Source organism: Zophobas morio, unplaced genomic scaffold (assembly GCF_036711695.1).
Source record: "Zophobas morio isolate AGI-343-1 ecotype UQ-CSIRO unplaced genomic scaffold, CSIRO_AGI_Zmor_V1 ptg000058l, whole genome shotgun sequence".
Lineage (NCBI taxonomy): Eukaryota > Metazoa > Arthropoda > Insecta > Coleoptera > Tenebrionidae > Zophobas > Zophobas morio.
The window spans coordinates 4,274,457-4,391,659 of NW_026972163.1; the positions used below are offsets into that span (position 1 = coordinate 4,274,457).

The following is a 117,203-nucleotide window of genomic DNA, read 5'->3' on the forward strand; positions in this document are numbered from 1 at the left end:
AGCACTATAACAACGAGTGTTATTATCATTATCAAAATTTGCTTTGTCTTCTAATCATCCCGACACACCGCAAATAACGCCAACTTTGGAAAGCAAATCTTTGGCATTTTACGGCTGTTATCGTGAGATAAAGCAGCCAATGCATCTGTGCGGAAGCGGACTAAATATAGAACCTTACAAAACTTGTTTAAACATGATGATAAGATAAAACATTGTTACAAATATAGTAATAAATGACATTTGTAAAGTTTTAATAACGCCTCTGTTACTTGTGAAAGAAAAGTAACTTCCCATGCGTTTGTAAATGTACAGAATGAGTAATGCGCAGCTGTTTAGAGGAAGAGATTCACGATCATGTGTGGTAATTATTTTTTGAGATAAATATATTTGTAGAATCGTCACCCAAATAAACATATAGTGTACAATGCCATGTAGTGAAATAAATATTAATGTTTGTAAATACACATCCAATTTGAGTTCTTTTGTAGTTACAGTACTATATATTTCAAATTGTACCTGCACGGGATACGTGGTTTAAGTAGGAACTCAAGTGGTATTTTTGGTACTACACATTAAATTGTTTTTCGGTTCCATTTCCATCACTTAGCGTCGCGGGAGGGGTTACATTAGTTTTAATTATGATTAGATCCTATTCAGATACGGTACATAAGTACCAGGTTATATATTTTTAAATAAATAAAAATCAATCGAATATATACGAAGTGTTATTTAGTATGTTAGATTAAGACAGCTGGACTTAATAGAAAGTAGTTTTACTAATAAAAAACCTAAAATGAAATTACTGTATTCTGTTGTATAAACAATTTTCGAAATATCTATCTTAATTTAAATAAGGTATTTAATTAACATGCGTATCACAAACAATCAGAGACAACGTATTTATTATGTGGATTTATTTTAATATATTCGTTTCTTGGTCACTCATACACACTAACATTCCAGCATGTTATGAACTCTCATTAATTAAATAGATAATGGAGTAATCACCATAATTAATTATCTAAAAACTTATTTTGTGATAATTATACGTACTTTGTTTTTAACAATTATTGTTTTGAAGTTGGCAAGTGGAAATATTCTTGAATCTAATTTAACACATCTGATATCTAATGTAGTTACCATAATGTTATTAATGTTAACGTTAATCTCTAACAATTATCAGAATGCATTTCTCAAAGTTAAAAGAAGATTTACACATTAGGGTGAAGTATCTGTAATTATTATCGTGCAGGTATCGTATTATTTTTAATAAAGTTAAATTTAATATGCTGCCGGGACTTAGGAACTTCTTGGCACTGATTTAATTGTTCTAGAATTCTTCGTTATGGACATTAATGGAACTTCAAGAATTTTTGGTTTTTGAAAGTGCTTTGATGACTTTAATACATTTTTAATTTGATGTTTGCCAACGGCAATTATGTAATAACACATACAGTGATTTGCAAATCTGTTGGTATCTTCTTATTATCTTATTGATATACTGTGAAATTTTTGGATATCCACTGCAATAATTCATGTTAGTAAGATATAAAAATTGCCTATTTAGACAAAACTTCCCCTGCTCCTTAGGTACAGGTGAACAAATACAGACTCTTCGAAAAATTATAAAATTTAACTTTGCGGACTTTTTTTAAATATAACTTCTATAAGTAAAAATAATGATATGTGTGTGTGTGCAATGCGTATGACATTAATTCAAGTGAGTTTTTCCTTACAAAATTTTATGATGACGTCACCAACGTTTTAGCATGGAGACATGTCAATTTGAATAGGTGTGGTGTAACAGTAATAATAATAATTTAACTAATTAAAAAACATATCAAGCATTGATGAACCACAAGTATAGACCCATAATATTGTGCATATTTTAAATAGGATTTATTCGTCAAAATCCTGTGATGACGTCATCAGTTTTTTTGGAGAGGATAAATGAATAAATTTTTATTGAGGATTTACCATGCTTACGATAACCTTAAAATATTTACTAGATTTCAGAGCATTCAGTTTTGCAGGTTCAAAGTTAAATTGCAAAATGTTGTTATACAATTTTGATTTATTTTTTCCAAAAATCTGGATGTCTATGGTAAAAACTGAACCCGGATGTATAACCCCTGGTCCAAAAATATGTTATTTTATAGCAAAATTTATAATATTTTTGTCAGCAATAATATAGTTCCTCCAGTTCTAATTCGGTTTTATGATAGTACCTTATTATGTAAAAGTTAACTTCCTTAACAATAGACTACTACTGCCGGTGATGGGACATTCATAAATAAGGATTTAACCATACCGTTACCATTATACTGTATAATGGTTAAATCCTTATTTATGACTGTCCCATCACGGGCAGTAGTAATCTATTATTAAGGAAGTTAACTTTCACATATAAAACCGAATTAGAACTGGGGAAACTATACGTATTAGAATTAATTTAGCAATTTTATGCTTAGCACGCCTATACTATACACCTCAAAGTGTCTTGCAAGTAGCTGGGGGAACATTAAATATTTAACAACCTTATGAAACCTCCTGCGTTATAATTTGGTAGATTTTAATTTTAAGATCTGTGGATGGATTGAATTAAATAGTGTGGTAGCGTTATAAAAACGGAAGAGTTACCAATATGGAGAAGTTAATTGTTCGACGTACTTTTGGAGTAAAGAACATTCTTAGCTCCGAGGATGTAGTTCACATGCGTTTGTCAGTGGAGTTTTGCTGCCTTTGAATTTTTGACGTGTATTAGTGATGGACAAGTATGTGATTTGTTATAAACCACTAAAATTGTCTTCAAATTTTAAATGTTTCTGAATTAAAAGTATTTAAATTAAGATTTGAACTACTTAATAAAAAATACACAAAAAAATCTAAGAGTAACTGTGTAAACCTCATGTTCAGAATTGTTAGTTTTTGACTTATATTATAATGTCGACTTTACATTGGTTTCAGAAAATAATGTGTAATATCGAATTTTTTTTAAATTTTTTTTAATCTTATTATTTATGCATATTAAGATGTATGTCCATTTGGAATCCACTATTATCTATTTGTTGACAGGTGTTTGTAAAGTGAGGAATTTTAATTAAAAATGAAACAAAAATGTGTCAGAGGCTATGTATATGGTTGCTTCATAGTTGTTCTTACTGATTTTGACAACATTCAGATTATGTACATTATTTATTATTGGTATGGCTAGTCACACACGAAAAAATGTTGACCTTGAATTGATAAGACATTAGGTATTGTATTATAGGCAGGAATTTATATTTGTTTAACAGCTTATCAGTTGCATTTGTTTGGGGACTGAATGACAGTTAAAGTGTAAACAATTAAAAGCTTCAAATTGTGATTCAAATTTCATTGCATTATTAAATTGGAAAATATAAAAATGTTAAATATTTATTCTTATCACTTATCTATAAAGCACAAGCTCACCATAAAATTGATGGGTGCCTCGATCATTCGGAAACAGAGAGAGGCAACGCCATCACACGGTCAATATGTAAGAAAAGGATACTGGAACTGGAACGTTTCATTCTGTGCCACCACCACCACCGCCACCGTCCCCGTCAGCCGCCAGTCTGAGTTCGGCCTCAACGTTTCATTTCACTTGGTACGGTTCAGTATCTCGGTAACGCGCGAGTTGGTGAGAGGTTAGCCCGTTCCTGCCGAGCTACGCAATCAGCTGGTACATTTAGTGTTGGTTGTGGTGAGTGCTGTCTTGCAATGATCAGCAGTTCTAATTAAGTGGCATTCTTGGAATTTTCGTCGCACATGGAGCACCATTTCGTACCTTTCCCAATAATCTTGACAACGCATAAGGTTAGCACTAGATCCACCTGTTTGCTTCTTCAGCAGGAAAATACGGGGACGGAATCGTTTTTTGATGGGAAAAAGCCCCATCGAGTTGTGGCGTCATCGGTCACGAATGTCTGCAGGAACGCACCTAAAGAATGTAGGCCTAGTTGAGCCGGTTTGTATGGACCACGGACCAAAAGTATCGAAAAGTGCGGTTCTAAGCCTTGTTGCCAAGCGCTCTCTTATTGGTTGTTCTTGTCGTTTGTCGCCCGATCTCTTTCTCTCTCACTGTATTCACAATTTATACAAGTTGTTTATAAACATGCTAACTCCCACTCGTGCTTTACATCATTCGGAAGAAATAACACTGCAATCGAAAAATAATTTTGCCCTTTTTACGGCCATTTCGTACCAATTTAAAATCATCTCATTTTCTAAAGTTTTTAGTTCATACCTTTTGAGTAAGCCAGTAGACATATAGTCGAAACGTGTCTAAAAAAAATTAAAGTAATTTGCATATTCCCTCCTCGCAGTTCTATTTCGAGTTAAACTCTCCAATCGACCAGTAAAAGGTTGAGATTTACATAACAGAACACGACGTTGTTTCTGGCGACTGCGTGATTGGATTGTTGCACAGTAGCTGGGTCCGTGTAACGATTGAGCTGCAGGAATGCTCTTGTAGTAAATTTCAGTCTTTACTACCGCTGTTACTATACGCCATTGTTTCAACCGTTTCAACGTTGCCAGGCATTTACATTTAAGTTCTAATTTCATCTCTGCTTATTTTTGCTAGCCAGCGGCCTTGATTTGTTGACCGCTTAAAAACATAACTTTAAATTAAAAGTAATAATAGGAGATCAGATTATTGTTTTTACTGCTATCGCCCATAAAAGTATTAGGTTATCAACAGTGGGATTGTTTAATTATCAAAGTGTAATTCCTTTATCTACACAACACCAATAAAGTTTTCATTCAAGTTTTTGTACATTGAAGTACTTTGGTACTCCGCAATTGTTATCGTTGTTAATCAGCGTGAAGGTAAATGGAAGCAAATTAATGGATAAGGCGTGAAATATAACTTTCTGTTATACATAAGTATATAGATTTCCAGAATTACATTGAATTATTTATTCGTTACGTAATAACGTGTGTATTTGTGTACATACATTCCAAATGTTAATGATATATAGAACGTATTTTACAATAATTAATAACTATGAAATTAAAAACAAATATTTAACACTTTATTGCAAGATTAAACGACGCCTTGATCGGATTGACATCATCCTGTAAGTACCATCTGGATATCGTAAATGCCTTTACAAACCTATAGCAGGGTCCGGAAAATAATGAACATTAACTTTCTGTTTCCAAAAGTGTTTATTGGACGCCCTCAATATTATGTTAATGATAATTTACAGCCCTGACCTCTCCGATTGCTTGCCTGAAACTAACAAAAGTTGTATGAATCAGACGTGTATGAACACATTTTAATCTGTAAAGTGCGTTCTGTTTAAAGATATATTTAGAACAATCAAAATACATGAAAAACTAATCCAATTTATTCTTTCCGAACGAAAGGTCACGTGGAAATGAATAATTTTTAAGGTACCTGGAATTTTTTGCAAATCTCTTCCCGTGAACACCGTTAAGTTCAGTATTGTTACTATAATAGTAACGGATAAATGAACCTCTAGTTACTTGTTGACCGTCACCGAAACGTATATCTGCATTTATAGTTCACCCACGGAAATAGTGGTTTTATGACTTTAGCTTTTCCAAATCCTCGTTTGCGTAGAAAGATCATAGGTATTAACTAATACTTCTAAACACATACACTGGTTCTGGTTGTAAGAAGCGTTGTCAAGGGTGACGAAGGAGTCACAGTTATAAAACCACTATTTTCGTAGATGCCCTATACATCAACATGATATATCAAAAACTCGTTGATTTTTTCGCAAAAGTAGACAAGCGTTGTAAATCATCGCTATTATAATCTTGAGCAGTTTATTGCGAGGTTTTAGAAACAGAAAGTCAATGTTCACGATTTCCCGGACTCTATACAACCTATTGGTTTCCATTTGTACCTGAGTAAGAGTTGGACAAACGTATTACACATTTGGATTGGGCACTCCCCGCTATGCATGCGCAGTTTATTCTAAATTTAAAATTTTTAGCTCCACGGAAATAGTTTAAAACGTCTACAAAAACAATTTGAATAGGACCAATTAGAATTTTCGTACAAAAAGTATTCAGGTTGAAGGCGAGCGATGGGAAAGATTCTTGTCCATGGGAAAAGATAACTTAAATTGGGCAAGTGTTTGCAGAGTCGCTTCTTATTTCATTATGACATAGACAAGTATGCTGTAAATCGCTATCAATCGACCTCCAGCCACAGTCACATTGATTCTAGCCGGTTTTTGATAGGTTCCACAAACGACCGTGTAATGAGCAACGGCAGTGATTCAAGCTGTTTGTACAGGGGAGCTGATTTATGAACGAAAAAACTATACACTTTCAGGGTAGCAATCAACTCTTAACGATTGCCCATGCACGGTTTCAGCGCTCTTGTGTGGATTCGGTCTACTCTCAAATTGATGACAGTGGAAGTCTACAAAATTCGCAGATCCGTTTTTAACTTGTATTGCTTTAAGCAAAAATGTAGTTGTTTATTTTTTTTTAACAAAGGCGTCACATTTAAAAATTATTAAAAAATTGATCTACATTTGTTTGTATAGCGTTTTAATTAAACCGCTCCAAATTTTATTTTGTTAAAATATTAATACGGATACATTACTAAATTAAACCACAAATATAGGTTACACTATAAATTTGAGCCGTGATTTATTTAATAAAACAGAACTATTTATTCATTCATTATTTTTTTATTTATTCATTCATCTTTTATAAATGATTTTAAAACATATGAGTGTATGAAGAAATTACATGTATTATTTTGAAACATTTCAAATGAAATTCGTTTTGCAAAAAGAATACTATTTTTGCATGTTTATCAAAATCACAGGCTAAAAGTTACAAAGCTAACAGAGTTGTCTGTAAGGATATCGCACACATGCGCAATGTTTTTATTTTTGCTTGTTGTGTGACTTGCACTTAGAACACTTTTTGTTCTTGTAGAAACAGTAAAAATGAATCGACCTCCAAATCATTATATGTAACTGCATCACAAAATTCATTACTAGGTAAAAATAAGCCTGCCAATAAGTGAAATATCAACAATAGAATCTCAGGAAGTAATAGGAAATCTATTCATCTTAAATGAATTTTATATATAGTAAACGATTCCAACTGTTAAAATTCATGTAGTTAGTGACTTATTGGTTATCAGTAGATACAATAAGTTAGGTGTGCAGTTGATCTATAAATGTTTTGCTGTTGACATAGTTTGGACCTTAGGTCCCTAAGCAATGTGTAAAATTGAAGTTACTTTTGTATTTTAATTTTTAATAATGGAATGTGGAATATTCGTTCAACGACGATTCATCAAAGGTGTTTGTTACTATTACGTTCATTTAAATTAGGCAACACACTGTACACTTTTAAATTGGCAGTATTTTACTCTTTATTTCCACATAGTAGTTTTTGTGTGAACATAATAAGAATTCAACCTAATACCTGATGTCTAATTTACTGTTTTCAAATGTAACTAGATACAATCAGATCCAATTGAGGAGATGCTGCAGGTTCAGAGATGGGAACTACCATAGGAAACCCAGTGATATTTAGCATTACCAATATCATCCCACCGAATAGAGCGTTGTTGAACAATTCTTTTCTTGTAATGTATATACGAATTCAGATTTATTCTAAAACTACATGAAAGCAGAAATTTGAATTGAAACCCCAACACCTCTTATGTTAAAGTATCAGTCAATTTGTTGCTTTGATTTTGAAATTCATGATACGCGCCTGTCCTGTCCTTGCAATGCAGTAGACGGAACAATCGTAGTGACGCTCGTGCATTCTGGGAATGTCAGGGATGTCAAAATTGCAACAGATTGATATTCATGGCAAACACACGCATTAGAATTGCATTATGGTAGTGTCTACTTTGCAGTCATTACTGAAAAAGGCCGAGCTTGTTGGAAGTGAGTGGAATTCGTAATCGATGGGCGGACAGGGATCAGACAAATAAATTTACTTGAGTTAGGCAGCAGATTCCATCACATACAGCAAAAAAACAACAAAAATCGTATGGTTCTGGGGATGCAGTAAGCAAAGGACAGTCATTACAGAAAAAGATCAATGCCCCTCACTTACAAACCATTTATCTGGTGTTTCGGTCGAATGCTTCTTACGTTACAGCGCTACCTATGAAATGTTGTAAATTTTAAATTTTCCAGTCTCAGTTATATGCACCTAATAAACTATCTATGTGTGCCAGTTTTTGAATTGTACTTACAGGTTTACTTTAATCCAGAGTAGGAGAACTGCGGAATTTTAAAAAATAAGCTAATATGTAGCAATAATAATTACGTTTGTGAGACTACAGATCTTAACAAAAAGGAATCGAAACTATATTTTAGAAAGAATGTATTTATTTAATTATCAGTTGTAGGACTCCGAAAAATACAATTCACACATTATATGTAATTCGTACACACATAATTAGTTCATTGTGAATAAATATGAGGGACGATCGCAACAATAAATTATTGATATACGAGTGAGGCTGCAAAGAAGCTGGCCATGTTTTAAAGCACTGCGGAAGAGGTAAAATAGTTCATATTGTAGCAATTTATTTTTATTTCAAGAATAAATTTAACGTCTTGAAAAAGTGTATTTCCTTCTGAATTCAATGATGTATCGTATGCGTATAATTGTTTTTTTTTAATGCGACTGTTGTGGGTTTAGACGCAATCTTTAATTGCTATGTGAAGTTGCAACGACCCAGATTCTACGGAAATCGGATCCTAATTCAATAAACTGAATCTATGAAGAAAAAAAAGAAAATTGTCAATTGTACATACTATTACTTAATTAAAATAAATAATTCCCATCAATCAAGATTAAAAAGAACAACTTCTATTTTATAAAAAGTCAAAGGGCTCGCAGTGTACTTGGTGGCAGTAATGAATCAGTTTTCTGGGAACCCGAAAACCTAGTAACTTTGATTACGTCATAAACCCCCAAATTAATTTTAGGCTTCACCAAAATTGCATGACCAAACTTGCTGTAAAAATTAATATATTTTTTTTTTCATAAAGATTTCTTTCATGAAAAAAATTCGACCGAAAACTCGTTAGACCAATTTTTTACAAAAATTATAGACTGTAGCGTAGGCTTACTGACAAATTATGAATTGTTTTTCCACAAATAGTCGGTAGTGGGTGATGACTCATACGGTGAATAATTCATTTGTTATATAATATGAAAATACGTAGTAGTAACCACATTACAAATTGTTAATACGGAATGTATAAAATATACTGAATTTAAATTTTATAATAGCAAGCAGTTTTTGGATTAGCTACCGAATTTGCATGGGTGAAACTCCTTCGTACAAATATGGATACTACGAGTACAATAAAATTTCCATCACGACGTTGTGGAATGAAATTCAATAGCGAGGTTAAGGCGCGACATGTTGTAAAAAAGGTTGTACCTACCGTGTATGACGAAATCCAATTATGTATACATATTTATTTCATAATTTTTAAGTAATATATTTTTGCGATTTGCAATCAAAATCAGACACATAAAACATCATTACACATAACAATATTACACTGACAATGTAATGTATACTGTTAGACAAATAGACTTCAATTTTTTTTATTTTTGGCAATGGTCTTTTTTTGAAAAATCAAACATTTTTCATTCTTACAACTTAATTTGGCACTTAGTATTATTCACTCCGGTATGCTGAATAATTTAAAATAAAAAAAAAAGCTCACTGCTCTCAGTGTAGATAGGACATTTACGATACTACTTTTTTTCATAACTTTAATTTCACATTAATATTAGATTTGCTTACACGTTTTATGTAGTTTTGAGGCATTGTGTTAATACATTAATAATTAATCAACAAAAATGGTCTCGAGTTGACGCTTGCTTTAGCGCCAATTTGAGGAAGTTATTGTTGATTGCATCTTATCTAAAAATGAAATACATTTTGAGATACAATGTATTGCCATTCAGTGCACTTAACAGAGAGAATCGCGAAAAATAAACAGAAAAATTAGGTCCCTTATCTTGATACAATATATACGACATGAACAACAAAATTTTAGATACAGGGAGGCTGTGTAGCACGTAAACTTATCCTATTTCTTTCCTATAAACGTTGGCTCCGTTTATTGGGCTCCGTCTATCTAAAATTTTTGAAAAAATCATTTTTGATACATGAAACGATATTGGCATTTTCCTGCATCATTTGACACATGGAGGAATTTCAGTTATAAATTTACTGTCTTCACAGATTGTTTGCATAGGTGAGTGAATAATTGATTAAAGATAGTCTTATATGTCTCATAGTTTGTGAAATTTATTGACATACACTACCAACGTATCTAAGCCTGATCATCTGTCACTACGTGTGCTTGTTGACTGAAATTTGTTTATATTGCGTTAACATTTTCATTCTCACCACCTGTTGGCCCGTTTGAGTAAGGCCAAGAAACAACAACAAAATTGTTCATTGATAGTTTCTTACCAGAAACTTACACATCAAAAATACTGAGAAAGTAATGACCTGCGAGTTTTCTGCAAATTGCAGCACGAGAAATTGCGTTGCAACTTCAGCGTTGCGGCGTGTGTTTTCAAACTAAAGGGAAAAATGCAATATTTGTTGATCTTCAAAATGTGAAGAAAATTTATTAAAAAAGAAGTGGAGATACTAGTTAGCACAGATACGTATACGTTGTTAGAGATACGTATTTTCCACCTGGTTTACACAGGTACCTATTGTTTAATGTGACAAAATCTGATAGGAATGTCCTATCTAATTTTTAATTTGAGAATGCTTTTCTCAGTCGTAGCCGGTACGAACATGTAAAGTATAAGGAATTTTGAACATAATTGATAGTTTTACGAAATTTCGTATTATTATACGTTTTGATTTCTTGGTAGCTGAATGAACTTTTCCAGTTTTATTGATCGGGCGTGTGCTAAATGGTGATTTCAAGTTCGACCATGTCAGATAGCAACTTGATCGAGTATGCAGAGTCACGCTATAGGGTACAGCGTATTGTGTCTTTACTTTTAAGATTACTATCGTGCTGAATTTATGAAAATCATCGGTTTTCGACTGTTTTACGTTTAGCGGATGACTTGACAACAAACGATGCACTAAGAAAGATATAAATTCAAGCATTTATAGTAAAGTGTGTTTTTTTTTTATTTTTTTTGTCTGTATATTTGTAATTTAAACAATAACACACACGTTTTCAAAACGAAGTGAATTTATCTACATGTCATTTTTTTTTAGTTTACAGCATATGTTTGATAATAGAATGAGTTATGTACTTTAGGGGTCATGAAACGACAAGAAAACATAAAAGTAGCCAGTCGCTCAATGAACCCCATATAATTCTAGAAAACCAGCTTACATAAATTAATTTATGCATTAGAGCAGGATTGACTGCTGATTTTTGGACTTTTTTATTCCATTATATAGTACTTAGTTTTCACACTGTTTTCGGAACATAATTTTTCATGTTAATCATGGTATATCTGAATGTTTGAGGTGTGTCGTCTAAATTTTGTGATTATATCTTTTAACTGTAATATGAATAATAAAAAAAGTTATCATCACAGTCTTATTTTGAAATCACTTCGCTTTGATCTTGGAATTGTCAAACACACACTGAAGTTAAAAAAAACGCAATAAAAATGAAAACCAGATTCCTGTTACCCTATTACAAAAAATTGTGTTGTTTATACATTGATATAATTTTTTTTATTTAATTCTTAAAGTATTAAGATGTGTGAAGCAGTTTATTTCCATAAGATAATGTTTATAATAATATCAATAATAATAATAATGGAAATGGTAAATTTTCACAGACTTCTAATTCTGCTTTAATTTATTTCCAATGTAGTACCAAATAGTTTGGATGAAAACTTGAAATTAAAATTAAACCAATCAATACTTGTCAATAATCAAAATCATCTGTTGCCACATTATTGACAAATTTCTCTAACAGTCTCATCATGTTGATCACGGTAAATTTGCACAACTTTATAGATCAGAATATTATCTTGATCATCTTTAATTACACGAGGCTTGTGGGGAGTTTAGAAAATAATAGCACACCAATCTGTATGATGTAAATCTAAAATCTCGAAAGTCGTGTCATTTTGTCAAATGTTTATCATTACTTGGTCTTGGCACCCGTAATATAGAAGGTTTTGCCTGAATGTCAGTAATTTCCAGGTCAGTGGAATAATTTGTAATATTATTATTATATTTAACTGTGAAGTGAACATTTGCACAATACATGACACGCCAATAAACGATGACAGTGCTCGTATTTAAATAAAGAAAACAACTATTTACATCTGAAGTGCGATTGTGACCTAACATTTGTTAAATAATACGAGACTACAGTGTGGAATACACGATTGTTGCGACGCCTTCCATTTACGGTGATATTTTGGAAATTTGTGTATATTTTTCCGTATTCATAGAAGCACGGACATTCAAAAAACAGTCACGATTTTACAATTCTTGAAACTAAGCCTACAACAGCCGGTGTATGTATTCCAAAGATGGTATTAATTTATGTTCACTGTTTTAAGGGTAGCATGAATATCTACCACGCAATATTTACCGTAAAAAAAGGAATTCGTCAGTCATTCGAATACATTAATTATTATTATAGACCACCATCGTATTTACAGAAAATGAAAACAAGATACATAATGGAAAAAATATATACATTCATAGATACATACTCAATTTAATATAAAAAAAAACTTTCCAAAGGTTTTTCCAGTTTCACTGGTTTGTAATTTCTAGGAAATATCGGGTAAATATTAAATATGTATGTATATGATTTATTAATTATTACAATGAAGGGTTTAAATCGCCATAAGTCTACTTAAATAACAACACATTTGACAAATTATCTTCTAAAAACAAATAGTGCAATATTACCTATATACTGTTTGTAAATATTTGTCAAGTGAATAAAACTCGTGCGATAAAAATAATGGCACATGTATTCATGTAATTGTATTTAATAGCTGCATACATTGCATAAAAAGAATATAACCGATGTAATACCAAGCACTATTTTCAAACAATGAATTTTTTAATTATTTCGATAGTTTATCGATTAGTATTTTTTACAACTGTTTTTACGTCCAGCTTCGCCCAGTCTATTTAAATTTTATATATGGCAAATATGAGTGGGAGCACATACAAGGAAAAGCTTTGCTTCTATAAATATCAACACTGTACCCTAAATCAATAACTTGGTGATAATAGAGAGCAAACGACAGTGTTGTGTTATTATTAAATTGCAATTTGTTTATCATATTTATCATCATGTTGTTTCAGTACGCACCAAAATGTATAAATTTATTGTTGTAGATAACTAGTTGGTAAAAACTAAAAAGTTATGAAACAAAACTTGGAGTCATAATTTAAAAAATAAATGTCACGTTAAGTTTCAGGTTGGCACGTTATTAAAATGCATTAAACTTTAATTCTTTAACACTAAACACATGTGGCATGATAACGCTGAAGTTTCTGCATTAAATTGTCTCTCGGTCGCGTAACTACATGGCATAGTAGTTCTTAGTGCGGTAAAGGTAAAAGTTATATTGTTGTGAAAATTTGTACCGAGACGTAAAGTCGAGTTGGTTGAGGGCCGAGAGCAAAATGACAGGTTTTGTAAAAATTACATAAAACCCTTTTCCTGCTAAAGGAAAGCTCAGTCCAGAGCTATCAATTTGCTGTTGAAATTTGTTGATACTGATGTTTCCTGTGGTTTCTTGTTTTGTGTTCCCACGTGAAGTTTACAAGATGGTATATACTTATCTATGTTGCGAATATTAAATAAGACAGAGGATAAAATTTCTGATATGGCTAACCAAATGAGACATTCACACCAAAAGTGATTAAATGTTGTAGATAATGGATGTTCAATTGAAAAAAATTATCAAGTTGGCGTTGCTTTGTTGATAGAAGAAAACGTTGCGAAACACGCATGTGTTTTACTAACCCATACTCCTGTACTGACATTTCCGTGTTGCCAGGTGTCATCGATTAAATTTTAAGTTAATTGTAGACGTACTTCACAATATTGACAAAAAATCTAGACCAACTTGATGACTTTTTCAATTGAGCACCCGATATATATTCATTGTGTAATAGATAGTTCACAGCAAATGATTATTTTTTTTGTTTTAACCAGATTATATTTAAATTTTATATTAGATACGTGTTCGTATATTGCAGATAAATTCCGATAATGGACTAGAAGAGAAGAACTCTGGGTATTGCTTAAAATTTTGTCTTACACAGGAACTAACGAATGTTTGTTCTGAGTGCATATTTTTCACTTCCGAGATGTATATCATATTATTGATAAATTAAAAATACATCTTATATCACATTTTTCTTCATTATTCAAATATGATTTACATTTTATATGTTTCATGAATGTGCTTTTTTTGTACAACTGTTAAAAAAATATTTTTCTTTGACCAAATTTGTTAATATACAATTGTTTTGAAAGTTAGGCCTCTTGTTACTGATATTGTCAATTTATCATTATCGCCGTATGTCTATAATCCCAGGCAAATGGAGTCGGCAGCATAACACCCTTAAGGAATGTTTTTTATATGAGAAATTTCCCGGCGTTGTTACCAATGACACCTATTTTCTGAAGGGGTCAATACATGTATCCTGTGCAGTTTATGATAGCTGGTTTGTCAGTAATAATAATCATCTACTTTTCATATTTTAAAATTACATTTTTTCATTATTTCTTACTTTTTCCTTTGCTTTAGTGGTTTTTTCCGCTAGGATTCTTTTTTGACTTCAAGAAGCCTAGTGGAAAAATTACTACTAAAAACAATTCGCCAGATGGACTCGATTACTGTACTTATTTAGCTTACGCTCAGGAAGTTAAAAGTAAATTTCAAGGAAAACTGCTACGAACAGAAGCAGCAATATTATTTTTTACGCCATTTGTGAAAATTTCAAATAACGTTTTGTGCTATTAACGAAAAAGTGGAAAATAAAAAAGCCTTAATAGTCAAAATTACAAAATTAAAACCAGTAGTGGATATAGTAAAAATTAAAAAGAATGTGCCAATAAGTTCTAAAATGTAAAGCGATACGTAAGAGAACAATGTAATAGTTATGAAAGCATATGAAAATTTAAGAAAGGCATTTAAAACTTACATACAAAAATACAAAAAATTTGTGTAGCCCCAAAGATGTTGCATTCATCAAGGCGTCGTAATCAATAGAAATTGTATACCCATATATATATATATCTACATTACCATATGTTATGTAACACTAATTATGTAAGTATGTACAACTGTCCTCGCATTATTACAAAAAAATGTCTGATAAAAAAATCAGTTTAGTGCTTAATATTATTAAGACACCGTATATGTGGGTCATTTTTTGCGATGACGTCATCAACTTTTTGGAGGGATAAAGTTATTAATTATAATCCATATTCTGTCATCTTTAAATCACCAGCAGTTAAACGTTTGTCATATTAGCCCTGTTAGAGTACTGCCTTTAAGAAAGGAAAATTATAATGTATATAACCATTTTTTTCCGGTTAGTAGTATTGATGTATTGCCACTGTATTACAAGGTCTATTTGTAAGACGTCTAATTGTTTATCACAATAAATTTGAAGTATTCATTCATAATCAGTCTGAAATGGAGTGTTTTTCATAATTTATTAAATTCTCGCGTTTGCTCGATTCCTATCGATCATCTTAATATAATGTGAGTCTAAATTATGAATGAGTCGGTGGCAACGCCGCCGCCATGAAGAAGAGTCGGCAGCACCGCCGACGCGGCAGTTGCATCATGTAGTTCAACATGGTAGTGTAGACAAAGGAAACAGTTTGTCCCGTGGCGGTAGTACGTCGGGGGCGGGTGTAAATTTGGTTGCGACGGGTTCGAGTTTCGCAATCACAGCTCGAGGGCGGTGCGACCGGGATGAATGGGCGCCGTCTCCACGGCAACCACAACACGCCAAGGCTGCATTGATTTTTACTACAAGGTTGAATTCAGGTCGGGGTAACGTTGTCGAATATACACTAAAACGATCATTCATCAGTTCAGCATTATTATTCGCGTTAAGTGCTCTTTATATTCGGTTGGGATTACCTTGTGTACTGCGTGATGGGGTGGACAATTCCACAAGAGACTGTTAAAACCACATCTAAATCTCCTAAGGCCATGGCTAGTTTATCTATAAGTAGGTGATTGAATCGTCTAATGCACTTTAATCTGGATGGTAAATTATGAATGAGTACTATGTTCTTTGTAACCCTGTTCGTTTTGTTCTGCAGTGGGAGGGAACAAGGGCTATCTATTAAATCTACAGTCGTGAAATTTCTTTTTTTCTGGATTCATACCAATGTTGGTATGAGTCTTTTGAGATAGCTCAGCATTTCGCACAGTGCAGTGTTCCGTTCATAAATCACACACGAATGAGATTTTATTTTATGAAATGGCTCACGTTTTTGGAGAGCACAGTTTCTCAAAACACACAAAGAAGACACAAAAAGTGATCACGTCCTTTCAGTTTTTAATCACAATAATCCTTTATGTTGACCCAATGTGAGTTTCTTAAATGAGTTGCAAAAATCATTTAAATAAATAAAAAATTTAAGAAGGACCCCTTATTCAACAAATATTGTTCAACGTTGACACTTCAGAGATGGAACAAGTTGTGTGCGCTCAAAAAAATCCGTATAGCCGATATTTTTGAGCATGGTTACAGAAAATGTTTTAGCACAAATATGGTTTTGTAGTTTGTAACATTACTCTGCTTCCTTAATTTAATTGGTCCAATTGACATTGGAAAAATGGCGTGTTGGATTTTTTGGGCGCCACTTTATATGTCAAGTCTTAAATTATTTTTATTTTTGTAAACCGTTTTGAAAAAACCTTCACAACGTGTCGTAGCAGTGCGGACATGACAACGTATTAAAGCAGGTCAACTATGTGGTTGAAAGTCAAGCTTGTAATTTCCCATTTAAAGATATTTTCGTGTGTTTGGCATAAAGATTTCGTGAATTTTTATGGGTTCTTTTGTAACATGTTTACTATGTGACGTATTTATTGCTAACAGATTCGGAACCTTCTGGCCCTCTTAGATTATGTTACTCATAATTAGAAATTACACATACTTTTATTGAATGAATTCAACATTTTCGACTATTATTTTTTAAAAATGTTACAAAATTACTACTAATCAGTAGCACAAGAAATGTATTCGATTACGTTTGAAATAACGTTATGTATATATTTACCAGTACACATGAAAGTAGAACCCATCTGTTTTATGCGATTTTAAATTTGTTTTGAATTTTACGATCTATTTAAGCGATTACTCATTCAGTATAAACAATTACTTCACTGGTTATTACGTAACTTCTGCAAAGATAATTGGAGCATGTACATACCTACATAGACCATACTTCATTACTGAAAAATGACGCGAATTGTTGGATTAAGTGTTTAAAGATATTGTTTTTAATAAACCAAATCAAAATGACCTAGTTTCCACTATAAGTGAAGTTTATTTTATCATTGTGACATTATTGTAATATAGTCACTCTGGGAAAAAATGTAAAAATAAACTAAAATTTTATACAGCTATATTAACTGATCTAAATTTCTTTGTAACATTAAATGAAAAGAGCGCTCTTAAAGTAATTAAGAGTTAGTCTACAGTATATTGAAGTCAATAAATAATTGACCTGTAAGTGAAACACGTGGACAATTGTATTTGTGTCTGTGCAGTTGATGATTGTTGTAGTAGTTATACTAACGAATGTAGTAGTCATCAGTGTTACTCATTTAATAATAATTTTTTAACACTTTTTAGTAAAATAACATTTATGATATTGATAGTAAGTTTCAAGTAAGTTTTCTCATTCCAACATTTTACCTAGGACACATATATCAGTTTGTAAAAGTACAGTGTGATACTAATAATAACATCACTGTATACTCAAATATTCGAGAAAATAAGGTGAGCCGTTTTTGAATTAATAAAATAGATTGCCTCATTCATTAATTTTTTTGAATCGCCCTGTATAAGTAATTCTAAAAAATATTAATGCATTGATAAATCACAAGTACAAATTCATAATATTTTGCATATTTTAAACAGGATTTATTGGGTAAAATTTTGAGATGACGTCATCAATTTTTTGGGAAGAGATAATCAGGTAAATTTTGATTACGATTTACGATGCTTGCAACAACCTTAGAATGTTTACCAGATATCCGATTTTTTTTACAAAAATGTGGATATCTGGTAAAAACTCAACACTGATTCATAAACCACAAGATTTACTAGTATACATTTTGGAGATGACGTCATTCAAAAATTACAAAGTTTTGTATAGTGATGTATTAACAAAATGTTGAATGAATGACTGGACAGGTGTTACGTTGTTTGATAATAATTAATTAAAATCGGCGTGGGTAAAACTCAACAATTTAGTTCTCAGTAATACTAATTTACACCACTAATTATATGAGTACAGGGATTATGTACAGAATAATTCTGACTCGATTGAAATGGATTTGACTGGACTCGATTAGTGTGGTCCCGACAGTGGTCCCTATTTCAACCGGCATGCGTTCTTCCAGAGAGTTCGCGAACGTCGCCTTCCGCTTCCAGGCTTTTCTGCTGAGCAAACTAGGAAACCCATAGGCGTCGTATCGGGTTTACTTCATAATATTATCTACGTAATATGTGTAATTAAATTATTATTAATAAATTTAAAATTAACCACGATTTTCGGAAAGTATAGATAACAATAAACAAGATTGTATCACCATCTTATTAACTCCATTGTAACACATATATAGTATTACTTCTTTTAAACCTTTCCAGACGTCTGTAAGAGAGTTCGTGTGGCCCGGTCGTCAAAGAGGATGTCACTTCAAATGCACTGCAGTTGCAGATCGATTGCGATAGTATCAAATCTTGCAAAAATGTTTGAATTTGTATTGTATCAATCTACTTATACGTCGGTTAAATCTTAAATCTTAATCTTGCCTGCACAGCAGTAAAAGATTCACAGCAATGAACTTGTGTAGTTTTATACTATGTTTCTGAAGTTCTAAGTAACCGATGTCAAGTCGGCACCAGCTACATGGGATCTGTCTAAAGCATTTGAAAAACTTGATCATGGAATATTACTAATAATTAAGTTTAAAGCTATTGGTTATGATGACTACTGTTACGGTTAATGCACTCTTATTTGACAGATCGAATCTTCAATGTTTCACGTAATGGTTAGATATATTTCGTTGTATCAAGTGGAGTACCTCAGGGGTCTAACTTTGGGGCGCTTCTGTTCTTGTTATTTATGAACAACATGCCTACTTCTGTCTCTCGTAAATCACTGATGTACTATTTCTGGAGGTTAATTCTTACTGTAACTGAAAACTTCTAGTTCATTTTTATATAAGTTTTAGAGTAATGGAGAAGCCATAAACTGAGTGCCAACTTTGACAAGTGCAAATTTGTAAAGTTCTCTAGGAAAAACGCACCTATTATTTATAATTATTGTATATAATATGTTTTTTGAATTGATATTCACAGGGGACACTGCCTAAAATGATACAAAGTATTAAAATTCAATTTTTTGTATCGACATTATCGTCTCGTTCAATTCCAATCTTTTACGTAGATTATGTACCGGAATGTACTGTCACTTTTGTATGTGGATCATATAATCGAATTACTGTCAATAGTGGTATGTCGGTACACTATATTTTTCAGCAATAAATTATTATTATTATTATCCGTTCTAGAATATGTTATGTGAAATATTAACGAATGCAATAGTAGTAGTAGTTTGTTTCTTATAAGAAGTACTCTGTTTAAACTTTTTACTTGAAAAAATTCACGGACTTGTTTCAGTCTCGTTCAGTTTAGTAGGTGTGACCACGGAAACGATGGTTCACTATACGAGACGTTTAATATTCTACCCTGAGTGTGTGTTCCTTTTCCCGGACATGATAGGCATAAAACAGTTCCTTCCGAAAAAAAAAGTAAAGTTTATGCACAAAATTAAGAGACAGATGTATAGCTACTTCTTTGCCACACCTCCCTGTTAGGTAGTTCCCAATTTCAGTAATAATTTTTTTATCGAAAACGACGTGCTTCGTTTCTGCACGAATTTATAATTTTGGTAAAAATTGTAATAATACAAAAACGTAACTCAATATTCTAGATCAGGTCACAAACAACATTGAGTTAGTGTATAATTCATATAAATAATTTGGATCAACTCAAATTTTCTTTGACGAAGTATCAAGTGTGTACCTAAAAAAAAATAAAAATGATTACAACAAAAATATATTTCCAGATGTCGGGCGTAACTATGATTTAACGTTTAGTGTACAGACTCACGTATATTATTGTATTCGTGAGATATAGACAGTTGTGGATAGTGACCGATGGGTTTTATTTTGGAGCATACGTACGGACTTAATACTGGACCAACCGATGCACAGTGTCACGAAATCAAAAATATGTGGCCAAAATTCTCGATGAGCCTGAATTAGTTACATATAATTTCGATAAAACTGCATTTATTTCGTCTTAAAACATCGTGTGTTAAATTTTGTGATCGCAGAATCAACAAAAATAAGAAATTCATTAGAGTCCACATTATAAAAACTATAATGTTCAATCGTTGTTGATTTTTAATAGTAGGAGTAGTTACTAAATGTAGTTGTAAAAAATTGGTCGAAAGTTGTGTCGACAGAAATTCGCGCGCTCCTGAAGGACAATGAAACATATCCATCATTTTTTCTTTACACAATTTTATGACGACGTCATCAACATTTTTGCAAGTACACGTATATCAACTTGGATTGGTGCCGTGTATTATTAAAAATAACAGTATTGTATTTTCTAAATTTTCTGGGAAAATGGAGTGAGCCGCTCCTGATTTAATCAATAAAATAATGTTTAAGCAAATCTAAAAATTATGAATGTATCGATAAATCACAAGTGAAAACTCATAACATTTTGCACATTTGGGGTAGAATTTATTCGACAAAATTTTGAGCTGATATCATTAATTTTTTAGAGGGGATAGGCAAATTTATGTTAATTACAAATTTATCATGCTTATCACAACTTTAAAACATCTGCAAGATTTCCAAGCATTCGGTTTTGCAGATTCACAATTGTTGTATAATTTTGAACTCAACACGGAGTAATAAACTACATGTGTAGGACTATGTTATTTTATACAATTTAAACCCCATTTATAATATAATAATACAATACCAGTTATAAAAAAGTAATAACCATTATAATATGTATTATAAATGATTCGTGTTTACTTAATATTACAAATCCCTAGTGAGTAATCACTTTTGAAACGCAATTTTACTATTTCTTCATCGGGTGAAATTGTCGATTCCGATTCTTCAAAACTTGACGAATGTATTGTAGTATTTAAAAAAAAAATTGGTGCAGAATTCCCTTAAAGAGGCGATTAAGACAGATCAAAAGACCGAAAAAGCCTACTTAAAAGATTCTGGTTGCTGTCTATTCTGTAAGACTTATGCGTATGATATTGCTGATTTCAAATATCTTTATTTCTAGCTTCTTGTGATTCTTCTATCAACTGTCCAGTAGGAAGCAAAGATTGTCAAATAATAATGATTCTATCAATGACAACTTTATGCACCGTAATAGACATGTTGAGCGATCCATGCATATCCGCAAATAGTTTCGCAGTTTCAATACCATGTACCTTAATTTTGTCTAATTTTATTTAATCTCCGCAAGAAATTGCTCTTAAACCCACAGCAAATATATGAATCAATATTTATTGTATTCTGCTGACATTTTATGATTATTAAAAAATCTTCTTGTAATATTCCCGTCGCTAGAGAATTTTATTAATTAGCTTAAAATAAAGCATATGTATTTACATAAAATTTCTGTATGTGTATTGCAAACATTTTTATAACGGTGCTTAACCAATAAAACATCACTTATATTGTCAAATATTTCCAAAAGGAGGATTTAAAATTTTGGGGGTCTTCACAAACACACTTCTTATTTATGCAACGTGGTGCTTTTTTTTAAGTACATATACTAGCTGTAATATATATGTATGTATAAGTGCATGAAAAAGTACTTACCCTTGAGATATATTTGGGTTTAATTTCAAAGATATCTCTTTAACACAAATCTGAAGAGACACTTTTGAAATAACTCGTCTGCTATCGATCCGTATACAACTGAAGAGTGAAAAGTAGCAAGTTTGTACGCTCTCAGATAATATAAACACTTTTAAAACTAGCAATAACTGTTGGTACATAATCCTTCCCGATATTTGGGCATCTAGAGCAGACAATATTATTCAAAAAAACATATATTTTTCACAATTTTGGCCACGTATTTTCAGTTTCGTCCCGCTGTGCGATGGGTGGAACTGGAAACATTTACTTACTGAACAAGAACCCCCACCGGTGGCTGGATTATGCCTGCCATCATTGGCATCACCACTTTTTTTGCGGAAAACTTCCGTTTACACAGCTCAATGAAAATCTATAGACTACTGTTTCTACCTCATTAAGTTCCATCAGTAGCTACAGCATGTTTTCTTTGAAATTAAAATATTCAATTGAAGTATGCAGTAGCTACTGATTTCGATGCCTCATCTCATTTGGGTTCTTGCGGTGAGTAACGTGTATACACTGTATTTGAACATATGATGACTGTAGCACTTAATTTTGATGCTTCCTCCGTGCGAAGTGTTGGCGAACAAGGACATGCAAAATAAAGAATTTTGTCTATTAAGATTTCGAAAATCCTTGAAGCATAAGAATAATATTAGTCAGAACATAATCACCGCTATGTTATTGTGTATTTAATCAGTGTTACGTATATTTTTTTAAGTTTTTAACAGATTCTGTCTTCTTTGTAGATATGTACTTAGATTAGTTACTTGAAACATATTTAACCTCTGACTGTGAGTTCTCTCAGTAAGGTTACTTTCAGCAGTTGATATGATTTAGCTTGGCGTTTTTCTAACAAAAGTAACAAAGTTATCACAATTTCATATTAGGATGGATCTACATATGGTAGAACGAAAGATATGGTGGACAATAAAAAAACAATTGTGCATCGCTGTAAAATTCAAATACGGGACAATCCCGTGACTTTTACGCTTACCATATTTTTAACGGAAAACATTTCTATAGCTCTCCATTATTTTGGCTTGAGGACTCTTGTATTATGAGTAAATTGAAAAGATTGTTTTGTTCATATTTTGTGGTTGTTGTGGCCCGTAAACCTGTTACAGGAAAGTATAAGTATTTCCTATCATATCACTTTGTAAATGCTTTCACAATGCTTTAAGCAGTAAATGACCGAAAAAGGTCGCTTTTCTTTCCCAAATCGATAATACGAGTGGTACAAATAAAATAAATCCATTCTGTTTTGTCAGGAAAACAGCGTGCTGATTTAATTTTATCACAACCTAATTTCATATACGTTACTTAGACATATATGTAATGCCAACGTTTAGCCTCCCAATCAATTGTGTAGCTTATAATAAATATCACAGTTCAATCGGTTGAGGAAGGTTAGGTGTACGCCAACCTTCGCCTTGCACTCGTCCGTCCGGTGTTAATGATGACTAGCCGACCTTGCCACCGTATCCATCGCAATTTAATCAATCACACTCTTATTCATTAACAATGGACACCAGTAATTGCTAGGGATACCAAAATACGGCACAAAGTACTGCTTATTTTCTTTGTGTACGTGTTCAGCTAACGTGTTTGAGCAAAAAAGAAAATTGTTTAAAGAGAATTGAGGTGCACATGTTTAATTTGAAAGATGTCAGTAGATCGTTTTTATCGTTAATTTTTTGGATCAATTTTTTGTATCTGCGTTTGAAACATCTGAAAAGTGGTGTACGAAATTTTTTTTCTGTTACTTAACTGTGTAGGTGCTGTGATGCAAACAGAAAAAAAAAATAGTACATAATGTGTAAGGTTAAGGTGTTACTAAATGTAGAATGTTAAAAATAGATCTACCAAATTGACGTTGCGAATGCGAAGCTGTTGGATGTGAAATTACTTATTGATGATGTCGGTCGGTCATTTTTTTTAATCCTTTCATTGCTTAATAAATGAAAACAGAATATTTATTTAAAATTCAAATGGTTGAAAACATATCCACTTGCATCGATCGGATTTATTTTGCTGCATAACGTAAAAATATTTGTAATTTACAACTATTTTGTTGGATGTGTGCCTAGCGCTTATCAACTGGAGCACCAGCGCAGTGGTACTTGAAACATTAGCTGGTTGTTGTGGTGGGCTGTGTTTTGGTACATGTTATTTTCGAGTAATACTCTGATTTGAATGAAGACCATACTTGTCGCCTCACTTTATTTAAGCTTTTTTTTTTATTTTTTCAGAAAGGCGGCGAGGATTCTCGGTGCCGATGATTTCCGCAGGACTGGAGGGAAGATTGCCCTATATGACCTATCCTGAACCTTGGCGCGGGCCGCCTAAACAGCCGCCGGAATTTTTGAGACCAGCTCCAAAACCTGTTCCCCCTACCAGGTTTGTTTAGTTAATTTTTTAAATCTGTGATTAATAATAATAAAGTATTTAAATAGTACAACTTAAAAAGCCATTATAGTTTATAAGTATGTAAAGTCAAATGCAGAACGAAAGACGGCATCACGTGGTCTGCGCATAGTGTCATTTTATTTCGTCTATTATTCGTCCGAAAGGAAGAACGTCTTTGCAGTGGCGTGCACCCAGACCTAGGATATATTATTTCTGCCAAATTTAATAAATAGTAGTGATAGTTTTAAGAATGTAATGTAATGATTACAAAATTTAGATTTTCTTATACTCTTACTACGTAACCTTCTTATGCTACAATTGTTGCGCCACTGTGGTCTACAAACCACGCATCATAAGCCCCGCCCATGACCCCTTTCGTTCTGCACTTGACTCTATATACATATATATGTAAAATTTCAAAAAATGCCCACGCGTTTCGCCACCTACGTTGGCATTGTCTAAACAATACTAACCTCAAAAACGTGATAGTGTTATCGACTTACCATACATCGAGACATCGAAGATCTTAAAAAATGGTGGTTCAAATATGAATGTGAATTTAACAATAACTCAGTTTCATTGTAAAAATGTTTGGGCCGTGTTGCCAGTTAATTGCGCACAAATACTTCAACTGCAATATAATCATCTTCAAATCGCTGACCCCCAATAGCTATTTGAGAAGAGACAAAAAAATTACTGTATACTATTATACAGACTATAAGATTGGTTTTCAACGGTTTCCAAGACCATTTTTTGTAGTGCGTCCTTTGTCAACCGCATACAATATGGTCTGACGTTGTTTTGGTGAAGAAGTAGTCTTCGAATGGAAATATCACTTCGTTTTGACCTGTATGGATCTGGTTTGCGTACATAATAGATCAGTGCATTTATTTTGTCAATCAAATAATAATAACCCGCTTGTTCCCCAAAATCATGCTTTTGAAGTACATATTTAATAGTGTCCTGAGAAATGCGTGTTTCCTGGTGTCGTTTTTCTGGAGCTTCTTTGAATATCTTTCACCATATACATTTGTGAAGTTGAGGGATATCTATCCCAAAACTAATTATGCAGTCACACAAATTTTGGATGGTTAAACATTTTCAGCTACTAGAAATTTGATAAGAATGCGCTGAGCATTTATCAACGGCACTTCCTTTGCAGATACAGCTTTAAAATTGTTTAAAAGTAATCACTGCAACTATGACCGCGGTGGTTAGTAACCATTGGGTCAGTTTATAATTCAGTGAAACCACAACTTCGAGATTTCAGTCCGTCTCTTTAAAAAAACAAATTTGCATTCATATTTGAAGTACCCTCTCATTTAGTAATTTTCTGAAAAAACACTATCCAAGTTTTTTCGATTATTTTTAATAAAACGTGAACAGGAAATTACTTCACCACTAGTTGATTCCAAATTTATCATTACTTTAATTGCTAGTTTACATTTGTCAAGATTGAAAATATTCTTTTGTCCTACGAAAGTTGTGTTCGTGAACCCATTATTTGTTCTAATTTAAACATGGTATGTGGAAGATACTTCCATAGTTTGGAGAAAATTCTAGTACAAAAAACTGGTAGAACATTTCTTGCCTCTGAAGCACAATTAGTGCATGTTAGAGCTTATTTTTGACTAAATGTTTGCTTAGTATGTTTTGGTGTCAATAAATATACCTTGTGTCAAAAAAATTTATGAAATGTAGGTAATAAAACCATATCAACAAAATAAATTTTAATCGATGTTTAGGATATTACCAAAATTTAAAAAAGGTTTAGGACGTAGAAATGTCAAATTTCATTCCATAATTTTCGTAAGGTAACTCGTATGCGGAAGGTTAAAAATATTGTCGGTGTTAAATCCCATATAAAGAAAACCATTCAAAATGTTAAAACTTTTTATAAAGAAGCTTATACATAAATAAATTACATTTTTTAATCTGAATGGTTACGATTCTCCTCTTTCATGATTCTTTCTTCGGTTGATACTGATTGTTCCTCCTTAATCTAATTGTTAATCAGATGCCGGTTAGAACCTGAATGTGTGAAGTACGCATGTTTGTAGTTTCCAATGACACATTTCCAGGGACAAGTTGAAACGTGTTTGTAATAACAACTGCTTCAAGGGGCATATATTCATGTCAAATTGTAACAATTAAAAATCACGATTTTTATTTTGGAAATGTACAGAATGTGTCACCGGAACCGACATTTTACAAAAAGTAAAAATCATGTTACTGAGTAATTATTAAAATTCGAATTAAAAAGTGATGTGTGGATAATAATAATAATAATAATGCAGAACCGTGTAGTTACGTTTTAAATATGTAGTATTTTAGTTTCAAAAGGAAAGCATATAATATTATCGGTCTGTCTCAATTTATGGCCCTGAGTATTTGTAATGGTCGAGGTTACGTTAATATCCTTTGTGGGTATACGGAGAACGTATGAGTAAGCACTTAACGATGCGCATTCTTGCTAATTCAGCTATTTACGCTGTTTCATATTCGGATCTAGCATATAACTTGTAGCTTTCAATTTTGTTCCTGCCTTAAGTTTAAGAAATCAAAGTAAAGAAAACAAGCTGTTCTTATTTGATTTGGAACATGCAATGAGCTCATGCTTGGAGAAGTGTGGTAATAATGTTATCTGTTTCTATCCGTCCGTCATCTGTCTGCCGGTGGTTTGCCTGTTGAAAATTTATTAGACACTTTACACCTACATTTTGAAATTTTACGTTTATCTTGAAGTTATAGTAAAGGCAATGAAATGCTGTCTAAATTAAATGGAATCATCTCGTCTAAAAATTTATAAAATAAATCTCACCTGAAATGTAGGGTGTGACGTGGATCATTACTTGTGGTTTAATAGTGTACTTCTATTTTTAACTTTACGTACACAGGTTATCCTAAAAAAAAACTGAATTTGATCATCAGATTTTACAGTTTATCTTCGAGTTTGCGTAATAAGTTTCATAGAAATCGCAGAATTTTGAAGTATTGTAGGATTTAAATAAAATTCATCTTAGAAAAAATTATAAAATTTCATAATATATGAATCTCACATGACATTTGCAGCGTAACTGACTCATTTACTTGTTTAATAATCTAACTGTCTTTAAGTTAACGCATATCGGTTATTACAAAAATTAAACATGTATAATTATATATGTTATATATAATATATCTACTACAATATTTTTATTGATAAATGTTGTTGACGCAAAAAAATTAATCCTTGAAATTGTTTTAAAAACGGAAATACTACGGTTTGATATAGCTTATTAGCCAGATAATCTCTGAAATGATTACATTGAAATTGTAAGTGTATATTTAGGTTATCGTAAAGCTGTAAATCGCTAACCAAAATTGATTTATTCGTTCCAAAAAGCGTATAAAAATTAAATAAATTTCACTCGAAGTAGACATGAACCTTTATTTGAGGTTTAATTTTTATTTAATGCGTATGCGGGTTTTTCTAAGAAATGCAATAATTTAATGTACTATTAAATCTTACAATTAAGTTACGAAACACGAAACAATATTCATTGATCGTGGACAGTAATAAACATACAGGTTGTTCCGTTTGTGATTACACAGACCAAAGCTTTGTTTTTGCACACTGAGATTCTTTATAAAACAAGGCTTTTTTAGTCAGCAGCAAATATTTTTATTACATCATAGCTTGTCACTGCAGTGTAGTCATGGCGGTGGTCTAGCTCAAAGGATGAAAAAATATGTAAAAGGGTGAGCAGAAAGTTCTGTAGGAAGTGTATAAAATGTGAAGATTATTTTTATAAAAGTTACATCCAAGTTATAAAAAATTGGTGTAAGGTATTAGACAGAAATTCCCTCCCCCTTGAAGTACAGTTCAATTAATTCAGGTTTTTTAAAAAATTATAAAATTTACTTTTGCGACTTGTACAGGTAGAGAAGCATGTTATCCGTGTTTCAAGCGCGTTTTTCCATTAAAGAAGTTTTATTATTTTATCAAGGACAAGTATATCCATTTGAATAGGTGTACTAATAGCAATAATAGTGTACTGTTGGGGTAAACCATTCTTGATTTGATCAACAGAATAAATTGCTTCATTCATTTATTTTTGAATCACCTTCTACAAGCAATTCTAAAAATATGAATATATTGATAAACCACAAGTGTCAGTTTTTAATACGCACTTTAGATAGGATACCCTATACACGACAATACATATAAAATTTCATAATAATAATCAGTTCAGTAGCTTCAGAGAAAATCTGTCTTATAAAATCGACATAGACGACAAACAGACACAATCGGAAACAGGAACCCATTTTTCATACCTTTAGATCATGAAACGTCGAGAAAACATTAAAGCTTGAGAAGTAATATAACCTCCCAAAAAATTTAATTAAATCGTAAGAGTAAAAATGTGAAACATCCAAATGTTTATCACGAAATGGCCAATTATTGGAAAGTAAAGAGAAAAAAAAAACATTGTATTTCTTGGAGGTAGATCTTGCAACTTTTGCTGTACTAATAGATCGGGGGAAGTATTTGTAACGTGGAACATGTGTGCGGTTTACGATCATATGCATATGCTGTGATGTGTTGTTACGAATGTGGTGGTTTTAACCATGTTAGCAAGGATTGCAAAGTGGAAGATGCATGCCCAAATTTTGGAGACTAAATAACTACTTAATAAGAAATAAAGAACTGTCCTTTGGATCAAATTTGTTTAATGTTTTAGAACGAATAAGAGTATTGGAAATGCCGATTTAATGTAAACTACTCTCTACTACTAAAGTATTAAGAATGAGATATAACAATCAAAATCAAAGGAGCGTGAAATATCTATTCTATTCTTAAGTATATAATATATTTGGAATAAACAAAATTTGTTGAAAGTTTGATAGGTAAACAAATTAGTATCTTGTGCCTTGTAGAACATTGGATAAATTATGACGAAGCAGACACATTTCATCTAGCAAATTTTATTTAGTGACTTACTTTTCAAGAACAGAGAATATTCGGGGACGGTCAGTGACTTTCATAAATAATAATACGGTATATAATAGCTTCAAAAATATTTTTTCTTAAAGTACTGAAATTGTTGTGAAATAAGCTGTTAATAACTCATTAGTTATTAACAGCTTATTTCACAACATTTTTAGAGGTACATAATAATTAGTACATATCTATCGTGCATCCAATGGAAATCTCGATAATTTTCTAGAAAGTATTTGATCTTATTGACTATAAATCGAAAAATGTAATTTTTTTTGTAATAGTTACGGGTTACATACTGTAATTTATTTTAAGGAACATTCTGGATAATGTTTTTATAAAAATGTATACAACTTTCGCATATCTTTATTGATATATATTTCTCTTTATAAATGTTTCGGCAGATATAGTAACTTCGTTACCTAAATCAGAATTAGATCCTGTTGGTATTGTGTCGACGCATGCAATAATTACATCTAGTAAATCCAATTTTAAGACAGTTAGTCAAATACAATTCGTAATGCTATTGAAGTATTGAAAAATACATCACGTAAAGACATCTTTGGCTTGAATATTAAAATTATTAAAGTTTTTCAGACGTAGTGATTCCACTGCTAAGAAAATTAATCAATGAACGTGTTGTTACCAGTACTTTCCCGGATTGTATAAAAACAGCGCTAGTGACACCCATTTTAAAAAAAGGCAATGTTAACAAATTAACGAAGTGGGCAATCGTAGACCAGTTTCGCTACTGTTGGTATTTTCGAAGACCTTAAAAATTGTTGTTACAACAATTATCCGTCATTTCAGTGAAAATAAACTGTTCACTAATAAGCAATTTGGTTTTAGAAAAGTTTTATCCACTGAATCGGCTATTATTATTAACAATATTATTACTGTTTTCGACAAAGGAGATTATATCATATGATCATTTTTTTATTTAAAGAAAGCTTTTGACCGCATCTCACACGAGACACCGTTACCCAAGCTCTACTTTTATAAATTTAATCCTAGAAGTGCAGCATTTCTTTCATCATACTTATTTGTCAAATAAACAACAAAAGCTTGAAGGAATCATATCTTCAGCAAGGTGTATAGCTTCGAGGCTGTATTATGGGATGAACACTTCTTACTTTACATTAATTCAAAGTCACGACGATATGGTAAGTACATATTAATTTGTGGCGGTTCACCAATTCTAAATAAATTGTTCAAAATACACCTTAGTACTATGAAGGTGATATCAAACCGATTATCGGAAGGAATGTAGGAAATAGATTTGAAAAATACTAACTTTACCAAGTTTATATATTTATTATTGTGTAAATTGCGTCTTCCAGAGTATATCCCTATACAAAATTTTGAGTTTTGAAAATTTTAGAATTCATCGTACTAATTTATTTTAGTATAAAATTTTTCAACAAACTGCCACTACATTTAAGAAACTTAACTTTTGTAGAGTAAATTTGAAAATTGATACATAGTATGTTCATGTTACATACTAAATTTGTATTAAGTTCGTCATTCAGAATTTTGAGTATTAAATAACTTCCATCACTTGGAATTTTACCGCAGTTCGGTCACGGATTAGAAATAGATCGCAATTAAGACAGGCCGCTTCTACATCTGTATCTTAAATACAAGAAATAACGTGTAAATATCTGTTAAGTTTTAGAGTTCAGAGGCGTGGACAAAATTTCTTTTGCCATTTACAAGACTGTTAAATTAACAAAATTTTCGAAATTTAACGATTCATCTTAATATAGATATAAGTAGCCATCACTTGGTCGCAAATTAGCGGTAGAAAATAAGTGATTTTCTCGCCTATTATTATCAAAGAAAAAAAACAAGTTTCGATGTTACGTATGTAAAAATATGATGGATCGTTTTAAGTTATTAAAGTTATTCCATTGTAAAAACCAGTGTGAATGTTATATAAAACCAGTGGTGAACTACCATCTCAATAAAAAACAAATGCATAATTGACCAGATTCATTTGTAAGACGAACGTCATATAATCACACGTTAACTAGATTTCATGAATATTCAAACGGATACTGTCACTGAAAAAGATCGCAGATAAAATTTCGCACTCGAACAAAAGAAAATATTTGAACTTAATATACTTAAATTTAACCCACTCGCTAGTTTCGTTTTTCAAGTGCGGTAGGGACTATTAAGTAAGAAAAAAATGGGTCTTAGTTTATTTACACAAAACTTCCCTCGCCCCTAAAATACGGTTCACCGAATCCCGCTTCTCCGAAAAATTATAAAATGCGACGTTAGGAAATTTAATTTTTTTATGATAAGCCCATTAAGTTAAAAACATGATTTAAGGTTATTTAGATAGAATTTCCTTCGATTCTTCAATACGATCGAGCAAATCCAGGTTTTTCGAAAAATGATAAAATTTTATTTATTCTATGAAAACCCCTACAATGCGCAAGTTTTAATTTTTAAATGTGTTGTACGTATTGCTGTTTCACTTGTATATACCTAGACTGTTATCATTATTTTTGTTAGATTTATGAATTACTCGTTTCTTACTTCCCGAGCGTAAACTAAGGAAGTAGTATAATCAAATCGATCGGGTGACTAGCTACTTTCATATTTTCTTGACGTTTTATGAATTCTGGAGTACGAAGAATCAATTGATAACGTCATCTCAAAATTTTGTCGAATGAATCCTCTCTGAAATTGCAAAATATTATGACTGTTTATTTGTGGTTTATCAACGCACTTATAGTTTTTAGAATATAGAGGGTGATTAAAAAACTTAGTGAGAGTCACTTTATTTTATTGATTAAATCAGGAACTGCGCAACCGAATGCTTTTTTGAAATCTTGCAGACGTTTTAAACTTATCGTAAGCGTGGTAAATTTTTTATAAAAATGTATCTGTTTATCCCCCTCAAAAATTGATGATGTCTCAAAATTGTGGCGAATAAATCTTATCCAAAGTGTGCAAAATATGAGGAGTGTATACTTGTGATTTATCATTGCATTAAAAGTTTTTAAATTTCTTATACAATGTGTACATAAAACTTAATGAATGAGTCAGTTTATTTTATTGATTAAATCGGGAACGGCTCACTCCATTTCCAAGAGAATTTGGGAATACAATACTGTAATCATTAGTATTCCACTACACATATCCAAAGTGATATACGTGTCTTTACAAAAATGATGAAGTCTTCACAAAATTTTGTTACGTGCGCATAGCATGTTTATTTACATTTAATTTAACGTTACATACATAACTATCTCTATTTTAACTTACAAGTGTTTTCTTACAAAAATAAAATTCGTATAATCAGATTTTATGATTTTTCGAAAAATCTGGGTTTGTTTTATTGTATTTCGGGGGCGAGGGAAGTTCTGTGGAAATTCGACATTCGACCATTTTTTTTCTGTATAAAATCTGACAAATTATTTATTATTCATTATTTATTGCACAACTAAATCATTGTTAACTGATTCTTTAATTTGCAGCCGTTATAATGGGGTAAACACATCGCCCAATGGAATGCGACTAACACCAGCACAACATACTATCAGCAAATATCCGTCTCCCCCATCAATATCAACTCCAGTAAATCTCACCCAACACAAAGATGAAATTGTCGAAGAGCTTCCATATTACAGGCTGTACCCAACTCCACCACATATATCCCATTTTCCTCAATTCACGACAATGTATCAGAGTCACTACCCGCCAATGATACGACCAACTTTTCCCACAACTTCGTTGCAACCTTTGGAGACTTATTCTCCAACCACCCCAACTGCAATCACTTCTTCAACGTTCCTGTCACCCCCGTCCACGTTTAGTCCTCCGTCGCCCGTAAAGTCTGGCCAAAGCGTTTTGAGAGACAAGAGGGTTCCCTCTCAAACCGCACAGACCACAACACAAGTTCAGTCCAGCCATCAGTCGGTAGCCTTTAAAGTACCATCGGGTAAAGAAGGTTCTTTAAAGCATCGGATACTCACAAGGCCGGAGGATGGCAGCAGAAATCTTGCACCGTTAGATTTACAAAAACCTGCGGAAATATCAAGAAGAAGACTCAATGCGACGATGTCGCCACCTAGGTCACCCAAAAAATCTATAAATAATAATAATACGGTTCCAAACAATTTCTCTAAAGGATGTCTGATTCAACTTACAAATGGCGAGTTGCGGAAGATTGAGGATATGCGAACAGAAGATTTTGTATCTTCAGCGGAACACAGCCCTGAACTGCGACTGGCGGAAAGTACCGTTGTTAGAATAGAAGAAAACCACGTAAATGGAACTGCCACTATTACGCTTAGCTACAACCAGAGACGCACACAGGTAATACAAATAAGTTAAAAAAGCATGCATAGTCGTCGCCTCAAAAATGCAATGGTGTTGCCGCCTATTTTTTTTTTTTTTTCAATAGACCTTACTTTAAAAAGAAATAAACGTATTAATTTTGATAAAATAACTAAAGTGCCAATCAATCTCCAGAGTTGGTCTTCTTTCATAAACGCAGCTCTAGGGTTAACCTTTGGTGCAATGGTGACCTTAAACTTTTCTTAGAAAAGGTTTCATGTTCTCAAACCGCAGGTGTTCATTAGAAGCGTGCACGTATAAATAGAGGAGTAGGTATGTATTTTTATGGTTTGCTGATGTCATCACCAAACGACTATGTGACCACTTTAATAACTAGTTTTGAAGAAAAGGTGGATTGCACACAACACAAAGGAAAAACCATGCTTTAAAAAAATGTCCGACGAGACAATGTCATGAACCGTGAAGTGTATTTACGACAATTAGTTGTTTGCTGTATCAGAAAACACGAGTGAGATGAGTCACGTACTACTGTTTATTCAACTTTGAAGATGTAGTAATCTAATAATATCTAATACCAAGAGCACAAGATATTATTGAGTAAGAAGAAAAAGTTTGTAGTATTTTTTCAGTGAAGTAGTTGCTTATTTAAAATTTAGAATGGCATCTAATTTTAAACCGTGGTCTTTGCCAGTAGTAACATCGATAGTAATGTCTTTTTTTTTGGCATAGCTTTGATATCGTAAATTTGTAAATACATGGATTAAAATAGTTCGAGACCAGGCTTATGTGTAAAAATAGTAACCAACGCCAGTGGTATCTACAAAAATATGTATGTTAGCGTAAAAATTCAATTTCATTAAATTTGTTGAATGTTCCCGCTTGTTGTAATACAGACTTACTAATAAACATGTCACAGGCTTGTTAAGCACAATTATACAGGAGTAATATTACATCTATTATAAAATTTGCTCACCTACATATAAATAAAACAATAAATTTTGCCCCGCATAACAGTCATTATTTTTATTTTATTACTCCTAAAAAAAAAAAACAATTTTTGCATAGTAATAAATTATTCATTTCAAATCTGATTGTTCTTGTGTCCATATATAAATTCAAATTTTTTTAGGAATTCAACCGTGAGAGACGTAGAGTTTGTGTTTCTGACTCATTATTTCTGAAATTGGATTATTGTATTACTGTAATGAAACCAAAATTTTGGATTTTGTATTCCGTTATAAATATGTTACTCTGACCTCTGAATTCAATTGCATAGGGTGTCATAATCAGTGTGAACATGTTTAAAAACTTATAGAATGTATAATTTGTCGTTTAATTATTTACATTTACTAATTTTTGTTTTATTAATACTAAAAACTGAAAAAAAACTGACCACATAGAAGGGAATATGATTTAGAAAATGTTCTTAGAATTCATAAAATTATCTAATAACGAAACATAAGTCTTAGGTTTCTCTGTCGAGATGTTGAATGCGATGTAGGAATGGTAATTATTGTATTTGTTACAGTAATTGATAATTTAAAGTGTAGTAAGTGTTTTAAAGACGCAAAATAGTCGGTGTAAATACAGACTACCTCCCGGTACCGGTAGCCAGTTTTATACGCGTTAACGTGGTAACTTACCAATACTTTCTTAAATTCAGATGTACATTTATCATGTTATTAACATATACAACGAAGATTCGTGCAGTGGTAAAAATCAGATAATCGGTATAAGGATTTTGCAAATACTCCGTTAATATTTTTATCTCAAATATCAGGCTTTAATTTCTACATTTTTCTGAATTTCGAAACCGAGTGTTTTCATCGCATAGAAACGCTTCCCGGGATGAAACTGTTTGCTGGTACTCGAAGACGTTTTGTGCATATAAGTTTTAGAAAAATCTCTAGTGACATCAAAGGTCAATAAATAGCTTCGTATATGTCTATAATTATCCAGAGTATGCTCTGGATAATAAGGGAGTAATAATAAATAATACGATCAGAGAGACGCAGGGTGTCAACAGACAAGTTCTTTGATCGCGCAAGTGGAATGTTTCGAGTACAAATCTCGTAGTACTCCACACCCAATCGCAACAGAAAAGAAGCGATTCTGTTCCGGGGCCCGATGTCCTTGAACGACCCAGGCCTACTCTTGGGTTACAAACACAAGTAAACGTTCTCCTTTTCGAATCACCCAGCAACAACTCCTGGTTGTAAAGATGATGAATTCTGTTAAATTTATAGGCAGGTAATATCAGAGAAAATTGGTGGAGTTTTTGCTACCACAAAAAGTCCAATTACTTTGAGAGTGGTACCTACTGTCAAGTTCATAAACGGAAAGTTGTTGGAGTTCAGTCGCGTTCAGAAAGATCACCGACCTTGCCGGGGGCATCCTCAGCATGCTATTCGACTCAATGGAATGTTTCAGTGATAGATGCAAATTCATCTTTATTTCGATGTTTCATGTTCCATAGCTCTGTAAATAAGTTGTGCATGTGTGTGATGTATTTAACAATTTTTTTATAATTCTGAAAATTATTACGTACTTAACTGAAGCAACTGGTTTAATGACTTTTTGCATCGAAACTGATTGCTTAATAGTTCACATAAATAATTGCATATTTTATAGTATCGCTTCTTTTAGCAGTTATTAATTATGTATGTTGCGACATTAAATGTACTTCATAAAGGATCAGTATCCATTGAAATCATTATCATTTTCGGTAGACCATTTGTTGGCAGTTACAATGAGAACTACATTTGCACCAATGAAAAAAAATAATGTGTAATTATACTTCAATTAAGGCTACTATATACAATCATTTTTCGGGTTTTTTTTTTCCATTTTGCTCGTCGTTACGTGCACTGAAAATATTCTATCTATGGAACAATAAACGCTCTTTTCATAATGCTGTATACAAAATGTCAATTAATTTTTACCATAACTCTATGTACAAGAATTTGTTTCTTCTGAGAAATATTAAACCTTTCTGCTCAAACATTTTACGAATCTGATATGATATTTTTCACCTTCCTTGTTGGAGTTATTACAATGAGGCGATAGTTTAGTTCTTTTTTTTGTAATTATTTAGTTATAATATTATTTATTACAACGTATCTAACGTAAACAACAAATTTCTATTCAACAATTTCTGTTGCTGAGTGCATGCAGCATTGAACAAACTATTAAATTATACTTTCTAAATGGTACTCCTGTTGTAATTTCAGTATTTGAAAAGATTATTGTTTTCTCACTATAACATGAAGTTTTCACCAGATTGCCTGAGAAGTTAAGTTTATTTTTAAAATTTCAGATATGAAATGGTATTTTTGCCCAAGAGTAGTTAGCTCACTTGACATAACATGATGTGATCATAGAGAAAAGAAATTTTTAAGTCATATTAACTTAAATGAAAATGGCAAATCCATCTCCCGCACATATGAGCACGGTATTTTGTTAATGTTATTTATTTTTCCTTTCAAAATTCTCGATACTTCTTAGAATTTCATACTTCGTATACATTTTTGTAAGTACAAAGTCAACTTGTCTATCAGTTTTTGGTGACTTTACAAAAAGTGTCAAGTTATAACTTTCAGTGGTCTCGGCTTCAGGCGGTTAACTCATTTGCTTATTACCAGTATTAAACCAAACATTAAAAGAACGTTACGTTGTATTAATTTCAGGAAAATCAAACGAAATATTTTTGTAGTAGATAACAAAAATATGGAGATAGTGGGGATAATTGAAACGAATGTTGTACCATTAAGAGTCTACGTAGCGTAAATTGTATTGTGTTGATAGTATAGTATTAACACAGCGGATCTTTAATAACATGTAAAGAATAATGTAATAACAAAAAAAATCGATGTTTTGTATTCATTAAATCAATGTTGGTATATTTAAATTCGAAAGGTTCTTAGTGTAGATTCTAGAACAAGTTGTAAAATTTCACTCTACAAATTTTATTGTTTTTTTTATTACAACCCGTGCGCGTAAGGTTAAAAATATTGAGACAAATTTTGGTTAGGCTTATTACGATATGTACTATAATAATGAAATACTCAAATCTCACACTAAGTCAATTGGAAATAACCTGTTTAAGAAATCTGCCATCAGGCAGACGGAAACCGAATACCAACATTTTCGTTGAACTAGTATGAGCTGTGAGATATCGACACAACATAAAATTAGACGTTGATCAAAATAACCCTTTTACAGTCCTTCCCTAACCCACTCTCGGAAAGTAAAAAGTGTTTGTTGGTCCCATCTATAACTATTAGAATAGTAGTATTGTTCTGCACCCTACTTTCTTAATAAAATTGGTTAATTTATTTAATTTAATGTTCATTGATTTGACATAACACTTTTGCATTTGACTATTTCCAGTAAATCCACATTTGATACCCTTATGGTTAATATCAGTATCATTGATTTATTCCACTCGGTTGTAAAGAAATGTCATAACGAAGTGACTGCACTGTTTGCAATAACTTCAGAATTATTCTAAACAACACTCTTGTCTTATTTCATTCAAGTTTTTTATAAATACAAACAGTTTTATTGCTTTTAACTTAACTCGTCCAAATCCGGTTATCCAGGTACGAAATGACACCGAAAACTGCGTTTTATTATCGCTGTTAATGGTAAATTTTAATGTTTATATACCTACTCTCGTGGACAAAAATATGGAACATTTTTATTAATATTAATTTTAAAAATAAATATACTTATAATGCAATGTAAAAGAGAGATCAATCAGGCCATGTAAAAATGTGTATTGTAGATAATAAAATTATGTCGCTCAAAAAGTCGTACAAGCCCCATGGTTGATTTTGAAGTTTGCTGTAAGACAAATTTATGAAAATCTCAAAAATTCCTTATTTTTGTCATGGAACGCAATATTCATTTTAATGAACATAGAACAGTGGGGACTGTTGTTTAAAGAGAAAAATAACTTCTGAATAAATATTGTTCGACCTAATTTAGAAGACATGTTTATTTTTGAACTGTAAATTATGATCCGTTCTAATAGTAAATTTTATTTTTTAGGTTGAATTCGAATCCACGATAGAACACCCCTTTTTCGTGTTCGGCCAAGGGTGGGCATCTTGCAGTCCTGAACGGACGCAACACTGTTACCGATTGAAGGTACATCGTCTACAGGTGGGTGATATTTTGATCTCCTTGACGCCAAGGGAACCTCTCGTCCCTCCTGCGAATACACGCAGCACGACTATCATGACGACAGCAACAAGCACAGCGATGACAGTACGACAGTTGTCCCTGGACAGTATACCCAAATTGCACCATGAAGCCGACCAGTTAACAAATAGTCAAATACACCCCATCAATTTACACACTACAAGCCATCCACCACACACGATGTCGCCTGATAATGGCTTATCATTACGAAAAAGGTCCGCTCCTGATCAAATCTGTGATGAAGAACAGCATTCAATGAGAAGGCATAGAATAGAATGAAATTTAGTTATTATTAGGTACTACAAGGTGATTGTGAAAAGAACTGATTAATTAATTCACCGTGAAATAGACTGTTTTTTAATGTTGTAAAGTTTATGGATCACTGCGGTGATCTGTTACTTGCTTCTGAGATGATATTATCCCGCCTTGTTAGCTCATGTTGAAATAATCCGTTAAATACAACCAAGACAATCCCAGCCGGACCATGAAAATGCCATTTATCATCACTCTGATGAACTATAAGTATACAGTGAATGTGTTTTTTTTTTAATTTATAATTTTGTGTTAAATATGGTGCTATCGAAAATAATCGGATATTAATCACCCTTGATTCTAGTGTGGTATGTTACTGATTAAATGTTAATAGTTGCCGACATGTGTTACAAAAAAACAAGTGCGTCCATATCATCATCATCATCATCATACTTCAAATAGAGGTGACTTTGATCAATAGTATTTTCAGTTATGCCTTGGCAGTGCCAATTAACAGTATAACGTTTTTTCAATATCTGCGTGTTTTTTTAAATCTTACAAAAATAGGGTTGCCCCTGATAAAACTTATAATTTCATTATAAATTTTATCATTAATTCTAGAAGTAGCTTGTGTGAAATTTGTTTGATATATACAGCATTTCTGGCAAATACTGTGTAAAAATAACTTCATACATGTAGTTTTGGTGCCAGTTTTGACAGCGTTTGTCGGTTTTTTTTTTAAATATATGAAATTCATAGAGTGTTTCATCATATCTCCTTGATCAAGTTACCTTAACGTACTCTGTATAAATCTATAGAAAGCATACTTCATATAATTTCAAGTTTCTGCGAAAATGAAAAGAATGTTTGTTTCCTTTGTGCATCAAGAGTATGTTTCAGTTCAAATGTGCCTTGTTTTTAATTTTAGTTTCAGTTAAAGTTGATATGAAACATCCTGTATATATAGTTCATGTTGATAAATTTTCGTGTTACAGTTGGGATCAGAAAAGTTAGCAAATTCAATATTGCTCTCTATTGATTGTTAACAAAGAATGTTGAACTTGCCAAAATGCGAACACAGACGTGTTGCCGCCTACTGGGCTGGTGAAATTGATATTATGAAATCAGCACTTAAAAATATTGTACATTTGTAAATAATGTTGGGTAAAAGGGTTCTTTCTAAAATAGCAAGTTCATATTAGGAGTGATTGTTGTTTTGCACTTCGAATCATCTTTTGGGCGTAAAAGTGTAAACAACATTAATCCTCTGTTAACTGTGTTAGTGCAATGGAATTATCTGCAACACAAGTTAGATTTCTCATGACAATATAAGACAGGGCAGGATGTAACATACGTCACTGTGCTGATTATGAACTGGAGTATTATAAAGAGTGATATGTACTGACAAGAACAGTCGATTTAAAAGGAAGTTTTGAATACGTAGAGGACTATGTAGTATGGAAACTGCTACTGTCGATCTCAAAAAGAGTTGTGTGATAGAAATGCTTTTAATGTTGTTCACAAAGATCTGTATTTTATTTACTATAAATTTTCATAAAAATGATCATGCACGAACTGATGTAAAACAATAACGCCATATTCTTCCCACACATTTTAAGTAATTTCTAGTTTGGAAATTTTGTGGTAAATTGGCGCTATTGCTTTTATTATTGTATACCTAGTTGTATACCTTAGCGTTCGTTACTTATGTAAATTTTTACTCTAGAGTATTGAAAATAACAATTATTGATTATCTTGAGTGAGAGGAATCAAACCTTATTGCTTTTTAATGTTGTTTATATTGATTTCCATGTGAATTCTTGGCTGTGATACAGTAAAGTATGTGGAATGAACGACACTTCCCTCCATGTCTTTATCTTAAAGAGCGTAATTATTATTACAAGTGTGAATTGTACGTTTATTATTAGATTATTGTAACATATACCTCACTCTGTGCTTTTTCCATATTTGATTATATTCTGGAATGCATGTAATTCAAAACGTTGAAGTAATTATGTTATATTTGGTAACAAGAATTGTTATGTATGTTATTTATTATTGTCGTGTATATACAGAATGTCTTAGATAAATTGATTTCAGTGTTAAGTTATTTTAAGAACTTTAGAGGACGTTAAATTTAATGAAGCATAAATCACTGTTAACAAACGCATTCAAAGTCGGTAACAAATTAAATTTTGTTTACATTGCTATTGCTGCATATTAAAAGTTTTGAAAACGGTTCTATAAAAGAAATATATGCCATTATTGATCCAAATGATTTATCGTCATATATAATTTGCATTACGTGTGCAGATCCTACTCATTTCTTTTATTATGAGCCATGAAGACCACAAAATATACTCCAGAAAGCCTGTCAGTCAGTAACGAGCGCATCCTTACCACGAACTTTAACATAAGACGAATATTTGGCTAAACTATACTCACAGGTACCTACATAGTACTCTGTAGAGATTGTTATTAGTTTAATCTTCGTCTTTATCGGGCGTGTTAGAGTGAAGAACTCTGTTAGTATTCACTAACAGACTTTTTAAAGTATTATAGTTTTTAATGTGCAGTAATAGGATTTAATATCATTTTAAAAACTCGCAAGTTTGCTAATCACAGATATCATTAATAAATGCAATAATTCTTTCTGCAAAAATTTTTATTTCAGCTATATTTTGTATAAGTAATAAGTACAATAAAGTAGTTTATTATATTTGGCGTCCTCATCAATGTATGTAATAATTAAGTAAATGTGATGTTATATGTAATTTGTTGGGCATTCTGTGATATTTGCCTTCAAAATTTTTACAGGAATTTAATAATCAGTATTCTGTAATAATGTTTACTGTTGGAACTGTTCAATTTTTTCTCTACCAATTCTTTTTGCCAAAACGTTTAAAATTGTTTAATAAAATTTAGTAAGCTCAAGTAAATCAGCAACAGAGTTATATTGTTAATGTATTAATTTTAAAGAAACTAAATGGTAAGAAAGCGTATATATAAATTGAAGAGAAGACAATGATTATTGAAGTGCCTTGAATGAAGGCTTTGTCCTTCTAGAATGTTATTTACCTATGTAGAGGATCTATGAAACAAGCTAACAGAAGTGTACAGAAACATATATATTATTTTACAGATACATGTACAGTGTGCCATGTTGTTGAATTGTAAGGCCGGATGGCAGTGCAGTCAAAACCAATAAAATATATGATATGTAATATTTTTGTTTTAATCATGCATGTGAGTTAAGAGGAACGAGCCGCAAATGGTGAGTAAAAATAAGCTAGACGTTTTCATTTCATACTTAATACAATGAATGGTCTGATTTTTTACAAGCAAAATTTGTCTTATCACAACTACACGTTGAAACAAAAATCGTTAGAATGAGTGCGATTTTCCAAAAGCAAGAATTTAGGTTTATTTGATTAGATTCAGATAAATTTAAATAAGAGGTTAATTGCAAAGAGAAATTAGTTGATAGGTACCAGTTTCTAAATTTAGCTGAAAAAATAAACGGCACTTTAAAGAGTTATAGAATTGAAATAAAGTGATCTTAATTGCTTGAGTGTGAATTGTCAATTCCAAACTATTTTTCTGGACAATATGTTTGAATTAATTCATGTATACAAAATTGTATTTGTTGAGAAATGCTCTAGTTGTCTGTAAAACATATTATAATTAAAAATGGATCTTTATAACGTTTCCTGTTTTAGTATTATATCAAAAACAAATAAATTCTGTTATATGAATATAATCCAAAATAATTAAATAGATTTTAACCACACAATGATAAATAATAGAGCGAACAGGTGCAGTAGTTGGCAATTAACTACTCATGTATTTACTGCGCTCCCATAAGTAATTCCTCGTGACTTTTAGCATTAAGAGGCTAAAATAAATCTCATGAATTTAACTAATCGCGTCATGTAAATTATTACTTTTTCGTTCACTTCAACCACCTGATCAATGTTGATTGTTACTATTGCAATAAATTTATTTGTTTGTATTAAATTCCATTATTGCGGTGCGGTGGTAGTATAACGTTTAGAAAAATTAAAATCCATATTAGATGGCATCACTTTATTTTATAAATAGTCAGTTACAAAATCATTATGTAATTAACGAAACTATACATATAACATTATAAAATAAAGTCAGATTTCTGAACTTTCAACATCCTTGGTAGCTTAATATTTGCGTACCAATTCAAACTTGGGACCCTGCAAAAAATCAGAAGATCCATCATCCACTAAATTAATTCGTCCGACTTTTTTGTAATCTTCTGAACTTTGCTGTTGTAATGGAGTTAATAGACACGGTCATATTAGGAATGTCTTTTGTGGTACCTAATGTTTATATTTACAACTAAAAAACTCTATCTTGATAACCGCTGTCTTGTACCGCTGAAGTGGTTGGTCGAGGTAATGAATGATGTCTCATCTGGGTCGGCCGTCTTGGAGGAGCCAAAAATTCGAACATACTCTGCGTGTGATTGGCTAACATTTTACCCAAGTCACAGGGCATTGGATCAGTCCAGAAAAAATCATGATTCAAAGCAGTATCTGCATCTGCTCGTTTGGAAGGATCAAGAACCAAGAGCTTGTCTAATAAATCACAGGCGTAAGGATCTTTCATATAATGTTTGAGACGTTCCTTCACCTAAAAAACAAAATGTTAAAAAGTATGCCATGAATAATATATATGTTTATAAAAAGTAAAAACCAAAACGGAAGTTTATTATATTAAACTCCACTTTAAAAGGAACTTCTTCACAATAATAACAGTAAAACAATAGAATAGTACTTTGAAGAATGTAAACTTACTTTTATACATTTATGTTTTTGTTTTGTATATGTTCACAGGGGTTTTATTTGACACGGGGTAATATAGATACAAATTATCACTCCTTCGGATGGTAATTCGCAGTTCATTTCTCTACGTTAAAATATACCTATGGTCAAACACTGGATTATAAATTAACTGTACACTTTTAATTACCAAAAATTACAAAAATCATCTAAAACAACAAACAAAAAATAAGTAGATAAAAATAAATCCACTCGAACACTGATGGCATTTTTTATCCCATGATCGTAACAAAGAAAAACAAACCTTGTGATGCACGAGATGCTATATAGGTTTTTTCTTCGCCGATTTACCAACAAAGATGCCTTAAAAACTAAACTTTTTTTATGAAAAAAATGTTTTAACAACGCATAATAATTAAGATAAAATAAATATAATTTCAGAAGTGACTTCTTTTCCTCTCTAAAAAAATGTTAGTAATGGGAACAAAAAATTAAATTTGTGACATCACATTATTGAAATATTTCATGTAATACTACATTTTATGTGAACTTTTAGACATAAAATGTGATATCAGGATGCTACAAATATGTAGCATGTAGTTTCATCAATGTTTAAGGCAATACAAAAAATATAAACTTTGAAATTAAAATCAGAATAAGAGCATGAATATGTTTTACCTACAAACTAAAAGCATCATAGTATCAGTTTCAATATTTACTGAGGAGAGGAGAAGCTTTGATTTGCAACAAGTGAGACCAAACTAAGTAATTTTCTATATTTTTAAAATAATCTACTTACACAAAGTTTCATAAGAAGAATGGCGATTCACTTCTTATTTTGAAACCTACAAAAATTTAGTCCAAGGTAATTTAGACAAAACGTCCCACGCCTCCTAAATACAATTTTTCTATAAATTTTGTTTCTTTTATGATAATCCCTATAAGTAAAAAAATATAGAAAATTCCAATCAGTGCGAAAAAAATGGTCCAAGGTTACGTCGACAGAATTTCCCTCGCCCTTGAAGTACAGTCCAACGAGTTCCGCTTCTTTGAAAAATATAAAAAAATTGTGTTTTCTGATGACCTTTATATAGTAACAACCAGTGGTGTAAATGAAAAATTCCAAGGAGGTGCCGTCCGCAGACATACGGACAATATGAAATATGTATATTCAAAGCAAGTAACCAACGGAAAAGAGTGTATTATTATCAGTGTGCATGCTTAACTTCGATTGTTTATGTTTATACATCGAAAGAATGTCACGTAGAAATTTGTTTAATTTGAATGAGTTGTCTTCTCAAAACAGAGGACTAAAATTATTAATTAAACGACAATGGAACAAAATGTTTTGAATGATTGTTATTATTTGATCATAATTAAATGAAGACGTGGGTATTCCTAAATTTGCTTGAAAATGAGGTTCATAATTTGATCAATAAAAAATTGGTCAAAGGCTGAAAGCATCATCCGACAAATCCAGCTCTTTAAAAACGTAAAATTTGATTTTACGATTTTCGTTTTTTGATAACCGCTGTAAAGTAAAAACCAGCAGCATAAATAACAGCCCCGTAGCCCCTGCGCCATGCGGACAATTTAATAGTACATTTAAAACATATAATTAACGGGATATAACGTCCCTCAGTACTAGGTAATAGCAAAGGTTTATTTCAGTAGAAAGGCAGATTTTGTCTTTCGTTCGAAAAAAAAAAGAAATCAATAAATTTATAGAAATGTTTTAGGATTATCATTTATTAGCTATGTACTAAACCATGGAATGCAACTTGGATGAAGAAAACAAACCTGACATAATTCTGGATTATAACTTGACCCAAGGTTGTGTGAATTCTGTAGATCAGAAAGTTCACAAGTAAAAAGAAAACGTGTTGATGGCCTCTAGATGTTATATTAGATGTAGCCGGTGTGACGGCAAATGTGATTTGGAAAAACTTACATCCCTAGGGGAATTCACAAAAAACATCTGCAATGAAGATTTTTCTCATAGATATGGCAGAAAATTTGATCATCGTGAGGAAAATAAATAGTACTCCTAGCTCAAAAGCAAAAGTTATCGACCAGTTTTTAGACATTGATGAACCAAAATCCAAGAGTCCGGAATGCCAGATTAGTGGTCAAGAGGAAGGGTCAGGGTCACGTATGTCCAAAAACGCGAGACCAGAATCAAAAGCAAGTCTCTCAAAAATGTGGACAAAATATGTACAACAAACATGAATTAAAAATTTGCCAAAAGTGTTTGTTGCGTCAGTGAAGATTATGATTGTAAAAATAACTTATAAAATAAAATCTTAATGATAACTGTTTTTAATAACTTTTCTTAATGAACATAATGAATATGTTTAACCAGTAGAGCAAAAAATCATTTAAAAAAGGTAAAAGTTCATAAAAATAAATAAATAAAACTAAGGGGTCCATTGGACCCTGACTGCCCAGATGAGCGTTAATTTTAGTGAGCAATCATAATTAATACAGTATTTTTTCATTGTAGGGCGTAGAAATAAAATCAAACTTATAACATAAATCTCCCACTTACTTTTCTTTTTTGCACTGGTAATTCCATTTTTTTATACAGTTCCAAATTTTCGACACCTGGCCAAACTTGTGGACAAATCGTTCCACAAAGTTGTGAAATTAATGTCAATTGTTGCTGTTCACTGTTTCCCTGCATAATGGGGGATCTGGTCCACATCTCGGCCATAATGCATCCAGCTCCCCACAGATCAACTGGAGGTCCATAATTTCTTTCTCCCAGTAACAGTTCAGGTGGACGATACCATAATGTAACAACACGATTTGTAAACCTAAAATAATGTATACAAAAAGATAATAACTTCTCATGTTTTATGTACCTATTTGGTACTCCATTTTTGCTGGTGCTAAACGCACGTGCTAATCCAAAGTCAGCCAACTTTAAGACTCCATTTTTAGTTATCAACACATTTGCAGCCTTCATATCACGATGTAAAATTTTATTGCTATGAATATAATATAGTCCATTAAATAACTGTTGTACAACTTTTTTAATTTCCCCTAGACTAAACTTGACATGCACGTTTGATAACAGACCTGCCAAATCATGCTCACAAAAATCAAAAACCAAATAAAATGTTGATCTGTATCTGTTTCGTTGTGATGCTTTTGTTTGGCAAATTTCTATAAGATTCACAACATTTTCGTGTTTAAGCAATTGTAATATCCTAATTTCACGTAAGGCTGTTATGGGAAACTAAAACGTTGATTTGTATAAATGTTGTTCATGATTTCTTCAGTACTTACACCTTCCTTTTCGTTATCCATCAATACTTTTTTCATTGCTACAAATTTTTTGGGGTTACTTTTGTCTCTGGCTTTAAAAACTTCCCTACAATGTTAACAATCATAACAACAGGTTCATTTGCCCAGTTCTCAACGGAATTATCTTACCCAAAAGTTCCTTGACCTATTTTGGCTATTTTTTCGTATTTGTCTGATTCATCACAAAATGGAAAGTTGAAATTTTCAATGTATTTTTCTTTTTCACGCATATTCATGGCGACAGCTTTGTAATTTTTAATACACCGATTTATTTGGTTCCATTAGCAAACGATAAAATTATAAAAATAAATGTACGTAACGTTAAAATATCAAATATGTAAATAACAACATCATTTTGGATTATTAATGTATAGTATTTTTATAATTACTAAAACGCAAACATATGATCTAACCTCTCGAAATTAATACAGGTGTTTACAACACCAAAGAACAAACTCACAAAATAACAAATCGACACAACGGATGATAACCTAACTTGAAAGACATTTAACCCGTTTTGGGGAAGTTTTGTGATCTGATGTTGGCGGCACTGGAGACGAATTTGCGCGCTTCCGCTAACGGTATTTAAATAGGGAGTGATATAAGTAATAGGGTCATCAAAATTGATTGAGAGAGTTGGTACCCCCTGTTTTTGTCGTGAAGTTTGTCAACCTTATGACAGATTTGTTTAAGGTTATATGGCAATGAATTCAGTGGCGTGACAAAAATTGAAAACTTCAAATCTGACAACTAATATTTTTACCAAAAAAAAAATCGAAAAAAGACGCCACTGAGTTTTGAAATTTGAAACTTGAAACTTCAAATCTGACAGCTAATATTTTTATACAACTTAATAAACCAAATTATTCAAGTTCAGGTTTACCAACTCTCTCAATCAATTTTGATGACTCTGTACTACCCATATATCTAATAGTACTATATTGCTAACTGGCCTCAAAAGATTCCGAAAACATAACGGTAGAGCAATATATCGGACCTCTCTGTCTCTCTGTGGTACTAAACAGTACTGCGCATGCACTCGTACTTGGTTGATTTGTAGTGGATAGCGTGACTGGATGCGTTTTGACATTTCCTACTTTCGCTTCTATTTTGTGTACATGCGCACAGACCCTCGGCACAGTAGATCCCTCGGTACTCTTATAGACAGAAAACAACATCTTCTGTCTCTCTCTGTCCGTGAACACTGTTTCTATGTTACTTCTGAAGAGCTAGCAATATAGTACTATTAGATATATGGTACTACCTAATAATAATAATAACATTTATATTAAAATGTACCAAATTAATCTAAATTATTGTGTAATTTGCAGTCATTGCACCTAAAATTGGTGGTATAGTTAATTTTAAACATAAATACACTCTGAAAAATATTAACATACTCGTAATCAAAAAATAAATAAACCTAAAAGTATTTAGTATTAAGTTATTAGAATGGTACTGTGATTGTTATATTTAACCGTGTCACATCTTATAGTGTCGTTAAATAGCCGGCTATTTTCAAAAATAGCTGTAATAGATGGATATTTATCCGAATATTTTCCGGTTATCTATTCACCAACAACACTAATCACTCTAATCACTCTAGAAACGGATCTCTGGGCACAATGAAACTTGACTTTTCGACATTTTAAATTTGGTGCCATGAAATTCACCAATCGAATGTGGTGGCTTGATTAAAAATATTCATTGTTGCCAATCTCTTTCATTTGATTGGTATGACTGATTCGGAGGACGACCTGGGAAATTTGAACAGGAGACCCGTATTTCATTTCCCCGTGTAATTCTTATGAACCAAAACGAGGTGTCACTATAATAAAGCTTAAACTCTAAAATTAAAGTATTTTTTTTTATATACGTATACCACTATCTATACCATTGAGACTGGTATTTTTACTGTTGATTTGGATACCAAACATAAATATAACTAGTGGTGTTTAATAAATATTTTAATTCAACTTTTACAACTGTATTTGCCCCGAACATATGTCGTACCGTGGTTCATACTGCCACTAATTTCGCCATCCACCACAGACCATCCACTTTAAACAATTTTTAATTTTCGAGACGGTACAGATACGGCAGTCAATTTAAAATCTTATACTATTAAACGAGCAAAGTTTGTATATATATATATATATATATATAAATATATATCTATATATATAATGGGTTTCTCGAAAACGGCTCTAACGATTTCGATGAAATTTACAGGTTGGGGTTTTTTTGGGTCAAGAAATCGATTGATCGTAGTTTTAACTTCTGAAAATTACAGCTTCATACATTTTCAGCAATTTTCAGGCAGTGAATTATATTTGTTGCTAGGCAACATCAGTTGACACTATAAGAACATGAGATTGTTTTATAAGAGAAGTTTGGGTGACAGTCTGACAGTACGTTTGACGTACCTTTTTATCTTCAATTGTACGTACCGAAACATACTCCACTGTATAGAGAACGTTAAAATTCACCTTCTGAGGTGAGAAAATTTACGGAAAACTAAACAGTGAGCGGATAAAAGGCACACGAAAGAGCGTTGAATTGAGGTTATTGTCAAGCATTCATTTCAGAGGTTCCACGGTCGGAGTGAAAATGTGATCGGTTTCCGGGATGGGACCGTGTTATTTGAGTTTTTGGGCTCAACGTTTCGCACACTTTCGTAAATGGCATCTTCGGGAGCAGGGTTGAGATGGAGAAATTAGGAATAACGCAAAAGAGCACGGTAACTCAGTATGTTAACCACACCAGAGGCGAAACTCTTCTGGCAGTAAGAATGTGGTTGTGACCTTTTTCTAGAGTCGAGAGAGAGAAAACTAGGAAAAAGAAAAGAACGACAGAGAGAGAACTTGGGTAACAAATGAGATTTTAATAAATGTCAAACAATAATTCCAGTTTTCTATTCTTTAATCTCTACATGTCACTCATCAGTATTTAAAACAAAGACTGCTTATGGAATTTCTTTTTTAATGTGTATTTTTAAGTAGCGCGTGTACTTCAAAATGCATACTATACCCATATTTATCTGTCCTAATCTGATCTAATACCACCAAACGAGCCGAGTGAAGCTCGGTCAACCAGATATTGATACATAACATAAGGTACATCTCTTATTTGCAAATTTTTCAATTCAATAACCAAATTTTGAATTAAGAATCATCATCAATCGTAAAGTTTTTCTTTTCAAACATTTTTGCTAGAAAAGGAAAAACTTAGCATTTGTTTCGTCTCATGCAGACTCGACCGATATCGGGTTTCGCCTCGGGTCGTACCGCCCTCAACCCTCGAGGGGCAATCTGGCCACTCGAGACATATGTGCCTTTAGTTCGTAGGAATAACTTGTAAAGAACACTTGTTTTGTTACTGTCTTAATATATACGCTAATTTAAGTCCACTGCGTATTTCTTTACTGCGAACTCATACCGACGGATAGTAACAAAAAATGGTCCTTCGAGCCGGATCGCGACGACGTGTGTAGTGAATTACAGGTGCCGAGCTTACGACGCGACGACGCCCAGGAAATACGACGGATCGAGCCCTCGGTGGTGACGACATCCTCATTTGAACTCCACACGGACATCGGCGCTATCCTCATCTACGCGTCAGACCAGGACGCCAAAACAGGGAACAACTGGTGCCGAGCTTACGACGCCACGACGCCCAGGAAGTTCAACGGATCGAGCCCTCTGCGGTGACGACATCCTCTTCAGCAGTTTACACGGACATCGACGTCCGCCACATCCAGTCGTCCAACCAGGACGCGGCAGCAAAAGAAGTACTGGTGCCGAGCATTCAACGCCACGACGCCCAGAACGCCCGACGGATCGAGCCCCCCGTGGTGACGACATCCCTGCGGAAGCTGCACATAATCACTGAAGCCACCCTCGTCCACGCGCCAAACCACAGGACGCCACAACAAAGGACAGGTCGGTGGTCATTATTCTTCCTGTCTTCTTACTTTTTCATTTATCTCCTTTGACGTACTCACCTCTTCCAAAATGACGGAAGCCAGTTTAAAAACAAAAAAAAGACAAGTACGTACGACTACCACGAATTTTGATAAATTTTTGAATACGATCAAATCTGCCGATCAAGTTAGGGTATTGTGTTTACGTTACGACAATTTTAAACCGCTATTAAAACAGTTTACTGAAGCACAAGATCAACTTGAATTATTAACAATTGAAAATGATGCCAATCCCGCCGAGCCAGACGAAAACGAGCGATTTGAATATGAAAACCGCTACTACGAATTGTGTTCAAAGGCGGAAGAATTAATCGATAAGTTCACAATTAAGGCATCTAGTAGTTCTACCGATATTAAATTGCCCACTATCGAGTTACCTCATTTTGACGGGGAATATACAAGTTGGACGGCCTTTTACGATAGTTTCCGTACCCTTATTCATGAAAACACCAACTTAGAAAAAATCCAAAAATTACATTATTTGCGTTCCTGCCGTGGGGACGAATCAAAGCGAATTATTGATAATTTATCTATATCCGCTCAAAGTTATGACACTGCTTGGCGATTACTCAAAGAGCGTTATCATAGTAAGCGCTTAATTGTTCACAATCACATCCACGGCCTTTTTAATTTAACACAAGTTAACAAATCTCCAAATTCATTGCGGACGCTTTTAGATCAGTTAAATGCAAATTTAGAGTCGCTAAAAGCTCAAAATTTAGATGTAACTAATTGGGATCCAGTTCTTATTTATTTGGTGTCCACAAAATTTGACTTTGCGACAAAACGGGAATGGGAATCAAAATTAAAAAACAATGAACTGCCAACGCTGAAGGAAATGACGACGTTCATATCACAGCGTTGCCAAACACTTGAATCAATGGAATTTTGCAACTCTTTCGAAGTAAATTCGGAAAACCCGCGGTACAACTTCACAAAATCTTAGTTTCCCGAAGTTAAACGTAAATTAACGATATGTCCAAAGTGTAAACAATCATCCCATTGTTTCGTACAACAATGTACGGCTTTTTTACAACTTAGAATCCAAGACCGCATTAACGAAGTAAAAAGGCTAAAACTTTGCTTAAATTGTTTACGCGAGGGCCACGACGCTAGATCATGTACCTCCCGGTATTGTAGAACCTGTAATGGCAGGCACCACACGTTACTACACTTACAAAAAAGGGAACCGCAAGGTGTAAATAACCATAGCTGTTCGACTGAATTTAAGTCACTCACGTTGCTTTCCACAGCCGTAATTAAAATTCGGGACGGTAATGGCCAGCTTCACAAAGTTAGAGCGCTTTTGGACATCGGTAGTGATAGTAACTTTATCACCGATAAATTATGCCGACTGTTAAAACTAAATTTAAATAAATGTCAGGTGTCTATTACGGGTATAGGGCAAACTAGTACTACTCTCACTCGGGCTGCAAAGGTCTTTATTAAATCAATTTGTGACAATTATTCAAACACAATCAGCTGTTTGGTACTGCCAGAAATCACCAATAATTTACCAGTCGAAACATTTGACCCTACACCATTGCGAATACCGGATAATTTAACTTTGGCGGATCCTGAATTTTATATATCGGGCGAAATAGACCTTTTAATCGGAGCCGGACTATTTTACGACATTTTGAGAGAAGGGCGTATAAAATTACAAAACAACATTACTTATGTACAGAACAGCTGCTTTGGGTGGCTAGTGGGAGGCCGCCTAAGAAACGCGAACTTAGACTTTAAGACCAAACATCAAGTGGTACTACCAAAAAGCCACATAATTACAAAGTTAATAATACGCGACACACATGGGGACACTCTCCATGGTGGACCTCAGGCAACGTTGGCGGCGGTGAGGCAGTTGTTTTGGCCACTTTCTGGCAGAAGTATTGTAAGAAAAATAATCCATAATTGCATCAGGTGTCAAAGAGTAAAACCTATTAGTTATGAACAATTAATGGGTAATGTGCCAGCCGACAGAGTAGCTCCTGCTAGGCCCTTTCAGAACTGCGGCATCGATTATTGTGGGCCAATATTAATTAAAGAAAGTCCGGGGCGAGGTAAACGAAACTTTAAAGCCTATATCGCCGTATTCGTCTGTCTGGCTACAAAAGCGATACATTTAGAACTCGTACGCGACTATTCCGCTCAATGTTTTTTAAATGCGTTAAAACGTATGATGGCACGACGCGGTAAAGTTGCACATATATATTCAGACAATGGTTCTAACTTCGTCGGCGGATATCGGGAGCTCCAAGACCTCAAAAGGTTACTTGAATCAACAGTTTTTCAAAAACGAGTCGTTAGCAACTTGGCCGACGAAGGGGTTACATGGAAGTTTATTCCACCGAATTCTCCATACGTTGGAGGAATATGGGAAGCGACGGTCAAGTCATTTAAATACCACTTTAAACGGGTAGCGGGCACCACAGTTCTTACAGTGGAAGAGATGAGTACCTTACTAACCCTTATTGAAGCTATACTTAATTCACGTCCCCTTGTTCCCATGAGTAATGACCCCGACGATCTGGACCCTCTGACGCCGGGACACTTTCTAATCGGCACATCCTTGACGGCACCACCGGAGCCAAGCCTTCTACATCTGCCGGAAAATCGCCTCTCTCGATGGCAAAGGGTTCAACAACTTCGCCAACTCTTCTGGGAAAGGTGGACGAGAGAATATCTAACAAGTCTCCAAACGCGGACTAAGTGGCGTCGCGAAAATCCGATCCCTCTTCAGGTAGGAGCAATGGTTGTCCTTAAGAACGAAAATATCGCACCGCTACAATGGAAACTGGGTCGTATTGTGGAATTGCATCCAGGAAGTGACAACATTGTGCGGGTTGTGACTGTCAAAACAGGCACCGGAGTGACAAAACGCGCCGTCAATCGTCTCTGTGTGTTACCCATGGAAGACAGTGCGGTGACCGTGTAAGATTAATCGTAGCCATGTAGACCCTTTGTTTTTTTTGTTTTTGGACGTGTACGGCCGGGCGGGAGGATGTTTCGTCTCATGCAGACTCGACCGATATCGGGTTTCGCCTCGGGTCGTACCGCCCTCAACCCTCGAGGGGCAATCTGGCCACTCGAGACATATGTGCCTTTAGTTCGTAGGAATAACTTGTAAAGAACACTTGTTTTGTTACTGTCTTAATATATACGCTAATTTAAGTCCACTGCGTATTTCTTTACTGCGAACTCATACCGACGGATAGTAGCAGCATTGCCCTAAACATTTCATAAACAGGTAAAAATCACTTCCATTTTAGTACGAACTGTGCATGAAAGATCCATTGGAAAAAAAATTCATAATTTAAAAAACACTGTACTTTTAAAACAAAAAGAAATATGGAGTATTCTATAGCAAAAATTGCACTTCTCATTGCAAAATTGACACAAAATTTTAATAAAAAAATCCAGTTCATTTTTTCAGTTTTCCACACAGAAACAGTTTCTTCGATAGAGCATTTAAATCATCTTCAGGAATTGACAGTTCTTCGACACTGTGAACTAGATTTTCTCCGGAACACCCAAAGCGGTTCGTTACTACCGTTCTCGTTTTTACTTCCCGAGCGTAAGCAAAGGAAGTATTGTAATCGAGTCCGTCGGCCGACCCTCTACTTTTACGTTTTCTCGACCTTTCATTGTCCCTACTGTCTGTCCGTCTGTTCGTCTGTCCGTCTGTCTACCGTCACGGAGTTTTATTAGACAGATATGTAATCTCCGAAAGTACTGGGCTGATGGTTGTCAAATTTTGTATTTATATTAGGAATATCATGTAGATTGTAAAACGCTAACCAAAATGTCTCTAATCATCTCCACCACTAATGCGATGACGTCACTTCAAAATTGTACATAGTAAATGGGTTTAAATTGTATAAAATAACATAGTCCTACACATGTAGTTTACGACTCCGAACTGAGTTTTTACCCGAAACGTCCCGATTTTTGGAAAAAAAATCAAAATTATAAAACAACATTTTGCAATTTAATTTTGAATCTGCTAACCCCAATGCTTTGAAATGTTGCAGATGTTTTAAGGCTATAAAGAACATCATAAATCTTTAGTCAAAATATATTTGGTTATCCCCTCCAAAAACTTTATGACGTCAGCTCAAAAGTTTGCCGAATAAATCCTATCTAAAATGTATAAAATATGATGAGTCTATACTTGTGATTTATCACTCCATTCATATTTTTCAGATTTGCATATACACGGTGACTCAAAAAAATTAATGAATGCGTAAATTAATTTTATTGAATTACTCAGGAACTACAAAACCGAATGCTTTGAAATCTTGAAGATGTTTTAAAGTTATCATAAGCATGGTAAATTTTTGATCAAAATGTATTTGCTCACCCCCCCCCTCTAAAAAATTTATAACGTCACCCCAAAATTTTGCTGAATAAATCCTGTCTAAAATGCATAAAATATGATGAGACAATACTTACTTAATACACAATCATGAAGCTTCCTAGTCTCACTGCTAATCCGGAAGTGTGTATTACAAGAACATTTTCGAAGTGACAAAAGTGAGTTATATATTAATACCGTTAATGGTGTGTTTTTGTGTTTATACATGTGCGATCGACAAATAAAATCTTTCTCTACCTATAGTTGGCGCTGCACGATCGTCTTATTTTTCTCTTCATCTGTCAGGCACAGCAGAGTGTGATCCCTTAATCCAGGCTTAATCAGTAATCAATCAATCATTCAGCACTAATTAAACGACGCTTTTCGTTTTTTCTCGATGAAGAATTTCAGTTGTATTCAGATTCGATCTCTTTCTCGACAAATTTATGACGCTGATGACAGTTTATATTAGAATCGCATTCCTATGATTTTAGCAAGGAAAACAATACATACCTATATATAAAATACAAAAGTCATAGTGGCATTAAGTGTTTAACTTATATGAGCTGAGGTCAGCTGAGTTAGATTAATTAATTAATTCATTCATTATTCATTAACGTTTAAAATTATAATTTTTTTATTTTCATAAGTACCGGAGTTATAATGGTCGTATTTAATATAGCAAAGTATAATATGTAGGTACATACAAATACAATAATTCGAGAAAAAAAAAACACAACTCATCTATTTAAATACGTATTTAATAGTTATTTATGCAACTAGTGAGTAAAAAAAAACGTTAAAAAATGAACACAAACCACTTGTGTTTATGAATTATCATAGCAACGGCAGGCTTCTATGTTTTATCCCGTTAAAAAATGACACGGTACGACACTTTTTTTCACTCAAATGCGTGAAAAAATGAAACGCTATGACACATTTTTTCACGCTTTTAATGCGATGAAATAAACGTATCCTATATAAACAAAAATTAATAAAAAATGTTACACTTGTTTTAACGAACGTTAAAAACATTAATTTCCGAGGTTACTATTGATGCGGTAACCGATCAGACACGATGAAAACAGTAACAATATTCTGAAGATGTGTTGAAAATTCCATGCGACTGGCCTTAAGTAAAAACATTCAAAACTTTAGATATATCGTTGCCAAAATAAGTTGAGCCTGAATAAGTGAATTTGCTGCCACGTGTTTTTGGGAACATTTCCATTACTGTTGTTAAATTGTAGGGGAGTATTATTATTAATGCTAATGAACAGTGAAACAGTTAAAAATCTTAACATGAAATATCAATTTACAAACAATAAAACGTGTTGACAAATTCGACAGTTTCACATTCAGATTACAAAATCGCAAATTAACTGGTCTGTCACTACTTACACTCGTTGAGGGGGACAGTGGGTCGAATGCGAATCATTCTGGTTTAAACTATTGCTTTTTGGTGAAATTACAAACAAATAGTACATTATGGAACTAGTGGATGAAGTTGAATTTCAACGGCGAGAGTGATTTTTTCACACGAGCGAGTGCAACGAGCGAGTGCGAAAAAGAAACTCGAGCCGTTGAAATTTCTTCATCCGCGAGTTGCATATACTATTTTTTCTAAGAAATTAGGAAATAAATGTTTGTTTATGGTAGGTATTTTATTTTTGAAATACATTAACTGTAATAGAACAATTTGTGCAATTATCACCAATAATATTTACACTTTTATCGTAAGTATTATTTGAACTTGTATCTTTGTTTAAACTTAGTTGGCTGCTTCCTGTATCAATAACTGCACTTGTATCAGATTCGAAAATGCCGCATTGGCAGCATTCAAAATTTCTTCAGAAACTTCGTCAGTCTCACTCATGTTCATTGTTTTCACTTGTGTAAACTAGCAGTATTAAACGTCAAACACTAACGGGTCGTCCAGCCTAGGCGTCATGATTTTCGAAGCGCGCGAAGCGGACGGTGCGGTCGGTGCAGGCGATACGCGACACGTTTCGCTAGCTGCGAAACGCTCAGGCTGGACGACCCGTTAAAATCGTAGACGGCCGAGTATTTTTCCACTAGAGGGTGAAGTGAAATTTCATCCACTGCCAGCGATGGGAAAATGACAAACTTCAACCTTAATGAGTAGAAAAAATTTATGTACCAATCAGGAAGTGAATGTACTTCTAGGAACGTACTTGCACCGTCTTACAAAATTTCTTAGAACTACCAACCACAGGGTGCATTTTTTCGCTATTCCCCCAAATGTACTAAAACAGGGATGATTTCCTACGTTACTGACATTTTTTTCTTCAAATGCGGTTTCGAAGTGTTGTTTTTTCTCAGCGCGAAATTCAAATTTTCAAATCGGGACACCACAGTGTGTGTTTTTATTTCACCGTTTTGACTCAGTTTGATAGTTGTTAGTCCGATAAATGATAAATCCTTTCACATTTTCTTTGTATATGTAAGCCTTCGTCGGGATGTGGAGGTGTGTGGATAACTTCGGCTAGACACTAGATACTGTGAAATTTTAGTCGTACTTACCTTAGGATTACCGTGGAGATGGTAAAACGATAACAGAAACGCTTTTCTATTATAATAGGTTTATTAACAAACTCTTATTTTAACCTTACGCATGTAAATTTTTGCAAAGAATTTCAAAATATTATAAAAAAAATTTACAACTTGTATAAAAAATAAAACTAATTAAAATTAAATTTTGTGAAGAATGTGACTTGAAATTTATCTTATGACATCCTCCTTTATCTGTGGTCAGGTCAGCTCAGGTCAGGTCAGGCATGGTCAAGCATCTATGCTTTAATTTTTAACTGCAACTACTATGATAATTAAAATATAAAAACATTATGGTAATCTCTACCCGGTTATAAACTGGAGTTTTTCGATTGCTAAATAAATTATAAATGGAATAAAAGATTATTTACAAAATAAAATATTAATTATCTCAAGTTACCTACACTAAAATAATGTATTCTGCCACGTATGTTTACGATTTTTAAATAAAAATAAACAGTAGCAAAGAACTGTCTCTCGTCATATGAATCAATCATAATTAACAAAGTTTATTTTAAACTTGAATTAGAATTTGAATTGTCTCCATCAGTCAGGCGGAAGACCGGTGTTCAATTCCTCGACATATGCGGGCTGTTTTTTCGGTTAATTAAAATTAAATTTGGTTTAATTACTATCGAAAAATATATTCCATTACTGTTACCATATATAGGTAACGTTCACTACATTACAATGTCTAAAGTAAATATTTAAAAAAATTTCATTGAAAGTGAAAATTTCTGTCAAATGTTTGAGATGCACTCTGCAAGTCAGGGACCACTACTGGACAAAACGATGGTACAATAACTACTGTATAAGAAAGAATATAATGGTAAACACTTTATTTATTTTTTTGTTTGAATGTGTCAAATACAATGATACAATATTATGTTAGATTAAGTCCACATCCACATTTATAGTTAAGTAAAAAATATTACATACCAAAAACAATAATTGAAAATATCATATATTAAATCAATATTCATATGTAATGTTACACACATAGTTTCGATGATTATACTATTGTACAACCCTACAACAAACATCTATACATTTGAAATTAACGTAAACTCCATCGCAGTTTAGCCTGCGGTGGTATTTGCATTGTTTACGTAATGAGGGTGGTCAATCGAGGGGATGAGAAGGATCCATTTTGTGATTTTGTTGGCAGTGGGCCGTACAGGGTTAATGGCAAAGAGTGGTCTTTATAGGTGTAGACTATTAGGTGATATTAGCTTCAGTTAAAGGAAATAACCAGAAAGCTATGCCAGAGCAACCCATTTACTTTAGCTTAATTATTAACCAAGTCCCTATGCAAGGGCTGACAATACCTTTTTAATGACCATAATCTACACCCATAACTATGTAAAGAAGAACTATAATTGAGATGAATGAATTACTTAGATGGTATATAATATCGAAAATGATTTATCCTAAATTCCTCATATCTTCTACTGCCTGTTGCGACGAGTGGCTGAAAAGAAACAAAAGTAATTATACAGCATTGCCCCCCTGACAACAAACGATGCTTTCATTTACTCGTAACGTGAATGAACACTGCCGCTTTTGGATGATATAAAAATGAATAAATTAGAACAGCTTTACTTTGTACGATGTAATTTGAAGATTTCGTTAACTAGATGAAACGAATTTGTGAAATGCAGGCCGTATAATAATTTATTGCGAAATACGGATGGGTAACTCCTACGTTTTGCTTTAACCGCTGCTGTTGCCTACCACTTATCAATCTAAATCATCAATCATGCGATACAGGATAACATGGAAAATACATAAACGGGTTTAAAAACTTTGAAAATAAAGTGAATAATGTATGAGAGATACAAAAGTCGCTAAAGCGAACGTAAATCTGAAACTAAATAAAATGGAGATGAAGATGGTCGATACTGTTACCTTTACCTTTCGTTGGTTTGACGCTCTTAGGTTTACATTTTTTTGTGATTTGCCTGTTCTGTTCACAGCTCGCGTCGCTGTTGGGCTTCAACTTGTCGTTTCGCGTCATCAAACTTTGAGCATTACAGTCACCCCAAGTTCCTTTTTCATATCGACACGCTGAAAAGTATTCACCATTTAAATATTATTATCGATGGGACCTAGGGAACAAAATTTGATTTACAGCAGCTAAAATGGTATGATATTTTCACACCCTATTCTTTCCTTCCCACAAAATGTTAAAGTGCTGCTATTAAACCAACCTACTTACTTTATTCATTGTATGTTATATAATGGTTATAGATTAGTTCCTAAGTAAGTAGAAACAGTTAAGTGCAGACAAAAGAAATACGATTTTCATAATTAAATAAAGTTATTGTAATCTGAGGCACACTGGTATTTTTTTTAACTTTTAATAATGAAAACTATTTGAAATTAATATGAACATGAACTTAAGGTAAGTTCTGTAACATATTTAAAATAATCTTGCGTAGATGGATATATAAATTACCGATATTTAAAACACTGTTATATGTACCTCTCTTTCAAGTCTTTTTTTTGACGAAATTTCAGTAGATAATACTCTTTAATTTCACTTCCGTTTTAAGTTTTGAATGATAATAATTAATGGTATTTTGAAACAACTTAATTTATTCTAACGTTTTTGTATTAAATCTCTTACGCTTTATTTATTTTAATGGAAGCAGTTGTTGCATTTTTAGTATAACAACTTGTACCCTTGTTTCATATAAAAGCAATTTCCTGTAATGTAAGCAGCAAGATTGTGTATTCCCTTAAAGCAAAGCGATTTCTTCGTGAAGACGAGCGGTTCCATGTATTACCCCTAATGAAATAAAATCCCAGCTTCTCAGTAAAGTGAAATATATGCTGATGGATAATCGTTATGTTGTAGAAGTTCTTTAGCTTTGCTCGGGTAAATTTTTTAATAACAAAGAATTTAAATTACGTAGAAATAAGATGAAAATAATGTAAAATTACTTTTGAAAATTAAGGTCATACTTTCAACTTAAAGCTACAAGTTTTCCTTTTAGACACAAAGGAGAGAATGAAAATTGTTAGTGTTTATAACAACTAGGAAAATAATGAACACAAACTCCAGACTTGCTCTTGACGTCTGTTTATTGTGTGAATTAGTACTTGAGACTTAACAGGTGTTATCCTTGTGAATAGTTGAAACCTAACAATATTATAAAATTTATACTCTTAAACATTTTGAATACACTTTCAAACCTCATATCAAGGGACTTATCCATACTCAACTCATGTTTTATACCTCAAAGGCTTTACTAAAGATATATATTTTTATCAATTAATAGTAATGCAGATAAATTAAATGCACATTATGTCATGAGAAGTAATTTTGTCTTAAATTGTAATTTTTAAAATTGTGTTTTCGCAATTCCATATTATATTTATTAAAATGTTCTCATTTTAATTTTGCATTTTAATTTACGTTCTACATTAGTCTTAATTCGCCTGTTAAGTTACACAAGTTTGACAAACCGATATACATAGGCGATGCATGACAATTTTACCCATATATTTTACCCAATCAATAAATAACTTTTAATTGTTCAAACAGCTCATCTTGCAAATTTTGTTCCACTAATCGGTTCAAAATAATTGCAACTTTTTGTGTTTTATCTTTGTCATATGTGACAGAAGTATTAAAATAGCTTTATTCTTAATATAAATATAATCAGCAAAACTTTTACTTAGTGTAGATTCTTATTAACAAAGAAACATCATTTGCGTAAAAATTTGTAGATTTGAAAATTGTAAGTTATACCTATAAGACGGGACACGGCTAGAGAATCGTCGATTTAGAATCAATGTGCAACACTTTAAAATGATAGGTACCATATAGTGTTGTTTATATGTCAAGTGATTGTAGAAATCCACATCAAATATTACAATTGCAGACAACAAGTTCGAAGCATTTGAATTTCCCATTTCTAGAGAGTTTTAAGGAGTCTTATCAGAATGAAAACATTAAATTGAACTATGTAATGGCATAAAAAGTGTATTTTTTATGACAGTTTCTGTAATAAATAATACTAAGTGTACTGCTAGTGATAATGGCGGATCTTAAGTGTCGCCTTGCATGAGTTTCAGAAGAAAGATTGATACAATTTTGACATCTGAATATAGGAATCACGAATCACAAACATTGGTGTTCACAGTAGTAATGATCCAGAAAAACAAAAGAGCCAGGATTGTTACTGCCATTGCCATGTTATTTTACTAAATTTAGTTTCATATAAGGTTAGGAGGATCATTTCAATAAGTGACCCCTCTTGTCAAAGCACATAAACAGTAACTCAAGATAAAGATGGAACGTGTTTTAAGAGAGAACAAGTAGTGAACAAGCGAGTTGTAGTATAGTTTCCCCAGTTCTAATTTGGTTTTATGGTAATAACCCACTGTGTAAAAGTTAACTTCCTTAACAATAGATTACTACTGTTGGTGATGGGACAGTCATAAATAAGGATTTAACCATGTCGTTACCATTATACAGTATAATGGTTAAATCCTTATTTAAGACTTATGTAACCATTAAGTATAATGGTAACGGCATGGTTAAATTCTTATTTATGTCTGTCCCATCACCGGAAGTAGTACTCTGTTGTTAAGGAAGTTAACTTTTACACATCATAAAACCGAATTAGAACTAGGGACAGTATACATAATCAGTGGTGTATTGAGAGTATCTTTAACATAAATAGTGATGGAAACCTATCGATTTCACCACAATTAGGGTTCACAACCAAAACAATCTACAAAGACTGCTCATCGAAAACCAATGTAAAAAAAAGTAGAGCAAAAAACGTTATTAACGGTCGAAGGTAAGATAAAAAAAGACCGTACATTGGTGGCGCCACTGATTTCGTACTACCTGATTGGCCGGCGGGCTGTTTAAAAAAAGATTGTAAATGTACAGGGTACGGAGTGAACGAATGTTTCACTATCTCAATACATTCTCCATCCTCTTAATACAAAGTCCTTGGTTTTATCTGATAAAAAAAGGATATTTAACACACAAGCTTTTAATTTAAAATCAAATTAATGTAAAAATGGAATTCATAGAAAAAATGTCTATAATTGTTACCAATACAACAAGAAAAATTGTGTTTTCACGGATTTGGATAGCACAATTGTTTTGTTGTTTTTATTATAAGTATTAATAGTTATGTATCAATTATTATTACTTTGTAATTTTTCAATATGAGCGCTTAGGATAATAAGTGTAATTGTGTAATTAGTAGGAAAAGTTTAATATTTTCAGATGTTGGTAGAAATTCCGGCCAAGACGATAGGCCAAGGGTCTAACAGAAGTCCGGAAAACTATTTTCCTATGAATTACACATAAAGATGTGTAGCGACGCTGAATTCACTCCCTTCAAAATCCCGAGAAAAGTATGAATTTGCGTACAGGCGTTTTAAAAAAATTTAAGATCTTAAAAAAGGAAGCGGTAAACATTTTTTTTACTTATTTCGATTTTTCGGATTCATCTTTTTACTGAAAAGAATTAATTAAATTTCAGTAATGGAAGCAAAAGCTACTGACCGTTGAAATCCATAGTTTATAATTATAAAAAGTTTAATAACAGAAAATTTTTAGTAGAAAGTCCACGATTGATGGATATATAGAATATAAAATAGTTCAGAAAAATTTCATCTGATTTTTTTTTTATTAAATTTGAGGTATCTGCGTTGATGAATGCCTGGTTATGTTATATAACGTGAAGATCTCTTGAAGTACAGGACTGAAATTGACTTCTAAAAATATCGTTATAACTTTTAATATGGTAAAATTTTCTTCAGTTCTTGCAGTATACCTGTTTTTCCCTACCGTTTTACTTGACGAAGTTAAAATCATGAAAGTTAAGGACTAAAAACTAGAACTATGTACTAGATGTAAGGGGTTAAGTTAGTTAATAGTTAGTTTCAATGAAGTCGTATTGTGAATGTAATCCTTGCGAGCGATTTTCTATGAAGAGTCACTGAAACTTTTCCGTTTTTATTAATTGTTGGTGGAGCTTATTTTGTATATGCAAAAGTTTACGCAACTGCATTTTTAAAAATTGGTAAATTTAAATGCATTATCTTACCTGCAACATATTACAAATGTACTTCAATTAAAACTGATTTTTGGGGAACTCCTAACTTTGTGTGCTATTTTTACATTTTGGGCTAAATTTTACAACTATAGGTTATTTTTTGGAAATATGACTTGTGTAATTCTATTTTGAGACTTTAATAGAGTGAGTAAAGTTTCAAAATTTTGACAAGTTAAGTATAGGTTATTGTCACGAATCCACTTTGTCAATAAGTTTTGTCTGTGACTCTCTATCTGTCGTGCCAGACGTCAGTCGTGTGCTGATCACAATCTAACTTAAATAAAAAATTTCTGGGACATGTGGTACTAGCAGAATGCCTCCATATATAAAAAAATGTTTGTCAGTTTCATTTACAGTATTAGCTTTGATAAAATGATGTCATTATTTGGTAACCTTAACTGAACTGAGAATTTCTATAGTTGTGTCGAGATACGTGATGAGCAAACGTAACTGTCATTTGCCCCGTTTAATCCAAAAGCAAATGTAAATCGTGGATGGGCTTCCCTACCGCAGGGAATACAATGAAAGATGCGTAAAATAGCCTAAGAAGGTGATATGGAATCATTTTACTGAAAAAATACACCTATTTATATATTTATATCTCTATGAGTAATTTTTACAATGTTATTGACAGAGATCTATATAAACATTTTAAATTAAATTATAGGAGGGGCAGTAGAATAGGACCAAGGTATATCATCTTTGTACAAGAACAAGAATACTTACGACGTCGATAGTTTTTGTTTTATCATCCAGGTTTTACAAATAATAAATTGCATTAATTCTAGCTGTTAACGGTGGCTACTAACAATCACTGAAATTTCTCGTAAGGAGAAGTACATGCCTAGTCGTAGATGAAAAAACTGTAGCTACATTAAGGAAATTAATCAATTCTCAGTAAGTCGACTTATTGGAAGAGATTCTTACGCGCAACACTTCTAGAACATTTATTCCTTCCTTGTTGTTAACCCTTATCAACAAAGTTTTGTAAACCGCATGAATAATTACTTACTACACAAGTTCTTAAGATTACAATTTTGTTCGCTGTTAACGGCATATTTAATATATCGCAAATTATTTGCCTGTATTTACAACCATTATTACTTCAAAAAAGAGTTTTGATGGCTTTAATTTCAATTATATACTTGGCAAAGTTAAATTACTTTTAATCACGGGCGGCTGGTGCCAAAATGACAACGTCTACACACACTGCGCATATCAAAATAGTAATCTATTTATTTTTTAAAATGTTGTGTCTTGGATATATCGTTGGTAAGATCTCCATAAAAGTGCCCATTTAGATGTTTCGTATACACCGTTGCCATGGAAACCGCGGTTCTAGTTGCTGCATTTGGCTGGAATCGGGTCACATTTGAAACAGTGACCGCTAGCAGTAATTCAACTACGGGAGTTCATTTTCATTTTGCGTGAGTGAAATTGTTTGATTTTAAATAAAAATAATGAATTCAGTTGAATGTTTAAATAAAAAATGGTCCTCCATCTTACGATGGTAAAATTGTAGTGAAAAATTTAGGGAGAGCCAACCCCGATTTATTAAAAAAAAAAGTGTTCATGCCAAGAAGAGAGTTTCATAGGTATTTTAACAGACATAACACGTACGATAAATTTTTGTAGATGTGCGGTTGTGAAAAAAAAAAATGTTTTGTTGTGTGTGTGTCTCCTCAGTAATGAGTTAAAATCAAAGGTATGTAGATACATACTTTTTTACTTTTATTGAATGTATTTTTGTATTTATTTTCGTCAAACAATTTCGTCTATTAATTGGTAATAACAGCCTGTTTTATATCTTCATATTTAACTCATCAATGAAATTGTGTTCTCCAATTCAAAAGGTTACGAGCCGCCACATTAGTAAATGTGCCTAGTGGCAGTAAAATAAACTTATGTACAATTATTTCAATATGTATTATAGAGAAAAGTTTTAGCCCATAACAGAAGAGTATGAAAATGGCACAACTTGAGACTTCTAGTGGGTGCTAATAAAGTTATCCAAAAAATTAATGATGCCGGTTTTTCGTATTTATTGGCTAAAGGATCATCTTCAATTTTTTCGTCAACATTGTCTTCTTTTTTCAATGTAAAAACTCGACTTTCTAGGTAATCAATAGATTTGCGGTGGTAATCGATTAATATGTGTTGGTTGCTGGATTAACTAAACTAATTCTGTAAATTCCACCACAATTTTATCGTTAATAAGGGTTTCCAGTACTCGATAAAGTACTTGTAAATTCTTAATTAAAAAATAGAGGTGAAGGTCTTGTAATTGAGTGTGAAGATACAATTTTGTGGAGAGGATGTTATTTAAGATTTCTTTAATATTACCGATAGAAAGTAAAAAGAAAATATTTTCATGAAAATGGGGTTTACACTTTAACCAAAACTAGCATAATGAGAAAAACTCTTGGTAAATGTTAATTGAAGATAATTGAACATACGGTTATATGTAGGTAGTAAATGATGAAGACATATAATGTGGTTAATCACTTATTCATCTTTCATACTTACCAAATGTTTTGTTATTAATTGAATCGGAAATTAGTAACGATTATGATGAAGACATAAACCCCCTGGCTTTTAAAGGATTCATGGGTTCTGAAAATTTAACTTTAGTATAACGCTTACTACCAACAGTATCGCGAAAAATAGACATTTAAAATTCAACAACGATAAAGATAGACTTTATGCGCTCGAATAGTAGCACTGAGACTACCCCAACACCAGTGTGAATCCACTTCTCTGACCTCATTTCAGCTCAAACGATAGGCTTTTAGCGCCATATACAAGTTAAACGAAATAACATAAAAACTTTGTCCATGATTATACAGCCACTACACTACATCTGAACTGTAAAAAATATATTTTAAATAAAATCGCAGACAAATTTGAACGATAAAATGAATTTTTAACAACAATCTATTATACATTTAATTTCTTTTTACATTGTATCAAAATCAAGACAAAATCAATAGCATGGATACAAAATCAGACGGGATTTATGTGAGCATGACTGTACTTATTAAAGCTTTAGTCACTATATTAATTGTCGAAATAAAATGACAGAAATACCAGACATAAAGAACCGAAAGCTGTGTATAAAATTGATCCCAAAATATAAAAATAATAAAAACTATTAGATCCAGCGAACATGAAATAAGTAAAAATTGGCTTACCGAATTTCCTAAAAAACAGTTTCAGTAGGTTTCCACATTTCATACATTAGTGCATTAAAACGAATCAATTTTTAAGACGAATTAGCTCCATCAACAGAAACAAAGGAGTTCAAATAACTCTTCATAAATCAATGCATTTGAGCTCCCAAGCATAACACGACGCGAATGATCACTGATTCAACTTCTGAGGTACCATTAGAAGAAAGGTGGGGACATTTTTCGTATTTATCAATAAAATCTTTGGTAGCACCTGTTGAATTCAATTTAAAACGATCACACAAAAATGATTTTGTATAACGGAAAGTAGTAACTTTTGATATGGTGTGGTTGGTTGCAAAGTTTCCATTTTAAAATTTAATGGAAGTTGTGGTGGTACAACAATACGTGAGACATGAAGAAAGATTATCACAGTCTTGGAGGTGTAGTTGACAAGATGCCCAGCCGGCAGGCGGTGAGACTTGGGTTCAAAATCCCGCCCATTGCTGTGATATTTCTCCTCACTTCCAAAAAGTGAGGAGAAATATATATACTGACACGACTAACTGTTTACTAACTTTTATTTATTTAAATTTAAAAGGGCGAAATAGAAAAAATAGTACAAAACACACGTAGTACAATGTCTTATTGTAATACTCGCTCAATGTCGGTACTGGTGCCTTCGCCACTCGTGCCACAAACTACTTGTAATGCAATGAGATTCATTCTAACACGAGTATTTTAATATACTTTTGGGATGTTCGTTGTGATAGATAGTGAAATGTTGAAAATGAAAGTTTGAGATGGTAGTGACAAAAGATATGGGGTAGGTGTTGCAATAAGAATACAGAAAATACAAAGGTGTAAATGGCTCAAGTTGTACTCTAAGCCCACGCTACGACCTTTGTCAGGTTATCTTTATTACGTTATTGGTACATATGTATTTATCACCAAATACCTAGTCCTCATAGTTTTGCAAAATAAAGTTACTTTCATAAAAATAATGTAAATTTTTCTGAAGACTTTGATCATTTCACATTTATTGAAACAAAAAAAAAATATCCATAAACGCTAATAAAGTTTAATAAGCATCATAAACACTACGAAAATGTTCAGTTATTACAGGACTTATTACCTATGTGTCCCTTTCTAAAGCTTCGAATTCTTTCGATAAAACTGAGCCTGTCTAAGAAGTGTCAAGGCGTAATAAAAATCGTTCAATAACGTCTCATCCATTCAAGTACATTGAAGTGCCGCCTTTTGTCTTTTTCCACAATTGTATATAGTCGCAGATTAAAGTTAGTAATAACAATTTAAGTTAATAGTATTATACCACTTTTTGTCATACTGATCAAATGTTGTGTGAATCAAATGTTCTGACTATACAATATAGTATATTAAAAAGTAAGTTTCATATGACGTTATTTTAGAGCACGAATCCCAAAATTAGAAAACGAGTGGTTCTAAGGGATGGTGTGCTAAAATCTGTTTAAATATACTCCGAACTAATAGCTACATATGAAAAATTAATGTTTAACACTAATTTATTTTTGTCTACGACATTCAATTTTTTTCTGCTACGACACTATATATATTTTAAAAAATTCCTATAGAGATATTTTCTTCAGAATTTATTAATGTATTAAGATTTCAAACATTGAAAAAAAATATATTAAAAATGAATTCAATTTTGTGTCTAGACGCTGTGATGAATTTATTAACACAATTATTTCGCTATACAAATCTATATGTATGTCAACACTTACGCACGTCAGCAAGTTTGACAACAAATAATGTTTGTAACTTTGTTAATAACCAGAAGAAATTACTGATCTGTGTTTACTTTTTTTTCTAAGGTTTAATATATGTAGTAATCACAACGTCTAAACAAATAAAAATAAAGTACCAAAACATCAGGTAGTAATATTTGTCACAACAGTTTTTCAATAATGCTTGTTAATAATAGTTAGTAATTTGTCTACCATCAATTAATTGTGCTGATTAGCTTCACAAACTTAATCAGATATTTGTGTGATCTCCATCTATGTATAAATGAATGCATTTTTTTTAACGTTAATACGATAGTTAGATGCTATCTTTCAACATTCATCGAAAGAACACTTCATGCATTGTTATTTCCCGAGCGTAAATTTGAAAAATATTGCAATAGGCTCATTTTGGTGAACTTCTAATTTATTTCATATTTAGTCGACGTTTCACAGCTTGTAGAATACGAAAATATTGGTCCTCGGATTCCATCTGTCTGTCGCCTGTTTGTTGGCGATATTATTAGGTAGACTTTAACATTTTCGTGTAAATAGTAAAATGCTAAATCCACGAAGTCTGTGGTTTTAAAAACTTCAAAACAAAGGGTCACTGTCACGCATTATATTTAAAATATAAGTTGAGAAAACAATTTCATTGGTCTCTATTGCAAAGGAAAGTCCGCACTGACTGTCACTCTCGATTCTTACTGTCACTCTGTTAGGTCAAGAGATATGAAATTATTTAATTTTTAATAAATAATACATTTATGCCTCCCAAAAAATAGCGTGCCAGAAACTGCTTCTGCGAATATTTGTTTTTTGCGATCTCGCTAACGCTCGGTGCGGCAAATTCGCTGGAATTTAGTTTCTAGCCTTTTAATACACATAATTATTATAGATTGAAGTTTTACAATTTATTTTATAACATATTGAGGATTTTTTAAATTTTTTTAACAGACCAATATAATAATTTTATTATTATACAGCTTCGATTAAAATTATTTTTTCTTATGGTTTTATTCCTTTATTGTTTTACGAATAGAGGGGCTCTGTAAATATAATACCAGAATATCTACTTAGGATAATGAAACAGTTATTTGCTTTAATTTTGAGATGTTGTACTTTAAAACTTTATTATTAATTAATTTGGTGTTAGTCACTTTTTACCATAAAAGAATCTACAAGCTCTTTCTAAGAAATGTTTAAGTTATTTACGCGGGAATTATACAAATTAATATAATTTAGTTCACTTTGAAAGCGTAATAACGGAAATGACCGCTCCTCGTTATCCATTATCGTTAAACATATGTACGAGTAGAAGCAAAAATTCTCAAAAAAATTTACCATTAAAAGGCTAACCATCAAAAATGAGATTACTGTTAACTTAGTGCCGTAAGTTTGTTTCGTCTATTTCATTTGACGTTCCCTGCTTACATAAATCTGTAATACCTTCAAACCATGACATGATACACTTGACCTTAGCACGTCATTACACATTATATAGAAAATTTAAGTTTCATTTTTTGGAAAATATGAATAGTTTACTGGAACGTCAGATGTAGATCGATGGGATGATAAACTAGTTCTAGCCAAAATAAAAAATATTTATATCCCCCAATATTTTTCGCAAAAAGTAGTTATGAATATTACATAGTTACAATAATAGCATGTAATTAATGCTGGTGAGTTTCTTATACAATTTCAGGGTCCTTATTACAAATTTTATCACTATATCACGTGAACCCTATTCACCTTTGTTATTTCATTAGATAGATTTTCTAAATTGTCAGTTAATGACAACTGTTTGGTGAATTTCATTCTACTCGTATTTACATACTAAATGAAATTAACAATAATCTTTGGACTAGTTATGCAAGGAAATAAGAAACATAACAGCGATCATGATGTAAAAAACATGTCGAAGGTTATTTCGACAAAACTTCCCTCGCCCCTGAAGTACAAAAAACATATTCAGCTCTTTCGGAAAATCTGATTTGGCGAATTTTATTTGTCTTTTTTAGAACAATCTCTATAAGTTAAAATACAGATATGTGTGAGATGTTAAAGTAAATGTAATGAAGCGTGCTGCGCGTGTGCTTCAAATAAGTTTTTCTTTTACAAAATTTTATGATGATCCCATTACATTTTTGCAAGGACGCCTATATCAATTTGGGTAGGTGCAGTGTAATACATACTAATAATATCAGTATATTTTGTATTGGGAGCAATAATTAATTTTCTTGAATCACCCTGTAAAAACAATCCTGAAAATATTAATACAGTGAGATATCACAAGTATAGACTCATCGTATTTTGCACATTTTAGAGAAAATTTATTCGGCAAAATTGAGAAAAAAGTCATAATTTTTTGTGGGCGATAAACAGATATATGTATTTCAATTAAAAATTCACCATGTTTACGATAACTTTAAAACGTCTGCAAAATTTCAAAGGATTCCATTTTGACTCATTCATTTTTTTGAATCATCTGTATAAGCAATTATAAAAAATGTTGAATAGAATGATAAATCCCAAATATAGACTCATCATATTTTGCACATAGGATTTACTTCGCAAAACTTTGAGCTGACGTATTCAGTTTTTAGGAGGGTCGTAAACGGATAAATTTTTATTAACGATTTACCATCTTTCCCACAACCTTAAAACGTTTACGAGGTTTCAGGGCATTCCGTTTTGCAATTTCAAAGTTAATTGGTAAAATGTTGTTATATAATTCTGATTTTTTTTACAAAAATCAGGTTGTCTAGGGTAAAATTTAAAACGGACTCATAAATTACAAGTGAACGAGTATGTTAGTTTATAAAATTTATATAACATTTACTATTAACATAAAAGTGGCGAGTCGCCCGATGGACTCGATTACAATACTTCCTTAGCTTACCCTCGGGAAATAAAGTCACCTGACTTCACAACTCATAAGTTATGGCGTTGCAAGTTAATAGTTATAGGAACAACAGGAAAAATTATGCATTTACAGTCTATTTCAACTATCCACAAAGACAAAATCCGATATATTCTAAATATTCCATTCATAATATTTGTTATACTTCTAATAACATTTAATTGCTGAGTACATTATATATGTTTTGAAGAGTAACGAATTTTCTACTTGTGACGTTTGATGGTCATAAGTGTGGAGAAAATGCAAATTCTTGACGGTTTAGACGCAGTTTCTGAAGAGGCATTAAATTCATAGAAATGAAATGCAAGAAAATGTTTACAATTAATTTTAACGACTAGAAAGGTATGCGATTTTTTATAATTATTTATTAAAATGTTTGTATGATACCTGAAAGTTATATATAACTTTTCGTAAGGATATCATTAAAATCTATTCATAATAATTCTCTGCTAGTTTTAGATACCGCTTTGGAAATTTATTTCATTTCCCATTTATCTTTGCACCATTCCTGCACGCAAGTAACTATTTCTTTAATCAAATCATATAATGTATCGAATTTAAAGTGTACTTAATCCGGAACAACTGCCGCAGAAACACCGTTTTACGAGTTATTAGTTTTAATTACACTTCAGACTTCACGCTCAAAATGTGCCATGTTTATTACATTTGAAGATGGAGTAAGTAGCCCTGCAAAGTTGTATGTAGCAATGTAACTCATGGATAAACAAACCACATTCAGGCACGAACCCAACGGCAATACAACATGCCAAGAATGGCACAGTTTTACTTCACTTAGGCGGTGCAATTACCTTTCTTGCATTTTTTCTGGATTGTTTTCGTGGATTCACACGTCGTCTGGTTGCCCTTCTTTAAAGTCAACGTTCTCGAACGCATGTTGGTCTTGGAGTCACATTCCGACCATGCTCCTTTTCCGTATCTGCATTCTTCTGAAACCAATATAGAATATAGATTAACACAATAATGATAAGAAATTTTTATGGCACAGCAGCGAACTTTCACATCAGTTAGTAAACAGTTCAAGACAACAAAAATAATAAATTTCAAGTATCGTATCTTCATGCAAAGATAACAAAACAGACAGCAGTAACACTGATCTGCTTTAAGTATCATTCAATTTAATGTTTGAAGGTGCCAAGGAGATGAATTGACTAAATTCTTCATTTTATTAGAAAAGAAGTTCACGGACATTTTGAAACCGGTGTTTCCTAGTAAATGGAAAAACAGTAGATAATTGTATGATTGTAAATTTAGGAATTATGTCCACTCAAATCGAATTCTCTTTATTTTTGGGAGAAATAGGATATTAAAATAGCCTACTTGTGAGATTGTTTAGTTATTTTGTAAACGCGAATATAGATTAATTTCAAAATCCTTAAATATGGTGACTACAAAAAAAAAAGAATCTATAAACAGTGATTATGTACTAATAACTACTATAAAACTAGTAAAAAATAATTATTTCTTACTTCATTTTATGCAAAGATAGATAGTCAGAAGTCGACGAAAGGAAGATAATTTCAATTTTACGATTAATCTATTCAATGTTTTCAAAGCACTGTCTGCTTCATTTCACATTTAATCCTCTTATATTACTTCAGTTAAATAGGTATCATTACGATAGGAAGAAACAATACCTAAATAAATCAAATTATTAATTATTTTAGAAGTTTTTAGAACTCAACTATGAATCTGGTTATCTATAAAACTGAGATAATTTGATAAAATAGCGCAGCAAACTTTTGTAATGTTGTTATCGACAACCGACTGCGACCAGATTTCTATAACCTGACTTTAGTCGTACTACTAATGAATATTTTGTGTAAATTTTAGATCTATAAAACTTACGTGCCTAATCCCGCAAGAAATGTAAAATGTAAATTTTTTTTGGAGATCAAATAATATAAAAAATTGGCGCATTAAAATAATGATGGATTATTATTTGTAAATTAAATAGATTATTATTTGATATGTAACGACAACCTAGCGTATTTGAGTATGGTTGGTACCTGAAATATCCAACTGCGCAACGAATACTGAAATTGAAACGAGTGTACAAGAAGATGCAAGTGGTAATTGAAATACTTGAACGATTGATGGAACACTGGATTTGAAAGTAGTATCAAATACGACACAAATACTTGCACTGGAAGTATTTGTTATTTATCGCCAAACTGTATGATTTACTTACGTTAGAAATCTAATATGCCCTTCTAACAACAACATTAAATTAGATTTTGCGAATATGTTTGTAACACAATTTGTTGGGGAATTTGATATTTCGTTGTTAGAATCTGTACTCCCCTCGGCATTCCCAGTTCCATTTTCAAATAAATAAATATATCCATTTACGCAAGTTATTACTGAATGACTTATTTATTACAATTCATATGTTAAATACTTTGGTAATGTATTACAATGTTACCATGAAAAGGAATATATTTTTTAATTATACATTTTGTCACCCAGATGTAGTATCTTTTTTCTACGATCACCACTGTAAATACCAAGATCACACAACCACTGATCATGTATGCGTGTCCTTAGGCATAGCGTTGGTAAGAGAAGCCGATCGCATGGTTAGGGATTTCGCGATTTATTCAATTTAGGTTGGCAGTGAAACTGACAGGACTGGTAGGCAAATTGATTTAAAATACAAAATTGTAGGCACTGTTAGTAACAGAAGACTAATCAAAGCTTTTTAAAAGCAGAAAACGAACAAGGTAACATTAACTACAAAAATATCAAATTTCTCTCTTCCTACTGATTCTAAATATTTACTTGTAGTTTAAAATCACTCATGATAGTGAGGAATAAGAGCGGATTTCTAGGTTTAATACTTTTTGTGAAAAATGTAAGCACTTCAAAACTTTTTTGTATATGTAATTATGATACAATTTGACGTCATTTGACACTTGTTTTTATGCTTATTTGTTTTTTTTTGAAATTTTATGCATATTAAAACGTATATGTATGCTTATTTAATGCTTTTTTCCTAGGAATATGATTTTTAATGCATATTTTATTCCAATGTCGGTCTTGCCCGGACTTGACCATTGAAGGATACCTACTCAAGACCCTTTTTGTGAACACGTTCCGGCCGTTTGGGTAATCAAATTTCATTACGGGATTAAAAAATACTCGGTAGATTTTATGAATTTAAAACCTTACTTCCTTTAATAATGAATTAAAGCTTTTAACTACATGCTCTTTTTCGGCATTTTGCGGCAATACCGTTGAAGATTTTCTAGAAAAAAGAATTATTTGATCCAACTACCTACCTTGTTAATATCTTAAAACAATGCCGAAAGTAAAATCTATGCCAAGAACGAGTGTGGATGTTGAACACACATTCTCCAACCTTAAACATGTTTTTAATGCTTTTTTGTTTAAAATACAACTTTTTTAATGAAAATGTTATGCTTATATAAGCGCTTATTCTCAATTTTTTGTGCTTATAAATCCGCTCTCTAGTGATGAATTATTGTGCACGCACCCGGAGATTACTGAAAAGGCCAAAACGGCTATTAACAATCTGTTGCACAAAGTCCCCTGAAACGTAGGAAATTGTTTACCAAAAATTCATGGAATGGAAACGAAAAAATAAAGTAAATTCGTTGTCTGCGAACGTAATGTTGGCATATTTTAAAGAGTTGTCAACTACATGCGTAATATGCTTCTTACAACTCTTGTTACGTAATATACTACTAATATTATATCTGGTAATCTGTACATAAAAATTTAAACCTGTAATAATTTGTTTGGTCTGTAAGGAAATGACATTACATCTATTACATAGTAAGAGTTAATCTACCGGGGGATGTTACATGAACACAAAGTACAAAACTACAAATATAAATAATAAATAATTTATGCTCTTTACACCGACCGCCATTTAAACGATTCTGTCGATTCCTTTTTGTTCTGTTTTTGTAATTCATTCTGAAGTAAAACAAAATAGAATGGTTATACATTTTTGTTGTTAATTAACAAACGTCGCACTAAAACAAATTTGTTACGTCTGGTGGAATGTAAAAAAAACGGGAACCAAAAATTTTGTACTATGTTGTTTTATCATTTTGACAATTATTTTTTTTATGACATTGTACCGTTGTTTTTTTGAATAGAGAATAAAGTAAAAAAACGGTTATTTCAAAGAAGAGAACTGACGTTTTATTATGGTATACTTTATGCACATGTCTAACACTATTTTTTAATCGTTTTCGATTTTTTCGGTTTTCGTGCTCGGCCGTTTTGAAAATTTGTGCACCGACCAAACACCCGTGTCTTTTACATAAGTAATATGTTCCCTAAACTCTCGCAACGAACAGATGAACTAGTGGCCCTTTCGGTGTTGTAATTAATAGACAAATTAGAACTAGAAACATCATTCTATTAGTATAACAAATTATTTCGTGTATCTTACAGCGTTCGGGAGCAAAATTCCGTGTTAAATTTGAACTCCCCTCATATAGTTTTTTAAATGGATTTTGAAAAACCGTTAAATTGCGATTACAATGATATACAACAGTTAGATGTTTATTTAATTTCCAGTTGATTAAAAAAATGAAATTTATAAACATACAAAAAAAAATAAAGTTGAGTTAAATAGGGGACTGCCACCATTTTGCGATAGTTCGAACATATGCTAAAATAACTGCTTTTGAAACAGTTGATTACAAAATAAAATGTAAGTGCTTTATTTCAGTCAACTCTAATTTTTTTTATGTTTATAAATTTCATTTTTATTGTCAAATGAAAATAAACTAAATATCTAGTGTTGTATATCATTGTAATCGCAATTTAATGGTCGCGATGCCATATGTGCGTCATATTTGCAATGTACTAAGTTAAAATATTTCCCCTTCAATCTAGAAACAATGGCGTTTTCAGATTTCAACATCTCTATCCGTTCCCAAGATATAAGGCTGTGGAGTTTTAACTAGGACACCCGTATGACAAAATTGTTATCGTACTTATGCTATAGGTATTCGTTTACTGGAATTTAAGGAAAAAAACTAAGTACATTAAAATTATATGAAAGTAACAGTGCATATACTTACAGAGAGCTTTATTACTTAAGTTAAGTCAAAACAACCAGTTTGAGCATTGTTTGCAAGCCGGATATAATATTGTTATTGATTAAACACAACATATAAAGTTTATTTAATCCATGGTACAGTTAAAACAAAAAAGACGGGGCCTTATCGACCGCACCTCATAGGTGGGAAAATTTGCATAAAATTCATTACTCATATTTAAACTTAATTTAATTGTAAAAAATAATGGATAAAATATTTAACTTTCGTGGACTCGCATTTTAAACTCGTTGATATCCCATATATTTATTGGCGCGTTCAGTTTAAATTTTAGAAAATCTGAAAACTAGTTTTAGAACAAATTTAAAGATTAATAATAATATTTTACAAAATTATCTTATAGTATTCATTTGCTTATTATGTCTTTAATAGTTGAACTATGACATACTTTTGAAAAAAGTAATTTATTTTTACTTCTCCAGCCTAAACCATTTTGTACTTAATAACAACTACTGCAGAACATGTTCAATGAACTTAAATTCAATGATCTTTTATTTAACTTATCGTCAGATCTTGACAACTTAAAACAATTTAATTAAACACGGTTCCATTTTTTTAATACTGTTAGTTTTAAAGTGTTGAATTTACGCCCCAAGTAATTTCTACGTTTTCTGATAATACATTGGCCGCCAAAAAAAAACCTGGCGATTATTTGTCTCTTTTTTCAGGTAGTTTGTTCATTCTGTGTCAACAATAAGTGGTTCTTTCATAAAATAACAACCACTTGTTAAATTAATAATTTTTAAAATGGTTTTGCGAAATATTAAAGTGGCTGTTTTTTTTCAGGTTAGTATATATTATATAGAGTTTTGATTTTTGTTAGTGCATTCATGTAACCTATGTGCAACACTGGTACTTTTTTTCGCTAGCATCTTCTATTATGATGAAGTTGGAGATGGGAGTTCGCCTAATCGAGACAGGATACATATAAAAATTAATCTTGTTGATTATTTGCATCCCATCATTTTTTGTCACTAAACAAGTTCGTTTTAGGAAGAATAAACAACTACTACATAAATGTAATATTTTACGATAATGTGTCATGGCATTTGACACATTTCTGTAGTTAGAATATTTTACATAATGAAGCGTATTATTGCAGCCATTTACATGAAGTACTAAAAGTATATCATAACGACATATTTCAGGTTCTGCCCAACTTTCAGCTTGCCAGTTTTGATCTTCTAGAGAACTCAATTGCGAAGCTGATCATTGTTTTTAATTTATAAAAATGTTTGTCAATAACTAAAAGTTCTGGGTTTAATATTTTATTTGCCGATAACATAATTTTAAAGAACACAAATAGAAAACAGTGAAAATATTGAACAATTAACATGTTTGTTGTTTCCTAAGAAATCAACATATTTAGATAATTAAAGAATTACAACTGTTGGAAATTGCGCCCGCCAGCATTTATACAAGCGCAAACTCTTTACTATGTTTTACTGCACCCAGTGGAGCATATTTGCATTACTAGTCGAATTAGTAGCTAGTCTAATGCGGTTGATCAATACTTCTGGGTTATCTATCGCATTTGTACCGAGAGAGCAATGAAAAACACGATTAAAGACAGTCATGGATTTTTGAAAGTTTGGTTTTGATCGTTGCATTTTTAATCCAAACTTTCAAATTGACGGTAAACTGACAACAACTCTACAAAGACAAGTCTTCAAAAATTCTTGGCTATCTTTGATCGTGTTTTATTGCTCTCTCGGTATAAACATGTCTTAATTTGGCTTCAAAGAAAAATTCTAAAGGCGTTAAATCAGAGGACCTAGCAGGCCACCTGACCCGATTCAACTGTTACAATATTTACTCCTGATTTAACCATGTTCGAAGTGGGTTTGCTGGATGAAGTTCACAACCATGTAATTAATAAGGGTAGATTTCTATCGATAATATCTCGGAGATCATTTTGAATCAATTTTAAAACCTCTTCTCTACAAATCTACACTTTACGATCTCATAAGGTGTTCATCGGTACGTTTTGGAAAACACGACTAGGAATTCTCTGCTATAAAATGCATTGCTCAACTCAAAGTGGAGGGCATAACGTAAATGGATAGGGATACACATAAAACAAATTTTGACATTATTGTATTCTGTCGTGTTTAACTCAGGAAAGTGGCTAGTTCCCGCACGAACTCTAATATTAACATTGTTACTTTCAAGACTCTTTTCAATACAGAAAAGAATAGTTGAAGCATTATGTATAGTGCTTCAAGTAGTAGGACACACTAAAAATCTCTTTTGCCAAATTAAAATACTATAACTCTGGTATCTATTAATTTATAGCGTACTCATTTTCAACCTGAACATCAGCATTATTAAAAAAAATACCACTACAGTACTTACAATGATGGTAATTTCAAACATCTCAAAGAAGTTTTGGTAAAACACACGAATCTGTAAAATCGATCGCAGTTAAATTACTAATTTACTAATAACATCTAGCTGTAATGAAACTCAAGGAAATGAAAAAAAACAACAAAACGGTTTTATAATACTTTCATTACAAATATTATATCGAACGGGCCAATTTCAAATTGGATTTGCGATATCGCAAGATCCTATGACAGTTGTTGCGATTCGCTATCGCTACTATTGTCATTGCATCTTCCGTAGCAGCGGCATATTGCAAATCCAACTTGAAATTGGTCAACAACGAAGTTAATTAATTACACTATGAAATATAAAATAAGTACTCACGAAATAAATAAAATCAAAAAGTATATTATTAACAAATACTTCTTAGGATCTATTGCACTTATTTTTACATGTTTAGCAAAAACGCACTTTTTCCATTATCTAGTTGTTAGATGTCAAATTATAAAATTTATGCAAAATAATATATCATTTTTAATCTTTGTACATACAAACTTGTTTTCGTCCTTTCATTTCATTTTCATTTGGAAAGCTCATGAATAAAAAAATATGAATTTAAAATGAATTGCGTAATAACTACAACTTCATTTCCCGTGAATGTTAGCACAAAGTGTAGTGTTATTTCGTTGTAGTAACACTCTGTTGCAGCTCTAACAAAAATAGAATTTTTGATGTGGTGGTCAGATAAAATGGACGTTTGCAACATTAATAAACATATTTATTATTTAACACTTGTGAAACGACAATTATACAAACATGGATTATAATCTACAGCATTGACACAAAAACTTTTTAATCTGTATTACTGACGTAGTTAATTTATTTTTTTTTATAAAGTTAATATCTCGCCTATTTTGTAATAAAGTAATCATGATAACATATTCCACCCAAAGATTTCTTAATTGTTAAAATAATTGAAATTTCTCAAATAAAATAATCTCCCGTTTTAATAATACAGTACAATAGAACTTTTTAATACATGTATATCAATTACATTTACATCTGTGTATGAGAAATAATCAAAATTAAAACAGAGTACTAGTTCCAAGCATATTTTAATACAATCATTATATGTAATAAGAATGCAATAATTCTTACCTAGCATTATTTGTTTTCATTTTTACTTCCCGAGCGTTAGCAAAGGAAGCATTCTAATCGAGTCCGTCGACCGATTCTCTACTTTTGCGTTTTCTCGATCTTTCATGACCCCTAGAAGATGAAGAAATGGGTTTCCCATTTCCGTCTGTCTGTCCGTCTGTCCGTCTGTCTGCCGTCCCCGATTTTTATTAGACAGATAATCTCCGAAAGTACTGGGCTGATGGTTGTCAAATCTTATATTTATATCATGTAGATGGTAAAACGCTAACCAAAATTTGTCTAATCATCCCCACCACTAATGCGATGATGTCACTTCAAAATTGTACATAGTAAATGGGTTTTAAATTGTATAAAATAACATAGTCCTACACATGTAGGTTACGACTCCGAATTGAGTTTTTACCTGAAACGTCCAGATTTTTGGAAAAAAAATCAAAATTATAAAACAACATTTTGCAATTTAATTTTGAATTTGCTAACCCGAATGTTTTGAAATATTACAGATGTTTTAAGGCTATAAAGAGCATCATAAATCTGTAGTCAAAATATATTTGGTTATCCTCTCCAAAAACTTGATGACGTCAGCTCAAAAGTTTGCCGAATAAATCCTATCTAATATGTACAAAATATGATGAGTCTGTACTTGTGATATATCACTCCATTCATATTTTTTGGATTTGCATATACAGGGTGGCTCAAAAAAATTAATGAATGCGTAAATGTATTTTACTGATTTACTCAGGAACTACAAAACCGAATGCTTTGAAATCTTAAAGATGTTTTAAAATTATCATAAGCATGGTAAATTTTAGATAAAAAAGTATTTGGTCGTCCCCCCTAAAAAAAATTATGACGTCACCACAAAATTTTGTTGAATAAATTCTATCTAAAATGTACAAAATATGGTGAGTCTCTTCTTGTGATTTATCATTCCATTCAAATTTTTACAATTTCCATATACTCAAAAAAATTAATGAATGCGTGAATTTATTTTATTGAGTTAATCAGGAACTACAAAACCGAGTACTTTGAAATCTTACAGATGTTTTAAGGTTATAAAGAGCATAATAAATGTTTAGTCAAAACATATTTGCTTATCCCCTCCAAAAAATGGATGACGTCAGCTCAAAAGTTTGCAGAATAAATCCTATCTAGAATATGCAAAATATGATGAGTCTGTACTTGTAATTTATCATTCCATTCATATTTTTTGAATTTGCATATACCGGGTGACTCAAAAAAAAATGAATGCGTAAATTTATTTTATTGGTTTACTCAGGAACTACAAAACCGAATGCTTTGAAATCTATTGCGAAAAAAAACATAATAGACATGCAGTTGTCACGTTTCCGACAGCGAGGGAAGTACTGTCTAAACTCTTTAGACCAATTTTTTTTTAACACTGTAGAAATATTTTTCGAATAAAAATTGATCCACAGTTCTCGAAAAACTAATATCATTTGTTAATTTACAACTTTCTCTAGATAAATGGTAGACTACGAGTAGAGTTAACAGTTTCAAATTTTAAACAAAGGTTTATGTAATTATTCCTCTTAACAAACATCACGCATCGTACAATTAGTTTTTGTACACTAGCGATGTAATACCTCGTGCAGATAACTAGGGGCACATTGCAAATAATGAGTCCACATAAGAGTTGCAACTCTAAATTTATCACAGATGAATTTTCTTAAAAAAATGTACACCTACAACTTTAATTGATAACAAAAAAGGCTCAAAGTTTTGCGTAAACTACACCAATGTGAGGTTCAAGTTAGCTTGAATATATGTTCGTTTATTACTTGTTATAGTGACTAATCAAAAATCTTAACAACGTTAGGTAAAACATTATCAGAAATGTTACCACTACAAAAAAATTAAAAAAATATTTAGGTTTATAAGTTTATATTCTAATATTGATTATTTTTATAAATCAATCGTACATTACTACTAAAAATCGTTTCACTTTTGCAACCAAGTCAAGTCACTATAACCGTCAGCAAAAATAATTTCTTGTAAACAACTTTAGGTGTAGTTCTTCCATTTAAATACTCGTACATCAGCATTCTTTTAACTTTTGTTTTCAATGGTGCTGGTATTAATAGGTCCATTTAGGGCAGTTGTACTAGCATTAAGACCGTCATCAGAGAATTCACACTCATAAGATATTTTTACACTACAGACTCGACCAGGTTGTTCCGTAAAGCGGAATGAAACATTACGTTCTTTTATATAATTAGTATGTCTAGAGATCTCCAGTGTAACCTTAACAATATTCCAAATGCTGTGCTAAATGTAAATGTGTCACTAGAAATGCATTGAAGTCCATTTACGGGTCAAATTTCCTGTAACATTTACTACCCACCCTAAATTTACACGTAACATCTTGACAATTCGGGTATAACTGTTGTACTGACCATGTGTTTCGACAAAAGTTCACCTTACCAACTTTAGACACGTGTAGAAAAATTTTATTTGTGTTTTTCAAGTAGTTGCGATAATTTTTTTATTCAACTAAAACAATAAGTTTTTGTGATATATTTAGGTATTGTTTACAACTGAAATAAATTAAACTGAATGCAAAAAAGATAGGCATATTTCATAAATTTACAATGTAGATATCAGAATTTTCACCATCCACTCTCACAATTGATCCGGGGTTGAAGCAGTAAAATTATATACAGGAAAAACTCGTAAAACTTGTTGCAAGTCCTCTTCAGAATCTGGATTGTTTCAGTTTTTCTTTCTGTTAACGATTGAGTAGACAGTGATCCAAAATTGGGTACAACGTAAAATGTGTTCAACAAAACTACTAAACGACTTATGGTTTAAGATCTACATCACATATGTACGAGTACATAAATAAATAATAAATAATATGTGAGAGTAACGAAGCTTTAGAAACTCGATGTACGAATAGTGTAAGCTCAAAACCTTTTGGAATAAAACAGATTTCAGTACATTTTAAATCTGTATCTAGCTGGAAAGTTTGGGCGCAGAATTTTTATTTAAGGAGTCTTTAATCGTAACAAGTAATAACTGGTGTTCAGTTAACTCAATTTTTAGAGGTTTCGGAATATTATTGAACGAATGTTTGTTTCATTACTCAAATTACCCATTTTAAAATTAAGTCAAATGTCAAAGTTAATAGGTAATTAAATTTCAAAATTTTAAATACAATATACCATATGAACTACAAAATTGTATATAAAGATTTCATTAATACACATAAGCTTTCTTTCCGATAAACATTAGGACTCTTATCAATCACACCCTATGTCACTGCCTTAATCTAATTTTGTTGCTGATTACGAATCTGCTTTAAGAATGTTTCATTTTTCACCTGTCAATTATAGACTTATAATATCTTAGAAATGGTTGCTAATAATTAACAAACTCATAACGCCCTCCCTAGGGCATTATAGGTAATTTAAGTGTTCTTTTGCCTTTATAACTTTTTCAACGATTTTTGATAGAATTTCCATATTTTAATTTAAATCTGATAATGAGCCCTTAGCAATCCATAGTTTTTATCTGTGCAAACCGCATGAACACCATGTTCAAGCTTACTAGTTTCAAAATATTTCAAAACTCGGTCTAAACTTTTAATTTTAATTCTTGAAACTAGAGAAAAATTAAATTTTGTATGTACCACGGAGGTTAATAAATTATCATGCCCACAGACATTTTAATCCTTATAACGCCCTAGATACATAAATAACTACTCTAACGCGTATAGTTTTTGAAAATATTTGTAAACAAAAAATCGTAAAAATAAGGTATTTAGGTGAAACAAATCATTACCATCTTCACAAGGATATAAAATTAAATTAGTCAGTCTTGAGTTACATTTTACCGTAGACTTTGTAAATTTTGCGTAATTGATGATCCGCATTTCTGCGGAAATGAACTTCAACCACTGTAATAACTAATATTAGATCTTCATAAATTTGTCAGTTAACTTATTGTTACGAAATAAACCCATACGCCGCCCCGGTACGACGCCTATGGGTTTTCTAGTATGTGCGGCGATGAAGGGTGACGGCGGCCGGACGGCGTTCGCTAGAGAAAAGCCTGGAATCGGATGTCGCGATGTGTGTTCCAGAACAAACCTAGAAGCGGTGACGGAGACCTGTTCAACGTAAGATTATATTTTGGTTTAACGTTTGGTAAAGTAATGACCTATCATTTTTGTTCCGTGAACAGCCACTACAGTTCTGACATCATTAGTGTAAAGTCTCGATAGTCTTTACTGCATTTGTCATTAGGTCCCTCTATGAACACCTCTAATTGACGCATTTTTTAAGATGGCGTATAGGTAGATTCGTCCCTTTCAGAGCCATGCCTGGCCACAGGGTTGTCTTTTTAATTTTCTTTGTGTAGAAATAAGCATTCCAATGATTTGGAAAGAATGGTTTCTCTGTCAACAACAACATCTACCCCGAGAAAAGTGATTTTTTTTTTATCTCAGCAAACAGAATTTTCATTAAACTGACTAGGAATAATTATTTAAGAATAAATTTGGTATGCTGTGACTAGAAAAGTAGTTCAAAAATTGTCCATTACGTTTGTATTCAAAGTTTAATGCTGTTTGATATTTTCATACAGCAACATATCTCATGAGGAAAATGTTGTGTTAATTTTCCATCGCATTCTGCATATAAGAAGTAAATTAAATTCATTTCATTCACACAAACACTTTTAAAACACGCATGGGAGAAATAATGTTATGTATGTTTATTAAACCTAACAATGACTACGACTCATATGGCAAACAGTTATTATTTTTTTATAACTCCTTATTAGAAACTATAAAATATCTAGAGATGTCATTCATTAGTAAAGCGAAAACTTGATTGATAAACCCGGCGCTCAATAGTTTCGTTGAATTTTTAAATTTGAACTTCTCTGATTGTACAACCTTAAATCCTATCCTAAAGTATTATTTTAAGTTGACGTACGTAAAACTGTGTACGTTTGTAAAATGAATGAATGCTTGGCCGAATTTTATTAAGACATTTGCAAATAGAACTCGTAGTTGGCTACGTTGCGAAAAGATTTATAGTATCATCCTACGTTTAGGAAAATAGATTACAATCTACACGGTGCACGAAAGACGAATTATTACAGAGCAACTTCCAGGATGTGCCCTAGCACAGAAATAATTAATTACGCGAAACGAAACGGTTTGTGTTCATTAAAATTCATTTTGTTTTTCAAGCAGAAGCAGGTTTTGAAAATATGATCCCTGTATTAAAATAAATCTGACTGTATACAGTGTTGGAGATATTTGATAAAAGGGCAAATCAAATACATGCCAATGTGTACCCAACAGGGACAGTTTATTACCAAGACTATATTGTAAAACATAAATAACAGTAGACGGAAAACTCTTCGCCGACAGAGACTAAAAAAATCTTCATGTTTGTATTTTCACCTTAATTTCTGTTATATAAATTGTTTTTTGTTAAACTCTTAATGTGTCTTGTCCATGTAATACATTTTTTTTCTAGTAACATTGGCGACTCTCAAACATTTTCTGGGTAGGTACCAAAATTTAATATTGCTTTTGTATATTAGACATAATCGTTTTTTAAATTGTTAAATTTGATACATACGTCCATTTAATATCTCCAATGAGTATTTTTACGCAAACTTTTCAGTTTTTTTTTAATATTTTCAAATATTTGGTCTCTTAAACGGGAACATATCGTAATCGTTTTAGACAAATATCAGTTTAACAAATTCTAAATCATTCATATGGGTGGCTGCTCAATAAATACCGTGGCTATCTTATTTTTTCGAAAACAGGCAAAACTGTGATGCGTCAAATTAAATCGTTTTAGATATGTATACCACCATCGTATTTGAAAAATTAATATTCACGGTTCATTTGAAGAGTCTGGTGGGTGGAAAACCGGTACAGTTGTTGTGGTTTTTGGGAATATTAATCGAAAATACGAGAAGAATCGTTTTCAAATCGAAAAGTGCTAGAATAACAGTTGCATTAGAATCGCTATAGAGAGACAAAATCATTGCACCACTTAGATAAAGTAAAAACTCTCACTTAAAGTGTAATTAGAAATGAATCTCGTACAGAAGTGCAATAATTGTCTGCGGTCCAGATAACATCCCTGTTTTTCTAGTAGCTGACTGTATTGGAAATAATTGAAAAATGGTGGAAAATGCCAAAAGTGAGAGTATTTGCTAAGATACCGATTTTGGCGAATGACATATCCTTTAAGAAAATAAAGGTGATTTATCTTTTTTTTTTTTCAATTTTTACTTTACACAATTTTGTGATGGTCTCATCAACATTTTTGCAAGGACACATATGAACTTGGATTAGCACATTACAGTACTTGCTAAGATAAGACTGATTGTGGCAAACGACATACTCTCTAAGAAAATAGAGGGTGGGTGAGCGGGGCTAATATTTGTTAAGGTAAGATTGATTTTGGTAAATGACTGGACAATATTCAGAGTAACCACTGGAATGAAGAAGGGGTGGGTGGACGGAGTTATTGCTTGCTAATAAAAGATTCTATGACATATCTTCTAAGAAAATAGAGGGTGGGTGGGCGCGGCTAGTATTTGCTAAGAAAAAAACTGATTTTAGCAAATAACATACCCCCTAAGAAAATAGAGGGCGGGTGGGGCCAGTACTTGCTAAAATAATACAAGTTTTGACAAATGACATACTCTTTAAGAAAAAAAAAAAGGGTTGGTGGGTGGGCGAGGCTAGTATTTCATAAGATAAATCTGCGATTAATATTTTATAAAACTAGAAACTGAATGTTTTCCTCTCAAATAAAGCCATTTGGAACGGTTTCAAATTTTTTGGAAATTTTGGGGATTTTTGGAGTCCTTTCCTCGCATTTCTCAGTTATTTGAAAACAAATCGTCAAAAATATTTTAGATGAGTATTCTGCGAAAAATTGTCTATAGGCCAACTATTTTCCTTTGGGTCAGATCGTCTTCTAACTATTTCAGACAAAAAATTTTTGGAAATTACGAAACATTTTTCTCACTTGTCTCGCTAATTTTCGGAAATACTTGAAAAATAGTTGAAAATGTTACATTTACATATATTATATTTTAAGATTTTACCCCCTTTGGGGTGAATCTGGGAAAACGCTTAAATGTGGGTTTAATTTTTTTTTTTTTTTTGTTGAAGGGCATTAATACCAAGTTTCACTTAAAAATTTTAATATACAGTAGAAATATTGTTCCTATACAGACTTAGCCACCCATAGTTTGCCACCACTTTTCACCCCCTTTGGGGTTGAATCTCGGAAAATGTTGAACTACGTGTCACAGTGTTTGTAACCAAACTCCTCTAAAACGGCTTGACCGATTTTTATGAAATTTTTTGTGTATATTCGGTAGGTCTGAGAATAGGTCATAAACTATTTTTTGTACCCATTTTTGTTTATTCTTTGAACACAATTTTTTATTTAATACATTTAACCATAAATTTTCACCTTTCTACCACCAACTCCCACCAACACTGTGACACGAGAATTTTATTAGAAGATACAGATACGATCCTAGTGCTGTTGTTGTGCTGTATGGTCACCCTATCATGAGGGTTACATTACTATTGTTACGAAGTAACCCGAAGTAACACGAAGTAAAAATGGATGCAAGAAATGAGAAAATGTAAGCAACAATAGAAGAAATGAAGGAAAAAATGAATATGGGAGATGAGAAAATGAATGCAATAATAGAAGAGGTGAACGAAAACATGGATGCAAGAATGGAAACAATGGACGCAAAAATAGACAAGCAAAAAGATGACATAATCACCCGCCTAACTGAAAAATTCCAAAAGGAAACAAGAATGAAATAGAAGAAATCAAAGAACAACAATCAAGGACGTAAATACAAATTTGATGATTTTGTTAAAAAGTTCTGGCAAAAATTTAATTTTTGTGTCAAGAGGACTGTAATGAATTTATTACCACAATTATTTGCGCCTACGAATTTTTGTTAGCAAGTTTGACAATTTTTGTAACTTTTGTTAATGTACAGGAATGTTTAAATTTGAAAATTTTAATTTCTTCCACACGAAAATAAATTCAAGACAAAATTTTATTGCAAATATTAAATTATTAATCTTTGAAAATATTGAAGTATGATACATCAATGAAGTTGGAAAAGAATCTCTAAAGAATCTCTAAAAAATATATATTATTCTAAGAATAAATTGCATGTGCTACTCGAGAACTTTTTTCCATCACATGGAATGACATTAGATACCGTTCACATTTAGTCAAACAATATTGTAGACAAAAACAAATGAACATATATATAAATAGTTGAAATATGTACATATATCTGTAAACTGATATTTGAAATTTTCCTTTCGTTTCTATTCAACGTCGTTCGTTTCTAATTCTTAATGAGATTTATTTCACTGTTCCTTTTTTCATTTCCTATTATTATCATTCATTTGCAAAAAGTTAAGTTTTTCGAATACAAATCGTTACGAATGCATAAATTTTACCAAGTTACAGGCTGTGCGGCTATTATAGCTCTAGCCTAACAACAATATTTTATCTTGGCAGAACTTTTAAAGTAACCAGTTTCAAGAAGGATAATGAGTCGTTTATAATTCACCACAAGACACTTCCACTTCTTTTAAATCTAAAATTAATAGCGGTACAAAAGCCCCTCATATCCACAGCCGTGTCTGCAATGACTACCTAAAATAGAAGTTGGGGTGCACAGTAAGTATTTTTAACTAACTGAATAACTTAAAAGTTCACTAAAATTGCACAAGGAGTCTTTTATCTGATACAGTTTTCACCTTATCATTTTTTTTTCTGAAATAGAAAATTTAATCGATATTTGACCGAAAATAGTATTCCTGTATTTATTACATAAACCTATACATAAATAAATAACATAAACTTACACATCGATAAATAAACTTAAGATCCATTGTCACCAGAAATTAAGAATTTTTGCCATTCAAACTAGAACAATTAGAAAGTCAAACGTAAACATTGTTTTGAAACTAAAACAGAAGTAATATAAATGATTGTATCTTTTTTTATTCATTCTGCACGGGGTATTTATTTATAGCGTTATCAACCACAAAAACTGAGTCATCTCAAGTTATTTGGCCTAAGAACATATACATACTTATTTCTTATCCGAGACCATACGGTCTCACACATGCCCATATTTTTGTTGAATAATTGAAGAAATATCTTTTTAAAATAAATAATTAACAAGATAGAAAGATAAATAAAGGTAAGTGCTTTGTTGCAGTATAAATAAAATTGAGCCTTAATATACAGAGTATTCATAACTTTTTTTTTAATTATTACGGTTTTGAAATATCGATTTTTCAGTTTTTTTTTTTTTATTAGAACAGTGTATTTTATTAATGCGACTCATTCTGCTTTTTGTTCTCTTTGTTTTGTTAACTCTTCTCTATATTTAAAGAAAGAGATAAAAAATGGAGTAAAATGTAGTAATAGAATACAGGATAATCTATTTGAAAAAACGGAAATATCGATATTTGAAAACTGTAACGGTTTTTTCACAAACTTTTTATTTTAAAAGTTTATTTAATGGCTACTACAATAAATCCCATACTTCGGTTTATCCATCCATAAAATATTGCAATACAGATTTTAAACAAAACATTATTCTCATTCTTTTATGAAATTTTACACGCAACGTCGCACTGATATTTAAAAAGTAGACTATAGTTTATATGCCTCAAAAACAAAACATTCTGTATACCCGAAAATCTCTAATAATTATAATTAATGAGATATGGAGGCCACCCGTTTAGTAATTCGCCTTGTATATACAGTGTCCCAGATAAAATTCTACGACTTTATGTCTTCACAGCATTGAAATTCTGTAGACGCCATTGTTTTTAACTTGAACGGGGAAGTAAATATGATGCACTTAATATTATTCCGACGTAAACTAGTATTTTTTAAAGCGGTACCTGCAAGTATTCCAAAGTTATAATGGGTAGTTGAATTTAAAACAGCACTACAATTATATGTACATTATCTAACATTTTTAGGTACGTCTGTCCTTGCGCTTATACAGATGATGAACTGAAACACTTAGGATAAATATTCATATGCTGGTAACCGCAACTACAAAGGAATTGTTTTACCAATAATTTCACGAATACCAAGTATCTGTCTGATATTTTATGTTGACGTTTATAAACTTACGTTCATCTACATAAACAACGTGTAAAAGAGAAACAGGATAACGGCATTAAACATTTAGCTGTAAATTAAAGATGTTAAACTCGATAATTAATATAACATACAGATATAGATATGTCTTTCAATCAAGCTGGGTATTAATTTTCCAGAATACAAAATAACTCACTGTGTAAGCACGAATAACTTTACCGCGTCCGCATGTTAATATTGTCATGGATTTAATAATATTGATCCTCTCGTCAGATTCTAGTAAAGCTCAGAAACGAATGTACTGACTTCACGTTCTTTATTTTTAAAACAATACTCTTAAATTAATGAAAATGCTTTTGCATCTACTTAGGTTAGTAACACTTAATACAAATTATTGTTAATTTTACGGTAGCAATTGGGAGAAATAATGCTAAATTTTACGACATTTATCTCCCAGCTACTACTCAAAACGTATAGTTATTAACCCATTAAGCATTAGAATCAAATGTTGCTTCCTCGCAGAATGTATGATGAAACAGCGTGATCTGACATTTTTTAGCAAAACTCGCGATCAATCAAAAAACTTTTGGCATCTGCGAGCGTTTTAAAACGAGAAAAAGAATACACAAACTTGAAGGGAATAAAAAATTGAATCAACGTGAAAAACATGCTGTCAACTCGTTTTTCAAATCTTTTAACCATTTATTTTTTGTTTTAGTTAGTAATGGATATAACTTTTAACTATATTTTGCAGTCATTTTAATAAATAATTTACTTAATAAATAAAGAAAAACATTTTTTTTTGAGTAACATATCTAATTGTTAATGTCCTTTTTAAAGTAATTTTAACATCATAAAAGTGTTTTGAAAGAATAAATCATGCTTCTTATTTTGTAATAAAAATTCGCACACTAAATTTCACATTTAATTGCGAAAGATTAACCAGTACAGGCTTTACTGTGGAGCTATGTATTTTACGGATTATATCAAACGTAGTCAGGTGAAATATAGTGCCAGTACTTTATGACAGAAGGGTTGAATTTAATAGTAGAATTTATAATGGTATCGTATCTATATTGATTTATTCAACATACATGGTATTCAAGTGTAAAATTATTTGCGTAAATCACGGTGAATTTCATGTACTTTTATTTTTTGATAAACAATTCGCTCAACAAATGGTGGATGCGCCGGGTCCACTATCGAACAACAATTTCGTAATTAGTTTGTTTACAGTCTTTGTTATGTATCATATTAGCGCGACGTAAAATAAAGCAATATACATTTGCTTTCTAAAGTCATGGTAATGACTGATAACCAACCCAAAAATAGACTTCCGGACGATTTATCACTTGCAACGCAAAGTCGGAATAATAAATCTCATAACGACGGCACTGCAATTGCTTAACGAATTAGTCACCAATTTGTACTTGTTCCGATCGATGTTAATTTAGTTTAGATACCTTTAGAGCACATTATTGATGATAAGATTTGTAAATATAGAACGTAAAGAAAAATATTCTCAGTAATCTAAGCTTACCACGATTCTTGGCTCCTCGTTCACTTCTGATAAGCACTTCATGGTCGTCTTCCTCCCATATCTCTCCGTCTGCCACTGCGAGAGTTATCAAAACAACGGCTAGTACGCATAATGCTAACCACTTCATCTGGAAAATGAAAAAATAAATTACAAACACAATAATTAACGCTTTGAAATTGCACGTTTGAAAATCAACTTTGTAGTTTTTCTCATGACCGCACAGACATTTAATGAACCTCTTAGGTAATTGATTAAATTTCGAAATGGAATTAATGCGCTGGGAATGAATCATAAGTGCTTTACTTCATTAGGTAGATTAAAATCTCTTTTATTTTGGTTCCTGCGTTTGGCAGTAAATTTAAAGTTGTCATTAGATCCAAGTGCAGCAATTTCCTCTGTCATTAATCAAAATGAATATAAGTGAAATATATTCACCTGAACGGCCCGGTATATTCGTATAAATTAGTACCGAGTTCATTTTTTGCTTTATCAATAACTCAGCTGCTACCCAATTACGACCATATCTACGAACGCCCTAATTTATTTCAGTGAAATAGGACTGGAACAGCATGTAAAGCAGTTCATTTGCAAATGCGGGATATTTCAGAAGTACTTAGAAGAGTTCAGGTACGTAAGGTAATAAATATTGTTTTACTCAGTGCGACATGTTTTTTTAAAGATATTTCTCACATCACGTAACCAAATTTTAAATGTACATTAAATTTATTTCAATTTTTAAAACGCATGTAACAAGAACATGTAAGTAATATATGGAATTTAAGTATAGTAACTATTTGAGCGTTTTTTTTTTTTTTGTTTTCACAACATTAAGACGATTTAATCTGACATTATTGTAAAGCCTTACCATTAAATAATACGAAACAGCGGTCCTGCAAAGTTTGTCAGAAAGGTGAACCAAATTTTAACGGTTAGTGTTTGTGCGACTGAAGATATTAAATAAAAAAACTCCTGAAAAATGTTGCTGTACTGTGTGTGGTTTATTAATGTAACAGCGTTTTCTACTTAGCGGACTTGCCTTGGAAACTGCTACTAACTTCGTAAAAGATCTACAAATCTTAACGAACCTGTCTAAATTCTTATAAAAATTATCCTAGCATTATTTTATGAAAATGCGTTACATTATGAAAATCCATCACTTTTTATTAAATTACATATTCACCAACTGTTAAAAAAACGGAAATACCTTATTGCATGAAATGACAGTAAATTCGCAAATAATTGTGTTGAACTGATAATAATTTTTTAAGATAGTATTTATATTTACGTATACTGAATGCAAGTTTTTCAACTCAACTAAGTTAAAATTAGTATTTCTGTGAAAAAAAATATAACGCTAATAAAAGTGTATATTCTGTTGCCATAAAATTTATCGCAACACTCCCTCTTAACCGAAAGTGCAGATGGTTTTTGTTTTTGAATATTCGTCTACTAATCTTTTGAAAGCAATTATCAAACACAGTCTTAAGAGGGTGAGAAATGTTAAAAAGGAATAAGTACTTGCTGAACAAAAAAGACCAGTGGATGAAGCGCGTTTTGACGCAATTTAAAAATTTGAAAATTTATGAAGGCGCGGGTCAATGAACATCGGTAGGTATAGATAACGTGGTTACATTATACTGCAATGAGGACACACAAATGTTTACTTAATTAATAAAATGTTTACATTATCAATAAATGTTGAAATTAAGGTTTTGTATTCACAATTACACTGAACAATTGGTCCAAGGTTATTTAGACAGAACTTTTCTCGCCGCTGAAGTACAATAAAAAAATATTTCCTAAGAGAAATTGAAAAAATTGATTGTAAGTTAAAATAAAGATACCTATGTGTCGACTGTAAAGAAGCATACTATGCATATGTTTCAAGTAAGATTTAATTACGATCGACTTTGCAAAGATATGCCTTCCATCTCAATTTAAGTATAAAAATGTTATGTTTACTGCGATTGATCTTCCCAGTTTGTTGGAAATAATACTGAATTCTTAAAAAAAAGGATAAGCTTTTGCTGCATGTTATGACATTACTGTGTATGGGATATTCCATACAGAACATATCATTACTTTAGGGTATTTCACAAAAAACAACTTTCTTTTATTTTTTGCATTTTACTGCCAATTTTATTCAGGTATGTTATGAGAATGTGTAACAATTTTATTATACTCTACCGAAAATTATAACGAAATGCCATGATACATAATATGACATAAAAGACATAAGAAGAAAAAAAATTACTTGCGCATTAAGTCAAACTATCACAATTAGAAATATGTTTCTTCACAATATTAATTTTGTTTATGAATTGGTATATCTTTTATATAACTACCTTTATTTTTGTTACAGTCTGTATACAAAATTGCGCACTATATTCGTTAGGCACATATGAATGTGAAAATTAGTGTACATTCTAGAGAACAATATTTTCGTGTTTATAACTTCAACGATGCTGGCGCTCCGCGAAATCCATTTCCATTTTAAATTATGGCGGTTTCAACATAATTTCTCATTACAAAGCCAAATTATCCGTACCAAAATATGAAGTACTAAATATACCAAGTATAATACAGATATCTTTTAATCCGCAATTAATTATACCTAGAATGGGTATTCTAATTTCCAACTGATGTTTAACTGCAGTGAAAACTACGTATAATAATGAAAGTAGCGAAAGCCCTCGACCATGTATTATCATAAAGCAAAAAATATTATTCTTAATAAGGTGCTTTTTGTTTTAATTGCGCCTAATACAGCAACCGTTCACGTAATATACCTACTCATAGTTTCGTAAATTAAATCATAACTTCAAAACTTTTCAGGCCTCATCTCATACACTCATTTGCACTACTAATAAGTGCCTAATTTGTAAAATCAAAATACGATAAACAGTCGAAAATTAACTTGCCCTAACAACTAGGTTTTACTAAATATTTTACTGAACAGAATAGTGCTAAAAATCTTTCTTGACAGTTCTTGAAATACAACCAGTTCCACTACTATAAATAACGTATGATTTGTTTTGGGTTGGTCTAAGTTTATTTAGACAGATTCCCTCCCGCCTGGAGCAGGGTACAATATATCCAGCTTTATCGAAAAATTATAAAATTTGATTTTGCGAATCTGATGTTTTTACGATAACCCCTATAAAATAAAATAAAGATGTGTGTAGACTTAAAGTAAAAGTGAAGAAGCATGCTATGCACATGTTTCAAGTGAGTTTTTCCACTGCAAAATTTTGTGATGACGTCATCAATATTTTAGTAAAAATACGTATATCAGTTCAGTAACAGTACTGTACTTTCAAAATTTTTGGAAAATAGGATGAGCCGTTTTTCTTTAGCATTTTGCAATTAAACTAAAAACAAGTGAATTTTCCATTACAAATTTTTGTTTTGACCTGATCAACATTTTAACAAGGACACTTACATTAATTTGAATGGGTGCACTAGTACTGCATTTTCAAATTTTCTGGAAAATAGGATCTTCTTGATTGACTGATCATCAAATTTTTGGTGGGCATAATTAGACAAATTTTGTTTAATGTTTTACCATCTACACGATATTCCTAAAATATATACAAAAGTCGACAATTGGTCCAGTAGTTTATGAGATTATCTGTCTAACAAAAATCAGTGAAGAAGGCAGACGACAGATAAACGGAAACGGAAATGTCCTTTTTAGTTCACTAGGGGTCAAGAAACGTTGAGAAAACATAAAAGTAGCTAGTCGCCCAATGGACTCTATTACAATACTAAAAATTACACTAAATTTTTGGTTCTGTGATATTTGATAGCTGCAATAGGGCGACGAACATGTTTTCTCGACGTTTTATGATCTCTAGAGAGAGAGGTTTTCCATTTACATCTCTCTATCATCTCTCGTCTGTGTCAATTTTATTAGACAGATAATCTCCGAAACTACTGGACTGATTATTGTCTTGCCTTATAATCTGCCTTTTAGAAATATGCTGTAGATGGTAAAATGGTAACCAAAATTTGTCTGATTGTCCCCATCAAGAATTTGATAAGGTCACCTCAAAATTTTGTATCGCAAACTTAAATTTTATAAAATAACATACTCCATACTTACCTTATGAATTGTATAACATGTTACAATTTAACTTAGAAAATGCAAAAGCGAATGCTCTGAAATCAGATTTATTCGTTCATCTCATCGCCAAAAATTGATGACGTCTTCACAAAATTTTGCTACCAAAATGTTATTTAAATTTTATAAAATTTCATACTCCTACACTTGAATGCTCTGGAATTTTGCTAACGTTTTAAAGCAATCAGAAACTGAATGATTATTTATCTGTCGTTTCCCCCCCCCCCCTCCCCAAATGATGAATATTTGTAAAAATAAATTGGTCGAATAAATGTAAGAAATATTTTAAATTTTATAAAATAGCATACTCCTGCACTTGTGATTTATAAATCCGTGTTCAGTTTATAATTTCATTTTATCTATTTATTACGTGTTTCACAAAATTTTTGTTATTATTTTCAGTAATTCATGTTGGGGGCAGGATCTAGAAATAAGGAATTTTCTATTTGTTCTAAGTTGTGTACGAGTGTGCTTATGAGAAATGGATTCATACCATTCTTGTTGTATAGCACTGTTATTATTTAAAATAATATAGAAATGTGTTTATCGATGACGAAAGCGACTAAATGCAATGAAAACAAAACTTAACCGTATTTAAAATCTGCGTTTAATTTAAGTTTCAAGTTCAAATTTTTTAAAACAAATTCATTTCAAACTAAACATCCGTGTAGGACGAAGTTCGAAAAGACAAAAGTTAATGTACATAATAATCTTTAATTATTTTCTATTTTTAGCGAAGTCAAGAAGAAGTCATACTCAGTGGCACCTAGCTTTTATAAATATTTTCTTGTTATTGTTAACAATTTAAGAAATTCCTAAATAAGCATATTTTTAAAAATAACGATGACGTAAAGTATTTAAAACTGTAGTAAACAGCTTTCTTTATCAAGTCGTAATCGAATCAATCACTAGGTCATTACTAAGTTTATTATTTTAACAAAATTTTAACGTCCTTGGTCCTATAAACTTTACATGTAAATAAATGAACAAATACATTTAATTTTTTATTCTTCGTTTTCGCGCTTTCTAAAATAATTAATTAACATAAAAATTAAAACACTACAGACTGTAAGTTTCATTGTCAATACTTTACTAACTGTATAAACGTTGTCAATAATTTTCTAAAAAATGCGACAAATTAATTTTATTTCCCTGCAGACCAAATTATATAACAAATATGCTGAACTAACTATATATCTACAATTATCTCTCTTTGTAACGGCTTGAAAATTAAACATATTACATAGTACAAGAGAACAACCGAGTTATCTAACGCCTGTAATAATATTAACACTGTTGAGTAAATTTCAGGAACTGATTACAACTGCCGGGTCTTGTTAAATAGCATAGGGATTTTGGTTAAGACCTCTGACCTTTCGTTGAACCAATGTGTTTGATAAAAAAACGGCTGGGATGAAGCTGACAGCACAAAAAAATCAACTAAAATTTACCATTTAATTTGGGATATATCCATTTTCATCAAATCGCGTAACCTGGAACACCAGTGCAGGCGCAAATATTAAATGACTGCCAAGTATGGGAACAAGAATTATGAGCCGTCAAAATCAAGCTACATATTTATTAAAAGTTTAGAAGGATTTACAAGTTTATAACATCATGTACGTCAAAAATGCACTTTATGAAACGTGTCGGAAAATAAACTTGTGGATAACTATATAAAATTACTTTTACAATTAAAACTTATTTACTATTGACTTTTTAGTTCTGACAAAAAGGGACACTCACATTAATTTTATTAGTTAGAAAAGACACCTTAAATAATTCAGTTTAATCCTTATGTGGACTATCTGTAAAAGGTGCTTTGGGTTCCAAATTCAGTAGACACGCCATTGTAATGAGAAGTTTTTATGATATAGTTTCTGTGTTATGTGATTTTCTTTAAAAAAGAATTTCAACACATTTTGTTATGTTTAAGATACGAATTTTGTTGTATGTAAATATCTGCAAAATAAGATACTTATTAATTTTTTTTCCAAAATTAAAAAAAAACATATTGCATGTCGCGCTTTGAGAGGTTACAGATTATATACACATTCTGTGTATGCAATTTTGTTAAACAAAAATATTACTATTTTAAAGTCAGCTGGGATGACTTCCGTGAGTTTTTGGCGGAGATTTTTTTAAGAGAATGAACAGGCAAGTTTTGATTAATTTTACCATCTGCAAAATAATTTTAATGTACTCTTAAACTTTCAAAGCAATCCATTTGGCAGTTTTGGCGGTTGTCTGTTTAAAATATCGGAAAGTAAAGTGATTAAAATATGCATGGGAAACATCACCAAAATCAAAAGCATGTGACAACTGTCAACGAGGTTCACTTTTCACATAAACTTAAATTAATAGTTTTCGAGAAGCATCGGCCAGATGTTAGTTGATGAACATCTTCCTTCTGAAATATTCAGATACTACATTGACGTCGACGAAAAGTTAACTTTTAAAGGTTAATAACTATTGAAGATTAAGCATATTTTTGCTTTATCGGCAGGTTTATACTGTGAAAATTGTAAAACGAACAAGGCAATTTTATTCATAAATTGTGAAAAATTCGTCAAACAACAAAAGTTTGAACTTAAATAAAGGTGTCGTTGATTAATAAATAATTGGTTTAGATATCTAAAAGTTCAAATATTTTATAACACACAAAGAAGAAAACAAGTTGATAAAAAAGATTTGGAAAAAAGATTAAATAAGAAAGAATTCTGTTAAATTGTTTTCCGTTTAGCAAAATATTACATTAATTTAATAAAGAGAAACGAACAATGGTAATTCGAAAATACATTTAATATCTGATGAATATTTTCAGATAAGACTGAATACGATATTCTATGAATTTCTGACATTTTAATGTATACGAAAGAATTTAGTTGTTTTATTGTTCAATGTTGTTCAATAAATGTCATTTTTTCAGATGATAGTCTCTGTCTTTCCCCTATCTCAGAAAGTAATACTGATAAATATTTGAAAAAAATTACTACGTATAGATTATATATTCATTCTTCCATACATACACAAAAATTAATTAAACTCCGATAAACATTTAAACAAGGTATTTAATCGGTGGTGCGAAACCCTTTTTTAAAGTAAATTTGATAACAATGTGTGTTTATTAATCGCCTATTACTTCTTCCGAAAAATGTATCGTTATCAATAAAAGTTTAAAATTATATGTTTTTAGTAGTTTCTGTCCTGTAACAAGGCTTGAAATAATCCTGTTACACGAAAAAAGAAAACATTATGAAAATGGCGAACAACAAGTAAAATACATATATAAACAGGGTATCAATTCGTGAAGTAATCGCACTTTCTTCCATCAGTATGATTATTATATTCTGCATATAAAACAGTGGCAGTTAATGATGTTTTTCCTTCATCGTGTACAAGTCAAGTAAGCAATAAAAAATACAATTAGTTAAATGAGAAAAGCACTTACCTCGTTAATTGGAAGACGGCGTTAAATCGACCAAATGTGGAAGAAACACCACAACTTCACAGCAGCGACGAGTGAAGCAGAAGCAAACCAATATGAGATGAGAGTTGGTACTGTGGCGTTCCGCGATCGTGGTGAGAGAGCAGAGCACAGAAGAGACGTCTATTGATCACTGTACAGGCGAGAACAGCGGGCGGGGATCCAGGATATACCGCCGCCACCGCCGCCCGTCCCTCTGCGCGCGACAGGGCCCCAGGACCGACTGAAGCAGCTTCCTTTCTGTGCTGCCTCAAAATGTTGCCAACAGCTCCGATCACACCGAAGATCTTGTCAACGTTGACTATTGTTTTGAGGTTACAGAGGCTTTATGTGAGCGGACCTGCTGAGTTTGATTGTCTATTTTATTGTTAACGCGAGCTTGGAGCTGTAAGCAGCTTTTGTGACAATGCAGCTTTCGACGTTCATTTACCTATGGAATTTTTGCTCGTGTTTGATGGAAAACTGCCTTCTCTTGTTATTTATTCTCATGTATGCATGTATTGTCCCCACTTTATAAAGAAACGTATTTTCAGAGTGTCAAAATGTCAGAATGTTTACGTTGATCTGGCCTTATCGAGCTTTGTGAATCATTTTGCTTTTAATTTACTAAACATTACAAAAGTCTACGTCACAAAAGGGACTAAGTCATTTCATACATTTCTGCCCTTTGTGTCAAAATTCACTTAAATATCTTTTTTTAATAAAACACATATTCCTAAAGATTCGACAACTCAATGAAAATTATAGACTGCAGTTTCGACCTCAGTAAGTCTCATCAGTACAGTCTATGCCAATGAGAGCAGTACAAACGCAGGTTTTCCCTAAAATAAAGGGGTGACACCAGGAATAGTAGGTGTAATCCAGCGTCCAATGGGGCTCTTGTCCGGGAAGTGGCTGTTTCCACCCAGTGGTTAGCCTAGTTATTAAGTGCGAAATGTTTACAACAAAATGGAAATCATCGGTCATTACCAACATCCGACATTTATATCTGACGTACTCAAATATAGACAACTATTGAATATACATATTCTGTACTGATTAAACCTGCTGCTATTTTTATTAACTTTTGAACCGGTGATTTATAAACCTATTTTTAACGTATGTACGTATATTGACTTGAAATTTTTAATATGATCTACTCCTTGAATTATGATTAAGTCCCATCATTCAGTTAATACTTCACTGCAAAAATTGTTAAATAAATATTTGTTAAATGAACTTCGAGATAGAACGCTATTAATTTGCGCTTCAGTAATGTATTTTGACTCTTTAGAATGTTTATTCGGTATCTAAAAAAAAAAGAATCAATAATTATTTAATTTCATTAATATTATATAATTTTCCCAAAATTCGAGGAACACAGTACTATTTTATTTATTTTAATATGTAGGTGTTATCATAAAAAAATTATCTTTGTCTAACCACTTTGTATAATTTATCTATTGAACTTACTTGGTTGTGCTTCAGAGGCAAGAGGAGTTTTGTCGGAACAAGTTAAGATACATTTTTGACCAATTATAAATATTGAAAACACCAAACTAAATCGTAAAATTTCGTCCTCAAATCCAGTCTCCTCAGTGCTTTTGTATACACTAATAAGTGTTACGCGATACTTGCTTTCAATTACCGACAATTTATAGTTACGCTTTGTACAATTTTTACCATTGACTTTAGAAAGATTTGCAGCCATAATGATTTGTTTTCATAATTTCTTTTTTCTTTTGGTAATGATTTTGTTTTCTCAGCTAAATTCGAACATATTCTCTCCTCTATCTCTTAGGAAATATACAGATTGTGCGTAGTCAATTTTTCTTAACCCTGTGCTTCCATTTTTTATACTTGGAGAAAACTATAGCAAGATTTTTACATGTACTGGGCATTCTACTTTTAAGTAGAGAGCAAAGATGTAAGCATGCCGTAAAAGTTCACAATATTTTGCACAGCACACAACAGTGTGATCTCACAATTAGTATTATAGCAATATTCTCCATACGAGCTGCTATACATTAGAATTATTGTGGAATTTGTGAACAGTTAGTTATAATAATGGTTAGAGTTAATTAAATGTCAGCTTATGAATAAGACGTGTATAATTATCACCATAATATTTTGGCGCGCCCTCTGCAATATACTAAACATATGACGAAAGTGGTTTTATCGCATATTAGTATCTCCAACATTTATCGAAGTGTTGCTAAATGAATACAATTTTAACACAGTGTATACTTCTGTAAACTGTAATAAATTTAATGTAAAAGGAATAATCACAAAAACATTGATGTAAAGTGTCGTTAAGGAAAATGCACTTAATTGTTTTTTTCCTTTCTAGTTTTTTAATTAGTTTAATAGTCGTCTTTGGATAAAAAGCACATTTCGTTGTAAGTATCAATCGAAGTAGAAATAGTGAGCAGAAACTCGCCAGACTAACTATAGTGGATATTCACGTCCCCTTAACAAGACAATTGACTCTCTTTTCTTGGTAGATGATCATTATATGTATGCATTATATTATTATTCTTGAATATATTACACATTATTTATTTGCACTAGTGGTTATTGTTTCGTGGAACAGAAGCACTAGATACTCAAAAAATGTTTATCTACAAGATAAATGAGTCATGTTAAATAGATATCGGATGTTCAATTGAAAAATTCAGGAAGTTGGCCTTGATTTTTTATAAACATTGTGAAGTATTTCTGCAATTAACCTAAAATTACAACAGTATGAATTAATAAAAGTCATGCGTTTTTCGCTACGTTTTCTTCTATGAAACTAGCAGCGCCAACTTGATGACTTTTTCAATTGAACACCAGTTAGTTTTGTACAAGTCACATACATTTTCTCAATCATTCCTTGACACAAGTTTTGTATTATTCGAACAATGATGCGATGTTCTGCTCGTGTGATAAACAAATGACATTAAAAATTATAGACAATATTCAGGTGTAACTACAAATATATGTAAAAAAATCCACAAAATACATTATAGCATAAGAATTTTAAAAATGTATTTGTGCAAGTTTTACAAAGTATTTATTTTGCTAATACACACTCAAGAATTTGATTTGATATAATTTTTTGGGGTCAAGGCATCTGAGTATACAATTAGATAGATATCTTACATATTATTACACACAATTTTTTTAAAGTGCAAAAAAATATATGATATAGATTAGTTACTTACCAATTAGCGTATAAATAAAGTTGTAGGGAATTATGTAAAATATAAATATTTTAACAATAATGGGAACGGTTTTTAGAAAATACAAAATGTTATAAATATTTATCCGATTCACCACCACAGGTGAAATAAAAAGTCATGGCTTTATCTAGGTTTGAAGTTCCACAATAAATTGCCAGTCAGAATACAAAATATAAAGAGGCCCAAGGGGTAAGTATAAAAAATAAGTTTACAGGTATTTCACTGACTTGCCGACTTATACGCTCCAAGAATTCTTATCCAATTAAGTTTCACTATACTGCATTGTGTTAGTTTGTAATTAGTTGGTCTTTATTCTTCCCGAGCGTAAGCTAAGAAAGTACTTTAATAGTATATGGTCCATCCGACGAATGACTAGTTGCATGTTTCTGAACGTTTTATGAGCCCTAGAATACGAAACAATAGATCCTCTCTTTTCGTCTATCTGTCTGTCTGCCGTATGCTGACTTTTATTAGACAGATAAATTCGCAACTACTGGATCAATTGTAGTTAAATTTTACAAGTATGTTATGAATATCGTGATGTAGATAAAGTTTTTATTTTCCTTCATTTTTATGACTCCTTCATCTTTTTTTCTAAAACGCTTACCAAAATCTGTCTACTTATCCCCACCAACAATGTGATGACGCCCCTTAATTTTTTTTTTATCGTAAATACGATTTAAATGTTATAAAATATGCTGTCTTTGGACCAATTTTTGTAGTTTGTAATGTCACAATATTCTATACATGTTTGTAAAATAAACTGTTACTACTCTTAAGAAATTTATTTCAATTTCAACAAATACGTTAATTATATAGAACACAATTCACCTTTGAAGCACAACAAATAGACATCAGTGGTAGGATATAGATTATTTTAAAATGATGTCAAAAATTTTTGATATGAAACATATGTAATATAAATAATACAAAATCATAACATTATGAATTTCGATAAAATAAATCGGTTCATAAATATATTAGTTTTATATTTAGATATCTTGTGTTTCCAAAATTTAAAGAAAATTAGAATAAGCTAGATAGAATACTGATAAATTGATTGATGAATAAATCGTTTCTTGTATCATTTCTTTGAAGAATTCTGCAATAAAATTCTAAAAAATTAAAGTACATTAAAACCACAAGCAATTTCGTACCTCAGGGTATATTTTTCTATTATTTATTTAATTCATTTTTGTGTTTTTTTCTGGAGGTCATGAATGCATACATTTTGCTTAATTTTCTGGAACGCCTAAGACAGTAGTAGTATAATTAAAAATCACACTATATATTACAATTCGTTCGCCGATTGTGTTGAAATGAAACACACAGAATCTAATGTGCACTAGTCATTAAAGTTTAAACAAAACATGTATATTATGTAACTGCATCAATAGGAAATATAATCCACATTCGTACTAAAAACAATAATTGTCTGCATTGATACATAAATAGCTATTGTTAAATTGTATCAACAAAAATAATACGTGAGTTTTTATTTTACATTTTGTAACTAAGAATTTGAAAAGCAAGTAATCAATAGTAAATCACAATATTATATATTGTAATTTACTATTTATTATATTTTACTATGTTTACTATGGTGCATAAAAGTACACAGGACCAAACATCTTTTTTTAAGATGTATGGCTGAATTAACACTGTTTTATTAAATGAATTTTATTTCTTGTCTGACTATTTGCATATCGTAAAATATGTACTTGTGGTACAGATAAATAAGTTAACACAACTGTTGGCTTACATGACAAAACAACATCCTTTAACCACTTAAGAGGATTGAAACTGTCCCCACATTTTGTCACCAGATGAATGGTTGAAAGCTGAGCATCTGCATCTGGAAGACTAAGCGGGTAGTTGAACACACATGGACAAAGTTGATTTCGTTTCACCAAACAATTTCAAGACACGTCTTGTGAGGCCGACGGCTTAAACTACCGAACCTAATTCCGTGATTAATGTTTTCATAATAAAATGGTCGCAGCCTCAAACAAACAAATTAAAAGCTACCTGAATCAAATGCTAAGCCCCTTACCGTTCTCACAGTTTATGACAAGCAAGGAGACATCCTATAATAATAACTTTTCATCATCACGAACGTGTAGTTGTACTGTGTATTAAAATAGTACATTGAGTACGTTCTCTAATTAATCCTTATTTGCAGAACTATAATAAGAACTCCATCCTCTTTAGTTAATTATAATCGTGCTGAGTTTATGCATCCAAAGTGATTAAAAAGACTCTTCTAGGAAAAATAATTAAAAAACTGTCCTTTACAAAATTATAAACGTTTTAACATGTCTGAATTTGGTTCTTCGAAAAATGTCGCAAGACTTCATGACTAGATTTATAGAAGCGGTTTTTAGTAACTCTAAAACAATATTAATCATTTAGATATTGATATTAATACTATTAATATTTAAAAAAATATTGATTCTTGAAAAAAAGGAGTCGTCCAACTATTTAGGTATTTAAACGTGTAAAATTTTTATGGGTAAAAGAAACTGCAGCTAACATCTAAATTAAATTATGATTTCAACTGTTTTCTATTCTATTAGGCTAATGCGTAAGCATAGCAAGTATGATATAATTAAAAGTGGCATTGCAAGTCAAAGTAAATATGCATAAAATAATAATAATAATAAGGGAAATATTTTAAAAGTCATTTTGGTGAATGTCAATTGCTACTGGCTACTTTTTTACCATCTTTCATAGGTTTCTCGATTTTATTAGATACATATTTTACCTCAAAAATTAAATTCTGATAAAAACGTGTATGTTTAGGCTCACCAAAAAAACTAGGCGACGGTTACTTCGACAGAACTTCCCTCGCCCCTCGAATACCATATTCAGCTTTTTGAAAAAATTATAAAATTTGATTTTGCGAATTTTATTTGTTTTTATGGGAACTCCTGTAAGTTAAAATAATAATACAGCGTGTTATTGAAAGGTACGTACAAAATAAAATCGGCAATTGGTCTCGAAGTATGGGTGCTAATAGTTAAAAAAAGTTCAGGTAAAAGTGTTTTCTTATAGAGATAAAAATTATTAAAATTTGTGTCCAAATTCGTTGTACGCCTCTGATAACAAGATCATCTCTCGTTTCTATAGCAACATTTAGTCTTGACACAAGTTGTATTGTTACAGTTGCTACGATTTACTAAAATAAATTAATTTTACCAAATTTATCTCTCAGTAGCGTCTCAAAAGGTTGGATAAGGGTTAATTTTCCCATTACAATTTTGATAACACAAAATAAGTTTTTCAGACTTCTTAGACTTCGCGAAGAACTGTCAATTTTGTTGTACGTACCTTTTAATAACACCCTGTATATGTACATAACGTTAAAGTAAATCTAAAGCAGCATGCTAAGGGTATGATTCAGATGAGTTTTTCCTTTACAAAATTATGTGAAGACGTCGTCAACATTTTTACAAGGACATGTGTATCAATTTGCGTAGGTGCAGTGTAATGCTAATAATAACAGTGTTGTATTGCCGAAGTTTCGGAAAAATGGAGTGAGCCGATCCTGATTTAATCAATAAAATCATTTGACCCATTCATTAATTTTTTAAGAACTATAAATCCAATGATAAATGGCAAGTATGGACTCATCATATTTTGCACATCCTCGATTGAATTTATTCGGTAAAATTTTGAGATGATGTCATCAATTTTTTGGAGGGGGATAAACAGAAAAATTGTAATAAAAAATTGACTATTACGATTACGAGTACTTGCAAATGCTTTTCAATTCAGTTGCACCTCAGCTACTATACATGATTAAACTGTTTGTTATTTTATTGACTAAATCAAGTTTCAAGAACAACTCGCTCCATTTTCTCAAAAAATTTGGGAATACAATACTGTCATTATTACCATTAGACTGCATCTATCCAAATTGATATATAACATACGTGTCCTTGCAAAAAATGTTGATGACGTCATTAACAAATTTTGTACTGGAAAAACTCACTTGACACAAACCTTTACCTTTACTTAAACATTACCTACATATCTTTATTTTAACTTATAAAGTTTCGCAAAATCAAATCTTTTAATTTTCCGAAACAAGAAGTTCTGTAATTTTTGACCAATTTTTTTTCAGAGAATCTGGATCCCTAGGATAAAAACTCAAAGCGAATTGATTTTGTTATTTCATAAAATTTAAATAGCATCATTAAACTGTTGATAGGAATGGTTAGAAACATTTTGGTTACTATTTTATCATCTACAGTATATTCTTAATATACATACAAAACTTGGAAACAGTCGGTAGAGATTATCTGTCTAACATATATTCAACATTGACAGACAAATAAAAATGGAAAATCTACTATTTCATCCTCTGGAAGTCATAACGCCAAGAAAACCTGAAAGTAACATTCGCCGAATGGACCCTATTACAATACTCTCTTACGCTCGGGAAATAAAAATTGATAAATAAATTTTACTGAAAAATAGACTCTTATTTGCGAATCCTGTACGAATCTCGACTACCAGGACAATGTACATTGCGGAGAAAACAACGTAACGTGGAATGTAAGAAGTTTGCTAAAAAATCACCAATGAATTTGCGACGAAACACCGGTGAATGTACGGCGTCGGTTACTGTACGGAGTTTCGCCGATATCACATGAGGGTGGCGTGCCTCGGTACCAAGCCTTGGACCGACTAGTGCCGCTGAAAAAGTAGCACGTCAGGCCGACCTAGGCTTCTGAGATCACCTTCACGCCACCAGGGATGGCGCCTTTGGTCGAGAGCAGCGGTGCTCAGGCGCCAGCTCCCTCTCCGGGGAGGGAGTATCGGGGTTGCTCTAAAGCCGGAGACACGGATCTCCAGGTGGTCTGGGGACCACCCGTGGAAGCAACACAACACAACAGACGAACCGGCAAAGGCTTCAAAAAGCAATCCCGTGAGAATCGAAGTAATGTTTATCAGTTACAGATAGATCTTTGAGGTATATTTATACAGGGTGTTATTGAAAGGTACGTACAACAAAATTAAAAAAAAAAAATTATTTTAGTAATTCCTAGCAACTGTAACAATAAAACTTTTGTGAATACTAAATGTTGCTATAGAAACGAAAGATGATTTTTATCAGAGGGGTACAACGAATTTGTACATAAATTTTAATAATTTTTATCTCTAAAAGGAGAAAACATTTACCTGAACTTTTTTTTACTTTTAGCACTCATACTTCGAGACCAATTTCCGATTTTATTTTGTACGTACCTTTCAATAACACGCTGTATATCTAGGAACATTGATAAATAAAAAGGGTGGAAGAATAAAGGAAGTGATGAAAAGAATTACTCTGGAGTATAAGGCGTAATATACTCTGTACTCGAAGACTAGCAGCGACTCTACAAACTTAAAGGTGTACAAGACAATTGTTAGGCAGGTGCTTTTATACAGTCCAGAAGCATAGGCTCTGACGAAAAGAGAAAAGAAAAGACTGATGGTATTTGCAAGAAAAATTTTTCGCAAAATATTCGAACTAGTAATAGACGAAACATTACAGAATAATGTTCACCTACGAGTTAAAAGAGTTGTTCATAGAAACGGATGTGTTAGGGATGATACGAAGATCCACATTTAGATGAGCAAGGTCCGCGAACCTTATAAGTGAAAATAGAACACAAAGAAAGTAGCAGGGTGTCAATTCGACGGCTTAAGAAGAGAGAACGTCCTAAGATTCGATGACAGGACTCGGTCGACGGCACAGTAAGATGACTCCGTCTACCCGGAGAATGAAGGAAAGTGGCAAAAGACAGAGCGGTCTGGAAGAAGCTAATAAAGGAAGCTGAGACCCTAAATGGGCTGTCATAGCCAATTATGAATGAATGGATGAAACACAAATTACAACGCATCCAGAATAACTGTCTACGCTTTGTTACTAGCACTCCAAGATTTCCGCATAATATACTCATTTTTAAGATTTTTAAATCGACTTAACTTAGGTGAATAGCGTTTATACATTACATATCTATGTTTTACTTAAGACATTTTGGAAAATCATTTTGGAAAATCATTTTTCTGAATAAATACTTACTTTAATAAACTTGTCAAGCATAGCAGCGAGCATTTGAGAACATTCTTACACAATTTAACAGTTCAGTTATTATATTCCTCTAAAAATGTGTATACATTCTAATAATGTTATAAAGGAAGTTATCAAAAATTATATATTTCATGATATTTTGATTACCGTTGGCGTAAGGAAAGTTGAAATGATTTTTTTGATATTTATTTTTGTTTAAAAATTTTCATGATTCGTATTACCTTAGTTTCCGTAGATTTTAAAATTATACAAAATGAAGTACCTACATATAAAATTCTGCCATTACAGAGTCGACTAAGTTGCTAATTCAAAAAACTGACATTGAGAGCCTGTTACTTTAACTATCAGTGGTATGCGAGATCACTTCACTGAGGCGGCAAATAACATAAAAGTTAAAGTAGAATTACATATCCTTCTTAGTGATTTCTAACCGAGTTTAAACTAGTTTTCCAAACTCTTATTGCCATCTTGGTAATTGCAATAAGTTTAACAAAGCATGAAATCAAATATATTATCAGTATCACCTACATAAATTACCTATATTATCTCAATATTGAAAATACTTAGGAAATTACATTTGAACATGGCCATTACATTTTAACATAACTAAGTAATACTCTAATAATAATTAGCAAGTGAATATAGTATTAAACCTTGCAACATATCTGTGTATGTATATTTATAAGAACCGAATAGTAGCCTGTTGAACCATGTTAATGCTCTTCTGTATTTAACTTCAGCGTAACCTTACTCTCATATTTCACCTGCCAGACCCTTTTAAAGCCGTCTGCATTTTCTTTTAACGCTTTTCGGATGGGTTGAGCAGTTATTCCGACACGCTACACGTAACCAACCTCAATCTTCAACACTATCATCTTGTATTCATTGAAAATTTATTCATTTATCAGATGTCGAGTTTTGATTTACACAGGTAGGCTCCGTTCTTATTGTCTTTGATTTTTTTTGTGCAACAATAATAGTTTTAGTAAAACTAAAAAATGTATCAGCTCTAATGTTTTTAAAAGGAGCTTTTCAATATTTTAAAATCTATGTGTGTTAAATAAAAATTAGAACAATATATTTTTGTTAACAGATCAGGTGGCTTATTCGAATCGTGATTAAGTACCCATAACACACTAGGTAACAACACGTATATATGGATTTCTTGATCACGCGCTATGATACAGGTGCTGCTACTTCGTTGCAAATTGCAGAAATAAAACATATAAATTGCACTTGTGAGGTATTTGTAACGGGCACCAGGTGCACACACGAAAAAACTTCTTCAAACATATTTATGCACCATAAAAATATCCAAAGTCTAGGATCATTTTCCAAGTTGGTGCTGTAACGGAAATAGAACTCAAAGTCTTTGGTGTTTTTAAAGTTGGCAAGAAGACAACATTTCATAAATGAACAAAAAAGATAAGAAATTTATACGAGAAAATACAACTGGTTAACAAAACGTTATAAGTAATCTCCAAATGCCTCCAAATATTATAAATACATTGCAGATCACAGAGATCTTAAAGATTTTGCCACATTACACAATGAGGTAAAAACTGTCGCAATCACATTTTCGTGGTAGATATGGAAGTGTGAAAATTCGAAATTCACTTCAATTGATTAACATGAAATTAGAAATTATTGATAAAAATACTACCTGTATGTTTAAAGTAATACATACTACTATTTGAAAAATATTTTGTATCTCTTTCACGCAGGTGTTGAACTATACTTCAAATGCACAATTTCAACTTGCGTTTGAGGATAAACTAAGGGTTTGTATTCAAACCCTCTTAATATGAGGTTTAGTAAGTCTATCCTATTCTAAAGAAATAATAGTGATGCTATCATGTTATCTGAGTCAAAATACGAAGGATGTTCAATTCACAACCGGAATAATTTTATTTTTCCTAAACTCTAAATGTTATAAAATTATCGAATTTTATTCTTATGCATAAAATATCAGACTTTTTTAACACATTAGTATGAGAAAAATTTTAAATTTTCAGCTGATAAGTTGATCCAATATCAGTAATATCACTAACATTCATTCTTAATCAAATGTTTAACACAGGTACATTTCCAAATTAATTAAAAATCACAGATTCTGATAATAATGCTGTCTTCAAAAAAGGTGACAAAAATGTATGAAAACATTTCAATTCCGTTACCACATTCAGTAATTGTAATATTAATAAGATATTTGAAAAAGTAATCTATAATTAAGTAAATAAATAAATAAATAATTTATTTGTGAATCACACTATAGGACAGTGTATAACACACGTCAAAAGAAAACTTAACAATTTAAAACAACAGTAACTATAAAAAATACTACAACTAGTCCACAGATAAATAAGAGCTGGCGGCCGAACCGATCGCGATTTAGTTTGACGTTGCTGTCATTCCGACGCCTATGTGTGCATTAATTCCCAGTAAGTGTATGCTGGGAGTGAATCGACGCGCTCTCACTTATTTCCGCCTAACAGTAGTGATAATTATTATGAAGGTTAGTATTCGTGACATAAAGGTTTTCGCTTTTCTTCAAAATTTTGAAGATTGATGGGCAAGTTCGCTTTTTTGCTATTATTTGGTATCCTGAGTACTCTTTTATGAATTATAAAGATTCTTTTTCAAAACTGCGCGACCCTCAAAGCATAACCCCATACGATATTAAGCTTTCGAAATTTGAATGATACCTAAAACATTACGACTATCTTTTGGTAACAAAATAACATCAATCTACGTAACTGATAGGCAACTTTATTTAAGCTTCTAGTGCTTTTATGTGGTCTTGCCACATCAGTTTTCCATCTATGTGAAAACCTAAGAATTTAGCATAGCAACTGTGAATACTGTTTTAACTAATTGACCGAAAAAGAATTTTTTGTAGAAGTTACACCGTTTTTTCTTTTATTAAGATATCGTTTTGGGAGTTTGCAATATTAATTATAGTATATTGCGAGTAAACATTATTTGCGACGAAATGTTGTCATTTTACGTTAAGTCATTTATGTAAACGATGAATAAAATTGGCCCCAGCATCGAGCCCTAAGGCACACCTTGATTTATTTTTTAGAGTTTTGAAAATTATTCTTTATAGCTACTATTTGGTACGAATTTCCAAATACAAAAGTTTTAAAATTTTACTTCATGTACCATAATGCTCCAATTTGTGGATCAAAATTTCGAAGTCTACACAGTAAAATGCCATTTTTAAATCCAACATCAGCCCAGAGGTTTTTGGTGTTTTATCAGAACAGTCAAGTACATCCACTGTTGTGTTTTTATTTTTCCTATAACCGAACTGTGCATTACAAAGAAATTAATTTTTATTAAAATAATTGCCAATTCTAGTTTTGAGAATATTTTAGAAAACCGGTAGTATCGAAAATGGTCGATAATAATTATTTAGATTATTGCTGTTTCCTTATTTTCAAAGTTGGAATTAGTTTTTCTGTTTCTAGTCCAGTGAAAATATTCCCTGTTTAATAATTAAATTAAATATATATGTGTTTGACCGTAATAGTGGGCTACGTATTTAACGAGTCGGCGGTTAATCCACATATATTGCTTGATTTACCATATTTTATAGTGTTTATATGGTTAAAAACTCCTAACTCTGTGATCTGTCCGAAAAAGAATGACTAACATGTTCACTGATGATATCGAAGATAGAAGCGCTGTTCTAGTAATTAGGGTCCCAGACACGAAAACTAAAATTTGCCGAACATTTACAATTGTTTCTGGAGATATAGAAGGGATCAACTTACTGGATGTTTATAGAAAATATGCACTTCTTCGACCTGTACACACTGGCCATAAACGTTTCTTCGTAAACTACAGACATGAAAGGTGTTCAACACAAGTGGTTGGAATTAATACCATAGGAAAAATACCGTCTTTGGTAGCCGATATCTTGATCTAAAAAATCCTGGAGAATATACAGCAGCAATACAAATTTCGAATTATTCAAATTGTGTATTCACATTTAGTTCTTTGTAAATTGTAAGTTTTGTTACGAGTAAAAAATATGTAAAAAAGCATTATAAATGTCTTTTATTAAAAAAAATAGCGAAAATTTTGCGACTGAAAAAGCTGCGCACGTGTGCCTGATATGACAACCAAACGCACGCTGTGCGTAATCAACGGATTTCAGTAGATCATTAAATTTGTTGTCGGTAATCACTAAAAGTAACAAAACGCTTATAGAAAAACTTCCGAACCGTATCTGTGTAATAGAACACAAAATGCCACTGAAAAAGATGAAATAGGACAAATAATTAGTTCGAACAGATATGTCATAAAAGTACCTCAGAGTTCTATTTTAGAGCGTTTGCTGTATATAATTTACACTCATAATATAAAAAACACCAAATAAAGTGATACAAGTAGTTCAATGTGTCAACGACACCCACTTGTAGAAAATGCACTGCCAAAACAATTAATAGCTAATGATCTTTAATTAAACATTGAGGAAATTCATATTATGAAATTTCAGTGCAAGAAGGCCAGGTCATTAGATACTCAGATACTTTTAACGGATAGCAAGAAAACAAAGAGTATAAAGTGGAAAACGCATCCTGATGGTCAAAAACGGGTTACAAATGATGTTATGCCTTAAAAGTTATGACAAGAATTGTAAATAATGAATTTAACGATATTTGACACGGCTTCAGTATTGTCATTTTCGCTGCATTTCGGAATTAGAATGAGTAAAATATTCACCCACGATAACTTTGTTCGGAAAATGTCGAAGTTTAAGAGTCCTGCGATAGCTAACTATTTTTTCTAACCGTACAGTGGTACATTCTAGGCATTTTTTGCTGTTGTGCATTTTAACTTACGTCTGGTGAGTTACATATTTTGATTGCAGTGGTGTGTGACACACAAAATCTGCTAGCCAGCTTTCGAGTCTATATGTGTCCTAGATAAAATTCCGGGACCTTAAAAATGGATAGAGATATTGAAATTCTGAAAAGACCTTTGTAATTAGCTTGAAGGGGGAAGCTTGATTTAGTGCAAGTATGCCACATATATGGCGTCAGCAACGCCTTGAAAACACATTATTTCTTAAATCGCAACGTATATATTTTTTAAAGGATTTGATAAATACATAATTAAATTGCGATTACATTGATATACTTAAAATGCTTAGGTGTTAAAATTTATCATTATAAAAATTGAAGCTGAGTAAAAGTACTACCACTTGATTTAATAAACAATTAGTATGCTGTTTTTCAAAAACAGCCATTTAAACATGTTAGCCGTCCTTCACACTAAACACAAAACTTCTTATTAGTTGGTTAAAACGTTGTGTTAAAGAGGCACAAACATGCTTGATTCATTTTTTTTATCTTCCAAATCACGCAAGAGAGTCGCACATACGCAAAATCTTTTATGTTTTACCAAAAAAAGATATCTAAGGACGTTAAATCTGGACTGCGAGCTGGTCATCGAGTAGGGTATCTATTACTTTCCGGCCCACTTTTCATAATAAACACTTTTCAGTATTAAAAAATGGGTCTAAAGTTATTTAAGTAGACAAAATTTCCCACCACTTTTCACCCCCTTAAGGGTTGATTCTCGGAAAATGCTGAAATAAGTGTTTCATTATTTGTGTGAAGAGTATTAATACCAAGTTTCACGTAGAAATTTAAATTTACCGTATACAGGGTGTTCGCTAAGTTGAGACATTCCTTCGAACACGTGCTACTATACTTAATTCTAAAGGGTTTTAGCCAAATAAGTCACTTAAGCAAAAGTGGCATTGTAAGAAAGTTAGATAGTTATTTGTAATTGTGCTTTTCTAAAATTTTGAGTTCGGTCTTCATTCTATCCTAATTGGAATACGATGCCTACCTATACAATATCCATTGTTACCATGGTTGTCATATTTTCTAATAATGTCAATAGTACTTGTCCCTTTATGACGTTTTAAAAATCGTTTGGAAATTTAACTCTTTATTTCTATTTCGTAGTTCAAGGTTTAAAACGTCTACCTTTTCGAAACCTATAAGAAAAATCTATAAACTATCTAGGTGAATCACAACGGTAAGTTGTTAGATTTATTCATGTACTAAATTGATAATTGAAATGTAACACAACAGAATTTAATTAATCAGATGGCTAATTATTTGAAGAAATAAAATGTAAAAACAAAGAAGTGATGTTTTACGAAATGTCTAACTTAAGAATTCTCACTGCAACTGTGCACCTGAGAAATTCACAGTAAATGCTCAAAATTGTTGCCGCTATTTGCAATGCAAAGCCTTGATCTTCGTATCCAGGAATTGCCACAGGACAAGAGCCCTTGCTGCTGTCGAATTTGGTTAGCGGCATTAAAAATACGATCTCGTAGCTCCTCAACTGTGTGTATTTCACTCGCATAAACCAACTGCTTCATGTGCCCCCATAAGTAAAAGTCGCAAGCGTTTAGGTCCGGCGAACGGGGCGGCCAGGCAATGGGGCCATTTCGCCCTATCCACCTATGAGGAAAAGCGTAGTTTAAATAATTCCGCACTTCCAGACGATAATGTGGTGGTGCGCCGTCATGTAGGAACCACATGTTCTGCCTAATGTTTAATGGAACTTCTTCCAGTAATTCAGGCAAATCGTTTTGCAAAAAGTTGAGATACTGCATACCATCCATGCGATCCGGTAGAATAAATGGTCCAATAAGTATACCATTTACAATGCCAGCCCATATGTTTATCGAAAATTTGTGCTGAAAATTTGTACGGCGAATTGCATGCGGGTTTTCAAAGGCCCATACATGGGTATTACGAAAATTCATTGTACCATTACGAGTAAATGTTGTTTCATCAGTGATCAGAATTTGGTTAATAAAATTTTCATGGTTCATAGTTTGTTCCAAAAGCCATTCTGAAAATCGTACTCTTCGGGGATAATCAGGAGGAATTAAAGATTACACACGTTGGACGTGATAAGGATGGAGCTGATTTTCACGTAATGTGCTCCATACTTTGCTGGGACATGTATTTACTCGATTAGCAATTTGTCAGGTACTAATTGCTGGATCTTCGCCTATTATTTCTAGAATTTCCTCTTCTAGATCTAACATCTGTTGGAGTCTTGGTCTACCGGTGTGTCCTCCACGATGTTCCTGTAAGTTTCCAGTTTCTCTAGCTCGCTGTACGAGATTCGTAAATTGACGAGGCCCAGGGGGATGCCTTCGGAGGAATCTTTCTGCATACATTCTCGACGCCGCAGCAGCGTTTTGGTGACATTCTCCATAGAGTATTAACATATCTACAAGCTCACTATTTTCAAAACGATAAGCACGTTGAAAATGAGCCATGCCAATAAATTTGAATGACAGCTCTGACAATACTCTAAATTCATATCCATGACAATGATATTTTTTGTAAACGCTAATTTTTAATTAGAAATTTTGGACAGGACCGTCTCTAAAAATTTCTAAAATTTATAAAAAGATGAAATCAATAAATATCGAAATTTTACTAAGGTAATAGAAGCTAAATCGCTCTAGAGCAAGGCATAAAACTACGTGTTAAAAGGAATGTCTCAACTTAGCGAACACCCTGTATAGTTTCCTATACAAATTTTACGACCCATTTTCACCTCCTTCAGGGATGAATTTCGA

General features: G+C 32.1%; 3 protein-coding genes across 5 annotated transcripts; 1 reads left to right on the top strand and 2 right to left on the bottom strand.

Annotated features, from left to right (window-relative positions):
- The first annotated feature begins 3,609 nt into the window (after positions 1–3,609).
- On the top strand, positions 3,610–42,603 carry LOC135143064 (ataxin-1). Its single transcript, XM_064074908.1, has 4 exons — positions 3,610–3,727; positions 24,471–24,618; positions 33,100–33,940; positions 38,975–42,603. Exons 2-4 carry the CDS (start codon positions 24,497–24,499, stop codon positions 39,404–39,406), a joined length of 1,395 nt encoding a protein of 464 aa, XP_063930978.1. The 5' UTR covers positions 3,610–3,727; positions 24,471–24,496; the 3' UTR covers positions 39,407–42,603.
- An 847-nt stretch (positions 42,604–43,450) lies between these two features.
- Positions 43,451–48,005, bottom strand: LOC135143163 (cyclin-dependent kinase 9). The gene is made up of 5 exons (XM_064075027.1): positions 47,632–48,005; positions 47,485–47,569; positions 47,058–47,434; positions 46,742–47,009; positions 43,451–44,044 (listed from the first exon to the last, which is right to left on the bottom strand). Exons 1-5 carry the CDS (start codon positions 47,736–47,738, stop codon positions 43,751–43,753), a joined length of 1,131 nt encoding a protein of 376 aa, XP_063931097.1. The 5' UTR covers positions 47,739–48,005; the 3' UTR covers positions 43,451–43,750.
- Positions 48,006–59,236: 11,231 nt separating this feature from the next.
- LOC135143143 (pleiotrophin) lies at positions 59,237–100,520 on the bottom strand. Of its 3 annotated transcripts, none has more exons than XM_064075008.1 (5): positions 100,250–100,520; positions 92,676–92,802; positions 73,167–73,301; positions 60,321–60,479; positions 59,237–59,883 (listed from the first exon to the last, which is right to left on the bottom strand). In XM_064075008.1, exons 2-5 carry the CDS (start codon positions 92,800–92,802, stop codon positions 59,861–59,863), a joined length of 444 nt encoding a protein of 147 aa, XP_063931078.1. In that variant the 5' UTR covers positions 100,250–100,520; the 3' UTR covers positions 59,237–59,860. The 3 variants fall into 3 exon arrangements, with proteins under 3 accessions (XP_063931078.1, XP_063931077.1, XP_063931079.1); XM_064075007.1 differs by having other exon boundaries at positions 73,167–73,304; positions 100,250–100,517; XM_064075009.1 differs by having other exon boundaries at positions 60,327–60,479; positions 73,167–73,304; positions 100,250–100,516.
- Between the last annotated feature and the right edge of the window lie 16,683 nt (positions 100,521–117,203).

Excerpts from the sequence above, each read along its gene's own strand:
- LOC135143143 (XM_064075007.1), bottom strand. The coding sequence starts at position 92,802 with ATGAAGTGGTTAGCATTATGCGTACTAGCCGTTGTTTTGATAACTCTC. Across the intron at positions 73,305-92,675 it reads ACGAGGAGCCAAGAATCGTG|AAGAATGCAGATACGGAAAA; the intron begins GTAAGCTTAGAT and ends TATTGGTTTCAG. Across the intron at positions 60,480-73,166 it reads CCAGAAAAAATGCAAGAAAG|CGTGTCGATATGAAAAAGGA; the intron begins GTAATTGCACCG and ends AATACTTTTCAG.
- LOC135143163 (XM_064075027.1), bottom strand. The coding sequence starts at position 47,738 with ATGAATATGCGTGAAAAAGAAAAATACATTGAAAATTTCAACTTTCCA. Across the intron at positions 47,010-47,057 it reads AAAAATGGAGTACCAAATAG|GTTTACAAATCGTGTTGTTA; the intron begins GTACATAAAACA and ends ACATTATTTTAG. Across the intron at positions 44,045-46,741 it reads TACCAGTGCAAAAAAGAAAA|GTGAAGGAACGTCTCAAACA; the intron begins GTAAGTGGGAGA and ends TTTGTTTTTTAG.
- LOC135143064 (XM_064074908.1), top strand. The coding sequence starts at position 24,497 with ATGATTTCCGCAGGACTGGAGGGAAGATTGCCCTATATGACCTATCCT. Across the intron at positions 24,619-33,099 it reads AAACCTGTTCCCCCTACCAG|CCGTTATAATGGGGTAAACA; the intron begins GTTTGTTTAGTT and ends TTTAATTTGCAG. Across the intron at positions 33,941-38,974 it reads ACAACCAGAGACGCACACAG|GTTGAATTCGAATCCACGAT; the intron begins GTAATACAAATA and ends TTTATTTTTTAG.